The sequence below is a fragment of the Phalacrocorax aristotelis genome, chromosome 4 (assembly GCF_949628215.1).
Source record: "Phalacrocorax aristotelis chromosome 4, bGulAri2.1, whole genome shotgun sequence".
Lineage (NCBI taxonomy): Eukaryota > Metazoa > Chordata > Aves > Suliformes > Phalacrocoracidae > Phalacrocorax > Phalacrocorax aristotelis.
The window spans coordinates 33,826,066-33,930,697 of record NC_134279.1 but is presented as its reverse complement, the minus strand read 5'-3'; the positions used below and the strand labels follow the sequence as shown (position 1 = coordinate 33,930,697).

The 104,632-nt window shown below is 46.5% G+C and overlaps 6 protein-coding genes across 8 annotated transcripts; 3 read left to right on the top strand and 3 right to left on the bottom strand.

Annotated features, from left to right (window-relative positions):
* Positions 1-1,998: 1,998 nt before the first annotated feature.
* LEPROTL1 (leptin receptor overlapping transcript like 1) lies at positions 1,999-7,577 on the bottom strand. Its single transcript, XM_075090901.1, has 4 exons — positions 7,353-7,577; positions 7,004-7,079; positions 5,485-5,671; positions 1,999-4,437 (listed from the first exon to the last, which is right to left on the bottom strand). The coding sequence occupies exons 1-4, from the start codon at positions 7,366-7,368 to the stop codon at positions 4,321-4,323; spliced, it is 396 nt and encodes a 131-aa protein (XP_074947002.1). The 5' UTR covers positions 7,369-7,577; the 3' UTR covers positions 1,999-4,320.
* A 120-nt stretch (positions 7,578-7,697) lies between these two features.
* SARAF (store-operated calcium entry associated regulatory factor) lies at positions 7,698-18,026 on the top strand. 2 transcript variants are annotated; one of them, XM_075090884.1, is made up of 6 exons: positions 7,698-7,850; positions 8,230-8,405; positions 9,688-10,078; positions 13,118-13,223; positions 15,147-15,265; positions 15,789-18,026. In XM_075090884.1, exons 1-6 carry the CDS (start codon positions 7,769-7,771, stop codon positions 15,812-15,814), a joined length of 900 nt encoding a protein of 299 aa, XP_074946985.1. In that variant the 5' UTR covers positions 7,698-7,768; the 3' UTR covers positions 15,815-18,026. The 2 variants fall into 2 exon arrangements, with proteins under 2 accessions (XP_074946985.1, XP_074946984.1); XM_075090883.1 differs by having other exon boundaries at positions 13,115-13,223.
* A 12,407-nt stretch (positions 18,027-30,433) lies between these two features.
* On the top strand, positions 30,434-47,075 carry REST (RE1 silencing transcription factor). Of its 2 annotated transcripts, none has more exons than XM_075090880.1 (4): positions 30,434-30,534; positions 31,907-32,817; positions 38,321-38,404; positions 41,518-47,075. In XM_075090880.1, exons 2-4 carry the CDS (start codon positions 31,917-31,919, stop codon positions 43,218-43,220), a joined length of 2,688 nt encoding a protein of 895 aa, XP_074946981.1. In that variant the 5' UTR covers positions 30,434-30,534; positions 31,907-31,916; the 3' UTR covers positions 43,221-47,075. The 2 variants fall into 2 exon arrangements, with proteins under 2 accessions (XP_074946981.1, XP_074946982.1); XM_075090881.1 differs by lacking the exon at positions 30,434-30,534 and adding an exon at positions 30,846-30,956.
* Positions 47,076-53,532: 6,457 nt separating this feature from the next.
* Positions 53,533-63,929, bottom strand: NOA1 (nitric oxide associated 1). Its single transcript, XM_075090874.1, has 7 exons — positions 62,920-63,929; positions 62,050-62,214; positions 61,022-61,218; positions 58,233-58,364; positions 55,902-56,018; positions 55,056-55,173; positions 53,533-54,475 (listed from the first exon to the last, which is right to left on the bottom strand). The coding sequence occupies exons 1-7, from the start codon at positions 63,872-63,874 to the stop codon at positions 54,270-54,272; spliced, it is 1,890 nt and encodes a 629-aa protein (XP_074946975.1). The 5' UTR covers positions 63,875-63,929; the 3' UTR covers positions 53,533-54,269.
* Positions 63,930-63,982: 53 nt separating this feature from the next.
* POLR2B (RNA polymerase II subunit B) lies at positions 63,983-84,306 on the top strand. Its single transcript, XM_075090850.1, has 25 exons — positions 63,983-64,164; positions 64,438-64,510; positions 66,204-66,354; positions 68,905-69,017; positions 69,283-69,502; positions 70,417-70,575; positions 71,621-71,785; positions 72,325-72,521; positions 73,264-73,383; positions 73,746-73,932; positions 75,037-75,180; positions 75,389-75,528; positions 75,648-75,759; positions 76,318-76,472; positions 76,729-76,927; positions 77,037-77,205; positions 77,660-77,756; positions 79,096-79,190; positions 79,472-79,722; positions 79,810-79,899; positions 80,174-80,281; positions 81,295-81,408; positions 81,502-81,662; positions 82,997-83,192; positions 84,054-84,306. The coding sequence occupies exons 1-25, from the start codon at positions 64,146-64,148 to the stop codon at positions 84,141-84,143; spliced, it is 3,525 nt and encodes a 1,174-aa protein (XP_074946951.1). The 5' UTR covers positions 63,983-64,145; the 3' UTR covers positions 84,144-84,306.
* Positions 84,252-102,506, bottom strand: IGFBP7 (insulin like growth factor binding protein 7). The gene is made up of 5 exons (XM_075090875.1): positions 101,954-102,506; positions 88,953-89,062; positions 87,275-87,391; positions 86,032-86,158; positions 84,252-84,491 (listed from the first exon to the last, which is right to left on the bottom strand). Exons 1-5 carry the CDS (start codon positions 102,444-102,446, stop codon positions 84,472-84,474), a joined length of 867 nt encoding a protein of 288 aa, XP_074946976.1. The 5' UTR covers positions 102,447-102,506; the 3' UTR covers positions 84,252-84,471.
* Positions 102,507-104,632: the final 2,126 nt, after the last annotated feature.

The window sequence follows — 104,632 nt, the reverse complement described above, 5'->3', positions numbered from 1 at the left end:
TTTTCCTTCCCTCCTTAAAAACATAATTAATTGTAACAAGGTATTATAATTTAAAGTACCATACAGTGGCCAATTTTCTTTATCTTACAATTTATATAGCAGCCACCATTGATTACACACTTAAATCATCTCTTTTTGCTACCCTGCCAGGGGGTCCAGCAATTTGTTTCCAATGACTCAGAATACAGCCCAAAGGTGATTTCTTTAAAACTCCCCCACCCATAGATGATCCAGCGCCCATTTTAAATACAAGGAATAACACATACGGGTGAGTCCTGTGTAGAACAGCAATACAAACAACCAAATACTATAACAAACAAACACTTATAGCAATAATTACTACAGTTATGTTCAACGTTTATCTTAAGTGGGGACTCTAACCCCAGTATGGGTCCTAAACCCAACCCAGAGAAGCGTTCGCTGCATCTTACGGGCAGGTAACCAAATTTCCCAAAAGAATGCCTTAATACTTACAAAAGAGTGGTCTTTGTTCAGGGGCTTTTCAGTCTGGGGATCAAGGTCCTCCCTGAGAATCCCTCGATGCCAGCTGAGGTCCCACGATCCCAGGAACCATCAAGGCTCAAGAGCTGTTTCCCATCTGGGTCACCAAAACTGATACCGCAAGTTGGCAAAAATAAGAACCCGCTAAAACTCAGTGCGTAGTTTCAGAAAGCAGGCATTCTTTATTGTGCCACTGGGCGCACAGGGGATCGCTCCACCTGGTGTGCGCACCAAGTTGCTCTACTCAGGGGTTATATGCAATCAAAATACACATATTCTTTGGTTTTCTAGGAAATTATCATCGTGTGCAGACTATTCTGCGGAATTCATTAATATAAGCAATTGTCCTTTATGCATGCACATTCGTGTCCATTGGTGGTCTTCCAGGGTTCTCCGGTGGTCATTGACAGTCTTCCTCACCGTGTCTACTGGTTGAACCCAGTCTTTGGGGGTGCTCAGTTTGCTTTTGGCTTGGTTACACAATTCTTACTGATAGAAAACTAGCTTATTATAGCACATCTTGCTTAATTATTCTACTCCAGGATACAGGGCCTCCAGACTCCCTTCTCTCTAATCACATTTAGCAAATTCTAAGACTATCTGTTGGCAAAGTAATCCAAGTATTTCAGACTTAGCTCTGTTGCTCCAATTAGAAGGGGACTATATGTTCCTTTGAAGTTGGTATCACCCTCACACCGCCATCATCTACCCTTCTCTCTAAAAAAAGCCTGAGCAGACACCGGATGGGGGGCACCTGCTGAGCTGATGCAGTGAAATTTTCTTTGTTATGCTCAAACTTTTTATTTGGACACGGAACATTGTGAAATTAGTTGGATTTCATTAAAAAATTGTGTATGGCAGTAGCACCTGGGTTACTGCCAAATTACCCAGCTCCGTTTCTCTTACGATGTTTTAACTGAAGAACTTGTTTTTTGTTAATATTTTAACTAACTTGTTTCCCCCCTCAGAATAAACTAAAACAAACAAACAAAACCAAATCAATCAACAGGTACAACCAAAGCAAGTGCTTGTGGGGAGGGTAAAGGGGCCATCGCCCTCCCCCCGAAAAAAGGATTTTCCACCAATTCCCATTACTTTCTTCTGCTAAAAGGCTGCCATCAGTCACCAGTTTTCACACTTCAGAAATACCATGAACGATTGTGAATATTACAAAGATTGGGGGTTTTTTTAATAACAATTACGAAGTTACAGAGATGTCACAGGGTGTAGGTGGCTATCACTCTGTGTAATACTACCAGCCTATCAGCATCTGGACTTCAAACATGCACTGAAGATAAACTGCAGCTATGAGATATGACCAGCAAAGCCAGCTCAGTGCAACTAGTACAGTGCTGTTGTGTACACGACGATCGAGCCTCTTTTTATGGAGTAGTCCAAGGTAGATGACACAAATACTCACTCTGAAGGACTACTGAGTAATCTGGTGACATCTCAACAGGAATGACAACCGCATTAAAGAAAGAAAAAAACAATCAGTACTTCAAACAAAATACTCTTTTTATTAGAGTATTTTGGATTAAACATACAGAACTCAAGATTGCTATTTAGAATTTTTCTCATTCAAAGTTTTTCCCTCTAGAATGACGGTAACTCTATCTCAGTGCATGTTCTGCGGAAAGATCGTACCTCTCAGGTGTCTAGCTCATAAACCAGAGCAATACTGCGCATACCCGGTGTGCAAGCAAAAGATGGTAATGCTGTAATGCAACTGACATACAAAAAACGCACTGCCAACACATACACAGTCAGTTCTATGGCCCAGCGATCCAGAGAGTAGCATCAAGTTGAGAAGTAGGCTTAGCAGCACAAGAATGAAAAAGAAAACACAGTTCTTGACCACAAAAAAATTGAGTCAGTAACAGGTTCAGATTCGTAACGTTCCTGCTTCGCAAGGACCGCGAAGGTCTGCAAATTTAGCCACTGGTTTGAAGACCTTCCAAAGCATCTGTCGTGCTGCAGTCAGGGATGCAGAAGTCTCACTGAAAAAGGTGCTGAAATGAGTGATTCTAAGCCCTTGCACACCTGCAAACGTTACCATCGCAGGAGGTCTGGTGAAGGGCTCGCTTATGGCCGAAAGACCATCTGCTATAGACTAGCTTCTGCACTAGGGGATTGACACCTATCTCTACCAGCATGGTTAAAATTGAGCTCTTATTTTATACACAGGACAACATTAACAAAGCAGCGTGTGTAGGCAGCTACACCCCTGCTGCCCCTACCTGCTGGTGTAAGTTCCTGGACATATCGTGTAAGTAACTACCATCACTATCAGACTTCAAATATTCAAGCTTCATACTTTGTTTACATATGCACACAAATACTACAGCTAAGACCTGCAATTCTGTGCCTTTTCATGCTGCTCCACCATTAAGGAAAACCTAAGCAATTGGCAGGTTTTAATTAGGCACAGTAAGTTTCCTAGACTTTTTTTTTTTTTAATTGAATAAAAATATAATTTAGAAGTATGTTGAGTCAAGATTATCGCTATGTGTGGTACAATCAAACCTGGTTAACTGGCACTCATCAACTATCTCCTGATGGAATGTCTAACAGCAGATTTCTTTAAATGAAAAATCCAGATGATTGAGAGGTATGCAGAAAACTTGTCTTAAATATTTGAAGCTACATGTGCAATCTTACAGAACACAAGCTACAGTTACAGACATAACATTAAATCTTATTAACCGATAGTGCATAAGAACTTAAAAACAGTCAGTGAAATCAGTTCGGCCAGTGACTTCCAAAAAAGTCATGCCTCAACTATATTGTGTGAAGGGCGGAGAGGGCGGAAATCATTCTTAGGCAAGTTTAACACAAAGTTTTAATTGACATTTGAAAATCTGTTTTATTTTACATATACTATGTATAAAATAAATTAAAAAGGGGAAGGAGGAAATAGCTTTGTATATGCTACAAATTAACACACACCAGTAGTTCCGTAAATTAACATTTTACCATCTTTGTGGTAAAAAGTTGACATAAAGGTTCAAAACCGTACAACACTTATAAATAGAAAGAGTTCAAAAGATACTTTTTAAAAAAAATTGAATTTAAACATCATTTTCCCCTCCCCTACAATACACTTTAGTTCTGTATGTCATAGCATCGATACATTTACAGAGTATTTGAATGTTACATCCACACAAGAATTGATAACAAAGCAGGTAAAAGTGCTAGCGGTGTTAGAGTTTAGGACTTCTCCCAAATAACTCTACCTGCTCCTCAGCCTCCTGAAGTGAAGGCTATCAACACTCATCACCCAGTCTGAGGTATGGGCAGAAGAAAAATCTGCAGCTGGTACTCCCTGCCCTGCCTTGCCTCTGCTATAGCAGCTAATAGCAACAATCTATTCATCTGGTAATTGACAACGGTGGCGCAAAATCTCTCACCTCATTTAATCGCTATACAAAAAAAAGTTATTTTGAAACACAGAATTATTGAGAAAAAAAACACCCCACCTGAACCCCCAACTTTAAACCTTCTTTGAAACCATGTTTAAATGTTTTTGTTCCAGATTTAAAGCTTCACATAAGCACTGGACAGAAGGATGATAATTTTAAACCAATAAAGCACCTAAAAACATACCATAGGTAAAAATTAAATCAATCATCTCTCCACTTCATAAAAACGTAGAAACCCTGCCAGCAACAGCAGTACACTCAGAACGAACAAGGTGAAAAGGAGCATCTAGAATACTCAAGAGGCTTGCTATGCTACTTCTCTTTATTGCCCATTCTCTCATTTGTATGGATGGCCACTGCATGACAAGATGCCTGTGATAGTTCTCTGATCTTCCTTTCACCACTGCTGCCAGCTGAAGTCGTCATTGCTGCCAAAGACCAAGAAAAATCCTAGGATCGTGGCAAAGATGACTGTATTCCCCGTTAGCACAAGTGCACATGCGCCCCAGTAAATCTGTGAACAAGGGGAATTTAGTTAGACACATTTTGCACTGAATACTGGCAAGACAAAAGGTAACTCTTAACGTCACATTCTAGACAAAGTTGAGCAACAGGTCCATGATGCAAGAAGGTGGCGTCTCGTTATCTGTGGTTATGCCAAGAAGGCTGGGTTTACCCAGAATGACTCAACCAATTCACAGTGAGCCAAGCAGACCTGCAAGTTTCTTCTAGCTGTGTTCAAAGCGCTGGCTAGCAGGTGTCTTGCTGCAATACCTAAAAATAGTAAAGTAAGGCTAGGCGACAGCATCAAACACACCTGCAGCCCAGCTATACTTGCTAACCATGCTATAAGGCTTTTTTAAAGAGACATTTAAGGATGCAGGTCTTCAAAATGCCAGCAGATACCCTGGTAACAAAAAAGGAAGTGAATGTTTTCCAAGGAGTCAGTGGATTACTCAAAGGGTGTGAGGTGTTCCAACCAACCATCTGAGCTGTTCTGGCCTGAAGAGATTTTATGAAAATGCACTCCATGTCTTTTGACTTAGTAGCGCGCTCTGAAATTCACACAAAGGGGGTCATCTTTTAAAGGATTTTAGTGAAAAGCCATATGCTGGGAAAGATGTAATGACAACTCGGAAATTTAAAAAATACCTCCATGTATTGGTTACAATGAGTGCAAAAATGCATTGTTTATTCAAGCTTCTTTAGCCCAACTTATTCCACAAATTGCCTTCAAAGTATTCTACACACTTTTATATTTGGTTACTTGCCTGTTAAGTTTTCACACTATTTTCTACCTCATTTTCTGTGCACTGCATAGAGGCTGTCAGGGTTTATTCCATGACCACGTGAAGCAACTGGCAATCACAACAGCCTGCCATGCTTCCGTTTCTAGTATTAGGGTTTTTTGCCAAAGAACTGTTATTCCATTTACCCTGCAAGCATCTTAAGTACATATTTATAAGAGTTGCTTAGCACATGAGAGCTTTACCTTCAGTAAAAAAACCATAAAGAACAAAGTTTTATAGGAAAAAAAATCATAGATTGAGATATTACTAACCAATTCTGCTCTTGCAAACACTATCGGTAGCCCAAATGCTGAGACAACAATGCCTGTTGTAAGAAATATTGCTAGCTCCTTGCAGGCATTACTTGTAGCATCTGTGTCATCTACTAATCTTCTTGCTATGCAGTACGGGATAGGAGAAAGGATGTAAAAAAACAGAACAAACAGTGGCCAGTACTGGCTGAAAAAGAAAGGAGAAGTTAAAGTTAATTTGATTTACTTCCTGTTCTTCCTAAAATCAGTGCAAGGCATTTTCCCCATCCAGCATCCACATTTGGGACAGACAGACACAAGCCCAGAGGAAGCAAATCCTTCGCTTTGGAACAAGCTGACATTAATCCAACAGACCGTGTTTGTGAGCAGCTTCAGCTGACCTCAACAGCAGCAGCAGAGAGGATATTCATAAAGCAAGATTTCACTAAGCGAGCCTAAATCTAACGCCACCTCACAAGATGAGCTTAACTCTTAAGTTTAACCTGTCAGCTTTACTTAAGAATTGCAGAGAGACCTTTGTAGAGCCCTCACGTCATTTTGCCAGTAAGCTTTCAGTGCACGTACATGGAACAGAGTATTGTCCTCTGCTAATACTCAGCTGCCATGGGGCACCAAGACTTTTGCTTAGTTTTTTAAAATCTGAACGCAACCAACAAAATACTACAAAAATTACACTGTCATATTGGGCAACATTTTCTTTTATTGCTTGCGGGTCGGCAGACTAGATTTCTAATGTGCAACTGCACATTATTTCAACAAAACGTTACTGTAATTTGAAGGATGGCTGCAAAAATATCTTCTTCCTAAGGGCTTGTGTCACCAGCCCTGGTTTTATAGTAAAAGAAAGCTGGCATAAGAAAGCCAGTCATATATGTAGAGAACTGCAATTCACAACCACTAGCAGGACTATCAACAGGATATTTGATATTTATTTAACATTAAATAAGTTGGTTTAAAAGGTTTCCTATAAAGTCAGCATTCAATTGCAAAGGGTCAAAGCCATAAGCCTAACTTTCTGAACTTTTGGTCTACTACTTCGTACCTCCTGGAAACTAAGAGATAGGACTCGATAGACTGAAAGTACAGACAGCAGCTGCAATGATTCCGGGCGCTGCATTACCAGGTGTGTCACACAGCCGAGGGTCCGCCTGACCGGCACCGGCAGCCCGGCTACCGCTACGCAGCCAAGACAAAACGCAAATGCTTTCCTGACAATGCACACTTGCTGCCTGCTCGGGGAGATGCTCTGCTTCTCAGCCACGGGGGCACAACACTGGAGCCGCCTTAGCGCGGCGCATTCTTTAACTGTCTGCAGCCAGGGCCGGTGATTTAACTTTTGTTGCTTCCAGTTTTACGGTGAATTAACTCCTGGACGGTCTTTTTTCCCGCCCCGATCTTCTGAAGCCAAAACAAACCCCACCCAAACCCCCTCCCGCACACTTATCGGTCCGCGGTGACGAAAACCAGGCTGCCCTGGCGTTACCGACAGGCAAACGGGCAAGAGAAGAGCGCACGTTACTTGTACTGGGGGAGGGCACACCCGAGCATCAGGAACATCAGTCCGACCGCTCCCCCGAAGGACAGGCTGATCAGGGCTACAACGAGAACACAGATCGGCAACAGATGACGGGTTCGACGCGCCGCAAAAAACACCGACCCCAAACCTTCACATAAGCGCGACGGGGGCGCGGCAGACCCGCCCGCCCCAGCCCCGGGAAGCCCAGCTCCTCTCCCGCCGCCCTACCCGCTCCTCCCCTCCGCGCCCGCCGGAGGGCCTCCGCCATGCGGCGGGGCCCACCGGGCCAGAGCCCGCCGTTGGCCAGAGCAACCGCTCCGCTCCGCCCCACCCCACCCCCGCCCCCGCACACCTTTGATACCGGCCATGGCGCCGCCTGTCCCGCGAGCCGCACCGGCGTAGGGCCGCGCGCCGGGAAGCGGAACTAGGGCCTTCCGCAGCCGCTTCCGGGAAGGGAGGGCGCCCCGCCCGCTTTCTTCGCCCGCTCCGGCGGCATGACGCGCGTGACGTGATGAGCGCGTGACATGCCCGCGGCACTGGCTCCACCCCCAATCCCCCTACCCCATCCCCAGAGCCCGGGAAGCTGCCGCGCCGTCACTCAAAGCGAGGAGCCCGCCCGCTGCGCGCCGTTCCCCGCCGCCCATTGGCCCTGACGGCTTTAGGGCGGGGCTTCGTGTGGCGTCTTCAGACCGTGCCCCTTCCGGTGGGCTCGGCCAATGAGTGGCGCCGCGCCCGGAGAAGACGGTTAAAACTTACGGGAGGGCTGTCATGGCGGCAGCGATGGTGCCTGCGGCCCTGTTGCTCCTGCTCTGCGTTGCCGCCGGCCCCGGGCGATGCTGGGACCAGCCGGGTGAGACCTGCGGCGGGTCCCCTTCGCCGGTCACCTTCGCCGTCTCTCCTCTCGCTGGGGCGGCCCGCGGGGGCGGGGGGTGGGGACCTTGCGCCGGGCAGGCCTTTAGTCTGGGCTCCCTTGACATCGGGTGGTGTCGCAGTATCGGCCCCGTGGCGCGGCCGGCGGTGTGACGTCCCCTGAGAGGAACAACCCAGAGCCCCCCTCCGGGAAATGAGGGGCCATTTCCGTGCCCCACTTGGCGCGACTGGCGCTGCCCGGATCTTCGCCTCTCGAAGCCGCCCGCTCCTGCGTCCTGTCAGCCCCTTCGCGAAGGGAGGCCCCCGCGGCTAAGCGGGCGCGTCTGGGCAAAGGTTGACCCTTGTGCTGCCTGTTTCAGGGAGGATCCTGCTGCGGGAGGTGCAGGCGCTCACCCTCCGCACAGGTCAGTACACCACAGCCCGGCGGACAGCTGCAGTCCCTCAACTACAGTGCACGGGAGGCTCTGCCGGGTGTTCCCGCGTCCCCGAGGTTGTTCAGTGTTACAACAAAGGTTGGGATGGCTATGATGTGCAGGTAACCGTTTAAAAGTTGTCAAACGTGTAACGAAATCATCTTCCCGCGGACTTAGTAACTTCTGAAGGAGAAAAGAGTAACAGGCTAGGGTGTCAGTTCAGTTTGATTTTTTTTGTTGGAGAGCCTTCGAAAACTAAAGCTTAACCTAAATACTTTTTGGGTGTGGATATTCTAGAACTACTGTAGGTATGTCTTTGAAATATTTCTGAAGGCTGTAATGTAAAAACACTGCACAGCAAACGTTCGTTGGATTTAACTTTATTTTTTAAATTTAATTTTTTTAATTAAAATGTTGCTCAACTTCATAAAACCAAACTCTTGTGAACCCGTAAGGATACTCTTGCTTTGTTATTGCTGCATGGATTTCCAGTTTTTAGAGCAGAAAGGTTTATAAATATTTGCATCACTTCAGCTCTACCTTTTAAAAACTAGACTTCAGACTTACGTGACTTTCTCTTGCATCTTAGTATGTCAGTACTAGTCAGTAAGTAGTCATGTATTTCTGTTTTGTTATCTGTTATTTAAGCTTTTGCCAATAGGTTAACCAGGTTTTGAGGCTGAAGATAATTAAAACCGGAACAGTATTGTAAAAGTACAGGCAAATTTGAATTGGTGGTTGGTATTGCTGTCCTGAATTATTAACTTAGAAACTACTTCCGCACCCCTCCCAAAAAAAAAAAGTGTTACTTGCAGTTAGAGGCGATTCCTAAGTTCAGATACTTCAAGGAAATGTGAAGCTGAGGAATCTGCATATATTCAACAACAGAACTGCACTATGATTGTTAAGTGTTGCATATGGATATCTAATGATGTCTGTTCCAATCTCTTTTGATTTCTGTCTGGACATAAATGAAATCAGGTGCACTGGATTTCAGGCTTCCGTATTATATTTTTGTAGTTGCCATCCAGTTTACATGGGGCAGGCACTTAAGTAACTGTTGCACAGGGTACAGGTAATTTTTAGAAGTATTCCTATACCTGAAGAAGGGATAGTTGAAAAACCTCTTCGGTGAAGAAAACCAAAATCTTCCAGAGCTGTAACACTTCTGTGTTCTGAAAGAGATTTTTTTTTAACTTTTAGGATTTTAAAAAAATATTCTTAGTTAATTTCAAATTCTTAGTCCTTTTCAAAATAGCAGTGCTTAGAAATTTCTTACCCTGTCCCCTTTTAGATGCTTTGTTAGCAATTGCAGCTTTATTTCAGAGCATATTTAGGGAAGCAGGCAGGTATTTTCATCTCTGGAGCAGGAGGCTTTATTTTGTATTGTGCTTATTTTTTCAGTGGCAGTGCAAAGCAGACTTGGAAAATGCCTACCGTTTTGGACAGATCGAAGTGAGCTGTGAAGGCTACGATTATCCAGATGATCCTTACATCTTAAGAGGCTCTTGTAGTTTGCTGTTCAGGCTAGAGTTGACTGAGGAAGGCGAAAGGAAAGTCAAGAACTCTGGAAGCTTTGGCTCTGGCTATTATCAGTCAAGAAAGGATTCTCCTGATTCTGGCACTGGAGCGATTGTTGTAATTGTTCTTCTGGTTCTTGCTTTTGGAGTATACAAGCTCTTCCTTGGTAACCAGCAGCCTCAGCAGAGTTTTAGTGACAGTGGTGGATTCACTGGACCTTCCTGGCAGAGTCAGCAGGCACCTCCTCCTCCTGGTTTTAAGCCTGGCTTCACAGGTAGGGCTCAGATCCATTTATGGTACCCAAAAGAGCAAGTGGGATTGTACTGTTTTATCTGCAGTGAGCACAGGTGGGATAGGCTTAAAACAATACATCAGCAGTCGACTTCGAGTTGGCTGCAGGCTTTGCAGCCAGCTTTGCATTTTGTTCTTTGTTCAAAAGTGAAAATGAGAACTTGGCTTCCCGCAGGCTTTCAGGGCAGACTGTGCAGCAAGCTGCCCTTTGGACCCTTGAAAAATCTTATCTCCCCATGTTCTACAAAAGTTCTGTTCATACTCTGTGAAATATGAGGATTGTGACAGGGAAGAACAATTTTTCATAAGTAATCTGGAAAAGGGGATAGCCTCACGCAAACAGATCAAACTTGTGGCAAAGAAGCATTTGGAAACTTTACAGAAGGGTCTTTCAGCATTTGGGCTGCTGGCCCCTGACTTCATTCGCAGAACAGTTGAGTATCCTGTACCAGTCCTCAGTTTAACAGGTGCTTCAGTGTAGTCCCAGTGGTTGAAAGGTTTGGTTCCCAGGGCAGAGAACAGTGTCTGAACTACCATTGACGGTGCAGCACCTGAATCTCATGTTGTGCCTTTCATCTGAAGTTGGAAATAATATAAACAGTGACAAGGCTGCTGCTGGGAAAAGATACACTTTTTCTTTTCCCAGAAAACCGATGATTTTTGTTAGTTAATAAATGGGCTGCCTTAGATGGTTGCAGTGTCTAAGGGAAATAAACATTACTCATCTGGTGTCTGACTAACTCATTAAACCATGTGTACATTTGAAGTGCTCACAGCAGTGGAACTCCAATTAAATTCTGACAAGTTGCATAATCTCCATCTTTTTTTTTTTTTTTTGTGAGATAGTACTCCTTCTCTATCAAGTAAATAAATAGCAAGGATTAGGTTCGCTTAGTCAAAAGCTTATATTTTAGTAATGCTGGCTAATGCTTTCTTCCAGGTTTGCTCAAGCCACTCAGCCAATAGAGGGTGCCAGTATAACTCTTTTGAATACCCTTGTGCAGGGCATGGGCAGCAGAAATTTTCAGATGTACCTGCAGTAGAAAATTAAAGGGGTTCTGCTTCTGTATTACTAGTGGCTTTGCAAATTGGTTTCCATGTAGTTATTTCACACTTCAGTCTGTCTATGCTGCATGTGCATCAGCAACTTTGTGCGTGCATGCCACTTGCCACTGGCATTACCGTGGTAGATACTGAGAGCCCTGGTCATAAGGCCAGGGTTCTGTCACACTGGGCACAGCCAAAACAGAGTGAAGGGTAGCTTTTTTCCCCCTCTCCTGTTCCTTGTCAGTTAATTGCAGCAATACATTTTTTTCATTGCAGGAGTCTGAAATCTAGCAAGGGCAGGGCCTTGAAAATGTTCTCTTGATCAATACCGAAAATGGAGACACTTAAAATGAATATTGGGAGCCATATAAGGCTTAACTTAACAGTATTTTTAATAACGAGTGACAATGATTTCTGCTCAGATTTCAAACAGTGTAAGGAGGAAACCTCTTGATTATGGAGCCAGCAGAAAAATGTTTAGTGTTGTGCTACTTCGGGCATATAAATTTTTATAGCAGAGCAAAAGCACATCTCTGAGTGTGTGTGTCCATGCAATCTGGGAATGTATTAGTCTTTGAAAATCTGCATGGTAGTGAAAAGCAATGTCTTTCACTTATTGTTGTTAATATTTAATTTCCCTCACTTTAAATACCCTTAACATGCAGAATGTGTCCTGTGAAACTTGTTTGGCTAGCCTGTCTTAATTAAATTCTGCTTTTTCTCTGTTAGTGGTTTGACACGATCCTTAATGTTTACTCTAGATATTTCAGCAAAAAGTGACTCAGTTTTCTGAGTCACTGTTCAGCCATGGTGCTTTTGAACAAACAAGTTAGTTCATCTCCCTGATTAACATTGTTTTTACAGTAAACTATTTTCTTTTGTTCCAAATCGGCATAGTTTAACAGGTGTATCATCCCAATAGGAGTTTGTCTTTCTCCCAATGCATTCAAAATGAAATTCAATATCAAATCCAATGTAGACTTAAATTATTTAATTTTTTTAATCTTCCTGACTTCAGACAACCTACACCAGCTTGAAGACAAACCAGGCCCAGTATAACTTTCACACACAAAATCTGCCCCACTTCTTTAGGTGGGCGTATTTCAGGGAGACTGTAATCTTCAGTCCTTTCCTTTACACTTCCTTATGTGTTAAACCTGTGGTTGAGCTTATTTTTGCATCCTTGTTCGTTTTTTTTCTAGACCAGGAAATTATTCTACTTCAGTTTTGCATCTTCTCTTTTTATTTCTAAATGGACGACATTTGGTTCTGAGTCAGAACCTCATGTTATGCAGGTCATGTGAAAATTCTGTGACTCTCCTCCCCCCCCCAGCCCACTTGATATGCTTGCAGTTTCATCAAGGTATTTGTCAAGCTTGGTGACTTATGCATAATAAAAAAAAAAAACATTGCAATGTGATTGCAGTTAGTGTGTCTTTTGATAACAAATACCCAACTAGAATTACCAGAACAATATAAAGTAATGTCAGCCATTAGACTGAGCCACTGTTACTCAAAGCATGCAGCTGTTTTGAGTGATACTAGAAGTAGCGTGTCCTAGTGGTTAGTTCACTCTTTGGTTTTATGTATGTGACTTCTGTTCCTGCTTCTGGCCTGTTGAGTGACCTTGAGCAGATTACTTTTTCTTCATTATCCTTTTCTATTTTTAATCTAACTTGTCTGTTTATGAATCCGCAGACCGGGACTCTTTGCCATGTTTTGCGAACATCAGGGATGTGAGATGAAGTGGAAGCTAATTTTAACATAAAATACTTTTAGTGTTTGTTTCTATGTTTTTTCCTGCTTTCTGAACTGTGAGGCCTTTCAAGTTAGGTTTGATCAAGAGTCTCCTGAAATCGGGAGGCGTTTACGGTGTAATTTTCCATTATCTTTAACAGAGAGTCTTGTTGCAACAGCTGGCCTGAGGATTAGGTGCCACTAAGTAACATTTTCTGTTTTCATTTTCTTTAAGAAGACAACAGCTTTGGGACTCGTTCCAGTCATGGACCCAATTCAGGACCAGGATTTTGGACTGGATTAGGAGCAGGAGGCTTGCTAGGCTACTTGGCTGGCAGTCACAGGTAAAATATGCATGCTATCAGATTTTAACTATTTAAGCTTTCAGGGGGTATGCCATATACTACATTTACATTGTTTCTAAGCTTTCAGGCCTGTATCATCCAAGCTAAAATCCTACCTCTAGAACAATTTTGAGGAGCAATCTATAGCTCCAGCAGCAGAGACATTTTAAACTTGTTTCTGGGGAAGAAGAATTGGGAGGACTGAGGTACTTCATTCTGCTTTAGCTGATTACTCTGACCTGGCATGATGGCCTGGAAATTTAAAATGAACATTTAAAAGTCCATCTTGCCCACTGCTGTAAAACACAGGAGATAACATGAAGCATAAAACCATCTGTAGATCTTGTATCAGTGTCACCTTTCCTAAAGTCAGTCTGGGTGGCAGCTGCTGTTCTATGATATTCGGTGTGGTCAGACTAAACAGCCTTTAGTGGACAGTCTCCCATGGATGGAAATCCAAGAAGTGTGGTTTTCCAAAGGCTTGTAGGTTGTATGTAAGCTGCATTTTGGAAAAACATAACACAGACAGCATTCAAAAGGAATTTTGGTGCTGGAGTAAGCATCTGCTGGTCATATTTGCTAAACACTTTAAAGATTTAAAACGCAACATTTCTAGATAAACTGTTTAAAGGGAGCAATTGCTGCCATTTTAGGCTTCACTAGAGAAAAGATTTCCTGCAGGAAATCTTTAGAGCCCAAGCAGTTTCCTGTATCAAATAGCTGCATGTGTATCAAGTCTAATGCTGTAGGAATGCAGTAATATAACAGGTGAAGCATAGCCATGTATGTTTTTATATATTGAAAGTTTGGGAGTAAGAGATCATGTAGACAGGAGTGTGTTAAAGCATCTTCTTCTACTGTAAAGTTTTTTGGCAATTCCCAAAGCGTTATCAGGATTGCCTGTTTATTAAGGAAGTATAAACTTGGGCCATAAGAGAATTTCTAAAATGTCCAATATGCAGTCTTGATATCATAGGGTCAAGTAAGGTGAGACAGGGACAGTGATGCCATTGACAGTAGAAATTGTCTATAAATTCACTTTGAGTACAGCTTTAGAGGTTGAAAGGTCATATCTTGTTCTATTATATTAACCCCGCTAAGAATTCATAAAAGGTATAACATGCTAAACGTTTTATTGACTTAAATATCAAGTCTTAAATACATGACCCTTGTGTTTAAGCAGTGTATTTATGTACTATCTACATATAGGTTCATTCCTTGATTTCCACACCCTGCCCTGCTCTGCGCCCCCCTTTCAGTAGCCACTTCTTATTGTTCAAGATTAGGGGCTAACTGAATATTTAAGTCCAAATACATGAAGAAACTTCCTAACTTGGGCTTCTTTTCTTTTAAAACAGTCTTTGGTCCACTATTTTTTTTTCAGTCGTCTGAAATTATGTGCCTGAAAATGCTGGTGTGAGATAGCTGTTTGTAAATTTCAACAGCAGGAAATTCCTTTTCTGTAGAAGCAAGTAATTTAAATCAGTGAGTCAAAGGTCGTGATGTGTTAGTCTTATTGGTACAACCTTTTCAGGATAGTTAACAGTGGGATATTTTCTTTTGTCTCACATGGCTGGGATGTAGGTGTTGCCAAAATGCATTCAAGCTTCCAATGTCAAATCTACTTTCTTGTCTGACAATTCCAGAGGGAAAAATTTCCTTATTTGCAGTGTTAGAATTGCTTATCCTGATGAATGAGGTTTAACTTCCTTTTGGAAGTCTACAGGTTTTATTGTGACAACACTGGATATCCTTGCTATGAACATACATTATAAATATATTAAACAGGGAGATTCACAGCTTTGAAACAACTGCCAGCTTACAGATTTCCCTCAGAGGTGCAGTCCCTTGTTTGGAATGGTAATTCCTTAATTTTTCATAAGGGTACTAACGAAGCCTTCCTTCTACTCTGTTTCTCATCAGAGCGCAGCCACATTCCCCATATTACAGTACGTGGACAGATCCCACAGCTGTACCTCCAATGAATAGGCAGCCAAGCAATTCCACACAAGGCAGCAGTTCAGGAACAAGAACTGCTTCTGGTAAGACAAAAGACATTTTAACCTCCTGAAGCTTGAGGGGCTTTGACCTATCAAAAATACACAGAATTTAGTTGAGGTTCAGCAAGCATTCTTTGTTTTATTTTGCCAATTGGTACAGGTAGGCGTGTAACAATTGTCCCTTATTCCTGTTTCCTGTGGAAGTAGGACAGCCTTGTGGGGCATGAAACAACCCACAGGCCTACAGTGGGCATGGTACTGCCACCACAGGGTTTGTCTTCATCTGCAAGGTGCAGTAGTTTAAAGCTTTGCCCTTTGGCGTGCACTCACATACCCTTCTCTAGTAAACATGTACAAACATGAGTTCCTTGTCGAAAGGTTGTCTAATCTGCAGGAATAGGATGTCTTTCAGGCCAGTCAGCTCAACAGTTGCTTGCCGTTCTACTTTACGTGTATATGTTTAACTCATCTTACTTATCACCTTTAGCTCTTATAACTGGGGAGAGCCCAGTGGAAAGGCTGTGGTGGAGCTGACACTGTTTTGTGTTTTTTTTTTTCTTTACAGGCTTTGGGGGCACAAAACGAAGATGAAATCTGTGATGTTATTACATTTGAGTGATTGAACTAAATCTTCCTGTGTGATAGCACTTTTCTTAGTAGTAATAGGCTTCCGAAGTGGACGTGAGGTGTGAAGGACTAGGCAAAGAATTCCTTTCTTTCCCTGAAGAAATGTGGATTCTCCCTTTGTTTAGGGTGTTACAGGTGCTGGAACATCTACTATTTCACAACAGCAGCTTCTCATAATAATTTTCAAAATAAATTCATCCAAGTTAAGAAGAATGCTACAGTGTCTATATACCTGTCTACACCTGAGCGGTTATGGCAACGGAACAGTAGCCTTACCAGATTTTCAAAGCATGTTCTGGAGTTAAACTCAGAAATTCTGGATTAAATGAAATTTTCTTGGTGGTCCAGCATCTGAAAGGCCTAGTGTGTAATCCACCTGATACCTAAGGGGTGCTGCTCTTTGAAGCTACCTACTTCTGTTTGTCTTGTAAAATTCATGTGAACATTACTGTAATTGCAGTCATCTGCTCAGATGCTTGTTGGGAGTTTTTCCTTAGTGGAAAGTGCAAAACTAGAAAGACTGACTAACATTGTAATGTTTGTATCTGTGCTATGTGACCGTTGGAGCCAAAATTTGCAGTCGAGGACGCTCCGTGTTTTAGGGTTTATCCAAGTGGCTGTGCAAACCTGGGAGGTTTTGTGTATAAATTGTGTATAAATTGTGGGGGGAAACTAAATAAATAAATAACCTGAAATGAGACAAGATGGTCCTTCTCTAATTTGGAGCTTTTTCTGGAAGACTGAGGTCATGTAAATTCAGGTAGCTACAGACACTTAGCTCACATTGAGGCTCCAGACTTCTCTTTTTTATGGTGGATGTTAGCAATGCTAAGAAAACTTCTGATGTGAACTGGCTCATATCTCAGCCCCTGTCTGTCCCACTAGATGGCCTGTCCAGGACACAGTAAACCAAAGGTGCTCATTGCAAAGGGAAGGGAGCACTCTTAATCCAAGGCTGGTGGTACCTCTAGAACATAGCAGGCCTTGAGACTAGGCAGAGGCAGGAAATTCAATGTCTAGTGGGATGTAAACTTTCCCAGATGTACTTTTTAAGAACACAGTGCTGCCAAAGAGTGGGAAGCAGAGAGGCCTTGCTTTGTTCTGTAACAATATTTTGCGGCTCTGAGAAGTGTCATACAGTTCTTGTGCTCTAGGAGAGACATTGCCAAAAACCCAGAGAAATTTCTCAGGACTGGGAGGGACGGGGAAGACTGGAAAATGGACTGCTTGACTACCAGGTCTTCTCTAGAGGCCATCCTAATACAGCTTAGAAGTGTGTGTGCGCGTGCCCAGCTTTTCTATGCTGGCAGCAGTCCGAGAAGCATAGTTTTCATCCTTGTGAAAATACTGTGTCTGGGAATGGATGTAAACTATTACAGTAAAAGCAAAGCACTGTTTTACTGATACAGGCTGCATCTCCACAAGGACATTTAGTAGGTATGGTTGGTCTAGGAAAGTGACTTCAGTGGCACTCACCAGAAAGTAACTATGTGCATTTGTGAGTACAAAAAATAATTGGCTCAAATGATAATGCCCAAGTTCAATGTCTGGATTAAGCAACAAAATAAAACAAAAAAAAAAACCACCTAGAAATCTTCAAGAAGTGAACAGAAGCTACAAAAATGTGTAGATATTTGCTGAAAACATGGGAATTATTATAAAAATTATAATTTGAGGATAAAATAGTGGTCTGCTTCTCAGAGCTGCTTGAGGATTAGGGGAAGATATCTCCATTAACAGCCTGCTCTGTCAACCTAGAAAGCATGGAAATGGCAAAGACCTTGCTGTTGGCCTATTAGAAAGTTTTACCTTTTACAAGGAAAAGTGTATGATAAATCCTTATCTTTCTGACAAAATACAGCAAAATAATGTATTTTAAATGAGGATTTTTTACTTATTTAAGTGTATTGAGGCTGAAATTTGTCACTGTCAGTACTGTTTGCTAATTAATTACATAACAGTGAAATGACTTTTGATAACTGTTCAGGTAGTTTGAAGCTGAAGTTTGCTCTCAATTATGATGTGTTATGTTTTAGACAATGTTTTCATTTATATTAGCTTCTGCCTAAAATGTGTTTTGATGCACAAACCTGACAGATTACCATAGTTTCTGAATCTGTTTGTAGGATATTTTTGCCCTTCCCCTTGATAAAGTGATTAAATAAGTGTAAAAGGAGTACTTTTGTCTTTAGAACACTATCTTGAGGCCTGCAGGGGTGTGACACTGTCTATTTTTTCAGGGTTGGCTGTGTTTCATCAGCTTCCCAGCTGGTGTAATAACAGCCTTTACCCCCAGATGCAGAGCTGGTAAGCTCTGTATTTTGTTTCAACAAAGTAAAGCAATACTGAAAATAAAGTTACTTTATTGATTGGATTTTCAGTAATAAAATACTGAACCATGTAAAGAAATGAAGGATATCTTGTATACCAAGGTTCTGTGTCTGAGTCTGCAGAAAAGCTCCATTATGTCGGTGAGTTCCTGGTTTTACAAGGTGATTAGCTGAACCTTTCAAAAGAAGTTACGATCACTGCTGCTGTTCCTAGTTGTGGATGTAGCAGAACTCTACCCTGGGATAGCAGCTGGGACATCTGCTTCTTATACTGAGAATGTGTCACTGCTGAACAGGGGCACAGCCTACATATGGAGGCAGTTCAACTTGGCAGCAGTAATGTATGGTTCAATAGAGGCCTGCGAACTTTGATATCAAAGTTTCCTTGACCAAAGATCAAGGATGTTGGTGAGGCTCCTGAATGAAAAGAACTTGGGCAAGGCAGCTTAGAGCTAATGCTTTTGAGACCCCTTGAGCTTCCTTCATGAACGCCTGATCTAGAAGGTCATAGTCTTTCTGCTACTCTGGACAGGGTTTTGGCAGCATCCTCACAGCAACTTCATAGTTGCAAGGCATATGTAAATGCTTAATCTGTTAAATGCTGTTGTAGGATAATTGCAGTTCTACTTGGTGCCTGGGACTAGCTCTGCTCATACTCTGACATGGCTTACCTCCTCACACAAAGCTCAACCTCATTACAGGAATGAAACTCCTGGTTTTACAGCTGACTTCCCCTGAAGTATGTGATAAAAGAAAAAGAGATGCACAGAGATAAGCTTTCCCTGTGCCACTCTGTCTTGTGACTCAACTCCCAGGTCAGATCTGGGCTTGTTCTGCATACTGTCATGCTATGCACCTTGAGCTTTTCTTGTGTGCAAGATGTGTGTTAGACTTACCTGTGGCAAGACAGTATGTTGGGGTTTTTTTATAAAAAATAATATTCCATGGTCATTACTTTACATCACTAAGTTACAAAAGGGAAATTAAGCCGGGTAGCACAACTTCCAGCACTAGGAGTTGTTGCACAGAGAAATTGCTGGAATAAAGTAGCAAGTGATGCCTGCCTGCACAGCCATCTAAAAGCTGAAATTGCAGTATTTGTATGCAGACTGTTGTCCACTCAGCACCAATTACGAGTGTTGTATTTTTCCTTCTTTAGTAAATTAGTATTAATTCTTAATGTTTTCAGAGTATGTACCAACCAGTGGTTCTGGTAGAGAAATAGCCCAGCTGCCTGCAAACTAAAGTATATGAGCAAAACCACAAAAAATAATTTCTCACAGCGATGTGGTCTGTACTAACAGACAATGCTGTTGTCTCGTGTGCAGTGGAACATATTGTGAGGTCCCTTGTTCTCCTTCCATCCCTACTGGGGCAGTTCAGGGTTAAGTGCTGCTTGGGAGAGGCTCCGTATCCATCAGTGTGTTTTGCTGAAACCTTCCTCTGGTGCCCACTCTCTTGCTTTCCCAATATTGTGTCCGACTACAATAGTTGTCATTTTCTGACATCTTTTCTATTGCAGCTGTGTTTTGCCACTGCTAATGAAAATAATCAGCAGACTTCCTTTGTGGCGTGTACTTCTTATCTCTCGCTGTCTTCTATCTTATAGTCTCTGTTCCTGCTGACTGTCAATGTTTCTTCAGTAAGAAAGTGGCAAGCACTTGCGAAAAGTACATTTTGCTGGGAATGGCTGGAGTAGAGTGAGATGAAGTCAAGGGTGCAAGCTGTCAGGCTGTGAATTGACCTTTGTAGGCACTGTATCTGTGAAAATAACTTTTTTCAGCCATCTGAGAGAGAAGGAATTTCGTTGAGGGTACAGTCTTGGCAGCTGCTGACGGGAGCAGATGAAGGACTGGTGAACTAGCAGCGTGGGGAAGACCTAAAATCGTCCTTTCCACCCTACCGTAGGAATGACGGAGACTTGTACTAGTATAACCAGGAAGCTGGCCTAGGATATGCTAGCTCAGCCACTCCAGACATGCAATTGCAAATGCTGTAGATGTATGTTTAAAGATATCAGATGCTTCTGAAAATGCCGCTGTGCTAGTCCCGAGCACAAGTAAACGTGGATGCAGGGCCAAGTCCCCTTCTTTCCCGCTGTGGTGTGTCTCAGAATGAATGGAGGTGGCCAGAAATGGAAAGGGTAAAGAAGTCCTTAGGGCAATTATCAGTGGTATGTATTGACATCTTTTGCTCCGAGGACCGTCTCAGCAATAGCCCAATTCTGTCTTCAAACTATCCACTGAGAAGTTTGGTGGAGACAAATCACCACCTGCTTAAAGACCAGGTTCTCTGAGTTACTGCACAGGGAGTTTTTGCTTGTTTACTGGATTTGCCTTGACTTCCCTGGCACTGAGACTTTTGTGCAGTCTTTGCTCTACAGCTGTATTTGGATGTCATTGTACAGGTTCCTCAGAGGGTTTGCCTTTAGATCATGGCCCCTCCTAGTTATCTTCTGTAGGCCTCCTGTGCCCTTGTAATCAGCATGTGGGAATGTATTTATTGAGGCAGCACTGGAATTACCAGCAATCCAAAATACCTTTTGCTGCTGCTGAGTAGCAAGGCTTATTAATCTCTCAGTGGACTCCTGTAGTCATTTTCATGCTATTTAGCAGCTGTAAATGTATCACATCTGCTTTAATGGACAGAAAACAATTATGGTTGAGGGGGAAAAAAGATTAAAAAGTGTAATGAATGTAGATATAATGTTGAGGTGGAACAACTTTGCAGAGCTGACCTTCATGCTGGGAATACTCTACCAGCATTCTTCTTCCAGCAGGAGGAGGAGGAGGACTTTATTATTGCTGTGAATTTGAATAATACCACTAGTGCTTCCCGCACCACTCCAGCAAGAGTTGGAGACTTAGGACTGTAACAGGTTTGGTGTTCAATAAAGTCAGACCTGTTAAGGGCTCTTTGTAGTTTGATACACAGCTTGCAAAGAGCTGGTAGCAGTAACAAGTGAAGTTAAATCAGTGCAGAAGTTCATATGGTTGCAGCATAGGCAGAAACAAGCTGATCTGTGCTGTTGCTGAAATTGAGGTCAAAATCAAGCTCAAAGTAGGCTGAAACAGCTCAGAAGGTTCTTCCTGTCAAGGAGAGCCTGTTCAGCACCACTTGTCATGTGCTGCTGACACCTACTGTCTGCAGTGAAGTGCTATTTTGTTGGAGTAGGCAAATCCCATGTCCTCATCATGACTATGAGAAAACCAGCCAGCCCCCCTGGGTCACAGCACAGTTTGATTCTCTCTTGGCAAGCTTGGCTGGTTAATGCTGCATGCTCTCCTTCATACCAGGTGGAAAGACCTACTTGCCTTTAATAAGGAGCTGGGGATTAGGCTGTAACTTGGTGGACATGTATAGAGCTGGAACAGTGTAAACATGATGAGAGGAAGACCACACTTCAGTTGAGTAATCCAGTTTTACCCAAGATACTAACACATTCCCTTTAGCTCAGCTGATGTGGCTGCTAAAGAGAAATTAGCGTTTGGATGTTTGGGGAGATTTTACATTGCAAAGCTGCTTTGGGCATAACTGAGAAACAGAACTTTCTGCAGTAGCTGAGAGAGAAACACAGCGTGAACCATCTCCAAACAGCGTTTGACCTGAGAAGAGCAGGGGAGAGCAAGGAGTCCCAGACAGGAACCAGTGAGTGTTTGTAGTGTGAATGTGCTGCAGAGGCATCTGTTCCTCTCCAGTCTTTGTTTGCTCAAGCACCTGAGAGGCCTCGTGGAGCAACGAGTGCTACCACTTATCCTCAGCTTGGCGGACCTCCAAGCCAAGAGGCTGTGGGTAAGTGAAGATTGTATTTGATGACCTTTGAACAGCATGTCAGGAGAGGCCCAGGAAGACAGCTGAGCTATAGGAATGTTTCATGCCTTGAAATGACAAATGAAGCAAAGGCAAGGGCTGGTCAGCACCCAGGGAGCTTTGAAAAATGATGTAGGATTCTCTGGTGAAGCCAGTCGACATACCAGAGGGTGTCCTTGTGCTCTGTGCATGCTAAAGGAGCTGCCTCCCCCCTGTCTGCACGTAGCTTATGAGGACATCGTATACACTCAGCTGCTGAGTCAGGCCGTCCTGCTGTTCTCTTCCTCTCCTCCCAAACGTGGCCTAACCATACGTTTTCACAATCTTGCCAGCAGAGAGATATGTGCACCTGAAAATACAGGCCCTCTGTTTGGTTTATGAAACTCCTTACTGCAGGACATTGTAAGGGCCAAAACCCATCACAAGATGGAAAGGATTAGGCGATTTCTCAGAAACTAAACACATCAGTGACTGAGCCATTATGTGACTCCTGGTTCAGAAGTCCCTAGATCTTGAATTCCAGAAGCAGAAGTTGTTAATGGCCTCTGTCAGAGTCCGGGTACTGGGGTGGACAGAGCGTTCCTCTGAGGCAGTATGACAGGTTTTACATCCTTGTCTACTAGGACGAGTCTCCTGGCACAGCCTCCTTGTACAGAAAGGTAATGCTAGCTGAAAAATGCTTTTCCCAGTCAGTTTACTGGCATTCTGCAAATGGCATACCTGGGATTGCACTAGAGCTTTGCTGGCATAGGTGGAAGGAGAGAAGAGCACGGGTATTTTGTATTCCTGTCCCAATATATGTCCTTGCCAGAAATTTTAGATGTAAACCAAACTTAATAATAAAGTTACAATAGTTGGCATCCCTTTATTCAGCATTTCTGTTAGTCTGATTATTTGAATAACACGTTACCTTTATTGTATTCAGACACCTTCACACTTTGCAGACAAGACTGCTAAACAAGTGTTAATTTTCAAAGTGCCAGATGAGGGCAGGTAACATTATTATCTGTCTTCCAGGAAAGTTTGTGCATGTAACATTCATGTTAAGTTTTTTACGATGAAATAAAATCCACATTCTTTCAGCTTAGTAAGTGGCCTGATTTCCCACTGAAATCAGGACAAAAGGCATAGTCAGCATTTTGGACAACTATGCCATTTTTAATGAACATCTTAAATAAACAAAAAGCCAATTTTTAAATACTTCGTTTGCATTTCAACAGCTGGAACTGTAGTTGTGTGTGCTATATTACAGTGGTCATGTAACACAAGATCTGCAGAAGATAAATCTTAATATCTCATAGATCTTAGCAAATACAGTCTCAAGGCACTAGTTCGCATTTCTGCCCAAGCAGGGGTGTTGCAGGAGCTTCTTCTAGCCATAGCAGTCTACTTTTATAAGATAGCTGAGAACTGTAGCGAGAAGAAATATCTTTTATTAGCAGGCAACAGAGCTCCCATTTTGCTTTTTCTTCACTGTTTTTCTTCAATAAGCTTTTCCAGCTTATTTTTCCCCAACAGCTTGCCTTGCTACTGAAGCCCACTGTGTTCAGGTGACACCTGCATCTGTCCCAGAGGAGGCCTCCGAGCGGGCTGGCTGGCTGGCAAGGGGAGAGTTAACAGGACTGGCACGATTCTCCTACCCTGCAGTAGTGCCTCAGGGCCCCAGCCCAGACTGGGAGAGGAAACCGATCGTACTGGGCGCTGCACCCTCCCTCCCCATTAAGACACAATCCCCGTCCTGCTGAGCCCCCAGACAAAAGGCTGGGGCAGGGATCACCCCCCTGCAGGGATGGGTGAGATGCGGTTTTTCCGGTTCCTTTCTTACCTTGGTGGGCAGGGTTTTGTTAGTCCGAGATGAACTGCAGAGATACTCGAAAGAAAAGAGTGAAAAGGGAGACATTCGTAACTGGGGTTTGAGACTGAACTGCCCATCTCGGTCAATCGGTGAAGAAGCAGCTGTTACTGAGAGCTATCAGTTTGGGGGTTTTTTTTGTCTGGCTTCCTATTAAAAAAAAAAAAAAGACAATCGAAAATACATTTTCTCTGCACAGAGCACTGAATTCTCCATATTTTAAAAGAAATGTTAGGCCTCGCTTATTATCTGGGCATTAGCCACTATTGTACTGGTGTCTGCATCAGTGAAACCTCTCTTGAAACTGTGCTGCAACCCCACAGCTTACCCCGGGGCCAGAAGGGCAAAAACCACCCTCGGGGGCTTTGTCCAGCCGGTAGATGGGTGTCCTGCTCCGGGCGCCTCTCCCAGCGCTGGCAGCCTCGGCATCACCCCGAGTTTAGCCTTTGGAAAAGCCTGTGAAACTCCAGGGAAGCGTGCAGAGAGTGTGCTCATACACCTCGCTGATTTTTAGGGATTATTTCAGGCTGGTGAAACGATGTTTCTGTTGACTGAACAATTACTGGAGGCGAAGTGGAAAGAACACGTAGTTTATGTTTTAGGCTATGTTTTCATTCCCGTCCCGTCCGTCCCGCCCCCCCCCCCGCCCCAGTATAGTTGCGCTTTGCAAACAGCAAAGGTTGGTAAGCTGGACTGAACAGTGACTTGATAGAATGAGGTTGCATCCTCATGCCTTCTGGGAAAAAAAAAAAACCCAAACCTGTGCACTGAAACAAGTGGCAAAGGTGCTTTTACTGCATCTCTACATCTAACGGTGGATGTATTTCAGCCTTACCGCATGATTTAGGGCACTGACTACTGTCTAATCTCTGACTTTTTTTGTCCCTGGTACTGGAAAGATACAGCTCTTCCAGAGCTCCTGGTTAAATATTGCCTGGTTGGCAGAGGACGATTTTTTGCTGCAGCTGGTGCGAGAACAGGCAGCGGCTCCTGTGCTGGGGAAGGTACAGCAAAGACTTGGTGAAGGCGGCAACGGAGGAAGAAAGCACTCAATTAAAGATGGGATAAACATCCCAAAATGGGTTTGGCTGAGTGACACTTCCAAGCCAGCCAGCACCAGGCACCTGGTGAGAAGCAGGAGCAAGAGGATTGTGGGTTAAGCCCAGAGGTGTTTAGCAAAGTTAGATGGAATTTCTGGACCTGAGGTGAATAAGCCAGACTCTTCCCAGCAAGAGAGTTATTGAGAGCAGGCATGCAGCGTGGAGTCGGACTTGCTGGGAATGAAGGGGAAACCGAGGTAGAGGACCTGTGGTCAGCTGAGCTCCACAGTACAACCACACATTCTTTCTAAAGAGGGCCTTCCTCCTCCCTTATTCTTCCTCTTACCCAGTAATTGCCCATTACATCCTCTCTCCTCCCCACATAATCCCTGTCGCTGTCAATTAGCCAGTGGCAAAGAGCAGGGAGCTGTTGCTTAAGAAACAACTCTCACCCAGAGAGCTGTTGTCAACACCAGCCACACCGTTCCCTACCCCGCCATCGCCCAAGACAAAAGATGTACTGCTCCAAATCCGATTACACCAGTGCAAACTCCTCTGCTCCCAAAAACAGTTTTATGTGTGGCAGTTGCACCTCTCTTGAAGCTGTGGCACTGTAACTCCGAGGACGGCATTGCCCTCCCCTCGAGTTACTTGGGCAACTTTGTCTGGTTTAGAAGCCAGGAATTGCTGCAGAGGATGAGGTGCTATGTGCCCAGCCCTGACTCCTGACTGCACAACTTCCAGCTGCAAACTTGAGAGCAGGTTTCCCACAGCACTCGCTACCTACCGCCTCTCCCTTCCGTGGCCTGAAATCATTTGGAAACCCAACCACATAAATGGGAGCTGCATAAAGTCCGACGGCACAAAATTGACTGTTCTGAGCATTCTGAGACAAGTGGGTCTCAACAGGATGTGTTTGTGCCATATTGGTGCTTTGAGTCAGGTGGCTGTGGTGGGTAAGGTCTGGCCGTGGCAGCCTGAACACTGGATTTACCACTTGGTAAAATCATGGCCGCAGCGGTTGGTCACGGGCGTACATTAGGAGCCAAAAGATAGTTTGAAAAGGCTGTGTAAATATAGGTAGAAATCTTAAACCTGATTGCCTGTAGAGAAATGTCCAGTGAGTGAAAAAAAGTACTTTCTGTAAGTACTTATCTGAAGAGTCTTTGCCTTATTTGAGCACGGTATTTTGTACTGTATGACATTACGGCTTTGCTGAAGTTCGCCCCTTCGCAGGACTCATTGCTACCCAAGCAAGTAGCAAAACCATAACTAATGCATCTATTCCCTGTGCTTTTCTGAAAGAGCTAAGAATGAGCAACTAAGTCCAGATAGCCATCTGTAAACTGGCATTCCCACAAACCGCCCCTGCATTACATTCATTTTTAGGGAGAAGAGCTAAGGTGGCATTTCCACTGACCCCACAAGGTGGGATAAGCCGGCACTGCTGACCAAAGAGGAGCTTTTTGGAGAGGTCGTTTTAATATGTGTTGTTTTACCGATCCTGTTCACCACGTGGATGCAGAAACCACCACGCTGGAAGGTGGGAGGCGGTGCCACTATGGTGGGATGGCTACAAGTTGGAAAATTGTAGTGATTGTTTGAAAACAAATAATCGATTAGATTCCTGCTATCATGAGGGCTGCATATTCTGAAAGCTGTAGAAAGAGCTTTTTAATTAAAGCCAGAATTTCTGACACACAAGTGATGAAATTCTGTCCTATTCTGGCCTTCAAAAACGGGATGTGTTATAAGTAGCAAATGACGCAAAACAAAACAAACGGAGACCTTTTTTAACCCAGGCAGCAATGCTTTTTCTCCACCAGCACCAAAAGAGAGTCCTCTGAGAGCACAATACTGCGAAGTGTGTATATCCTGGGATGCTCTGAATAGCTATTTAGAAATTCAGTAGAGCCTGCATTGTATTTTTAAAGCAAGTGCTTGTAGGGTCTATTTTCCTGGCAGTGAAGCAATGAATATTTAAGTTATTTAGAACACTGCAACTGTAAAGACATTTTTACAACATTAACATAGACAGTTACAGCAAATTGGCGTACTTGCAGAGTACAAAAGTTGAGAAATCTGGTCAGACTGGTTTCTGGAAGGGGAAAAGAGATCTCTGTTGAAGTGATAAACATTAAAATACTATTAAGATAACATTAATAGCGGTGCTTTCAGAGAAGCCTAAGCAATCTGGTCAGCTCAGAAAAAAAAAAAAGAATTGAGGAAAACCAGACGGTGCAAAAAAATCCCACTTCCAGGGAATGAACCTAAAAGGGCACTTATGTCAAATCCAATTGTGAAATTATACACAAAGGAAAGAACCTAAGTTCCCTTAGGAACCTCGAGTCATCTAAAATGCTTTAACAGCTATAAATGCAGCGCCTTTATTTTTATAACAGATGGATGTTAATATCGAAGTATGCTTTCTATTACAAACCCAGTTTCAACTCCCTGCTCCCCAGCTGATCCAGAATGGAAACAATCCATCTTCGCGTTAACGTCAAGTTTCTTGTTTGGCAGAAGTTTTTATTTACTATTGCATTTTTTTGCAGACATTACAGACTTTGATGTGGATCGTTTCTTTCAGGAGACATATTCACTGCAGAATTATCTACATTCAAGCTGCTCGAAAGCATCCCAACCACAAAATAATTGCTGTAGCCACTTCCGTGTGCCACTAAGATTTCTTGGGGTGCACGTGTGGGATTTTTTGGAAAGCACTGGAGAACCAACAGCACTTGACTGCTGGTGCAGCTAAGGAGTAGCGTAACTTGAGGTTTAACTTCTAAACCTGATGGGGCAGCCACTAGAGTTAAGGGAGTTGGTGAATGGCTCAGACCTGACTTAGGAGCAATGTTCAACTTAAATCTCAAAGGAGCTTTTCACTGGGGAACACATCTTTTGGGATAGGCTGGGGTAAGGAGAGCACTGAGCAAAGAGCTGCTTGCAAATAAGGCAAGTTCTTCAGGAAGAGGGGCAGGCAATGGCAACGGCAATGTCGAAACCACTTATGGAAGCTGGACTAAAAGCTGGGTTAGGTTTTTCGGAGCCAAATAGTCTGAGCTAGTCACATCCGTATCTTTTGGAAAGGCAAAGCTTTGATGTGAGTCTGGCCTCCCATGCACTCAAGTTTCTCTGCCTGAAGAACAGCTCAGAGCTCTAGCCTGCGCCAATACCAGAGTGCGGCTGCAGTCCAGCACCCCACTCCAAACTGGGGAAAATTGCCCTCGGAGCAGGAGAAAGGACACGTGGAGGTTGCAAGAGCATGATACTTTGGCAAGGGACCTAAGGCTAAGATCTGAGGGCAACCTCTTTCAAATAAATCCATAATATGTATAAATCCATACATATACATATATAAAATATGGAAATCCTAATATATAAATCCATAACATAACATACCTGTATTACAGAGTTCCTCTTCTGGATGAAGGAAATGACAGGCAAGCAGACATGGGGGTTGGAGAGAGGAGCTTGCCCTTGGGAACCAGAAACACGTAAGTAGCAGTAGGGGCAGCTGGAAAGATCTACAGGTGTGGTTGGTATTTCTGTAACTGCTAATGAACAAGTCTTTAAAAAAAATTATACCATGAAGAAACTCTTCTAGAAATGTAAATTGCAAAAGGTGTTTAAGAATTCTTCAAAAGAGGTGGGAAACATCAAAACTCCTTCAAAATGACTTAGAAAATGAGGCCTAATAGAAAGACAGTTAGGTTCTTAGGTTATTTATGTGCTTTGCTAAGTTTTACTCAGAAGCTTTCTGAAAGCTAGAAGTGCAACGTCACAGTTAAAAAAAGCACTGAAGTGGTGGAAGGGTCCACTTTTATATTTTCCTGAAAAAAAACCCTCCAGCATAAACCCCAAAGCGCCACGGGTCTTCATCAGACACTGAAAAAAAGATTCCAAGAGCTGACTCGTGACCGAACTGCGGCAGTGTTTTAAACCGAAGGGTCACGGCACGTGCCTGTCACAGGCCCGTTAGCGAGGAGGGTGGCAAGTCCCAAAATCTCGGTGTTTGGCTAAATAACAATTTAAATAATTATGTGGGTGTGGATTCTGAAAAACACAGACGCAAGCACCTCTGGAGGAGCTGTCGGGCTGTGGTCTGCATCTCACCGTCTGGTGGGGGCAGCCTGACCCCAGCACCTGTACCATTCCATTAAATTAAATACCGTGGAGCTGCTTGGAAGCTGAGCTCCTCTACCCTGCTTTCAAGCCCTGGGGGGAACGGCCCGGTCAGAGCCTCTGCTGACCACGGCTAGAAAGAAAACACAAATTTCAAAACCCAGGGAAGACAACACCATATGAAACACCTCAGCCACCTGGGGGAGAAGCTTCAGAACTTCCCACAACTTGAAATGCAGCCTGGGAGTATTGGCACCAGCCGGGCTCGGCTGAGCTGAAATTCCTGCTGGGATACAGGCTAAAAAGGAACGGATCAGGGATGCCCGTTAGATACCCCATTGACAAAATAGCTGACAAAATATCTTGATGCTCCTTCAACCATCTCTGACGTAGTTTTAGTTATGTGATTATTTTTGTACCTAGGAAAAACCCCATTTGCTTTCCCCGGTTTCGGGGAAGCTCCCGCTTTGCAAGCCGGGGAGGCTGCCCCCAGCTCCGCGCCCAGGGGTGCCCCAAAGCGGCGTTGAGGTTGGCCAGACGAAGCAAGGAGAGGGTTTTTTGCAGCCTCCCGGTGATGTCAGCCCATTGATGTCACCCCATTAGGTGCTTGGCTCCCGCTCAAAGGTTTGCCATTTACAAATCCGCTCAACCTGAAGGATTTCAGGCCCACGGTGACTTTTCAGAGATTCACGTCGAAGAGCCACACGAGTGCCCAAGAAAAGGAAGTACCACGAGGAAGTGTGGGCTTTTCATTTGGGAGTGGAATTTATGGTCAACCCAGCCGGGACTGGCCGCTGTTCTTGCGCTCCCGGTTGCAGGGACCTGCCACAGCAAGCGGGCGCACGGCGGGCTCTGCCGCAGCAACCGGTTGGGTGGTTTTTCCTAGTTTTGGAACAAAGAGGCATCACTATGGAGGTCTGTGGTGCTTCGATTCCGATTCCTTGAGGCGCTTCACAGTTTAAGGGCAACCTGGTTAAGGCGGAGTCGACCTGCCCGTGCCGCGGCGGAGCGCGGGTGAAGGCGACGCCGTGGGCGACGCCGTGGCGCGGGGGTCACTTATGCTCGATCTTCCTCGACCGGGACAAAGGCGAGGGCGGCGGCGAAGCCGGGACGGGCCAACCCTCCGGCTGCCGCGGGTTCTGCTGCGGAGGACGAGCCTCCTCCTCGGGCGGAGGCCGCGGAAGGCACGGCCGGGGGGGGGCTCCGCCCCGCCGGGGCCCCTTCCCCGCGCGGGGCACGCTCTACCGCCGTCGCGGCCCCGCTTCCCCCGCCACCCCCCGCGTTGCTCCCGGGTCGCCCCGCCGCCCCCGGCCCCTCCCCGGGTCCCCCCATCCCCTCCCCCGGCGCCGGCCGGGGCGGGGCGGGGCGGGGCCGCCGCTGCGCGCTGTGTGCTGGAATGCGCGGCGCCTCCCGCCGCGCCGCCGCCGCCGCCAGCAGCGCCTCCCCGCCTCGCGCGCGCCTGGCCCCGCGCGCACCGCCCCGCGCCCCGCAGCAGCCGGGCGGCCGGGCGGCCTCGCGCCGCCGGTGAGTGCGGCGGGACCGTGCGGGGCCCGGGGAGGGGGGACGGCCGACGGCGGGAGGGGAGCCGGGCCGGGAGCCGGGCCGGGCCGGGCCGGGCCGGGCGAGAGGCGCTGTCCAGGGCTGATCTGCGGCCGGCGGGCGGGCGGGGGCGGCCGGGCCCGGCGGGGCGGGCCGGGCCGCGCCGCGCCGCGGGGCGATCAGCACCACGGCTAAGGAGCCGCGGCCGTCGTCTGCGCCGCCCCGGCCGCGGGGGCGCTAGCCGGGCCTCGCCGCCGCCGGAAGGCGATGCCGCCGCCGCTGCCGCCGGCCGGGCCGGGCCGGGCACAGCCCCAGGCCGCGGGCTCGGGAGGAGGCCCGGGGTGCCGCTCGTCCTCCCTCCCGCCGCCGCCGGGCACCGGGTGGGCGCGGCCGCCGTGACCTTGCCGGTACCGAGCTGCTTCCCCCCCCACCCCGCGCCCCCGCACCGGGGCTGCTGCCCTGCCCTGCCTTGCCCTGCCCGCGCGGGGCGGAGGGGGAAGAGGAAACCGAGACCTCGCCTCCCGTCCCGTCCCCGCGGGCCGGCGGCAGGGGGAGCGGCGGGGCGGCCGGGCCAGGCCGGGCCCCCCGGCGGCGGCGGCGGCGGCGGGCGGGCCGGGGGCGGCGGCGGGCGGCGCGGGGAGGGCCGCTTTGTGTGGGCAGGCAGAAAATGGCCGCATGCCTGGCAGGGAGGGAGGGCGGCGGCGGGGGCACGGCCCGGCCCGGCCCGGCCCGGCCCGGCTCCCCCGGCCGCCCTCCCCGCCTCCCGCGGCGGATGTGCGCGGGCCGCGGCGGCAGGGCGGCCGGGCCGCCCCCTTTTGTTGTCGGCCTGGGTCCCGGCGGGGTCCCCCGGCGGGGTCCCCCCGGCTGGGGGCCCTCGGCGGGGCTCGGCGGCCTCAGCACTCACCCGCGGGCCCCTGTGCCTCCCCCGGTGTCCGAGATGGCGGGCCTCGGCGGAGCTGGTGGATCCCGGCCGCCCCCGTGGGAGCGGGCAGCGCTGCGGGCCGGAGCCCTGCCTGCCCCCGCGGGGCCGGGGATGCAGGTCCCCGCTGTCAGTGTGTCTGACCTCCCCTTCCCCGGCCGGCCTCTAGCCGGTGGCACCCTGCACCACACGTAGGGCGGAACCGAACAGCCCTTTCGGGAGAGGAACGGGACCCCCCGCCCGCCCCCCGAGGCCGAGCGTGGTCTCTGGCAGCGGGGGTGCCCCTGCCCCTCACCCCGGGTTCTGCCTCCTGCTCTCCCTGTGAAGAGGCTTAATTTTCTGGTGTTACCTGGAGGGCTGCTTGGACCGTGCAAAAGCCAAAGAGGAGGCTTTTCCGTAACTCGGGTGCTTACAGGTGTTCCTTGTCTCTTCCAACAGAACTACTGCCATGGCAACCCAAGTGCTGGGACAGTCTGGTGGGAACAGCCTCTTTCCTGGCAGTGCTAATATCGGTATGGCATTGTCCAATGACATGTATGACTTACACGACCTTTCTAAAGCTGAGCTGGCAGCTCCTCAGCTCATTATGTTGGCAAATGTTGCCTTGACGGGAGAAGTCAATGGCAACTGCTGCGATTACCTGGTTGGAGAAGAGAGACAGATGGCAGAACTGACAACGGTAGGGGACAGCAACTTCTCAGACAGCGATGGAGAAGGTATGGAAGATACCCAGGCTGCGGAGAGTGACCGTGAGGCGCCTGAAAATGTGGAATTAAGCTCTCTTGAAGTTCCAAGTGTGGAAACCCAAGGTCCCGCTGCTTGCCCCCCTCCAAAGACTCCCAGCGTGGACAAAGATGGCTCATTGGAAGCACCAGGTACTCCAGAAAGCACGGAGGACAAATGTAAGAACTTGAAGAGCAAGCCGTTTCGTTGCAAGCCATGCCAGTACGAGGCAGAGTCTGAAGAGGAGTTTGTGCATCATATCAGGGTTCACAGTGCTAAGAAATTCTTTGTGGAAGAAAACGCAGAAAAGCAAGCCCAGGTGAAGGAGTCTGATTCTTGCACTGCAGAAGAGGTGGATTTCTCTAAGGGCCCAATCCGTTGTGATCGTTGTGGCTACAACACTAACAGATACGATCACTATCTGGCTCACTTGAAGCACCACAACAAAGCAGGGGAAAACGAGAGAGTCTACAAGTGCACCATATGCACTTATACTACCGTCAGTGAATATCACTGGAAGAAACACCTAAGAAATCATTTTCCCAGGAAAGTGTATACCTGCTCACAATGCTCCTATTTTTCAGACAGGAAGAACAATTATATTCAACATATTCGAACTCACACAGGTAAGCCTTTCATCTTTTCTGATTTAAGTGAGGTAAGAGTACTGAGAAACTGTGATGGATGAAGCAAGCCAAGAGCCTTCTATTTGCAAAGTTTGTTCCACCCTGATAAAGCTCTGCTCTCTCTCCTCTTGGTGCTACCAGGTTATAGCCTTGTGGAAGCATGGATTTAGTTTCAGCTCCAGTCTGCAGTCTTAGAGGACTGAGAAAAATTTCTTGAAGTCAGGGACCCAAGAGGAGAGGAAGAGCATCTTGTTTAGTAATTTTAAGCCAGATTTTTTGAAGAGGGCATGACAAAGTATGCCTGTGATGATTGTCAGGGTCTACAACACGAATATGGTAAAAGTAAAACAAGCAGGTTGACAAAAGGTGCCTAAATCACATAGGTAGTTGTGAAAATGGTACATTCAGACAGAGCTTGAAACTTGACTAAGCTGTAATTAACAAGAAGAAAGAGCTGATATACACATGCAAAGGAGCCCTCCAGCACCTCCAGAGTCAGAAAAAGAGTTGAGTAGTCTTCCCAGTGAATGAATTCCTCTTAATGTACAGGGGCCTTATTTTTTCTAAGGTCTGCATCACTACAGTAGCCAGAAGTAGACACATCCTTCTGCTGGCCTATAGGAAGCCCTCGAGGGAGTCTTCGGCCTGATTTCCTGTCTTCTCTAACATGGGTTTGTAATCTCAAGGCAAAGCTGAGGCCCCTTTCTACTCAGGTTTATACCAAGTGGTATCGGAGGACCTTTAGCGTTGCTGCTGTCCCGTGAGCTGGGGCTGTCGGTGATTTAGGTAATACTTTGCTTTGTATCAGAGAGCCTGGCCAGCCTCTCAGATGGGGAGTTCTGAAGCATCCCCAAACTTGAGACTCCTTTCTAGGAGGGGGCGTCGTAGCCATCTCACTTCTTTGGGCAGTGAGGTAGAGTTGCTTTGCCTTCTGATCCCTTTTGTGGAAGTGGGAGAGCACTTCAGACCTTACTCGCAGCTTCTCAGAAGCTTTTATTTCCACCTTGTCGAGGCTTTCCGAGGAGAGGGCAGACTTGCTAACCATCTTCTAGTGTGTTGACCTGACTCGGTTCCCCTTTATTGTGGGCTGTGCCAGCTGAGCACAACACTGGGGAATTGCTCCTTTGAAGTCATGTTTTGTCACAGCAGTGACATGAGTGGTTTGGAGGCTTCAGTTCGGTTGTCTGCAGCTGTCTGGAAGGGGAGGGCTGGACTCGGGCGGCCTCGGGGCTGGGTTTGAGCTCAAGTGTGCAGAAGTTTGTTTGTCAGCATGCTTTAGTATCTGCTTAGACGGGGTTGGGGGTTCTGCTGGGATTTTTAGTACGTTAAGACATGTTCTCTTAACAATAGCCACGTGCTGTTGTTTAGAGGAAAAATCAGTCCTGTCTAAATATTTTTTCCTAAACAAGTAAACAAAGATTATTGTGAGAGGTGTTAGGAAAATTGTGTGGTTTATCCTCCAGATTGTTTTCTTTGTGTGTAGTGTGGGAGATTACAGGAAAGAGACCAGGTAAATATGACAAAATAATAGGAGAAAATGAAATAAATCATCCGGGGAACTCATGGCCAGATGTGAGCCCATGCTGTGGTGCCTGTCTGTTTTACGTTTATCTGCACTTTAAATTCATCCCTGCTTCTGTTTGTGCACGACATTAGGTCCTCCCTCTGATCTCTGAGAGCTCTTGGTGAGTTTTACAGGAACTAACCATGAAAGCATGTTTGCTGAGGAAGCCCTCTGTTATCACTGCATTTGACCAATTTACCAGTGAACTGTATTAAAATTTAAAAGAAACCCAGGCATGTTAAACTATGTAGGATATTATCCAGTTCCTCTTTTATCCTTTAACGTAGTGGTGCGATCAAAGTTTCTGGTTCTGTGGTTTGCCGTGTCTTTTCATTATTTTAATTAAGCTGAAATGAGTGATTATGATTTGAGCAGTTCTTAGTCCGCCCTGGTAGTTGTTTCTTTGTTAGTTCTTACCTAAAGGTTAAAATCTTTCAGCCAGTTCTTACGTGATAAAAATCTTTCAAATATGTTAGACTGATTTAGCAACGTGCCTTGTTTCCAGTAACATTGATTTTTGTGGGGGTGAATATTAAAGCTAAAGGAAGAGCATTAGAAGAATGAATAAGGTGCTGGCAGATATATTTATACACCAGGCCAAAAGTTTCTGCTGGTATTAATGTGTAATCAATTCCTGTAAAAAAACGCCAAACACAAAACCAAAACCACAACACAGAAAAAAACCCAAACAAACAGCCCCCCCAAAACAGAAAAAAGCCACCCACAGACATTTTATAGTCAAAAGTATTTGCAGACTGTTAACAGTACTGATTTTAATAAAAACTGTCTCAATAATACTAAAATATCTCTGGATTATAGTTTTCATTTAAAATTTAAGAAGAATATTTGTTGGAAAAAAGATGAGAGGGGTACATACATACTGCATTTTCTTCCTATTTTATGGGTTCAGATATTAAGAAGAAAGTCGGCATTGTTTGTTTCTTTACTTTCCTGATTGCTAATAGGTTAAATAATTGTTGATAGATACTTTTTTCTCTCTACTATTTTTTGTACTTCACCTGCTTTTTTCTGTGTGGGAAAATGCCTCCTTGCAGATAATTGGATTCTGCTGTGTTTGAGCCATCCAGTTTTCTGAAACACTGGCTCTGGGCAGCATGCAGTTTCACAGGATCAAATTCTCTGCTGCTGGAGAAAGGCATTCTCAGTTTTCTCCCCCTATCCTGGGACTGGTTGATTCAGCTCACTAAAATGGCAGTAGACTATTCCTTTCCTCTTCCCCAGGTTGGTTTTCTGCTGGTTAGAGAACTGAATCGACTTACTAAGGACACATACAAATGCCAGAGCACATGGCCAGGAGCAGGGTGGGAGAAGTACCTGTCCTTGGCATGTTTAGGTACCACGGGAAGGCTGGCAGAAGTTGTCTGCTTGCCTGTTGCTTGCATCCATGTTGGAAAGCAGGTGTCCATGAACCCGCCCTATACTGGAAGATACCTTGCAGCTAGTAACAGTGCTTGTGTGGCAGGCTGCTGACAAATATGGGGAACCTTGGGCAGAGGGGGTGGTTTAAGGACCCTGCAGATGGTCCTAAGCTTGTCAGCTGGGAGAGCTACATCTGGAAGAGCCTGTCTGCTGCCCAGGAGGGGGTGGCTGGAGATGTTCAGGGCTGTCCCTTCTCTGATGGGGCAGAAAGGACCCTTTGTGTCAGGTACCTGGACTCATTTGTGCTCATTAGACATGTTAGACCAAGTTTTGACTTGATTTATCCCGTCAACTATCCACACTGCTGATCCTGGGACTGTACTACCTGCAAGACAGTGCAGCATTGTTCTCATTTATTTCCATTTTACTTGACAGAAGCAACTTCTAGAAAACTTAACTGAAAATCATCTGCAGGGATATATAAATAAGACACCCATCTCAGGAAGTCCCAGAGTTCAGTGCCTAGCTTTGGGCTGTCACCTTTTTTTTTTTATTATTTATTATTTTGGTCATCATTGGGGATCTTTCTTGCTTGCCACTGTGTTGGAAGTTAGATGGAAGCAGTTTTGTTTCAAGCAGACGAACTTAAAACAGCATTACGAGAAAAGCTTTATAAAGAGATGATTTCAAACCTCGTGTTGATCTGCCTGTTCATTTGCATAGAGTTAAGTGCCTGCTTAAGCTTTTGCTAGGTCGGTGCTTATGCTTTAAGTGTCTTTTGGAGAGGTTTTTTTGGTGGCTTGTTTGCATATAATGAATGAGCCTGTAAAATTACAATAAAAATCCTTTGGGGAATAGCATTTTACAAAACAGCCCTTACAATGTAGCCAGGCATTTAATTCTCAAGTGGCCATAACACATTTTAAATTAGTTGCGTTCATCGTAGTTTAGATCTAGTATGTTTTGTTGCTGTGCCCTATATAAAATACCTGAAAGAAGCCTTTTACACATTCCTGACTTGTAGGTAACTCTAAAGATACAAAATTTCAGGTAGCAAGGAAGAAGACTGTGAGTGAATATTCCAGGACCTTTGGCCACATATTTTCAGATTGTAGGGAGTCATTTAAAAACAAAACCATTTCTTTATAACAAAAGGCCTACCCCTCCCTTGTACATGACTTAGTCTTATTGTGTGTATTGCACCAATGTCCTACCTCCTTTTAACTGGAAAGGGGGTGTGTGTATGGTTGTTAGGGTGAATTTGCATTTAAACTGCTGATCTAATCAAGAACGATAGTCTAAATATTCGATGGGAGGAAGAAATATGGGATTAGTCTGCATTACAAAGACAGCTTCTACTGCTATTTTGGCAAAGGCCTGCAGTGGAGCCTCACAGCACATACTGGCAGATGAAGGTATTTGCTGCTACAGATAGAGCTATGCCTTGGAAAGTGAACAAATAGCCTGTATGGGAGGCTTTTACTGATGTCCAGGTCTCAGTGATTTGGAGAGCATGATGGTTGTATGCTTCAACTGATGTAGCAAAATGTTGTAATGTAATTCTGACCATGACTTGAATATATATTAAAGCTAAGTAATAAATATTGCTTCTGTTGGGGGTATCCACCCTAGACTAAAAAGTGTTTTTACAACTTGTAGTGGGGGCAAGGCAGCCTAGATCTATTGGTCTGTGCTAGCAGCTTGGGCCAAATGCCCCATGTATTTATCTGGATCTGCCTAACAGATGTTAATTCTAAAACTGTCTGCCTTTATTTGGGGCTTGTCTTCACTTGAAAAGGATTTTCAAGAATCATTGTGCCGATAGTTACACAAGCTAACCGTCCCTTGTGGAGACCTAATTTATGACAGGTTAGTTTCCATTAGTTCTCCTGAAACAATAACTCTGCAGGTAAAGGGATTTGAGTCTTCAAAATAAATGTTGCTGCTACACTTGAGCTTTTGCTAGCAGCACAGTTTCATTGAGCAGGGCATTATGCTTTTCCACGCTCCAAGCTAATTTCACTCTGCCAATAAAACTTTGGAAGTAGAGACCCAGTCTCTATCTGCACTAGTGTTCTGGGAAGTGCAGGTCTGGACTGAGTGGGTGGTTGCTCCCTGTCTTAATAAAAATTAAACACGGAGGTTTGAGGTAAGGTGTTAGGTGAAGCAAGAACATACCTCCTTTCTTCCAGGGTCTGTACCTTCTGTGCAACTTCTGAGTGCTGGGAGAAAATACTGTAGGGAAGTCAGCTTTGGTGGCTTAGGGCTTCCTAAAGGTGGCTGTCCTTATCACCTTTTGCCTGAGGTTACTGTCTGACCCCAGAAAGACATAAGGGATCTGCCTCTCATATTCTGCTCCTTCACTACCCTCATTCATAAGGCATGACATGTTGCACTGGTCCAGCTTGGGCATATGCTTCTCACTGTGGCCCTTTGCTGAGAGATGATGTGCCCTCAAATGCAACTTGGGGATCTGTGACAGCCTCACGTGTATGGCTTGGTAACTAAGTTTGGAAATTAGTTGTGTTTCAGTAACTAATTTGCTGTTTGTTTTTGCAGGAGAGCGACCCTATCAATGTGCTATGTGTCCTTATTCCAGCTCTCAGAAGACCCATTTAACCAGGCACATGCGCACCCATTCAGGTTGGTAAGGGGCGGCAGCAGCATGACTCAGGAAAAGCGGGTGGTTTGCAGAATCACAGCATGGTTGAAGTTGGAAGGGACCTCTGGACGCCATCCGTTTCAGCCCCCCTGGTCAAGCAGGACTACCTAGAGCAGGCTGCCCAGTTCTGTATGAGATGTCATTCAGTATGGCCTGAGCTGTAGCTCCTGTATTAACAGGGAAGGTTGTCTTTACCTGCTAAGGAAATGCTAAGTGTCATTAATCAAAGTGATAATGGGGCAGTATATCTTCTTCATTCCATTTTACTTTCCAAGGTATTTTCTGAGGTTCATAGGGCTGCTTTACTCCGGTAGTCCTAGTAATCTAGTAGCAAATAGAACACTGTGATGATACAGGAGCAGATTCTTATCATCTGTCTGCTGCTGTAACTTAGTTCAAATCAATGAAGCTGGGAAAATTTTGAGCAGCTGGGAGTCTCTTCTGTGATGTCTCTGATTTAATCTCATCCAGGGGTTCTGAGGGAACCCTCAGCTTTTGCTTAGTATTACAGAAAGGTGTGAAATAGCATCTGTGTATGGCAAGGCAGCATACAGAAGAAAAAAGCAAACTCAGAGCGTGTTCACAAGTGAGTCGGTCTTGTGTCACTAAAAGCCAAAATAGCAATTTTCACTATCCTTTATTTCCCATTACTGGTCATAAGCTGTGGTGTTAGAAACATCTGTTCATGCTCTCTTGCGATCTCTTTTTTGAAGGAATTAATAGCATTTTTGTGAGTTAGAACTGCATGGGCACGCTAGACACAAGCACAGTTGTCCTTTGTGTGACCCTCCTAGGGGAGTTCAGGTAGACCTCAGCCTGTGCTTTTGGTTTGCCAGTATCTGAATTGACCAGACCTAGGTGAATTCCTAATCCTAGCAAACAGTAGTGACAGTCTCCTGAACAGTAATTGTTTCAATTTCAATAGATGAGGCTTTTAAATGAAACCAAAAAGCAGGCAATTTTAACTGTTGTGGACAGGGGGTTTGGACGCATTAAAAAAAAAAACAACTTTAAAATGACATGCCAGTATTTTCGTTTGAGAATTTTGTGAATGAAGTATTATGCTTCCAGAAACAAAAGTAATTTTTGTCTGAACCTCTGGGCTAAATGTGAATTTGCAAATGGTTTGGTCAATACTCAACCTGGAAATGATTTCATTAACATATTCTGCCTTTGTCTGTGCAAAGAAGTCTCAAATCGGAAGGAGGTGAGGAGTGGGATCTGCCCTTGGCCCTTGACTCAAAGGTCTGGGAGGGAGGGCGTGAGCTGTGCTGACAGAAGTGGGAGCGCACATGGGACTCCTGCTATCAGGCATGTTTTATTAATAGCTCTCATAACTTCTAGTGCACGTCTTGCCGCATTGCCTAAGCAGCTGAACCTTTTCTGTGGCAATTTCTGGACAGCAGTTCATAGGCTGGCCTTTTAAGGTGATGTGGTGCTGGGGCTTTCTTCAGCTGTCAGTGAAAGACAGTGGTTTAAAGCCTACTTCACAGCTGTGTTCTTAGCCTTCTTGGTACAGGTCCTTTCTACTTGTGCAGCAAACCCCCTGGATTTAGTAGACGTGATGGACACAAACTCTTCACATACAGCCTTTGAGTTACCCTGTGGCAGCTACCTCTAAGCACTCTGTGCAGCTGGAACAGCTTGTTCGTGTGTATATAACAGAGAGGCTGTTCTTGTCCTCACTCTGTGTAACATGGAACTGTTCCTTGTAGTGTAGGCAACAGAGGTCCATGCTTCTGAGAAGGACGAGCAGTGAAGCACATCAAGCTTAAACTTGTGGAAAATGTCACCAGGAAGTAGGGGGAAAAGGAAGGAAGGAAAGAAGATAGGCTGACGATGATAGGGAATCAAAGTAACCCTTCTTTAAATAATGAAGAGGTGCTGCAGGCAGACATGAAATGATCTAGATCCTTTAACAAGTGTCCCCATCCTTCCTGCCAGGGAGGCAGCACAACCTTTTATAGAGTTTGTGCAGGCGTTGCAGATCAGCCATGTGGCTAACACACAGACACCACAGTCACAGTGACTTAATCTTTGCTGCAGGCTGCTCTGGCCTCCTGAGTCGTGCTGCAGAGGGAGCAGCATGAGCATGGGCAGTGTCAGGGCAGTGGGTTGCAGGGGTGGGAGGAGTACTATTGTACCATGAGCAGAAGGGGCTGGAGTGGATTTTCAATGTACTTAGGAAGTGGCATGCGTTAGTTCTGTGGATCAGTTTTGAGATGCTGGTTCAGAGCTCAGGAGCATCCCAAATTCCTCAGCTGAATTTGCACGTGCACAGGTGTTCTCAAAGTATTTCTGGACTTGAGTTGTTGTGCTAGAAGTGTTTTTCCTATTTACTTTGATGTGTGAATGGAAAGCCACTTCCGCTGCAGAGGCATGCCCTAAGCAGACCATTTGAGGAACGCTCCTGCAAGAGTCATTGCAACACTGTAAATCCAGATTTCAGTAGTAACATGATGGCTTTGGACTGCATGTGGTTGGCTTGCCAAGAGCAGCCTGCAGCCAGTACATGTTTTGAGACACCGTAACAGTGAACTGAATTATCAAAGGTAAAGATCATCTGAGCAGGTGTCCCTTTCACATCCTTTGGGTTTTGCTAGCTTCTTTTCCATTGTTTCCTTTTCAATGCAAACATGAAGTATGCTAAATCTGTGTAAAGTTGGACTTTTTTGAAACGTTTGTGTGAAACTACTATTCATCAAATGTTACATTTCCATTTTTCTACAATGCATTCAATGGACCAGTTGGGTATGGATTCCATTTGCTAATATTACTGTAGAGAGATCTCTGCCGGTATGTATGCGTAGCCAGAACCTGTGACGTTGTTACTGCTTGTTTGGTTTTGGATCCCCTTCCTCCCAACCCTTGCCCCTTCTCTCTTTTTTGTATTTTGTTTTTGGTGTCTTGTGAATGTGTTTGTGACTTGTGGATTTCTTATGTTGACTTTACTTAATTTTAAAGGCGCATGGATAATTTTCTTTTTCTTTTTGAGTTTCATATTTCTGTATCTGTATTAGTGGGAATTGATTCCCCACCACCACCTCCTATGCTTAATAATCACCATCATTCCCTTCCGCCCTTCTTTCCTTAGGTGAGAAGCCATTCAAATGTGATCAGTGCAGCTATGTGGCCTCAAACCAGCATGAAGTAACTCGTCACGCAAGGCAGGTTCACAATGGGCCGAAGCCTCTGACTTGCCCACACTGTGACTACAAAACAGCTGACCGCAGCAATTTCAAAAAGCACGTTGAGCTCCACGTCAATCCGCGCCAGTTTCTCTGTCCTGTTTGTGATTACGCAGCATCTAAAAAATGTAACCTGCAGTATCACATCAAATCCAGGCATCCCGATTGTTCTGACATCACCATGGATGTTTCAAAGGTGAAGCTACGGACTAAAAAAAGTGAAGCTGACTTTTCTGAGAGCATTAATGACAAAGCGGATAAGGAGCAAACAAAAGGGGATTCAGCTGGAAAGAAAACTGAGAAAATTGTGAAAGTGGAGAAAAAAGATAATTTGGCAAAGGAAAAGAAGCCAACGAGCAATGTTTCTTCAGGCCAAGTGACAACCCGAAGTCGGAAATCTGCTTCAGAAAACAAGGAGGTGGATATTAAAACTGAGAAAAATACTGAGAAAACATGTAAAACAAAGAAGATCAAAAGAAAGGCAGAGGTTGAAGTAACTTCCTCAAAGCAAGAGCCTGCAAATGATACCTCAGCAGTAACAAAAAAGAAAAAGAAAGTGGAAACGAAACCCAGAGACTGCCAGGAAGCTCAAAAAAGTGACATTGTACCAGAGGAGGAGCCTAAAAAGCAAAATTCTTGCCTCAAGAAAAACAGGAAAAAGAAAGCTTTGAAAAATAAGCACAGTAAGAAAAGCAGTAAATTCGATCAGGAGAAGATCGAGGATGAGGAGATGCCAGATGAGTGTCCTGTCACAGAAGAGGATGTATGTGTGAAGCCTGACGCTGAGGGCAGCGACCAGAAGGAACAAGATCCCACCGTCGCAGCGGCATTAGACGACAATGGTGGCCATGCTCTCAAGGGGGAGAGCGCCGATCCCAAAGGAAGCTGCATACCAGACCCAGGGCAGCTTTGTCTGCCAGCTCAGGATGCAAACACAGAAGATGAGGTAGATGACCAAGAAATGCCTGCTGCAGCAGGAGAGAGTGAAGACACTGTTGGTGAAAAAGAGGAAGAGAGAAAGGCAGACAGAGGGCAAGACACTTGCCCTGAGGAATCTTCCCATGCAGTGTCTTCTGAAAAAAGCTTCGATGTACCCATGGGTGCAGTACAAGATCTGGCGCCTGAGAAGGAGCCAGAGGAAACCCCCATGGCAGAAACTCTGAGTGACTCAGACCCACTGGACCTGACTAAGACGTGCCTGCCAGCGACAGAGACAACAGGAGATGCCGTGCCGGCACCTGTACCCCCAGAAGGGTGTACGCAAAGCCCTAAAGTTGCTCTGGCCTTATCGTCTCCAGATAACACAGCAGTGAATGAATCTCAGGAAATGGATGAGGACGAGGGCATCCACAGTCACGAAGGCAGCGACATAAGTGACAACATATCAGAAGGAAGCGATGACTCGGGGTTAAATGGTGCTCGCTCTGTACAAGAGGAAACAAGTCCAAAGACATCACAAGGAGCTGCAGACACCACGGTGGCCAGGGAGAACTATGTGTGCATTTTTTGTGACCGCTCATTTGAAAAGGAAGGTGAATACAGCAAGCACCTCAATCGCCACTTAGTCAACGTGTATTATCTTGAGAAGGCCACAAAAGGGCAGGAGTAGAAATAGCTGTGGTTGGGGGAATCTTCTTTTGTAAGATCTTATACAGCTTATGTACAGATATTGTAGATTTATTTTTTTTTTCTTTAAGCACAGTTTGCTTTAGTATTTGCATTGGTTTATTTTTTGGTTTTGTTTTGTTTTTAAGTTGAAAATATTTTTGACAACTTTTTGTGTAATGGTGAACTCATTAACTATTGGATTTCTTCATTAGAGAAGGCAGGTAGGGTGTATGAGGCTGTGTCATCTAAAGTCAGTGTAAGCTTCTAGTCTATTAGCTTATGCAGTTCTCTTATAAATTGAGTTTTAGGAACAAGACTGTAGCTAATAATACCCAAGCTGGATGTTTATAGAGCCACTGGCATTAGTTGCTTTTTGTTCTAGCAGCCAACTCCTCCTCTCTCCCCCCTCTTCCCTTCCCCCCCCCCTTTTTTTTTCAGTTCTTCTCAATGTATCGAGATGTTCAATGTGTTAAACTACTTGATGGTTTTTCTACCAGGACAATAGCTTCTATTACATAAAAGAGCACTTTGTAAAAGAAATCAAAGTTGGCTAGTGATGAACATAACTGTTTAAGATAATTGTAATTGTGAACATACATTTCAGATCCCCAAACATAAATGGTGAGCCAGGATTTGGGAGGAGTCCTCCCAACTTTTGATTGGAGAACCTCTGTCTTGATTAATATCTTAATGACTATGATATGTAATTGGCTTTGTTGTGGGGAGCAAGTTTGTTATTTTTAATTTCTGCTTTTTTTATTGTGCTTTAAGGGCTTAAAATATTGCACATTGTTTTTGATTTTTACCTATGCAGTTTAATCCGTTAGGAATAGCGCTTGTGCAGTACATGTACACTTTATATATGCATGTTTGGTTTTGTTTGTGTATGGTTTTTTTAGTATTATTATTATTATTATTATTATTACTATTTGGAAAGGTTCAGATTCGTTGCTTACCATGGAACAGTTTTCTGTGATGCTCTTTACTGCAGATTTTTTTTTCTTGTTTTCCTGGGGTATTAATAGTTGTGCATGAAGTTGCTGAAATTATTAAGTGCTTGGCTATGTATTTCTGACTGGCTTTAAAATTGTGTAGTTCTTGAGCAAAAGGATATCAATGCAATTTCAAAACACTATTTTATAGGATTTGTTTTATTATGAAAATGCCACTTCTGGTATTTTGAATACACATACAGAGTAAAAAAAATCTTATTTATAATTTGGGATCACCAGACAGGAAAATACTCACTCTCAAAGGAAATGGTCTGCAGATTCTGCAAGTCCAGATGATTTATTTTTTTTTTTTCCCGTCCCCATATCATATCTGTGGTGGACAGCAGTCAAACTTCATGAGCTTAAAAAAAAGTAAAATAGTAACAGTGATATAAGTATGCTTCATCAAAATCTAACATGTCACACACCAAAAATACAGATAAAGATAAATCAACTGGTAAGCAACAAACCTGGCATTAAAAACTGTAGGAATTCCTGCTCCTTATTCATTCAAGCTGCGTTTAATAACATTATCCTGCTTCCATGCAGAGAGAAACGTGTAAGTGATCAGACCGTCCTCTCAGGTCTACATGCAAGAAATGTCATACCAGGAGTTTTTAGTTCTAAACAGATTTAATTTCTGGTACACACAGGCACAGGAGAGATTGCATCCTTGCTGCTTGTAGCCAACCAGTGGCAAAACATAAAATCCAAACCAGCAGGGAAAAGGCAAAACCCTCCAATCCCATCTGTGCACTCTTCTGACTGTCGTTAGCCACCTTTCCAGTGGGAGCAGCTGGGGGAAGCTTCTCTGGTTGTCAGCTCCAAAGAAGCAAATTTGGAGAGTGGAGTTGAGGAGTTCAGAAAGTATTTGTCAGAGCACTTGATGGCAAATACTCTCAATGTCATCTCTGGAATAAACCCGATTCTTCTCTGCATGTCCCCACAGCATCTTCCCTCCAAACAAACCCACGGCCTTGAATGAATAGAGAGCAACAATGCTACATTGCTCCTACTTTTGGGAGAGATTGGTAATAGGAGGCCAAAGATTTGAGAGGGAAGGCATCCCTCGTGGTAGAAATAAATTGTATAATGTACAGTGAGTTTTTGTTTGCTTAGATAGTGTTCAATCCTTACCTTGGCTGGGACAATCATTGTCAACTGAAGAACAAGTTGCAACTATATTTATGTTAAACATTAAGAAAATAAACCTAGTTTAATTGTTTTCCTAAACAACCAGTTGTAATAGTTTTAGATGTATTTTTTTCTTCATAATAGTGTTTCCTTTATATATAAATGTTGCCACCATTTGTGAGCAATGTGAGCAGATGCTGGGAATTCCAGTACTGTGTAGAGGTTTTATAGCTCCCTTCATATCCTTGCAAAGAATCTTTGCCATCTTGTGAGAGACTTCAAGGCCTTTAGCTATGTTCAAATAAACTTGTGGACTGGCCAGATAATTTTTCTGGTTTGTTTGTAAATGAAAATAATGGTGTTGACAGACTTTAAATCTCTCTCTATGAGATAGAAACAAAGATGTGGTTCTCTGAGATACTTGGCTGCACATTTCTGTGAAGCAGTCAAGGTTTCAATGCTTGATCTGACAAGAAGTCTTTGAAGATGACAGTCGGCTCCTGTTCGGCAGTGTTTCTTACCACAAGATTAGAAGCTGAAATTAAATTATTACCATATTAAGAGGAAGAAAAGTTGTTTCTTTCTATCTGAGACACATCAACAATGTCCTGAAATACCTAATGTTGGTGCCAGAACTGTGTTGAAATTCTCTGCTTCGTTTAGCCCAAGGTTTGGGAGTATGTTATGGTAAAGCAGCAAGGATGTAATGCATTATGTGTAACTAAAATGTTAGACGTTGCTAATATTGTGTATTTGAGGGGGGGAGCAGGTCAGGTAACCCACTGTGTACGGTGGTCTTACATTGTTGTATCTCCCTTTAAACAATGCCCCTTTTTTCTTTGGTCTTTTTCAATATTCTTAAATTATTTTCTCTTGGTTTTGCCAATGCTAGCATTTTTGTGTCTCCTTGCAACAATACCTATGTGAGTGTTCAACCTCCAATATGTGGTTGGAAGGATTAGCACACTGATACCCTATGCTGCCAGACCTCGGTTGAGCAATGCGGTATTGGGATTTTGCTGTATGAATCTATACACTCAAAGTAACTGCCCTGAGAAACGATCTAGAAGAGGGTAGCTAGGCATTAATAATAATACATGGTGTTGTAATTGCTGTTTCTGGATTTCGATGATCTAGGCTGGAACTTTAGTTGTTTAAAGAAGAATAATGTTTAACAACTGACAGGCCAGTTAAGATATGGTAATGTCATTGATTTCTACAGATTTAATTGGTTTCAATGGATTTAATGTAGCTGAAAAGTATTAAATCAAATTCAAGAGTTTTCTTGAATGTCAGTTGTGTAGATATGTGGCATGCATACAATATTAACAGAATCCAGATAGCTGATGGAATTGTTTTATGTGTACATATATTTTCCCCTTCTAAAATTACACTAGCTAACAGACTTTTGTAAGCTGGCATGAAAACGTGTTTATGATGTTTAGTTGCACCATGTTTGATGCTTTTACAGTGCAATACTTGTATTCTCTGAATTAAACCAAAGGTAATTTTTTTTCATGCTCTTTCTACTGTAGTGCATGACAGTCTTTTCTACGTTTGTAATAGATGTAAAACAAGCCAGATCATACATCCTGTTTTTACCTAAAACATGTATAAGAAAATTCTTTTGTCCAAAATGTAGTATAAAGTTAAACTAAATTGCATTATATTAACCCTTGCAAGTGTATTTTCCTAAGCATAGTTATGATTAAATAAACTTTATTAAGGAACTTGCAGCTTCTATTTCCCACTTATTAATGCCTACAAAAGCCGTTTGTGACTAAAGGCAGGAGCAGGGCAAGCATTGTTGACAGAGGTCTTCAAGACCTCAAGCCAGCACAGTCTCTGGGGGAGCCAGTACATAGATGCCATGTGCGTGCGCATGCAGACTTGACTGCAGACAGGGACAACAGCTCCAGAAATAGGTTCTTTTTCCATTTCAACATATTGTATTCAACTTCTCCTGCCCGATTCAGTGAGGGCAGGGCACAAGGTGGGAGGTGCCTGCATATGGATGAGTTCAAACTTAATGCTGGACCTGTTTGTGACTTGGCAGGACAGGTCCAATGGGCATGACATGCATATTCCCTGCCTGGCAAGTGAGAAGAAATACAACTTGAGGGATGCTGCAGCTTTTAAATTTTGTGTTTCAGAGGTCATGCAGGTGGCAATTCCTTCTGCATTCCAAAAGGGTGTCTGGTGCTGTCTCATTTGGGGAATTAACAGTAGATTTATAAAAATGAGGTCACCCATCATCGCTATGGCCACAATATTGTCTATATAGATATTGAAAATGGCTTGATAGCTGTGAGGCCCCGTATAGCCTGTGAGGGTGACTTCATCTCTCTGCCACCCTGGCCTGTTTTGAAAACGTGACATGGATAAGCCCATGATGCTAACCTGCCTTCTAGGGCTTGGTCATTCTTACCTCCTACTAACACAGAACAATTCTTATTTGCCGGGGGATCAAGGCAAACAACATCTGATGAACTCATGGGATAGTTTTATAGGCAGCTGCTACAGCTTTGAACAATTTGGGATGCTCTGGAAGCGTAAGAAGTGAGCTTTTGTCTGTTCTGATTAAATCTTTTCTCATAAGCAACGCCCCCACCACAGAATGGCCTTTGTCAACGAGAATTTGTGTTTCTGAGGCGTGCAGTTAGCAATCAAGCAGTAAAGAGCAGGGCGCACCACTACCACGGGGCATAGCCTTAGAGGGCTGCAGGGTGGCAGGGGCTGTCATCACCTGGGTAAGGGGGCAGGTTTTGGCTTGCTCCCCTCAAAGTCTTGTAGACAGCCTGTGAGCAGTTCATGCTAAAGCCAGTGCAAGGACGTGGGACAGGAGTGGTACCCGAGCCTGCGCATGGGCTACAAGGAAGATGCTCTGAAAGCATGGCATAGAGACGGCAGGGTCTGGGTACTTGTGTGCCTCTTTGCCTGTGCTGCGTGAGTTAATTTCAAACTGGATCGAAAGAGGAGGCCCTGACCTTTGTACCACCATCTAGTGCCACCCCCCACCCCCAGCAAGGTGTCCTGGGGACAAGCTAGCTGAAATGAGAAAACACAAGTGGGTTGGCAACCCCAGAAACCATTTTCCCTTAAAACTGCAGCTGGGTCACCTTATCTTTGACTAGCTCCTTGCACCTTGGTAGAAAAACCTCCTAGGTTTTTTTCCCAGTAGAAAACTGGGGTAAAACCTGCTAGGATGAAAGCATGCTTAGAAGCTGCTTTATGCTAAGTGGCTGTTTTACAGAACTGCATAGCTGAGCACAAGTGCATGGCTGTGTGGTACCTTGCAGGCCAGCGTGAGCCCCTGCCTACACTCTGAGATACCCAAAAGGTGAATTAGCTCAAGTGCGGGATAGCTTAGCTTCCTGCTGGCTTGTATGGGGACAGAGCAAGCTCATGCCTTAATTAATCTGCCTTAGGCTTTGCTGATGCTCTGAAGGAGCCAAAACGCTGGGTTCCTGATTTTGGTTTGGTGGTTGGCTTTTGTTTGTTTGTTTGTTTTTCAAGCTTAGGGGTGCTGGCACAAGTGGCTTTACCTTGTTTGTATACAGTATAACCAATACATAGGAAAAGCTAATTCTAGAAGGTTAACACCCTTTCCCTGGCCAGGCTGTATTTTTAAGCTTGATAAATTAAATTCCCTGAATCTCCCTCTTTTGCTGGAAGCACCAGACCTGCAGCAAGGCAACGCTGTTGTAGTGCTCTGACAGCCTTGGGCTCAAGTCAGGCAGCTGAACTTGTCCCTTACCCACGGGCTGGTTGAGGGAGCCATTCTTGGTCTCCTTTAGCCCTGTATAGGTCAGAGCACTCACACTACTGTCTGGTTTGTGGCTGGGTTTGTTTCCATCACAACGGATAAAGGAGAGTTGCAGCAAAAAGTTGAGTGAGGAGGTGGTGGGCATGTAGGGGACAGGGATATCAGCAACGCCCTGGGTGATTACAAAGAGGCAGGACCACCTCCCAAGTGCTGGCTTAGGTGCGTGCTCCCCTAAGGAGGGGCTCAGGAGGTGAAACTGCCAAGGGGCAGTAATTCTTATGTGGAGATTTCAGGAGCACACGCTTACAGCATAGCACACATGGGCGCAATGCACCCAACACACAGCTGCAGCATCACAGGCATGCACCTCACGCTTGCAGCACAGCACACGCTCTCCAGCTAACACACGGACAGCATAGCACATGTTCACCTGCCCTCTGATCTGGTCTGGCTGTTTGCACTGTTTTTTCAGCACCCCTGCGCCCTGCAGTCATGGAGGAAAAGCAAAAGGAAGGCTGAGGCCCTTTCCCATCACGTGCTGAGGGTCTTGGTTTTACACTGCTCTAGTCCTTCCAAAAGGCACTAAGCTCTGGGCCTGCTCAGAGCTTGCCAGAATAACCCTGATGGTTTGAGGGCTTTTTTTTTTCATTTTTCTCCTCTTTCTTGATTCAGTGCTACCCAGTGAGGCTGGACTGGGGACCTGCAGCACTGAATAATTCAAAGACATGGCCACAGCCACACTGTGGCACCCAGTATGTGGCATGGGACGTTACCACCAACTCATCCTCAACAGCAGCTGGTCAAGAATTCCCCCTGATGTTTCAGGATGTTGCTAGCTGACCTGCAGGGACACAACTCTCCTCTGCCACTGGAGGAACCACCAGGATGGGTCAATGCACCATCAGGGCATGGAACCACTGTCAAGTTTCTGCTCCAGCACCAGTCGTGTTGGGAAACCCCTAGCAGTTTAGCTACAAGATCAGTGAAGGCACTTGCTGGTGAGGGGCAAATTTATAGGCAATGACAGGCTGTGAATCACAGGAAAACCAGCAGGAAGCAGATGCTCAAAACTTTTTGTCCATTAGGCTCCCAGCCCAATGCACCTCTCCCCACATTACAGTCTATTTTGGGAGCATTAACACTGGGCAGAATTCCAAACTTCGCATGGGACTTGTTCTGCTCTTGCCATGAAAATCAGTGGCCGTTTTCCTACGCTGGGAGCCCCCTGCCATGAGCAGCTCTGAAAACTGAATAGCTGCTGGGCAGGGAAAGTAAGCCCCCTTTTTTTTCTTTTTTGGTGGGGGGGTGAGCTGGTGCCACATCAGATGAGTGCCAAAGAAAACCAACCCACCAGCTCCCAGCCACGGCAGCATGTCCGTGCTTTCAGGGTGGCTGGGAGGTGCAGCCCTCCCTTGCTTGGCCCAGTTCTGCACCCTGCATTTCCCGGCTCCAGCCCAGCTCTGCACTTTGCCAGGAAGTTGGGGAGCACCCCTGTCCAGGTACACAAACACCCCTGGGTGCTGCAACTCCCCCGCCAGCTCAAAGGCACTGCCAGCCAGCACTAGATGTTATACATTCAAATCTGTCCTTCTGTAGGATTTTACCTGTATTTTAACCACCCCTGCCTAAGCTGTGAGCTGGTTTTTTGTGCCACTCTCCAGCAAACTGAGCGGTTCTGCTGAATACACTCTCTGGAGCAGCTATAAATGATTGCACCCCACTAGTCCACATTGGGATACTGATGAAAAGCAGACCTTCACAGGGGGTTGGACTTCCCAGCCCTCTCCCTCTGCCTCGTTTTTGTGCACAGACTCAAACCACCTTTGCTTTTGGCTCCTGTGCTAAGATGAAATTAGCTATTGTCCACAGGCATGGTAAAAATTGTCTTACCTTTCAGGCTGTCTGGCATAAACCAGACATGAATCTTCCCTTTCAGAAGTGTTTCAGAGCAGGTTTTCAGCTCCGGTGTAATTCAGCCCTGGGAGCTCATAAAAGGCATGTCTATGCTTTCATTGAAGCACTAATTGCTTCCACATTACAACCTCCTGCATGCTGAGGTTTAGCATCTGTCAGGAGCACACATTTTTGTTCCCAGCTGGGGCTGTTGCTGGCTGGCTGCTGCTGTCATGGCACAGAAGCTTTTGCAAAAGCCCTTCAACATCTGCACAACTCAAGCCCCCACGCTGCCCCAGCACTCTGCTTGCCCATCTGGGTTGGACACAAAAGGATGCTGGGCTCACAGGAATCATGCCCACCCCCTCCCCACACATCTCCATGTTGGCAGCAAGCCTTTTCTCCGGGGTGCACCTCTGGCACCCCCTGAACCCACCCTCAGCCCACCCATCCTTGTGAAAATGCTTTTTTAAAATTATTATTTAAATACCAGGTGTTTGGCTACACCAATCGCTTGCCGTGGCTGCAATTTTTCACGTCCAGCCCCTGGACTGAGTGAGGACCACCGCTGTAACAGAGGCAGGTCTTTCTGCATGCAGAGCTCTTTGCCTTTCATGTTGTGTCTTTCCCAGACTTACCATGGCAGAGGAATGCTAGTTTGAACAGACTGCAGCCAGACCTTTTTCCTGCCTCCCACTTTAGCTGAGAGCACTGTGCCTTTTTCCATGCCTGCTTTCCCAGGGCTGCTCTGCATAACCCCCCCAAATGAGGTGGTGCAAGCCGAAGAGGTGCTTTCCACTGTCTTCTCCCACACACCCTGTTAAGTATGTTACTGACACAGGACAGGTTCTCCTGAAGGCACAAAACATTGTGTATCTCTGTGACAGCATGAGCAAAAACTGATGCCTGTGGTAAGCTCTGGCTGGAAATGTCACTGTAGGCAGCAAGATGCAGCTGGGTTTCTGCAAGTTGGCCCTGCTGGAATGTCTAAATGTAGCTGCAATGCTGGCCAGTGAAGAGGCAGCTTTAAGCATCATCTAAAGTAGCTTCTCCAGCCCAGGCTGTAGACCCACAGAGGAGCACACAGAGGCAGTGGTGGGAGGGGGAGCCCAAATAATGCCCTGCCAGGCTACTCCCATGCCCATCATTGGGGCCATCAGCCCATCAAAGGCCCATCTGCACAAGCCTAGAGCTGCACAGGGACACAATGGCAGACAAGAACCCAGCCGAAGGACTCCTGAGGAATGAACACCCTGGCTGGGTCCCTTTCAGAGCTGCAGCACCGGCAGCCCCTCTGTCCAGGAGCAAAACCCATCATTTCAAGTCCTTGTTTTGGGGGGGTTCTCATTAATGTTTACAAACACCTGAAAGGAGGGTGCAGAGAGGATGGAGCCAGGCCCTTTTCAGTGGTGTCCAGTGACAGGACCAGAGGTGATGGGCACAAACTGAAACACAGGAGGTTCCCTCAGCATCAGGAAACACTTTTTTACTGTAAAGGTGACCAAGCACTGGCACAGTTGTTGCACAGGGCAGTTGTGGAGTCACCAGCCTTACAGATCTTAAAAAAAACCACCTAGACGCAGTCCTGGGCAGCCTACTCTGGATTGCCCTGCTTGAGCAGGGGGGTTGGACCAGAGGACTTCCAGAGGTCCCTTCATCCTCAACCATGCTGAGTCTGTGTGTCACAGAGCTCTCCAGGTCACCATTTGGGCTAAGGAGGGATTGCTGTCTAGTGGTGCAGGGGAATAACATTTCAGGATTGCACAGGATTTACTATGGATGTCAGAGGAGGAATCAAAGGTGGGAAAAGGGAGGGACTTAGGTGATTTGGGGAACAAGAGTGGGAAAAAAGGGGTAAGGGGATAAAGAGGGCTACTTGGGTCTAAATAGTTGGCTAGTGGGTACACTTGTCTGGCCATGCCCTGCACCTGCACAGCACAATCTGTCTTGTGTCCTTACTAAATTCCTTTCAACTTTCTTAGGTGAGGGCTTTGTATTCTGTGCCCATGCGTGCACCCTGGGATGCAAGGGCAGCAACCGGAGTCTGACTATGGGTTAAAGCTGTGTGTCCGTGGTGCCGCAACTGATGTGGGGAGGGGGGTGCCATTGCTAGTGAAGATCAAGCTGGACTAGCTGCAGAACAGGTGAAGTGCCCTGGGAGAAAAAGGGGTGTGGGGCTCTCTCAGGGCCAGCTCAGGGTGTCAGAGTAACTGGATGGCTCTAGGAGTACCAACAGCTGTAATGTTCATATTAAGTGTTGTGTGTCCGCCTGTGATCTGCACAGCCAGACATGTACGTATGCAGTGTGTATGTGTGCTCTGTGCCAACTGGGAATGCACCTTCAGCCTCACTTGTGGCTGGACCTGGCAGGGTGGAGCCGGAGCAGCGTCACCTCTTTGGCTGTCAGATCTGGCATGATACACTTTCCTCTAACACTGGCCTTCTTGCTGGAGCTTTTCTGTAGTTAGCAGGATGCTTATGCCCACACAAGAGCGCTTCATCAGTGATTTGAAAAGGATACAAAGAAATAAGTGTCTTTGAAAAGTTTTATTCTACACCCTCAGTTTCAGAAACTTTTACACAGACAGAAACCAAACCAAGGTTGCAAAACCAAACCAGCGAGTTGCAAAAGCTTCTTCTTCAGGCATATGAGCAGCTGACTTATTAATTTACCTTTCCTGTGTCCAAAAGCAGGGCGTTGCACTCCCTCATCTCCCCCAGATGTTGAAGGACCGAAAGGACCTGATTTTTGGTCAATATTGCTAAATTACTATCAGCCACTAGGAGGGGGTCATACTCATGCTGGACCATTCCTCGCTCCTCCCCACCCCCTCCACCTCTAGAAACACCATAAAGCCTCCCAGAACAGGGTGACGGTTTTTGACCTGTGGAAGCGTGTCTGCAAGAGAAGACCTACCCTATGAGCAGCAAAGCCAGCCCAGGGCAGGCAGGTTAGTTTCCACCCTGTATTCCAAGAAGGGACAGGTAAAGGGATTTGCTCATAGATACTGGCAGGTCCCAGGGAGAAGATGTTTCACCTTGCATAGGGAGGTACCAGCCTTTCAAAATGGCTGCAGTTCAGTAGCTGGATCAGGCATGGACTTGTGGAATCCTGAATCAGGCTCTTTACTCCCCACTAGGTCTGCTTTCAAAAAACGTGCAGGTCTACCTTTAAAAAGAAGTCCAAGCTCTCCTGAATATCAATAAGCAATGAGGTTCCCCAGAGGCTGTTCTGTCTTCTACCTTGCTCAGATGATGAGAAGTGCTATTTCCTCCCTGTGGTTTTCAGGTTTTCCACCAGGGAAGGAGGCTTTTTGGTCCTGTAAGCAGCACTGCCTGCAATCCGGGCCCCTCTGACGGTACTGATGTACGGCAGAAGGGGAGGCTCCCGTACCACCAATGCGGTGCCCCTGGGTGTATAGGCTCGGAGCAGCAGTTTCTCTTCCGCATGAGCTGTCACTGCCACCCAGCCTGCAGAGCCAAAAAAATACAGTCAGTCAGCGAGATGAGTGACTAATATCAGAACAAGGATTTTAAAGCAAACTCAGTGCCTCCTGTGTTGGCTAAGAACCTGAGCCACGCAGGTGTGATTTCGTTGAGAAATCAAGCTCAAGGGGAATATCCAGTGCTTCCAAAACAGAAGGCAGCATTTAAAGCCACATCTTACTCTCCCCAGACACAGCTCTTTCCTGGTGAATTTAAAGGGGATAGTGGGAAATACCAAAAACACAATAATAAAGTTTTCCAGTCCATGGCCCTTTCCCTCTCACCTGGGCAGTGCCATAGCCATTCTTGATGCTGTGGAACTTGTACAGCAGCCAGCACATAAAGTATTCCAGTGTGGCCAGCTTGTACAAGCATGGTGGTCAATCTCCTTTCTTGGAGGTTGCCAAGCCTCAGCTGGACAAAGTCATGGCTGCCCTGATTTTGTCTTGGTGACAGTCCTGCTCTGAGCAGGAAACAGGGTGTCATCCCTTCAGAGGCCTCTTCCCATCAATGTTTCTAGAATGCAGACTCTGAAAAGCAAACTAATGAAGAAATATTAAATTACCTGCAGAGGAAAGCTTGATATCTGCGACTGCCTCAGTAGTACCAATTCCCTTCAGTGTAATGTCCTGAGGGACAAGGGGAGGGAATTCTTTCATTCGCTCTTCCCCACCCATGGGAACCTAACATCAAAACATAAAGAAAATATTTAACAGCCAAGAGATGCTTCAGCACTCCTACCTTAAACTGGCAAGCAAGGCACAAGGGGGAATAAAGATATTAGGCCATTGTTATCCAAGTAAACGCTCACTTGAATACCCTACAGGAGGTTTGCCAAGAACAGAACCAGGATCACATCCAGAGCAACCCAGTGGGAGCTCAGAGGTGAGCAAAGACGAAGTGTCCATGGCAGGACCCAGCTGGTGGCTCAAGCCAGCTGCCTTGATGCAAGTGACAGCACTTGTTCTCAATGTGTGCAGGAAGGGAGCTGCCAGGACAGGGACAGCTCACCCTGTCCCCACCAATCCACATGGGCTACACAGTATGTGGCAATACCAAGGAGAAAGTCAGACCACCAAAATATGCAGGGATGTGCAGAGGATCCAGCAGGGGAAGAATAAGAGAGGTACATTATTCAACTACAATTTGTTCTGAAACCCCAGTCTGAAGTTCGCCATGGAAAAATATCCCCATTGCTGCCTGCACTTTAAGGCTGTTCAAGAAAAGCCGAGCATCAGAGAGCACAGCACTGCAAATCTTATCAGCCTAAATGCTAGAAACAGAAGCTCTGCTGAAATGCATCATCTCAGGTGCCTCTCCCGGTATATGCTGGTTTTCCCTGTCAATCGTGCCCCAGCCAGGACAGCCTGCCTATCTGCAACCAAGAGGTCATGACAGCACCTCCTCTTACCTTTAGTAACTCTTTACCAGCATGCTTCTTGTAGATGTCGTCTGCATTACTCAGGGTAGAAATGTGGACTGGCAACAGGTTAGAAGCCACAACAGAAAACCAGGCAGGCTTTTGTCCCTGAAATAAATAACAAGAGAAGGATGTAACTTGTGATAACAGAAAAGCAGCCCTGAATTGTTCTCCTGCTCCGTTTCTTTCCTGCAGGTTGAAAACCTGTTTGACTGATGTCCCCTCTTTGTCCAAGGAGGGGTCCTTGCCTCTGTCACTGCAGAGCAGCCAGGGTTTATATAAAACAGGGGAGCTGAGCTTCCAGGAGAGAAGCACCCATGGCTTCACCATCCTGCCTCAAAGCACCCCCAATACCATATCCCCTGCCATCACATCTGCCCAGCTCAAGCAAATCATCCAAGAGAGATCTCTGCTCAAGTTTAATTCCCAAGATCAAACTCAGCGTGGTTATTTAGCACGAGATGTGATGGACATCTGTCTGGTGGTGCTTCTCCTATCACTTTCCATTTCTAACATGTATCTCTCATTGAACCATACTTGGTTCCAAGCTGCTCCCAAGCTATGCAAAGACTGAACGTGGAGCAATTTCAGCAGGCACTCTCATAACTTTTGCCCTTAAAGCAAACAAGGTTACAGAGCGGAAAGACCTCTGCAAACACTGCTAGCAGCCTGAAATAAGGAAACCCAAATGCAGCAATTCGTCCAAGTTCCTCACAGATCTAATCTGAGGCAGGGGCTTCTCTATCATGGTCTGAGCACAACTGTGTTCCTTCAAGGTCTCTGGAGGACATACATGCACAAGACTGATGCAGCCATGGGCTGAGACAGATACCAAGAGTCTCTGCAGCCCTGAATGTGCACAGCTGAGCTTGCTAGGAGCACCATTAGATGGAGAAAAGGCTTACAGCACAAAGCCTAACTACCAGCCCTACTGCCCAGCATGTGCCTCTGAGCCTGATCCTCTCTCATCAGGTGGTGGTGTGACACTTCTTTACCCTGACCTCAGGTTCCCCAGGCTGCCAACACCAGCCGCATTCTCCACAACTCCCAAGAGCAAAACTCATCCCTGAAGACAAAACCACCCCTCGGCAGCCCTGAGGCTGGACTGCCTGCCCTATCCTCTTCATCATGTGAGAGGCCTCATCCATGCTCACAGGCTGCCCTGATCTCGCAGTGTTTCTGCAGAGCGTGTTTACTGCCAGCAAGATGTCACCACCTGTATCGCTGTCCTACTTTGCCAGGGATACAAATCCAGGTGCTTTCTCAAGTCCCTGATAGAGCCCAACCAACACCCCTAGTTCTTTTCTGACAGCTTTGCCCAAGACAGTATGAATAAAGACAGGTGTTTTGTTGGTGGTTTTTTTTTTTTTTTCCTGCTGGGCTGCTCTCCTCACAGCCAGCCTTTTTTTCTGTACTGCCAAGCTGTTTTTTGGGCTGGGGCTCTGCATTCTCACTTAACTATTCTTAACTATGATGGAGCTCCCCTGCGACATTGGTACACTATCACTTACAGAATCCTGTTCCCTTCACCTTTCTGGTTTTCTTCCAGCAGGTCAGCAGTGTCCTCAAAGTACCAATTCAATGTTTCTATAGTGACCCTGGAAAGCTGACTGAAGCAAAGTAATAGCCATACACACGTACCCTTCCCAAAATGGGGGAAACTACTGAGAAAGGCATTATCATGAGTGCAAGACCCATATCTGGAAGAAACCACCCATTCCAGAGGAAGCATAATGGGAAGTCAGCTCCAAACAACTCCATAAAGGTGTATGGCATGAGATTTCTAATACATAGAAGAAACTGAAAGGGTGGGGGCACACAGCGCTTTTGAAAAATATTTTTACAAAAACTAAAATACATGCACATTTAATTGCTTCCTTGGGCAAATTCTTCAGAGAGGTCTATCTCAGGAAAGAAATATACCCATGCTTTTCTCTCTTGGCAGACAGCTTTCATGAAACACAAATGAGGAAACCCACCTACTTTCCCAGTTAATTCTGGCACTCTCTTCCTTCCCTCTCTCCCTGCCGTGTGCCGTAGTATGTTATGGGAATCGCATCAACCTGAAGGTGTCTGTCATCATTCAAAAGCAGTTACCATTATAAAATATAAAATATTACACACTGGTAACAAGTGTCAAACCCTTCAGCTGCAATTCCCCATCCCAAGGCATTTTGACTTTATGCAGTGCTTTATTAACAGATTCATCATCTCAAAAGCAGCAAAGAAAAGGGTCCAAGAAAGCTAACCAGAAGGCCTTTTATCGTCTGGTACTATAATAAGAGGTGAAGCAGCTGCTCACAAAATCCTTTTTTCCCTTACCTGTAAGTAGTCCACACGTCCCAAGGCTGCTAAAAACAAGACCATGCCTGGCTTGAGAATGAAGGTCCGTGGAATGATGGCATGTGTTGGCAAAACCAGCTTTACTTCTTTCTCTGTCAGGACATTTAAAACCTGCAAAATAAATGGCACTGCCATAATCCATTCCAGATGTTTCAATGGGGACAATGAAATTAATATTCGTATTATGTTGCTAACGGAAAAAGATCAAGTAGAGCAGTGTGATAGAGCAGATAGTTCAATTCTTGTCCACCCAGTAACTGAGAAACAGAAGGAGGTAGGAATGTCACCTATCTCATGGCAGTGCAGGGTCCATAGCAAAGTAGAACAGCTACCAGCAGCCTGTTGGACCATGGATTTGGAAGTCCTGGGTCTGGCTGGAACAAGATCACACGAGATTTACTGTGCTTTAGCATGCGTGCAGCCACGGGCAGAACCGGAGACCACCTTTGGCTGTGATGTTGGAGTTACTCCACTTAGGCAGTGGTGCAAAGTGCCGGATCAATACTAGCAGCAAAGTTAGCCTCAAATATCTCGCTCAGAGGCAAGTACAGGATCAGGCTGTGAAACAACTAAATCTGCAGGATGACCAGCCTGCCACACAGAGTGGATCCCTACCCTGGGCACCATGAAAGAAGCTCTCCCATCTGTGAGGGCTCCCAAATGCTCCTGCTGCTTGTATTTTTCTCTTCCCTTACATCTCCTGGCTTGACTGGCTCATCTGTTTAGGCGCTAACTTGTTTCAGCTAAATGATCCACTCCAAAGTCTACTGAAAAGCCAGCAACTTAACCAGCAGTGCTGCAGCCACAGCGGTTTGACAGCTTCCTAAAGAAGCACAGTTTAAACCCAGCTATGAAACAGTGCCCAGGCACAGAAATTCAGGAAGCAGTGCCTTGAAGGAAATAACTAGTCTCCAGGTTGATGGTGTCTCTTTCTTAAACACAGGGAACTGACAGCAGAAATGCTTTCAGCTGTGCACCCCTTGAGTGCCACAGTCCTGCAAATACAAGCTTGTAGCAGTCTGGCCATGAGAATTAATCATTCATTAATCCCTAGGACCCAAGAGAATGGCAGGAAGATGTGCCAGGGGAGGTTTAGGTTGGATATTAGGAAAAGGTTCTTCACCCAGAGGGTGGTGGAGCACTGGAACAGGCTCCCCAGGGAGACAGTCATGGTGCTAAGCCTGACGATATTTAAGAAGCACTTGGACGATGCCCTCAGACACATGATGTGAATTTTGGGGTGGTCCTGTGCAGGGACAGGAGTTGAACTCAAGGATCCTTGTGGGTCCCTTCCAACTCAGGACATTCTATGATTAACTTCAGTAGGCATTAAGAGACCACACTAACAAGGATTGTGGTGCAGCCAGAACCCCAAATACTCTTCCTATGTTCACAAGCAGACAGTCTATAGCTTGAGAGTCAGGTCAGCCTTCAACACTGATTCTAAAAGACCAGGAGGCTTTGGCCTGCCAGCTACAGGTTTTCTGATGTGTTTGGCAATGCTTAAACCAAGATTTGAGAGTCATCAGTTATCCCTTTTCCATGCTTTCCAGAAGTTTGGCTTTGGAAGGAGTAATGAGGAAACAGCTAAAAACAAACCTCTAAGGAGTAAGGACAGAAATGTAATTCCATCATATGCTAGCAGTCACCTTCCCTCCCTCTTCTTCCAAAATATAAAACAAAACCCAAATCTGCTCGTAACTAGAAATCTCCCCTGACAAAATCTGCCACATAGACCACCTACTTGTCCTCCAGCCAGGACAAACACTGACTACAGAAACAAAATGTGAGCTGAAACTTGGCACGTAGCTCTCCAAAGGCACAGCAAGGATAATCAAAATCAGAAATGGCAGCAAGCATTTCCGGATGCAGGAAAGCCCGCTTGTTTTCCACACTTATCTGGCTCCAAAAGAGTGGAAGAACATATCTGACCTCCAGTTACCAAACCAGGTCTCTAAGCCAATAACTGTCTTTACACTGGACACTAACCAGCTACTAGAGAGCAAAGTGCCACAGTACAATGGGTTACAATCCGGCAAACATATCTACTAGAAAACCAGTAGTGTTCTAGTGTTCATGAAAGCAGCATCTGCACTTGAGCTGTGCAGTCTCAGTACAGTTCTTGCACTTCCTTCAGAACTTTCCTATCTCCTTGTACTTTTTCACCTTGCCAAAGAGATGACCTCTCTGCACGGATATCGAAGCGATGAAAAATCAAAACATGACTTTTTTGGATGCGTGCACTACACCAGCACTGGCTTCAGAGCCATTGCTCTACTGAAACATTGAAGCAGGCCTGACGTATTGGAGCTATTAACAGGAACACTGCAAACCCTGTTAGCTTCAGGAGAATGCTTTCTCAAAGATTTGGTTCAGTCACACAACACTGATTATCTTCCTAAGCTCTACCTTTTTCAGTAGGCTGGCACAGCTAAAAAAGTGCAGACTTCTTTGGGTGATGCTGGTATGAACTTGCTTATAGCACTACTGCTTACTTCCCTTCATTAAGATGTCAAGAAAGTTTGCTGACAGAGTCTCACAGTTTCTTCCTTTGCAAAGTTTGCAGTATGCACTATTCAGAAATGCAACAGCGTTAACACAATGAACCCTTCCCACGTAAATACAAACCATATTTTAACACAATTGCCCAAACCAAAAGAATCCTAACCCCAGGACTGCAGCAGAAGTACTCTCCCACAGGCACAGCTAAGGCAGAACAGTCCTCCCAAGCCCTGACCTCCCAAAACACAGCACCACAGAATACCTACACAATCTTCCTTTACGACCCCTGGAGTGTCATAACACCAGCGAGCATCCTTCACTTCGTTGTAGGTGAACTCTTCCCTTTCCTCATGCTTCCTAGGGGAATGCTTGGGATCTTCATCTATGCTGTACGAGAGCATGTCGGGGTCAAACTCAACCATAGGGTTAGACTTCTGCCGTTGAAATGTTCTTCCCACTCTTCCTGGATTAAAATGAAAGGTTTCCTGGTAATTTTATTAACTTGCCTTTTCTTCAGTTGGACATCTGTCCCTTCGCTTGCTTAAAAGAGATGCATGTTGGTAATATTAAAGTGATAAAGATGCTGTGTGGCTAGAAATTTGTATGTTCAAAAGCCAAGATACCAAGAAATTCCTTCTACAATTCTTGCTCTCCTCAAGCCCAAAAACCTTAGCAGGGACCAGATCACAGATACCCCATTATTCTCATTTTAGAGAAAAGCAGGCTGCCTTCTTTTTTCAGTGCCTTAGGCTGTCAAACACAGAACTATTTGAAAATCAGAGCTGTCTTCTGGCACCCCCCTCTTGTGGATATGTACTAAAGTGACACACAACCACTGTGGCCTGCAGCCAAAATGGGATTATTTAAAAACAAAACTTGTTTCTTCCTTTGGGAATAAGAGATGGCCTACATTGCAACATCAGTGGAAACTACTAAGTTACCTGAACACGGTGCACTGCACAGAGGAAACGTCTACGATCCTACTACAAGAGCTGAAAAATAAGTACTCGAGAGAAATACAAATGATGCTACTTACAGAGGAGCTAGAGTTCTTGCACCCATTGCTCAGGGAACAAAACCAGGCCAAAATAACTCAAATATGAGTTTGGCAATTTTTTATTACTACTACAGATAGCAAGTTTGCCCCATAATTAAATGTAAATTAGTTCTTTTAGAGTAGGAAGAAATTACATGCCAAAACCAGCGGGATTCTACAGCAAATTAAGGGGTTAACAGTCCTTTGTGTAACGCAGTATTTTCAGAGGGGCAATACCTTTACTCAGGCAATACTCACCCACTAAGTAACCCTGCTTTTTAAGGCGATTAAGGTGCTTTTTTTCTTCACTGCTTAGCTGATCTTCTGTTTTTGCTGCCTCCTCTTTCAGCCTCTCCTGCCTTCGGAATATCCTGTCACACGTAGGGTTAATAACTGGAAATTTCAACAGGTTCAGTGTTGTTCCTGGAAAAAACAGAAGGCATATTTGGGCTTCTGACAACACGGCACATTTAAGCTCTGAGGAACAAGAAAAAAAAGTCTCTCCAACTTTTGGGTGAAACCCAGTAACACAAAGTTGGAGATGGAACTATAGCTGCTCCCATGAAGTACTAGCCTCCTCAGCCAGGGTGGTGGAAATGAGGCATGCATCCACTTCAGATTTACTCTCCCCCATGGTTTGATGAAATGGGTCTCAAAGCCAAGCAGTGCCAAGACTGACTTAATACACCCCAGGCAAGTCCCATCTCCAGGCAGCTTAGTTTGTCCTACAATTGTTTGACAGGTGCAAACCAGTCCACCTCCCGGTCCATCTCTAGACTGGAGGACACCCCTCATTGAGAGGGAGACTGCAAGGCACGCAGGTCAGGTGTTGTTCCCACTGGCAGGGGAGGACATGGGCTGGCTCTGGTTTACCGTCCCCCCCCTTAGCGCTCCAAGACGCATAGCACCCTCAGTGCACACCTCCCACCCTTGCCGCCCTCAGTAAGGTGATGATTCAAAGCAGGGTGCAGCACTGGAGCTCACTGCACACAATGGCACTGCTTTGGGCACCTGTTCGGTGATGGGTCCCCCCACCCCAGGGGTGGCCGAGGGTGGCCTCACAGGAGGCCTGTAGCTAGTTGGCCTCCAAGTGCCCAACACCACTGCGGGAAGAACAGCACCCCTGACCTGGCCAGGGGGAGACGGTGGCCCTATCGACGGCGTCAGGGGCACGGGACTTGCAGTAGTCGGAGTACAGCAGGGCATTGAAGAGCGTCGACTTGCCGGAGTTGGTGGCACCCAGCAGGTAGACGTCGCCAGCACACTTCCAGGAGTGCTGCAGCCTGTTGACCAGCCCCTCCAGGCCAAAGCCCGTCTTGGCACTCACCAGACGGACATCCACCAGCGGGGCTCCGTGCAGGCCGGCCTGGGTGCAGGCTGCCGCCACCCGCTGCCGCAGCCGCCCCAGGTGCCCGGAGGAGTCGGCGGGCAGCAGGTCCACCTTGTTGCCCACCACCAGTAGGCCGGCGATGGGGACGTCGGGGGCCAGCAGTGCTGGCAGCTGGGGCAGCACCGGGTCGGGTAGCTCCAGCACGTCGAGGATGTAGAGGAGGAGCGGGCCGCGGCCGTGGCGGGGCGGGCGGCGCAGGGCGGCGCTCAACACCTGGCGGTGCTGCTCGGGCGGCAGCCGCAGCCGCAGGGCCCGGCCGTGGTGGGCCAACAGCCAGCAGCGCTGGCACACGACACCCCCCAGCCCCGCCGCGCCGTCCACGCCCTCTGACAGGCTCTGGTACTTCTCCGCCGGAATAAAGCCCGGCGCCGCGCTGTCGCGACAGTGTAGCTCGGCCCCACAGCCCGAGCAGCTCACGCCGCTTGGCGGCACAGAGGGGTCGGACTGACCCGGCGGGACCCACTCCCGGCGCGGCTCCCGCTGCCGCCGAGGCGCTGCTACCGCCACCGCTGCCGCCGTTACTGCTGCCTCTGCTCCTGCTGCCGCCGCCGCCTCGCTCAGCTCCGGCTCATACTCGGGAAAAACAAAGGGCTCATCCTCATCGTCGGCTGCCGCCGCCCCGCGCCGCCGCAGCGGGACCCAGGGCCGGGCGCGGACCAGGCGGGCCACGAGCGGCATGGCCAGGCGCTGCATAGCAGGGCCGGTACCACCGCCACCGGCGCGGGCGGGAAGTAGGGGGGCGGGGCTTAACAGCAGCGCATGCGCGCTACCCCAGGGAGCCGGCGCGCGCAGCCGCCCCGCTCCGCCCGGCGCGTGACGCCCTCAGCGTGCGCAGGCGCCGTTTTGCTGCCGTCGCCTCTCCTTTCCTGGGCCCTGAGGCGCCGAGCCCGAAGGCCCGCCGCTCCCCTTGCTCCCCTCTCCGTCTCTGCTGCCGCCGCTGCCTGCGGCTCCTCCCGCCGCCACCATGTACGACGCGGACGAAGGTGAGGGCGCCGCGGCCGCCGCAGGATGCTTCCCCGCCGGGCCTTGTCTCCGGTTGCTCCAGGCGCGGTGGGCAGGGGAGCCGTTGGGCGCGCGCGGGGCCGGCCGAGGGGGGCGGTGGGGTCTCCTACAGCCTCCTGGGGTGCTGGAGGGTCCCTCAGCCCGCCGTGTGCCCGCCTTCCCCCTCCCCCCCATGCTCCCTCCTTCCCCCTCCGAGGCGAGGAGAGACAGTGAGGTGAGCGGAGCCTGACATAAACGTTGTGCTTCCTCGACAGATATGCAGTATGATGAAGACGATGATGAAATCACCCCCGACTTGTGGCAGGAAGCCTGCTGGATTGTTATTAGGTGAGGTTTTAAAGCGCTGCTGTTCTTAACGCTTCAGCATATGAGCACTTGGTCCCACGGGTAACATCCAGCTCGCTAGCAGAAAGTCATGGAAGCTGCAGGCTTGCTTACACTGAATTGTGTGGTTCAGCACTTTCAGAGCAGAACAGCTTTAAGCAGAAACAGCGGGTTTGTCGTTAGGGATTAAGAAGCCCTACTGACCCCCAGTGGGGTGCCCTGTTTTGTATGAAATAAGAAGTTATTTCAATTCCATATCAAGCACGTGATTTTGCCCACTACTCTCGCAGCTGATGCTGGCATTAGGAAATCAGTACTTAGCTTAGTGTTTTCCTAGCAAGACATGAACATCCAGGGCCTGCAGCTTCTTGTCCTTCTTGTGGTGGTTACGGAGCAGAATGCTGCATGGAACTGAGTAAGAAGTGTTTCTCTTGCTAACTGCATCATTTGTAATATGTATATGACTGGTGTCTTAGGGCAAACAGAACAGTAGATCTGTGGGGTGGTCCTGTAGGCAGACTGGATGGACAGCAGAGATTAGGAACTTTGGAGGCTGGAGGAGGTCCTTACTCTTCCAGCCTAGTGAAGAGTGCTACCTTTGCTTTCAGTCAGGTGGGAGGTAACTGAGGCAAGTCCTTCAGCTGAGGCTGCACCTCAGTCCGTATGAGGAAACACTACTGCAAGGATGACTGAGCACTGGCACGGGTTGCCCAGAGAGGTGATGGAGTCTCCATCCTTGGTGGTATTCAAAAGCTGTCTGGACATGGTCTTGGAGAGTCAGCTCTGGGTGACCATACTTGAGTCGGGTGATAGAACAAGGTGACCACCAGAGGTCCTTTCCAACCTCAACCATTCTGTGACACAGGTTGCCCTTTCCCTTCCTCCTTCCCCTTGTGCAATAACAGACTGTGCTGGCAAGATTCACTGTGGCAACAGCACAATAGCCAAGGGTATGTTCCACTTCTTTGGGAAGCCTGAGGCTGTTGGTAGGGGGGTAGTTCTTACCAGTTTTCTCTAGAGATCTTTCTAGCAATGGGGCAGAAGCTGAGGTAGTGAACCCTGGCTGGCTTCAGGAATGTGAGTTAGAGGAGCTTGCAGGCAGGAGCTCATACAGCAGATGTGTTTAGGTTACCCCGTTAAAAATTAGCATGTGGGGCTTCGATTCTTACAGTTAGGTTGTGCTGGGTTGAAGCTGGGTGATGCAAAGGCTGGGGGAAATCTGGAGAAGTGAAGCTGGGAGCCTCTGTGTGGCTGGAACAGAGGAGATCCAAGCTAAGAAAAGTTCTGAGAACTGTTACCTTGACTTAAGTGCATGTGCTCAGTTTACTGCAGCTTGGAAAATTAGTTAAAGCAAAGTAATTTACGTACATAGTTGAAAACTTCAGCTGAAGCCACTTTTACTGATGTTTCAGTCATTCTGTTTCCCTTGTAAGATAGGCTGTGCGCACCGTCACAGCTCAGCCAACAGGTGGCAGCAAGTCTGTCAGTTTGTAGCATCTGTGCCTTCAAGCACAGAGAGAGTAGTTTAGCATTTTTGAACATCTGTGTTTGAAACTCATAACTTGGGAAAAGTGAATGTGTTTAATTTGTACTATATTTCATGGCTTTTGAAGGTTTTGTAATAAATACATCTTAAGCTTGTTGATGTATGAAGTACATGAATGACATTAAGATCTCTTATTTTACTGTTTTTTAGCTCCTACTTTGATGAAAAGGGTTTAGTCAGGCAACAGTTGGATTCTTTTGATGAGTTTATTCAGATGTCTGTGCAGAGAATTGTTGAAGATGCTCCACCAATTGATTTACAAGCTGAAGCCCAGCATGCCACAGGAGAAGTGGAAGAGCCGGTGAGTGGAGATCCCCAGCAGAGGTGCTGTGTTTTTACAGTGCAAAATGATTTTACGTGGGTTTTATTCAGCCTCCATCTCAAGAGACAGAAATACGTCTGAGTTATGGCACTGCTTATACAGTCAATAGGACGGAAGTATGAAATCTTTGGAATCTATGAGGTATGTGACCAAGTCTCCAGATAGTTGGGTATGTGGCAGAGAAACACATTCAACAGCTTTGTTCTCCACGGAATCAAACTTCCCTTTTCTATGGAGTTTCTCTCTCCTGCTGGTTAAATTGTTGGTTGAATTGAGAAATGATCAAGAACAATTGGCTGCTGCAGCTCATGGTGTCAGTTACTGTACGAAACTGCACTGGCAGGGGTGTAGTAGAGCAAGTCAGGTAGCGAGAAGCAAACCATGTTTTGCTGGGATTTTGATTTTCAGTAGCTTTACCATGGCAAGAAGCATTTATGGCTGAAAAGTTCTCAGTTAGCTTTCTTCAGATGTAGTTAGGTCTGGGTTTTCAAAGGCTGCCATTGCCCATCATCTCCCATTGGCACCATGTTCCAAAGGAGAACAAATTGTCTAAGGTCTGCGCTGTGTGATGGCTCTTCTGCAATGAGTGTGCACCTTTTGCAGTGGCTGTCATACTTTCATCCTTGTCCTTCATGTGGTGTGATCCCTGTTCCGTAAGTGATCTGTTCCCCTGCTATCAGTCACTACCTTGCTGCTTCCCTGTAGAGATTTAAAGGAACTTCAGGACACCTGAGCACTGAATTGTTGCATGGTTTGACTGTTCCTTTGCATTTTTTTTGCAAGCAAACAACTATCCTGTAGAAAGAAAAACTGAGGTTTCTTTTAGCTTCTTTGTTAGACAAACAGTTCATAAGAATTTATTTCACTGTAATTCTCCTTAATGTTTCTTCTGTTATTCTATGTATATTATTGCAGAATTCTCTAGCTGTGCAGTTCTGCAGTTGCTATATGCACTGTTTGTGGTTAAGGTTTGGATCACAAGCATGATACATGTCTGGCTTTTTTTTTCCCAAAAGCCAGTATTTTACTTTCTCAAATCAGAGAGGTTAGTTTCTTATCCTTATTTACCAAATCAAAGTTTTTAGCAATTGGTCTAGATATGTGTAAAAGGAAAGTTGCTTTTTCCTTCAGAGCCACTTGCAGGCAAACTCTTGCCTCATTTGAAGATACTGGTTTAATTTAAGGAGACTGAGTGTATTAGGCTAATCTGACTTTTTGTTTCTTCCTCCCTCCACTTCTCAGTCTCAAATTTTGAAGGCAATTTGGGCAATTTGTAGTACATAAGAAGGTTTAACAATCATGCTCACAGATAGGAGTTACGGTAGATGTTTTTTCTTGCATGAGGACTTGAGAAACTTGGTACTATACAGGGCTGCTGCTTCAAATCCAGGGAAAAGGTGTTTCTTTGGGTAAGAATTGAGGCAACTTTTTTGGCTTACAAAATGTTTGCCAACAAGTCTCATTTGCAGGTAGCCTTTGTGCCTTTTTAAAACAAGATTGTTTGCAGGTCTTTTCCAATAATTCAAGTCTTTGTTTACTGATTCTACAGAATCATCCTAGGAACTGGTGTTACTCAACTTGCTGTGCTTTCAGTTACTGATAATGGTTATCCTTCTCCAGTAGCAGTTTTGGTTATTAATAAGAAAGAGAATATCTGGAATACAGAAGGCTAATTGTTAGTGTATCTTGTGGATAGAGCAGCAGTGACACTTCGGTGTGTCTGAAAGCTGTGTTTTTTTGATAAACTGATACAATAATCTGTTTAATCTCTAGAGGAAGCACAACCACCTAGTGCAGATGTTAAAAAGGTGGTTTCTGTGGCTGTAAGACAAAACGTATGGGATAGGTAATATGCACCTTTGCCTTTAATGGTGAGTCCAGAGAAGGGGCTGAATATGAGGACTTTGAAAATATATGTTAGAAAGGCTAAAACAACTTGTGACACAAACCATAAGCTGGCTTTTTTTTTCTTTGCATTGGAGCTTGCTCTGCTAGAGCAAGTGTTGGTTTGGTGGCATGCTACAGCAGAGTTCTTATGGCCCAGATGTGATAAAATGCCTGCATGGAATTCTTGTTTGCTACATCAGTTACCTCATTGTATGTGTTGAAGCAGATTCACCTTTTTGCGTCATAAAACTAGCAGTTTTATCTAAAGTTAAATAAATGATAAATCTCTAAGTAGGCATGTGTAAGGCATATTCTGTTTGTTACTATATTCACTGACTTGGCCCACTTTGAGTTTGTTAACTATTTTATAGGAAGAAGACCTATTTGGGTACTTTATTCTTCTCTTATCAATGGTTTTCACCCTTCAGTTTCCTCTGATTTTTTTTTTTTAAATTAATGAGGTGTTTAGAAAGCATTGAAAGTTTTTGGGTGCTTTTTTGATGTAGCCATCTGAAGCAGGACTGTTTCCATACCTTGAGCTGAGGACATGCAGCAGCATTGGGTATTAAGCTCTAGGGCCTCTTTTGAACAAGCAAAATGGATGTTTCTTCCATTACAGGTAAATGTGATCTTGTTTTCCAGCCCCGGTATCTGTTGAAGTTTGAGCAAATCTATCTCTCCAAACCTACACACTGGGAAAGAGATGGAGCACCTTCACCTATGATGCCCAATGAAGCCAGACTGAGAAACCTTACGTAAGAATGAGCTCTGTAGTGGATAAACACAAAGAAGGCCTGGCTCTGCGTTATTAATTGATAGTCTTTTTCAATTTAGTAGAGCCTTGAAAATGTAATAATTACTGCTCTATTTAAATTTCAATGTCTATTTTTTAAATCCAGAGGGTGATTTGCTAGTAATGCTTACTATTACCAGTGAGGCTTGAATAACTGCATTTGTTATCCTTCTGTAGGACGTGGAGTAATAACTGACAGATAACGCAGCGGTGTTTTTATTCTGTAGGTATTCAGCCCCCTTGTATGTGGACATAACTAAAACAGTTATTAAAGAAGGGGAGGATCAGTTACAGACACAGCATCAGAAAACTTTTATAGGAAAAATTCCTATTATGTTGCGTTCAACATACTGTTTGTTAAATGGCTTAACTGACCGTGATCTTTGTGAACTGAATGAATGCCCGCTTGATCCTGGTGGCTACTTTATCATTAATGGATCAGAAAAGGTAAGGGATTGTACCCACAGTCATCTTTACAGACAGTGGAAGTTCTGTTACTTGTTCCATATGTTTTGCCAGCACTGTTATTCCAGTGTATCACAGTTACTCAGGCACTTGTAATCTTGTGGGAAGAGGGGCTTTTAGTCCTCTGTTAGGACTTTCTCAAGTCACCTTGTCTTCCTCTCTGAGGCACGTTTCCCTTCAGTTTCATAAACTGTTCTGCACTGAATGCCATTAAGTACTCTAGATATTTTCCTTTTCATTTTCAATATTGCAGAGCAACATGCCCTCTAAAATGAGGTACTTCACTTGGAGTCTCCTCCAGTTTGTTCACAGTTGTATAGATGCATTTTATTATAAAAATAGGTTCTTCCCTCAATTGCTGTGGATTCAGCTTTAGCAAATCATATCCTCTACATGCTTGTGCCTCACTAATGAAACTGCCAGTTTTTAAGTAATGGACACCTGGATGTTGTTAGGCAGCAAAAGAAATAGAATTCTAGTTTTTCTTCTTGGGGGAAAAAATTCTGGCTTTGACCGTTGGAATTAGCATTTAAATTTAAATGCCTGTGTAGTGCGTTGGCCCTGGAACAGATAGCGAAATGCTTTCTTATCAATGTTATGCCTAAAGCTAATGCAGATGTCTCAGCATGACTAGCAGATGCAGTAAGTACATCAGAGAGCACAGCGTTCTCAGTGTCTCTTGTTTTGGTTATTCTGTCTTAAGTAGGTGTATGTTTTGCCAAATACTTTATTTTTAGAATGCAGAGTGTATTCCAGCTGAGTTGGCAAATTGACTTTGTGCTGTGCAGTGCTCTTAAAGTTAAGGCACCTGAAGGAATAGTAGAAATACCTGGTGCTTGTTACTTTCAGCATGCCCTTCTGTCAGTTATTTACTAGTGTTCTTGTTTCTAACACAGGTTCTGATTGCTCAAGAGAAAATGGCTACAAACACAGTATATGTGTTTGCAAAGAAGGATTCAAAATATGCCTACACAGGAGAGTGTAGATCTTGTCTGGAAAATTCCTCTCGACCAACAAGTACTATATGGGTTAGCATGCTGGCCAGAGGTGGGCAGGTACGCCTAAACAGTGATAATCCCGCCCCTGGGGCTTACATTAAAGACTAGATTTTAGGACATTTATTACTGTCCTGTCTCTTCGTGTCATTTATTTCAGTGATTTTGAGAAGAAATTTCTTCTGATGCTAAGTTATAAAGGAGGTAAAATTAAATGAAAGTGTATTCTGTTTGTCATAAATCATGCCTGTCTCTGACAAACAATTTGAGGAAGACTCAATCTGCAGCAGGTTGTAGGGCGAGGCTAAAAATAGTTTTAGAATTACTATAGATGAGTTTTTAGAAAATCCAAACAAGCTGCTTCCTCTTTTTTGTCAAAGGACAAGAATAGGAACAGGGACCCTGTCTCTGCTGACGGCCAAGGTTTAGATGTGTTTTGCAGACCACATATTAATTCATATTTAACATTTAGTTGTGCTACGTGTGTGGGGAAATAAGGGCTATTCATAACTTCAAAAGCAGAAAGTGTCAGTACTCATTTACCATTGCATTGATATTTGGAAATTCCCAAACATGTTCAAAGAGCAACTTTAATAGAAGCCTTACATCACTCTCGCTCTTGATGGCTGGGGTGCCCTTGAGTGGTTGTCCCTCTGAATCCCACAGTGTTTGTTTCTTTCTGGGAGGGGGGAGCAGCTACTTGAATAATCACAAGGATGGAGAGTCTTACACTGTGGATTAGAAAAGCTGGGCTTAAGCTGACAGAAAGAAAGCTGAAGGTGAATAGGATTGTTCTTTGCAAATACACAAGGGGAGAGAAAGGATGCATATGGGTGAATGAATAGTATTATTTAAATTCCTTTGCATCAGCAAAAACCTTCCAAATTTTTGCAGACTAGTTCTAAAGTTAGAAATGTTTTTAGAATAGAAGTCACTGCTGGAGTAAGGTTTCAGAATAGCTCCTTAGCTGACCTGCTGAGTAGTCGTATTTTCCTATAGTGCTTGAATAGATACACTTATGCTTTATCATCGAAGTCCAGAGAGATATTTTTATTTAAAGGCAAAATCATTTAAGACTAATGTATGTTTTTCCGCATCTTTTCAGGGTGCGAAGAAGAGTGCTATTGGTCAGCGCATTGTAGCAACTTTGCCGTATATCAAACAAGAAGTCCCCATCATAATTGTCTTTCGTGCACTAGGCTTTGTGTCTGACAGGGACATTTTAGAGCACATCATATATGATTTTGAAGATCCGGAAATGATGGAAATGGTGATATATGTTAAATAAATTATTTGCTGGCTTGACATTTGGTAGTGCTTAGGTGTGGCTAATAATCATTCAAAGCATTGTTTGTTTTCCAGTTGTAATTTATTACTTTAATAGACAACCCACAAAAATAATAGAAATGTCAGAAGTTCTCTGCCTAAATGTATCCTAATGAGTATTTGAAGTGAACAAAATGCAATGGAAATTTTAAAGAGTTAATAAGTATTTGGGTTGGTAATATCTTATCCTGCTGCCATTGACTTTAATTGTAAAATCCTGATTTATACCTGAAGCAACAACAGGTCTAGAAGGTACTTGAATGAGAACTATTTTCTGAAGTCTAAACTATTTTTTTGTGTGCTCCCTGCATGCTACATGACTGTTTTCTGCTGCTTTAGAAAGAGCTACTACAGTAAAGCCAGAGAGAACTGGATCAGTTATTAGCAGTTTCTGAAAAGAATCATCAGCAAACTACTGCGTAGTTTCCTCCAATCCCAACAGGCACTGGATGGTACAGGATTTTTCTGTGTCTTGTGCATTAGGTCAAACCTTCTCTGGATGAAGCGTTTGTCATTCAGGAGCAAAATGTTGCTCTAAATTTCATTGGATCAAGAGGTGCAAAGCCAGGTGTCACCAAAGAAAAGAGAATCAAGTATGCTAAAGAAGTCTTGCAGAAAGAAATGCTCCCGCATGTTGGTGTCAGTGACTTCTGTGAAACCAAAAAGGCCTATTTTCTAGGGTATGTCAATATTTTCTGTCACACATTGCAAATGGACACTAAATATGAATTTTATTCACGTATATGTATTAAGATTGGAAGAACTCCCTGAATGGGAGTTTGTTTTTAACCTCAGTCTTCTGGATATTCAGGGGTAAACTTTAGGGCACTGGTATATTTTCCTACCTGAGAAGATGCAAGTGCTGATAAAATAGGAAAAAATTTGAAACAAAACAAGCTTCCAGTGCATTCTGGATATTAAGTTAGACGTGGTGATAATGGTAAATTACTCTTTTGGCATCATGTTGCATGGACAACATTTAGAGGTTGATAACTAATGTGTAGATAACTACTGAGAAGCTGTTTGTAATGTAAACCCACTCTTTAAAAGAACTACTAGCACATCCTCTTGATCACTGCTTATTGGTATGCAGATGAATCATAGCATCAGAAGACTTCGAGATTTTTGCCTGATTCCATGTGCTTAAATGTCACCCATGTTACAGTACACAATGGTGTAGCAGAAGACGCGGTGCTGTCATGATGTAAATATTAACTTTTCTCTAGTTATCTGAACTTTCAGTGGATCGTGCACCTCTACGGTGTACGTGCTGAAGAGGTATGTTTTACAACAGCAATATCCTAAAGATCTAGAATGGACAGTCTTTAGGAAATGGTTCACTGATTTTATCTGTGAAAGCATGTGATCTTTGTCGTGAATGTCTGCTGTCAGTTTAAAACATAAACTATCTTGTTTGCTTAGGTATATGGTTCATAGATTGCTGCTGGCGGCACTGGGAAGAAGGGAGCTTGATGACAGAGATCATTATGGCAACAAAAGACTGGATCTTGCTGGGCCGCTGTTAGCTTTCCTGTTCAGAGGGTAACTATAATATATACATTTTCTTTGGAGAGCATTAGTGGTAGACATGTTGCCAGCTCTGTGCTTCTAAATCAATCAGACTATTCTGTTGTGCCTGGTATCTGTCTTGGGCAATACAGCCAGTATCTGATTGTGACTTTTTAATGGAGTGGGTAAGTGGCTATCATTAGCTTGTTTTGAAGCATATTTTGTGTATGTTCACAAATAGGTTAATTTGTTTTGTTTTTTCCCCCCCTTCCTCCTCTAGTTACAAATGACTTGCTTCTGTTCAGAAGGCCAGTGATCTTTTTTCCAAATAGTGCAGGGTAGGCTGAATTGCTACAGTACTGTTTAATCATGTTTCTTGGCATTTTCTTCTTCAGAATGTTTAAGAATTTGCTGAAGGAAGTGAGAATTTATGCACAAAAGTTTATTGACAGAGGGAAAGACTTCAACTTGGAACTGGCAATTAAAACAAGAATTATTTCAGATGGTTTGAAGTATTCATTGGCAACTGGAAACTGGGGTGACCAGAAGAAAGCCCATCAGGCCAGAGCAGGAGTATCTCAGGTACAATAGCTGAGTAAGGCATAGTAGCGTTTGTCAGGTTTACATAAAACTATATCACGGAAGAGTTTAACATTGCTTGGCAGCCATGCATGTTGTATGTTAAATAGAACCATGTCTGAAAGGAAACATACATCGCTGAAACAGATGAAGATCCAAACAGTTGATTCTGGTGTGGGGTTTGGGTGGTGTTTTGTTGTTTGGGTTTGGATTTAGCTATTGTGTTCACTGCTAAACAGTTGGTGTAAACTCTTGTAAAAAGTTGGTGTGTTAGGGCATATGCTTGTGTCTCATCAAGTCCTAGTCCCAGGGAATCTTTAGGGAGGATGGATTTCTTTCCTTTAATTATTTCCAGTGCTTCACAGGTGGTTAAAGAAACTGGAGTGACACCTTGTAATACAACAGTTATGTATTCCACAGCTAATGATAAGGAGCACTGGCCTTATTAGCCCAGAGCAGTGCTTAGTTGAGCCTGTTTCTCATAAAGGTGGAAACAGGAAAAAGGTGAGAGTTTTTAAATGCCAGCATATTTTGTTGCCTGGAGCCCTGGTGAGGTAATAATTTGGGGAAAGCAAAGTTAGGAAAGGGGCGAAGGTGGTAGCTGTCCTTGGATGGTATGTTGTTGGTGTATGTGTATGAGGGGCTTGTTTGCTTTTTAAATAAACTCTCCCATTTCATGCTGTAAAAATAAATTTTCTTAAACTTTTGAGAGACCTTGAGCAGACTCTGAAAAAAATGTAAATGCTGATTTGCTTGTAATAACTAAGTCATCTTAGTTTTTCAAACTAAGTTTGAAAAGATCTCTGTGTCATTGTACTGCCAAACCCTCCTGGTGGAAATGCAGCTTAAAAAGTATTTTTACGAGTATCACTCATTCTAGTTACCTGATGAGACTAAGCTATACCACAAGGAACAGATTTTCAGGGTAAACTTAGACTAAGATTAATGTAAGTGAACTAAAAAGTGTAGCTAACAAAAATCAGAGCTATTTTAGTTCTTCTGAAGTACAGAATTTCTAGAGGGCATTGATCCTTTGCTCTAATGTATCATGATGCCTGTCAACACACTTAAGCAGCTTTGACTAACTGAATTCTTTACTATGTGCAGGTGTTAAACCGCCTGACTTTTGCATCTACGCTCTCCCATCTGAGACGCCTGAATTCTCCAATTGGTAGAGATGGTAAACTGGCAAAGCCCAGACAGCTGCACAATACGCTGTGGGGCATGGTTTGCCCTGCTGAGACTCCTGAGGTAACGGAAGTAATATTTATGTCAGTACTTACTCATGCCCAACTGCTTTTATCTGCTAGTCATTTTATAGTCATGGCATTTGTGATGATTACTTGCACTTTTTTTTAAAATGCTGATGTGTCCAGTTTGTCGAGGAGTCAAAGTTCTTGGATCTTCTCAGGGGAATCTCTTGATCTGGAAATGCAGGTTAACTGTGTGTTTCTACTAGGGTCATGCAGTAGGACTTGTGAAGAACTTAGCCCTGATGGCTTACATTTCTGTGGGGTCTCAGCCATCCCCAATTTTGGAATTCTTGGAAGAGTGGAGTATGGAAAACCTGGAAGAAATATCTCCAGCAGCAATCGCTGAGTATGTGCAAATGAAACTGTTTAAACAAATTTAAGGTTTTTATGCTGCACGACACTTCAAGGGTTTGGGTTTTTTTGGCTTTTTTTTATTATTATTTGTTTGGTTTTCCCTCTTTTTAGTGCTACCAAGATCTTTGTCAACGGCTGCTGGGTAGGAATACACAAAGATCCAGAGCAGCTCATGAATACCCTGAGGAAGCTCCGTCGTCAGATGGACATCATTGTGTCAGAGGTATAAATTTTACCTCTAGAGTTATGGCTTCTTTTTAGATGAGAGAAGATAATGTCATGATACTACTTTGAAAGCCCCAGATACCATTATTTGCAGGTCTCTTTCTGAACGTACTTCACATTGCTTGGGATTTTTCTGTTTTGGGAGTTTTGGGGGGTTTGGTGTTTTTTTTGGGTTTTGTTTGATGTTGTGTGTGGTTTGTTGTTTGGTTGTAGGGCTGGTTTTTGTTGTTTTGGTTTTTGTGTTGGTGTGGTTTTGTTTTGGTTCGGCTTTTTGTGGTTTTGTTTCTGTTTTGATTCTCTTTTGTTTTTTGTTTATTTATGTTGTTTCTTTTTTTGTTTGGGGATGTTTGGTGTTTGTTTTGTGTTTTGAGGATCCAGTTGAAAAAAATTCTCATGAAATGCTTCTGTTTGTAGGGGTGTTAATGTTTGTTTTGTGGTGCTGATAGCACCTGTAAGGCCTTTGCTTTAGGGAACTTGGTTATCCTATTTTGTGTTCCATAGTTTTGATTCCAGTCTGAGACTTTTTGCACTCATGTGGTGCTGTTTTCTTGTACAGGTCTCAATGATTAGGGATATTCGTGAACGAGAAATCCGCATCTATACTGATGCAGGCAGAATTTGCCGACCCCTTTTAATTGTGGAAAAACAGAAGTTGCTGTTGAAGAAAAGGCATATTGACCAACTGAAGGAACGAGAGTATAACAATTACAGGTGAGATACGTTCCTGAAATTCAACTGAATGTCTAATTTTCCATCTTGGAGGAACTTGCAGCTTCCAGCTTGGAGAGAAAAATGTTCAAAGCTTTGTGCAGCACAAAGATGCTTTCTCTGCCTGGTAGCTTAATTCATTTTTTTATCACGCTGAGGCAGTGGTAGTAATAATAGGTCAGGGAAGTCCTTGTTCTTGTTACTGCTGAAGAGACCCATTTGTTATGTTAGTTGAGTATTTCAGACCTCGGTTATTCAGTTGGCAGGATCTCGTGGCCAGTGGTGTAGTGGAGTACATTGATACACTGGAAGAAGAGACTGTGATGCTGGCAATGACTCCGGACGACTTGCAAGAGAAAGGTGTGGCATATTGTTCAACATATACACACTGTGAGATTCACCCATCTATGATCCTGGGAGTATGTGCATCTATTATCCCTTTCCCTGATCACAACCAGGTCAGTGCATCACTTCTGACATCCTGCTTTTAAAGTTGATAGAAAAGCCACAGGTGTATGTGTAAAGAGCTTTATGTACATATGTTCTGGTCTTCCCTTGTCTGCCTAGTCTCCCAGGAACACATACCAGTCTGCTATGGGTAAACAGGCTATGGGAGTTTACATTACTAACTTCCATGTTCGTATGGATACGCTGGCACATGTGTTGTATTATCCTCAGAAGCCCCTTGTAACAACACGTTCCATGGAATACTTGCGATTTAGAGAGTTACCAGCAGGTATGTTGTCAGTTCGTGTTTGATACTACTGTTTTTAAACTATGTCAAAATGTTGTGGGTAGAGTACATGAATATTTACGAAATGTGTGCAATTTCAAAATTAATTATAGGTTCAATGTTAACTTGTAGCTGGACACCTAGACTGCAAAATACATTGCTAGTGTTGCAGCTGAAACTACTTCATCCATACCGTCTGCCAAAATCTAACTGGAAAAATGCGGGTTTTTTGTGTTGGTATTTGCTACGTTCTTCACAAGGGGTCACCCCTGACTCTCTTTTCTAACCAAAGCTGTGTTTGCTGACACTACGTGGTTTTTGTGTTTGGGACATGGAGATTTTATCTTGGAAAGGGTAGAACAGCTTCACTGAAGACAATACAGCTTATTTTGAGTTACAAGTAACGCCTGTTTGGTATGTGTGCGTGCTTTCAAAGTATTTGCTCTGCCTATTATAGGTATCAACTCGATTGTAGCCATTGCGTCGTACACAGGCTATAATCAGGAAGACTCTGTCATCATGAATCGTTCTGCTGTTGACAGAGGCTTTTTCCGGTAAGACTTCGTAAATTTAACTGCTTGGAAGAAAAAAAGGAAAAAAGAGTATACTAAGTTGTCCAGAATCTCAAGAAAAGTTGTTCTTACGCTAGAAGCCACCATACTCCAAATCCTTCCAACCTGAGAAGCTTTTTAATTTTTTTTCTTAAATGGTGGGTGGGGGAGAGGGAGCAGCACAATGAAAATGGTGAATGTGTACCTCAGCAAAACACAGCGAGGAATGGTTCATCCTTTGTGTAACCTGACTTCCCACTTTGTCTTCCCAGTTTTTCTGTCTTGGTCTTTACTGTGTTTACTGTTTTCTGTACAATGCTTAAATGAAAAAATATTTGGCCTCCTTGCTGTTATGCTGTTATATTTTCATGCAACTCTAGTTATATGAACTCCTTAATGGCAATATTGCAGCTTTGTAGTATAGTCCTGTCTGTAGTAGCATGACAGTTGCTGCCAGTGAGGACTGGCATGTTCCTGTCCTTAGTAGGAACTGCTCTTGGGACAACTGGCAACAGATGTGACTGTGCATTATAATTTTTAGATGGCTGTGGTTAGCTACGTAGCTGGTCAATGGATTTCTAGTTATGTTTGTTTTCTCTTGTCCAAGTTGAGCCCAAGAAGTGTGTGCTTGGTATCTTGGATCTGCTGCCTTCGAATGTAGAACAAGTATGAGACTATTAGACTTCTGTGGCTCACGTGAAGCTTTTATAGAGCCTCCTGTGTGCATGGGAGCAATTAAAGCAAATAATATGTATCTATAAGGCTGTGGCTTTGGTGTGATGGCAACTGAGGCAGCAACCAAAAGGCCCTAAAGCCCTGGGAAGCAGCCTATATAAATTGAAAGTTTTCCATGGCAGCTCAGTTGTACTGAGTTGTACTGCAAGGTAGCAGTAGAAGCCTAAAAACGCTTGCAAAATGGCAGGTTTAAGGAGAAAAGTAATATGAGAATGATAAAGATGCAAATAATCTTTAGGAATAGTAACTACATTTGAGATGTCAAGCAGATCGAAGGTCTCTGCGGTTCATCAAAAATTAACATGTTATCTACAGGTACTTTGGCAATATCTGAAAAGTGACCATCAAAATGCCATCTGAAACTGGGTTTTGTTTGTTTCGTGGGGTATTGTTGGTTTTACTTTTGTTTTCCCCTCCTCAGTGATGGTCAGATTAGCAAGACTTTAGAGGAAAGGTTGTGTGGCATATGAACTGTGTTTGGTTTGATTGTCATTAGTAACAGTAGCCATAATATGTGATAAAAGGGTGATTATAGTGGAACTGAGATGTACAGATGAGGAAAAATGATGCTGGTTTCACTGGAGAAGGCTTTGTTACTTTGTTTCAGATCTGTGTTCTATCGCTCCTACAAAGAGCAAGAGTCTAAAAAAGGGTACGACCAAGAGGAAGTTTTTGAAAAGCCTACACGTGAAACTTGTCAAGGTAAGATATAGGAGTGTATGAAGGCTGAGTTGTTAAATTAAATTTTTGTGGGTGAGTGAGTTAATGTTGTTGAACTGATTCAGGCTTTATTTTGGGACATAAAATAGCAGAAATGTCTGGATTAATAGCATCAACATCAGTTGAGATACTTGCGTAAAATTATCTTTAGACATTTTAGCAGTAGTCTGAAGTTGCAAGCAGACTTGTTAAATTTCTACAGAACATCAAAGTCAATATGTTGAAAAATTTGGAAGTCTACTTTTTTTTCTTTCTTTCCCAAGGTATGAGACATGCAATCTATGACAAACTTGATGACGATGGTTTGATAGCACCTGGGGTACGTGTGTCTGGGGATGACGTCATTATTGGCAAAACAGTAACACTGCCAGAAAATGAAGACGAGCTGGAAAGCACTAACAGACGTTTCACAAAGAGAGACTGTAGCACTTTTCTGCGAACTAGTGAGACTGGTATTGTAGATCAGGTCATGGTAACCCTCAACCAGGAAGGATACAAGTTCTGCAAGATCAGGGTGAGCACCGACACCTGCGCTTTCTGCTTTTAATAATTTTTGTTCTGTATTTAAGTTACCAACTGAACGTTTTCCTATGGCTTTCAGGTGCGCTCTGTAAGAATCCCACAAATTGGAGATAAATTTGCCAGCAGACATGGTCAGAAAGGAACCTGTGGTATCCAGTACAGGCAAGAGGTAGTGATTTCCACCCCCTCTCCTTCTTAACATTTTATCTCTGATCTTCTTAGCATTGGAATGGCCTTAACGAGTTGTCTGTGGAATATCTACTCAGGTGCAATATAGTGGCTTAAATTTAGCTGAAGTATGTTTAGAAAGGGGCACAGCTGCTTCTTACATGCTACTTCAGTGCCTTTGAAATGCTTTAAAAGATTTAATTTTAATTCACACCTCTGCTTTTTCTTAAACTTGATGTTCTGGGAAGTACTGACTGCCTGTTTCCCTGCTCTAGGATATGCCCTTCACCTGTGAAGGCATCACACCTGATATAATTATCAACCCCCATGCCATCCCTTCCCGCATGACCATTGGTCACTTGATTGAGTGTCTTCAGGGGAAGGTAAGAAGAGTCTTCTATGCTGCATGTCTGAGCAATAGGAATTAAAATCACAGAATCCCAGGTTGGAAGGGACCTCAGGGATCATATAGTCCAACCTTTCTGGGAAGAGCGCAGTCTAGACAAGATGGCCCAGCACCCTGTCCAGGCAACTCAGAGCTGTCCAATGTGGCCAAGTCAACCCCTTCCCTGGGGAGATTATTCCAATGGTTGACTGTCCTCACTGTGAAAAATTTTCCTCTGGTGTCCAATTGGAATCTCCCCAAGAGCAACTTGTGTCCGTTCCCCCTTGTCCTCTCCATGTGACTCCGTGTAAAAAGGGAGTCTCCATCCTCTTTGTAGCTACCCCTTAAGTACTGGTACACGGTGATGAGATCCCCTCTGAGCCTCCTTTTCTGAAGGCTGAACAAACCCAGTTCTCCCAGCCTATCCTCATACTGCAGGCTTCCCAGTCCTTTGGGTGGCCCCTTCCAGCCTGTCCACATCCTTTTTGTATAGAGGGGATCAGAACTGTACACAGCAGTCCAGGTGTGGCCTGACAAGTGCTGAGTAGAGTGGGATGATGACTTCTTTATCTCTGCTGGTGATGCCCTTTTTGATGCAAATAGTTTGGGGATTTTTTAATAGGTATTAACACCTGGTAGGTTGTTAATCCTCTAAAAAATATGGATTGTTCTCCAGTTACTTGATAGCAAAAGCAGGTTTCTTGGGGAAGACCTACAGTCCTGTAAATTTTGTTTGGCAAGTCGGACTACAGCATAGTCTCCCATTTGTTGCTTTTATTCCAAGTGTTTTCTGTGACCTAGATAAAGGAGTAGCAATATTGTTGATGCTGTGTATTTTTTAAAAATCTCACTATAAATTGTGTAGCTGGTAAACAAAGCAAGATAGGGTACTGTCATGGCCATGGAATCTCACGTTCTGGCATTAAGAGTTAAAACTGTTTGAAACAGCTTAATGTTGTCTGACCAGTCCTTCAGAAATCTGACAAGCTTTTGCAAATCTCTTCTCTGCAGGTGTCTGCAAACAAGGGAGAAATTGGTGATGCTACACCTTTTAATGATGCTGTCAATGTGCAGAAGATTTCCAACCTGTTATCAGATTATGGCTATCATCTAAGAGGAAATGAGGTATAATCAAAATACCAATTCACTGTAATTTTTTTAACATACATTTGATGGATAGTAAGGCTTATGATTCAGCAATTGCATTGACTGCTTCAGGTCCTCTACAATGGCTTCACGGGTCGAAAAATCACATCACAGATCTTCATTGGTCCTACATATTATCAGCGATTGAAGCACATGGTAGATGACAAAATCCATTCTCGTGCAAGAGGGCCAATCCAGATACTTAACAGGCAGCCCATGGAAGGTAGATCTCGGTAAGGATGTTTATTAGTTCTATACAGTGTTCTCTTTTTCTCTGAAGTTTTTAGCCCTAAACTTAGCTTCCTCGACTTTGCTGCTAGAACCTAATTAGCTTACCTCAGCCATCTATTTTCACGTGTTTGGCTTAAGATGATGTGTTGGGTGCAGGTGTCAAGGTTTTCGTAGCAGGAGGTGCTGCTGCAGTGACCTCTCTGAGAAAGGACCAGGGTTGCCCTGTGCCTGGACACAGCCACTCAGAGCTGGCTCCAGCAGACCCGCTGCTGGCCAAAGCTGAGCCCGTCAGCGATGCTGGTGGCACCTATGTGGTAACGTATTTAAGAAAGGGTAAAAAGAGGAGTGGGAAAACATGAGAGGAACAGCCCCGGAGACATCTAGGTCAGAGAAGGAGGAGGGGGAGGAGGAGCTCCAGGCACTGGAGCAGAGATCCCCCTGCAGCCCATGGAGAGACTGGTGAAGCAGGTTGTCCCACTGCAGCCTGGGGAGGACCATGGCAGAGCAGTTATGCAGGCTGGAGCAGGCTCCTGGCAGGAGCTGTGGTTCATGGGGGACCCATGCTGCAGCAATCCATTCCTGAAGGATTGTACCCAGTGGGAGGGTCCATGCTGGAGCAGTCTGTGAAGGAGTGTCCCGTGGGAGGGACCCCATGCTGGAGCTGGGAAAAGTGTAAGGAGAGGCAGAGGGAACTGTTATGCACTGACTGCAACCCCCATTCCCCCTGTGACCATGGGGAGGGGAAGAAGGAGTTGAGAATGAAGGAGTGAATTTGAGCCTGGGAAGAAGGTAGGGGTGGTGTTTTTAGTTTTGTCTTTGTTTCTCACCATGCTACTCCATTTTTAATGGGCAGTAAATTAAACTGGTTTTCCCCATGCTGAGTCTGTTTTGCCTGCCATGGTAATTGGTAAGTGATCTCCCCAGTTTTATCTTGACCCACGAGCTTCTCCATCTTTCTTTTTTTCTCCTGTCCTGTCGACATGGGGGAGTGAGAGAGCTGCTTGGTGGGCAGCCAGCCAAGGTTAAACCCATCACAGACAATTAGATAATGATTTACCTTATTCATTTTGCTATACAGTTGTGCTGTGGCTGTTGGCTGTCTGACATCTGCTTTAGAAATGCTCGGCAGCAGTTACAAACTACTGCGTTCGCATTCTTCCCAGCAGTTTTATTCTGAGGTGTTAGGGGAAAATGAATGCACAGCTTTACTCCTGCCTAGTAATACTGCTCTTGCGTTTCTGATAAGTTACTTGTTCCACCACCAAGAACTGATGTATTTTGCCAATGAACTCAAGTTGAGGGTTTGGGTTTTTTTTTTTCCTTTTCCTCTTTTCAGTGATGGTGGCCTTCGTTTTGGAGAAATGGAACGAGATTGCCAGATTGCTCACGGAGCAGCCCAGTTCTTGAGAGAGAGGTTGTTTGAAGCTTCAGACCCATACCAAGTCCATGTCTGCAACCTCTGTGGAATCATGGCGATCGCAAACACAAGGACTCACACCTATGAATGTCGGGGATGCCGTAATAAAACTCAGGTACATGTGGTTTTCATCAGCCGGTGTGTCTCTTTGTGGGTCAGAGGAAATGCCACTCGGGTGAACAGGAGGATAGGGAAGTAAATATTTAAAGAAGCACCAGAACAATTGCTATTTTAGTTTCACCAGTGTTTATAGTGTCCTAGTTAATTTGGATGTTCCCTTATTAATGTTACAGTGTTGGCTTGTCCCTTGGCAGGAAATGCTGTTTGAGTATTTTGCGGTGCAAAAGTAAATGCTTGAGAGCTTATTTTTAGAAGTAAAACTCAGAATCACAGGAATTCAGAGCCATCGCCCTTGTGACTGTCCCCATGAAGATGTTTATGCTTGCAGAGCCAGGTCCCCATGGGAGGTCTTTTGTGTTGTGCCTTTTTTTTTTAACAAAAAAAGCTCTGTAGTGTGTGCTCAGTTACAGAACTATGTCAAAGGAGAGCAGCAGCAGAGATAAAAATAAGTGCCTTAAACAGGCTTGTTCTCATGCTAGGGACTGACTGCTGCAATGCTTAACAATGACATTGGGCTTGCTGAAGAGATGTGTGCTGAAATCTTAACTGCTTTTACTGCACATCAGGCACGCTTTGCTGTGCATGTGTTTCCTTGTTAAACGGCTCTTACTTAAGATCAGATCCCTTGGTTGCGTTTATCATTAAAAATGTGTTCTGGATAGCTGCTGAGGGGACTCGACAGTCTCAGCTTCCCTCTTGCTTTGTTACTGTCTGTGAGCAATCCTTGTTAAATGCTTTCATGCATAACTTCAGGTTCACTTTTGAGCCAAAAACTTAACAAATTATTTGTGTAGAGGGCGGTGGAAGTTGATGCTTTAGCAGTGCTTATCATGAGCCTTTTGAAATCTCTTTCCAGATCTCTCTGGTTCGGATGCCCTATGCCTGCAAACTCCTCTTCCAAGAACTGATGTCTATGAGTATTGCACCTCGTATGATGAGTGTTTAGTCTTTAAAAGGGTGGGTTGGGTTTTTTTCAAATGATGAGACTGCAGCGCTCAGGTTTTGTTTCACTTTGTGTAGGTTGCATTTAAAATAGTTTTACTCATCAGCTATGTGCTGTTCAGAAGTATGTTTATTTCCTGTAAATAGAATTAAAATTTATAACTAAACTTGTGAATCTCTTTATTTGTGTATCTGTGAAAGAAGCGTGCAAGCAAATTGGTAATCCAAGCATAAGTGATTTAAGAGGGAATGATTAGTGAGCTAGAAAAAGACACAGGTTGTAGCTTTCCAAAATACTAATTTAAAACTGTGCGTAAGTGAAAGTCCTCACATCAGAGCTCTGCACCATCATCTGTGGAAAAACAGAAACATGTTACTTGCTATACTGTTCCAGGGCATAATATCACAACTCAGGCAGTAGCACAGTGAGTGAGTTGGCTGATGGCTTAGCGGAGGGTGAGACCTGACAGCTCAGTCCTGACCCCCTCCTTCCTTCCTTCTTTCTTTCCTTCCTTCCTTCCCTACTGCCAGGGGATGGTAACGGAGGTGTTTGTCTGTGCAGAGGTCACCCACATGTGGGACACAGACTCCCTAAACATGGAGCATGCAGCTATGACACCTGCCAGTTTATTCCATTATCAGTTTCCTTTAAGTAAACGTGGACTGCCAGCGTACTGCTTAGCTGCAGTATGCTTACTTGAGAGCTTTCCTACAGCTGAAAAGAAACAGCTGTGACATGTGGTGTGCACATAAGAAATAAACCATGAGGCAATATATGCAGCACCACAACCTCGCAGCAGAGTTACTGTGAGGGGGGAGTAAACGTCATCTGTTCTGGGGTATAAGCTTGCTGCTGCTGGCACAACTCAGTAAAACTCAGTTTCATTCACATCCATAAATAACCTGTTTGAAAGGGGATTAGAGACTAGCTAAAACCTGTAGCAAAGTTCCTATGCCTGATACCGGGATTCATTTTATGCTCTTATTTCAATGCCAGGTGCTGTTAATACTCCTCTAAAGGAAGTCTTTCAGCTAATCAGGAATATAAGGATACAGAAAGCCAAGACTATATAATTTAGATAAAGCTACTGGGATTAAAACTAAAGATTATGTCCACAAGTGGATTTGGGCAGCACAGTATTCTCTAGCTGGATGCTTTTTTCCCAGTACCTCTGCCTTTAGCACTGTTACAGTTACTGTTCCAGCTTTCCAGGTTTCTTCCAAAGCATGTGTGGCCTTGGTACTAAGCCATCCTCTGCATCTGGAATGAGGACGGCTGGTTTGCCATCAGCTTTGCACACAGCCTGGCATAGAGGAGCTGGGTTTGAAGACTGGCTGAGGGCTGGAGGGTGAAGGCTTCAGATCTTGCCTAAAAGCCTGCTGTGGCGTTATCTGTCCCCTCACAGGTTTGACACTCCAGCATGCAGAGAGAGTGGCAGGGACTGGGATGATTCCAGGGACTTGGCAGGAATTTAAGTGCCTGAAGTTCCCCCTCTGTTCTGGGGCTGGTTGTGCCAATACTGCCCCCAGGAGAGATGGGCAGGTTTGGAAGTGTCCCGAGAACAGTGAAAGGAGGATACAAATTTAGGGCTGGAAAATGACTGAAAGTTGCTTTGTAAAAAAACCCCCAAAGGTGCTTTTGATTTGGTATCTTAATCTCCAGTACTTCACTGCACTTGGGGGCTATTTAACCGTCCCCTGAGGACTCTAGCGCCTGAGATTTGCTGGGAATGTTTTGCCAAATCCAGTAAAAGCTGTGTGTTAAACTGATATTTCTAGGGTGCTTCCCCCCCCGCCCCCGGAAGTGTTAAACAGAGGTGGTCCTTTGGTATCAAACAACTGAGTGAAATGTTAGGGGAAAGAGCTGCTGAGTGTTCAACCACACTACCTACCTTTGGTCAGGGCTATTTCATGCAGAGTTTCCACAACATGGATTTTTGCAGAAGCTGTTGCCTCTCCTTTGGCATTTGATGCATGACACTCATATTCTCCAGCATCCTCTTTGCTCAGAGGCGATATCTAAGGGAAGAAACGCACCCCCATCCCCCAGTAAGTATCACGTGCGTAGATGGAGGTGATCCTGTTCTAAGGTACCTTTATAGAACTTGTTAATTGCTTGAGATGTAACGAGGTGAACAGAGTGCGTGAAGTAGCAGTTAACCCTTAGGGCCCACGCTGACCGCAGGATTTCGTCTGCCTGCTCTAAACAGTCTGATTCAGGTCACTATGGCTCCCTCCATTAAGGTTTGGGACAAGCAGCCACTCCTCTGGATCAGCCTAGCTTATTTCTCCTCTGCTAGCCCACATTACGTGTGCTGTAATGCTCCCTCCTTTTCTTTTATTGTTTACTTAGTTTGGAGATGTGTCGGACTACTGCATGCTTGGTAAGGGGAGGGAGCCCCAAAGAAAAAGCCTTCCTACAACATGCTGCATCCAGTCAGTCAGTTCAGCAAAACCATCGGCTCAAACCTTTCCCTCTCCTTGTTTCTACCTCCAGTTTTGCAAGTGGTGCAGGAACTGACACCCTGAGCTGTGCTCCCCTGCTGCCAGCGCCCCTGCAGCTGGGAGCCGTCCTCCTTGTGATTCCTTTGCTGGGACGCGCCGCAGCTCCCTCTGGCCACCTGCTGCTTCCCTCCGATGTGTGGCTGGCCTGCCGGTACTCCTGTGGCTGAGGAGGCCTGGTGAGTGAGTGCTGATAACTGCTGTGCTGTTCTCAGGCAGGTGATGGGCTTTGCTGAGGAAAGGACGGTTCTGCCAGATCTGTAAGAGCTCCTCAGCTGTGGGTCTGTCTTAGGGATGCCCTGCCTCTGTACTGATTCCTTCCTAGACAGGGAGAGGGTCTCCTTCCCGCGAATGGCAGCAGAAAAGTAATGACGTGCAGAAAGGGGATCTTGTATGTCAGTCTTGCCTTCTCTGATCATAGAATGCATGCCTCTACTGTATGCTAGACAGAGGTGAAAAACTAACAGGTGAGACTGGAGCTGGCAGCCACCCTTTACCGTTCAAGTCTAATTCACTTTTCCGCTAAAAGCCCTGTCTGTTGCTGTGCGTCTTCTGGACTACTCTTTGTTGATGAGTCGTTTGCAAACTGCACTGTACTGATTGTGCAGCTCTGTATGTACACAAAGTACTTACAAGCACCCAGCCAGTCACTTCGTGTTTCTCAGGGCCCCCTCGGGTCTGGATAGCCAAGTTTTCCCGGTCCCCAGGCAGAAGCTCCATCCTCTGGACACCATACTGTCCCTGAATTATCTAAACAGAAGGACAGAAAGGTGTGAGAATTTTGAGGCTTATTTCTGCTAGAACTGTTAGGACCAGAGCTGTATGCAGACAAGATCAACACTAGTTCTACATGAATGTGTCTTGTGCAGGAGCAGTGTTTTTTCTAGTGCCAGCATTTCACCTTATCCTCCATGTCCTGCAGCCCCGCTACCCCAGTGCCTCAGCGCCGGCACCAGGGCTGCATTCTCCCTGCCTCAGCAGAAACGGATAGAGCAGTGCAGCTTTCTGGTGTGGATTCTGCTGGGCGGTGGGGTGTGCAAACATGCCCTGCACCGACAGTCTCAGAACTCGTGTGCATGTTCCCAAGGCTGTTTTTAGCCCATCAAACAATGCCTGTGCTGAACAAGGAGGATTTGGCTGCCTGCAGCTGCTGGTAGCCATACCTCGATCCAGTTCAGCAGGCTGGAGCAGCTGCCTTCTGTCTTGGGACTGGGGGGACAGCAGGAGCTGACTGTTGCTCTTGTTTGGAGAGGCTCCTCTGCAACTTTGCTGATGATCAGGCTTTTTGGCGTGGCAGTAGCAGAGAACTGAGTGCCTGAATGTTGCTCCTGGAATGGGCTCTCCCTGCATGAACCACCCTCTTCCCAAGAGGCCAGGGTCAGCCCTGAAGGTTTCTGCTGCAGCAAACCAGGCAGTTCCTCCTGGTGGGCACAGCATCGATGAGAGAGCAGCAGTACAGTCATGCCTCAGTGCTGCGTATCCAGACCCAGAGCACAGCATGGGGTAAGTGGTGCTCAGCCCTTGTTATCACCAGGTCAAGCAGCCTCCCAGCCATGAGGAAGAGGCACAAAAAGCAAAGCAGCACTAACAGTCAGTGCAAACACGGCATCTGCTTGTAAACAAGCAGAAAACGCTGCCTGGTCAACATGGCTAATTCTATGCTCACCTGACAGTCTGCTCTAGGACCCCTGTGAACAGAGAGTTTGCTGTCTCAGAACAGCGCAATCTCTGGGCCAGTCTAGTTTTTTCCTCTGTAGTACTCTTAATCTAGTGTTGTTTCAGCTCAGTTTTAAGACCCCTCCTAAGCATCCGCAAACCTGCAGCATTTGAAGAGGCTACAGGGGCCATGCAGTGGCTCTCAGGCCTATGGCTGGGATTCTCCCTGCTCAAGACTGGCCCCTGCCCTAAGCCAGGTGTTACCACTGCACTGCCAAAATCAGCACGCTGCCGGCGAACGGATATAACCGCCCCATGTGGTTCCTGTGCCTGACATGGGCCAGCCGCATCCACCCACCTCAGAGTCGCTGCAGCCAGCAGGGTGACATCAGGTCAAGGGACATTCCCTGCATGCTCTGAACACCAGGTGCTACCAAGAGCATCACAAGTCCTGTTCTGCCTTGGGATCAACAACAGTTCAGAAAAAGATTAAGCAAAGCCAGATGTTTTGGGGGTGGACAGAACTGCACAGATAGGAGACCTCATCAAAGGTGTGCGTTTCTGAAGAGGGAGCTGCTACGGTCTTTAGGCTTACCAGGCAGTTTCAGCTGCCTCAGGTTTGCTGTGCCCTCAGGGCTCCTAGCAGGCCCTTTACCTTGTTCCAGGTGAGGACAGGGGTTGGGATGCCCATGACTTCACAGCTCAGGTAGATCTGTGCTCCTGTCACATTCCAGATGTCCTTAGGAGGGGTCACAATGGAGGGGCCTGCAAAAAGGGAGAAATGCTTTTAAGCAGCGGGTAACTGCAAGCCTGTCTCCTTGGTAGCCTTTTAAATTGGGCCAGTCACTTCTGATGGGTTTTGAGGCCAAGGTGAAGGGGAGCCCTGCTTGGAGCAAAGCTTGCTGGACTGATCCCGCATCACAGCACCTCCCTCTCCAAAGCTACGCATCCATCCGACCTTAAGCTGTTCAGGCTGATGGGCACTTGCCCCACATGGAAAGTCAAGTGTTTAGCAGTTCAGGTGATCAGCCCATCTACTTGCAAGACTGAGCTTAGAGGTAAGACAGTGTTTGTATTCTGTTCTCTCAGGGGCTGAGCAGACCTTTACAAACTGCTGCCTTTGCTCACCACGCAGCCACCGAGTGCATTGCTGACACTCAGCTGGCACGGAGGAGAGGACACCAAGCAGGCAGGGTGGGTCCTGCTCACATTCCCATGCCACAGAGAGCTTGTCCAGCTTTACAGCATCCTTCTTCCCAGCATGATTTTAATCTGCAGCAAAGCCTGTGGCACCTGGCTAGCAGAATTCAGTGTTATGCTGCTCCTGTTTTACCTGCGTGCAACATTCAGCCAAAGGAGACTGGCTGGAGCGTGGCAGAGCTCTCTCCTGGGGGACCTGGGAAGGGACCAGGTGAATGCAGAGCTCCATTTCCCCCAAAGACTGCCAATCCCTGGTTAAACAGGGAGTTGTTTCCAAAGCCAGACAGGAACAGAGCTGTTTTGCAGATTTGGCTGGAGATGTTTACCCCTCGGGCTGGGAAATATTGGAGACATTACCCATATCCCAGGAAGGGAAGAATGGCCTTTTCTGTTCAATCCCTCTTTAGTGGTGCTGTTTTACAAAATGCAGCTATTAATTCCCCACAGTAGAAAGTGCAGACCAAAGGAGCACATAGTGTTTATTCCACTTATAGCTCTAAGCGCACAGCAGATTTTCCCCTTCTGCTCTGAAGATGCAGGCAGTAACAGGAAACTGAAGCTCCCATTAGGCTCCATGAGAAGAAGGCATCTCCTACGTGAACAAGTACTCCAGAGCCAGCCTGACTGAAGCCCCTGTGTATGCTGGCTCACAGGCCATGGCTCATTCCCAGCCCCATAAAAGAGGGGCAGATTTGGGTCCTGATGCTCCTTCTGGGGTCCTGAACATGCACTGACGTCAGCCCTGCACATGCACTCTGCCTGGCCAGCCCTCTTGCAGGCAGTGGGGAGCAGGTTTCAGGTGCATCCTGCTGCACCAACATATTCCAGCAGAAAGCTGGAGTCTTTTTTCCTCCACAGGATCTGGGGGCAGATCCATACTGGTATCACGAGCCAGAGGACATCAGCCATTCCTCTGTCTTAGCACAGGGGGTACCGAGGTGGCTCCCCACTTCAAAGCCGATGGTGTGATCCCAGAGAAGAGTTTGCTCTTCTCTTCCAAGACTTCCCTGCCCAGGAATGACTGTACATGGCCTGCTGGTGGGAAGCTGCTAAGAGATGAGGGATGGCTGCAATCCAAATTTTCCAAATAGAGGTTTCCCAGTCCTGGTTTTAACAAGAGGGAGCTGTGTAGAACCAGGGAATTTTATGCATAGTCCTGACGGATGGTTAAAACCACACCTAATGCTCAGTACATGCTGGTTTCCTGGCAGACACCACAATCTAGGTGCTCCTCATCTCCGCAGAACTGAGTGTCTCAGCTGAGAAAAAGTTTTAAGGAGCATTTCATTACATCACTTTACCCTGTTGTTGGTTGTGCTGCTGCACGAATTGATTCCCGTGCACTGGCTAGGAGAGGGGTGTGTTGGAGTCACAGCGCCCTTTCCCATATGGAAGGGTGCTGGAGTCATCCTTGCTCCAGGTGGCCCAGAGCAGATCCGTACCTCCAGACTGTGCCCAGTTGTGCACTCTCAGCAACATCTTGCTGGAGGTTGTTCCCCAGAGTACAACTGAAGTGTAGTACAGTGGGGTGATGCGTGGAGCTAGCACCCCCAGCCCACCCCTGCCTGAAGCACTGCCTGGCCCCTGCGCAGCAGCAGGGCTGTGGCCAGCCCAGGGTATTGCCACCCCCATGATGGGGCCACCTCAGGTCACGCACTCTGCTCCCCTTCCCCAGCGTGGCTGTTTCCTGTGCAGCCCTGCTGTTCTTTTTCTGGTGTCCCTTGAACAATAGGGACAATAGAGCGCTTGGCAGCTCCAGTGGGACCCGGATGTCCCCAGGCAGCTTAGCTCACCCCATGCTCTGCAAGGGCCTCCAGCAGATGTGTACCCAGCGTAGCCAGCTGCCACTGCCGCCTTCTGCTCTGGCTACGCAAAACCTTCCACATGCAAGGTGCCCTTCCTAGGTACAGAGCTTGGGGCCTGTCCCTGAGAGGCAGGGCCACCTTTGCCCCTGTATGACAAGGTCATTTTTATCACTGGTCACTGGGGTTCTCCATGAGACAGGAGAAACACAGCTGCCCCCAAATGACCACCATCTCCCACTGCAGAAAATGAGAGATCCTGACTCTTATGTTAAAAGCCAGGTGGATTTTAGGGCATCATTATGCTTCCCGGAGCTGGCTCAATTCCTCCCTGGTTGGAAATTGGCAGCATTCAACACACCGCTAAATCCACTGCCTGAGGTGTCTCACTCTCGACTGCCACTGAGTTTCCCCTTGTGTCAAGGGCTCAGACACCCTCTGCAAATGGACATCTGCTCGCCCTGCCAGGAGCAGGTCACACCAGGGTTCTTCTGCAGCAACTGCTGGGAGGCAAAAAGAGAAAGGCAGTTTCTACCCACTGCTCGGGTGAGGAGAAATTATTTATCTTCTGTGGAAAGGGGAATTGCCCGCACAGCTTCACAGCGAAGCTCCAGCTGGCTCGGCACAGCAGCCACAGCACAGCGAGAGCCTGGCTGTTATGAGGCAGCCCCCAGCTCAAGCTCAGGATGTACATCCTGATCTAACCAGGAGGAACATGAGATTCTGCCTTTGGCTGCAAAATGAACTTGGAGCATTCACAGGCCTCTGCCTCTAACCAGCAGCCCTGAGGCCGGGAGGGACTACACATCCTGAAAGATGCAACAGTGTCATGGGAAGAGTCAGCATGGTCTCTCGGGATATTTGACTTAAATCCAGACAGCCGAAACTCCAGAGCTGGGCTTCTTCCTCCACTGAAAATATATGAGAAAGGCCAAGAAGTCATCAGATTTAAGTCCACAGCAGTAGCTATACTCCCACCACAGCTAGCTAACACCCAGGTGTATGGAAGCCACCCTGCTTACTGCCTGTTTTGGTGCCACTCATGCTCTCTCCCACAGTCCCCCGAAGCAGCCAGAGATGGACAGGGGACACCGCAACCTGCCACAACAGGAGAGGCAGGGGATATCTGAGCCTTACAGGGACTTCAGAGGATGTGAGGACATTCCCTTCTGCAAGTCACCCCTCTTGCTTCAGGGGTCCTTGTGAAGGAAGCAAGGCCACCATTTGCTCAGCAGGACTGGAAACAAGCCTACCTTGTACAGAGCAGATAACTTCATTCCTGACAGCAAGAAGCCCCCTGGCCCTCATCCTACAGCCTGCATCTTAGAGGCCTTGCTGTTCTACTTGCAGCGCTGCCCACAAAGGGGAATGTTTCTCCATCCTCTTCCTTCGGGCTGGGGACTTGTGGGTTGCACCTGCTGATGAAAATGGTCACCATCAGTGTGGCTGAACGGTCTCTGCTGCCCACCAGGGACCGAGCCAGGGCACTGGGGATGTACGGGATGCTTCCTGACGGTGCTTGCCCTGACTGCGCCGGAGCTCCTTGGCCAAGAGGACAACACAGACTGTTGATGGAGATCAGCTGCTCTTCGCAGGCACTTCAGGAATTTCCTCCACGCTCTGCCCATTGTTCATAAGACAAATAGCTCTCCCTGGCCTGGGAAGGGGCTTATTTACAGAGCCAGTGAGCTCATTCACCCCATGAGCAGAGGCTGAAAGCGTGGGGGTTGTTTTTTCTGCAGATCACAGGGAGCTGACAGCCTGCGTTATGTCAAAAGCAGCAGCTGGAGAGGAGTTTCCACTGCTGTTATGCAGTTGCTTTTCTGCCACAACAGCATGCAGCAGAGCCTGTAATTTCCTCGATGAGGCTATCATTTGGCACCTGTTCCTGACACCCCTCCTGCACCAGGCACCTCTTCTCTGCTCAGCCACAGCACGCAGAGATCTGGCATCTCCCAGCCCACCCACCTGCCCCTCGCTGGTACCAGGATGGTCTGTCACAGCTCAGGGTTAGCTGGTCCTCCCTGATCCTCCTTTGGTATCCACGCATGCATACGAATAAATCACACCCCAGCAAGCAGAGCAATAACTTTTTTGCTAAAATCAAGGGGGCTACAGGTGTGTCACTAAAGGCAAAAATAAGCTCGACATTAAGCACTGTGGGGTATGCCCTGCCACTTGGATGTGTGTGTAAAGTCCTGACCATGAACACAAGAACACGTGTACCGCACGCTGAAGCCCACGTGGGTGCCAGCCTGGTTCCCAGCCAGCCCTCCCAAGTGCTGCATCGCCCTGCCACAGCCCCGGGTGAAACAGACTGGGAACACTCCCCATGTGACAGCAAATCAAAGCAAAAGCTAGACATGGTTCACTCACACAAGCTCTTCCAAGTCTGAAAATAGACCCACTCCCGTCTCCTAAGTTGCTGGGAAAGTACTTTCCCTTCAAAACTACTTTATATGGAGAAGGGGAAACCTTCTGTGAGCAGCATCTACTCATTCTAGCTGGCATGGTGTCAGCTGCTCCTCCCTCCGAGGTCAGTGTTCTGCGAGAGACAGAGGCAGAGGGGAAGTGCAAGCAGCTTCTGTCCTTCTCTGCTCCCAAAGCTGCCTGCTGCTTTCTGACAGATTTACAAGCATCCTTCTTTACCTCTTTCCGAAGGCATTTCTCCCCCTCCTTTAAGCTGGCCTTGAAGAGACTAAGGAGTTACAGAAGGAAACTCCAAGACCAAAGGAGATGCTGGATGCTAAGCCCGACGGCCCCACTCAGACTTCAGCAGCCCAGTGACCCCAGAAAGGCTGCAAATATGAACGCGGCTTCACCCCAAGCCCTGGAGACTTGAGGGTGAGTCAGCGTGAGGCAGGGCCCTGGTCCACCATCTGTCTGTCATGGATTTCCTCCTGCTTCCCAGCCCACCAGGCTCAGCACAGAGCAGACCTGTACAGCTGGAAACCCCACCCCTGCTGTTTTACCATGTTTCAGGAACACTGCCTTCAGTGACCTTGTGCATGCCCTTTATATGGCTGGTTACTGGTCCTCCTTTACATATAGGTGGGAGGGAGAAGAGGGTGGCACTGCAAAGAACAGAACCCCAAGCCCTTTCTCCCTTAACTGGCATGCAGGATGGGTCTGCGCTGGCCCCGGCGTTGTGCCCAGAGAAACGGCTGCGCCCCTGCACGCCTCGTGCCTAGCTCAGTGCTCTGCTGCATCCAGCAGCGTCCTCAATGCAATCGGAATATCGAAGCTGGGGTAATAGAGAGGCCATTGTGGCTGAGGCTGCTCTGAAGATCAGCTGCAAGCTTACAACCACGCTTGCCCCTGGAAACAGCCAAATGGGGAAAAGGCAAGCCTTCTGAGTGGAGATGACGCTGCCCTTGCTAGCAGCTTGCCACCAGCCAACCTCTCTCCTGCCTCTTCCCCCATCCTGCCCTTTTTTCCCACCTCCCCCTCCTTTTGCCAGTCTCTGAATCATGCTGTCTCTGGGATCAAACAGGCAGTAGCTTTCTGCAAACACTCTTGCTGCTTCTCAGCCATATCTGGACGTGTATTCAGTTTTTTTTGTTCCGGACCTCCTGGACAAGCTCTATCAAGAAACTTCTCTCCTCCCAGCCATCACCTCCGCTCTTCTCTTCATGTGACCTTGACTCAGTTGTGCCAAGAAAACTGTCATGGCACAAGGAGGACCACGAGCTAAAGCCTGGAAAGAATGTGAAAAGCTTGCAGTGGGAGACACAGAAACAAGGCATGGCAGCATTTATGCATGGAAAAGCAAGTACGGCTTTCAAAAGTCCACCCTGATTAGACTCGTTACGTGGTAATCTCCTATTTAGTATGAACCTCAGTCAACCTCAGCCCAACAAAGGATTAAATGCATTTTTTAAACACAGCATGCCTTTCCAGCAACAGAAAAAACAAACATGGGGGAGGAATTTGCTGATCTGTCATCATTCCTTCCTAGTGATTCTGGATATGCTATGGTGATCGAGAATGAAGACACAGGTGCAATATGGGATTCTCTTGGACAGTGGAGGTGTTTGCATAGTCCCTGGCATACTGGTGCTCTCCAAGACCCTGAGCTACCAAGTAATATATTAAACAGCTTCCCTAACAAGATTTTAGCACAGTAGCCATAAAAACTCAAGCTCCAATGAACCAAAACATTTTCAAATAACTAAATGCCTTTTAAGGAGGAATTTATGGCCTATCCTACAACAATGGAAAAGTCCAAACTTACACATTAATTTTAAAAACACAGGCATAAAGCTTCAGCCCTAGAAACTCTGTCTCAAAATCCCAATGCACCACATGCTGGAAGAGCAAGCACCACACTGAACCACATCACATCCCCACAGCACGCTCCAGCTGAAAGGACCGGTGGTACAAAACAAAAGGTGTAACCCCACCACGCACACCTGCACAGCTCCGCTCTGCCACAGACTCTCTGGACACACCACTAAAATGCTGGCAAGATCGACCTGCAAATGCAATGCTTTCCCTTGCAGTGGGAGAAAGCAGGTAGCCAGCCACTGCTGCAAGACCCCCACTCCCAGCTGATGCAGAAACCCAGCCCAGCTTCCCAGGAGAATTAGGGAATTCAGTTCATTTCCAACCACAGGTGACTCAGCAAAAACTTGTCTAAATCTCTCCTTCCCCAGCAAAGAAGAAAGCAAGCACAAAATGTGGATATTCTTTTAAGTCCCTTAAAATCCAGGAAAGGAAGAACAGGAGGAAAGAACTAAAGCAATCTAAGCCACTTGCTAACTAAAAAGCACAAATCCAGAAAAGTGTCTTGCAAAATGTGACCAGATAGGAACTATGCTCTCTGGTGTCTAAAAGAGTTGGGAGCCTTTGAATTTCAGGCAGCTGTATCAGGTAAAGATGAGGCAATGTCAGTGATAACAGCAATCTGCCATCTGCCAGAAGGTTCTCCCCCCAGCCCCCATTTCGGCTCTATCTTGGCAGTGGATTAAAAGAAAAAACAAACCACCCTCAAAACTAAAATATTTCTGGCAAAACCTCAACAGCTGAATTTGGATGGAATGAGCCAAGAGATGTGATTTATGTTTCTTGTTTTAAAATTGACCTGTGGGAACTCAGCACTTCTTCGAAGCACAGATGTAGCTTTATGGGACAAGGAGGCTCCGGCAAAGCAAAACCACTGCTGGTGTAAAATGGCAGGAATTTGGCAAGGTGTACTTGCCCCTGGGGCTGTCAGTCTTCCTGGCAGCCATGATCCTATGTCCATCAGCCCATTTTTTAAGCCCTGTGGACTGCCAAGAAGCCTTGCACCCACCTCTTCCTGAGCCCTGGAGCTGGTGGGTGACACCTTAGCAAAAAAACCTTTCTAGGAGGGATGCTGTCTGGGCTTCTGGCAAGCCAAAATTATACCCCTCTGGGGAACAGCTCAGCTCTGGTGACTGGGATCTTGTTGCTGGTGAAAAAGAGATTTAGGTAAGTTTAGTGCTGGTTACAGTCAGCTTTAAAAGAACCTCTCTCCTGGTCGTGCTGTTCCAAAGCTCTGTAACCTGTGGGGTGGATCCTGCAACGTGGGGGCTTTCGTCCCCGCAGGGCAAGCCCCTGCATGTTCCTAAAGCCTGGAAATGCGTTTCAAGGAGCCACGGCAATCCAAGCCATGTTCAGATCAACAGAAATAAAGCAGGCTGCTTGGTGAGCCAGCAAATCTACCCTTCACCCACAGAGGCCCTGAGTTTCTACCTCCAGGAGATCTTTGTAGGTAGGTACAAAGCAGCACCAGTTCCCTGGCGAGTAACGCTGCCCTCTGATGACCACCAAGAGCTGCTTTGTGATACACTGCATTTGGGCAAGAACAGACACTTGGCTTCCACCAAGAGAGGATTGAGGGTAAAATACAGACAAAGCCTTGACTGGCAATGGCAAAACAACCTGGAGACCCCAACCTGCTGGAACAAGTATCAGGGACTTCAAACCATAAGGCCTTTGGGCTGTAATGAGGCCACTCTGGCAGTATTTCCAGCAGTTACAACATGTCCCTCGAAGCAGGTATTTGCTGGCAGCTAACGATAAGAGAGAATCAGGGGTATTTGTCCCTTCTTGCGCTGGTTAGGCAACAAGTCCATGCCTGGTATTCTTCAGCTCAGACAGATCATCATGCCAAAAATCCTGTTAGCTTTTTGTTGGGGGTTGGTGCTTTGAGGTTGTTTTTCTGCCTGGCTTGAGCTGAGCCACACAACCCTAATTCTTTATGCCAGCTGGCTTTGCGTGGCAGTGGGTACCATGGTCCTCCTGCCCCAGGTCCTAGCTGGCTGTGAACAGCCTCAGTGCGTGCACTGCAAAACGAATTTCAGCCTAAATTACTGAAGCCACCAACTCCAGAAGAGGCTCTTCTGAAAATCGGTGCACAGCCAGGTGACGGCAGTGGCAGAGGGCAGCTCCCCAGCTGTTACGGCGGCCTCCCCTCCTGCCGAGGGGACCACCAGAGGGGACACCCCTGAATCCCTGTACCTGCCCGCCAGCAGGCTTCTGCTTTGTGTCCAGACCTGCCCTGCCTGCAAGCGCTGGCAGTGGACCTGAGCAGAGCTATGCATATTCATAGGCAGAGACCAAAGGGCCAATCCATTTAAAGGCAATGCTGGAAAGCAGCTGGAAAACTTTACAGCATCCATCTCCTGCGTGGCCTCGGCATTGGGATTAGCTACAAAGAGGCTGCTGGGGCGTAAGGGTAAAGATGGGGTGCGGGTAGCGGCTCCCTGGCAGGGAGCGGGACAAACCCTGAGCCAGCTGTGGGTGCAACCGTGAGGGCACAGCACAAGCCCAGCCGGGAGGGTGCACCAGGGCATCGCTGCCTGCTCCCCCAGAGCAAACACACAGCTTCACCAGGCCCTGCTGACACAGCACCAACAGCAGCCAGGCAGCCTCAAGGAGTTGGGAATCAAGTAGGGCATCTTTTTCCAGCTGTTCCCAATGGTCCTTCCCTTGTGCAACTCACTCCAGGATCTGGCTGGATCCCTGCACCTGCCAGGTGTGGGTTATTAGCAAGGGTTATTTCCATTCTCTCAAACTCTTCTCAACTATGTCTTCCTTTGTCCTCCAGCAGGAAGTTTTGGCTGCAACGGAAATACTTTTTTCTGCATGGCTTCACTATTTTTGTACAAAGAACACAGGCATCAGACCCAGAGGTCTGGGAAACAAGCAACAGAAAGAGAATCCCAAGGACAAGGTCAAGGCAAATTATGTAGGGCCAAGAACTGGCTCCTTCCTATTGCTATTTAATAACAAAGAAACATCCCAGTTGTTCCCTGGTGGGCAGTACCTCTTAGCAAGCAAAAACTGCCAAGCATCGCACAGAAAACCCTGCAATAGGCACCGTGATGAATATGGAAAGCTCAACTGAACATGCATTTGGTCAGCTTCAAATACAAATTTAATGAACTTTCATCCCCTTGGAAATACATCTACGGTGGAAAAAGATGTGTCTCAAGGAGTATTCTGCATATTTAGCTTTATGTAGCTGAGTGCTTTGTTTCCAGGCTTCTTTACTCATGCCCACATGGTGTTGCCTATAACAAATCAGTAGGACTGCCCCTCCCAGCAGGTATACCTCCTTCAGACCCTTTGAACACCTGGTACATATGGGACAGAGAGGGAGACAAGGTGAGAGAGAGGGTATGAAAGGCAGCCCCGGTTAACCAAGGAATAGGAGCCCAAGTCTTTTAATTGCTTGTGGCCGATCCCTGTGTCTCAAGCACGTATTTTAAGACAGAAGACGAGGAGATAGCTGCAGCAAGAGTCATTCCCACCTTGCCTAGGAGGTGAGGTTTGAGCAAACAGTGTCAGGAATCAAGAAATGGATAACCCAGCAGCGTTTGCCCCGTTTGCACCTGTCTGGGTCCTGTCTCCTGCCCTGGCACCCCCAGTAGGTCGTAACGCTAGGCTGGGTGAGGAGGATCATCTACCAGTAAGTCGCTCCCAGACACGTTCCCTTCTTCCACTGGATGCCCCATCTCCAGCTGCTGCCCCTCCTGCCGACAACAGCAAAGGCCAACAGCAGTGGCAGCTCTGCATTTCCTCCTCCATTCAAATAGGATGTGCAAAACAAGCCCTCCCTCTCCAGCTCCACTTAGAAAGAAAAAAGAGCACTCAGACATAGTCAGGATCGGCTGCTGGAAACATGATTTTCTAGACTTCTTCTCAGACTTTCTTGATCTTCTCAGACACGATCCTGATACTCCAACGAGCGCATGCAGACACCTCAGAGCCCATCTGCCATGAGCAGGAAGCCCAAGTCCCCTGTCCCCCAAGGACTTCTTTCTGTGCAAAAGCTGTCACACAAATGACTGATGCAGGCAGGATCCTGCCTGTCTGTGGTCTCCCTGTGCAGGATCCCGCCCTAGATAGCGCCTTAAGGAGATCACGTCCATTTGTGGTGGGAAACAGCAAAAGCCAGAGCTTCCACTCTTTGACTAATTGACCTACAGCAATTAGGGTCTTTGAGAAACCCAGAAAAGTGCTCTCTCCTACCTGGGAAGATACTGAAAGAGGCTCTAACCTGCAGGGCTGATGGGATGGATGTCCTCTCCTGTCATTGTTTCAAAATCAGTGTGGAGATTACAACTCCCCTCCCCACCCTACAGTCCTAACTGCCAGGAGGGCCCTGAGGGCTACAGAAATACTTCCAGATGTCTACCACGTGTGTGGGCTGAGTCCCTGCCTCAGCTGCAAGCTACAGAGAGATGCTTATCACCAGAAGAAGGTCCACAGCATGATGAAGGTTCATACAGCCGAGGGAAGTCTCAGAAGAGTCAGTTGCAATGCCACTGCTGAGCAGCCCAGGTCCCTCCTGCTCCCTTCCCCAAGATGCTGGGTCAGAGCTCTCTCAGCAGCAGGAACCAAAAGAACAGTGGCTCCCCAGAGTGACAGATGAGAGGACATTTTGCCAGTGGCTTGGCACCACATGCTCCAGCAAAGTTCTTAAACAACAGGTAACAGCCTGCAAAGGTGCCTTGCTGCACATCTGCACACCCGTAGGGACCTTTTCCAAGGAAGGGGTGCAGTTTGTGCATGGAGTGGCTGTCCCACACAGCAGCCCTCTTCAGAGACGCTGCCACTGTGATGACCAGAAGACAGAGAAAGTCTCACAGGAGCTGTTTTGAGGCTGGCGGGTGAGTGACCTCACACCATTTTGTCTAGTGGCTCGTGTTTGCATTGACCTCCTCAAACTCTGTCTCCGTAGCCTGGGTCAAAGCCCCAGCAGGCCAAGCCAGCGGCCAGTCTGGCGTGGACACAAGAAAGTGCAGCCAAGTGTTGGGGCGGTAGCTTACCAGTATAAATACACCTGTTTTGCCACAAACTCCTGGTTGACTTTGGACAAGATGGGTGAGAACACAGCCTTCTTCTCAAGAACACACCAGAAGTGTGACCTCAGACCCCTTTCAAACACATCTGCTGACTTGGTCTGGGCTGGCAGGGCCAAGAAGCAGCATGCATTTTTAGGACTTCTATGACTGTCTCCCCAGTCTGCTGAACAAGAAAGGCTCCTTCCAAATGCTAGACGAAGGTCTGGACAGAGGCTGTTCTCGGCTCACCGCACATTACCCTGAGAGCTGAAGCTCCTTCCCTCCAGGAGTTAACACTCTGTACCACAGCAGTTCTGGCTAATATATAAGCCTGGTGTTTTACACAAGGTTTGTGAAAAGCCATGCAGGGCATTTAATGGGAAACATCAAAGTGCATAACCCAGTCCTTACCCAGCCTTTCACGCTTTTCTTGGGAGTTTCAGAAACACTGTTTTGCAAGACATACTTGGCCTCAGCTATGGGAAGAAAGAGGAGGAGGAGGTGGAGGTTGTGACCTTACACATACTGTGTTTATGAAAAGACTCCTCCACCAAAATGTATTGGCGCTGCAATATTGTCCTTGAGACGTTCAGCAAACGGCTTGTGTGTGCTATGTCCCACCCTTCCCTGCCTCCCTCCCTCGCAGCGAAACCGGCTCTCCTGACTGCTTGCCTCCAGCGAGCTCAGAAGCCAGGATTTCTAGCAGAGGCTCCGCAGCAGAACAGTTTGTTCCCTGAGCACCATCCCTCAGCAAAAGCTGGGGAAGAATCGAGCTCGTGGTTGGAAATGCTGCAAGTGCAAACCACTATGTTCAGCTCACAGGAAAGTCACTGCTTGTTTTCATTTTGAACCAAAGCAAGCCAGTGAACGTTGGCTCTGAATTTCTGTGGTTTTCATATCCATTTAGTAATTTCCTTTTCTCACTGTTTGCAGCCTTCCTCTGCCGGACCCTCCCCTGGATGGCTCAGCCCTTTTTTTCCCCATGTCACTGCATCCCAAATTGCAAGCTGCAGGCAAAGTATGGAAAGCGGGGCAGCGTAGCTCCAGCACAGCTGGAAGCCAAGAGAGAGTGGCTAAGTTCCTCCGGGGCTGGTCTAAAGTCTTACTCCAAGTTTAGGCAGCACCATCGGACTGGGACTCTCAAGCCCATTTAAGGTGGTTTTGAAATCACCTTGACTTTACAAACAAGCATGCCGATGGGATAAAGCAGCGGGAGGAGCACTGGGGACCAGGTTTCTCACCGTGCAGTCAGCCAGCGCGGCTGGACACCCACCTCCCCGCACCGCCCCGGCCCCGGCCCCGGCCCCGGCTCCGCAGCCCCCCCCGCCGCCGCCCCGCACCTTGCTCGCAGGCTCCCTTGCTGCGCTGGCTGATGGCGGGCTCGCCGCGGCTCTGGGCCCGCAGGCTGGCGGCGCGGAGCTGGCAGCCGCTGCCGTAGGTCAGCCCGTCGCTGCCGCACACCGGGTACCGGCTCTTGCAGAGGCACACGCCGGGCGGGCCACCGGCGGCGGGGGGGTGTCCCGGGGCCGGGCCGCCCTTGGCCTTGCGGCGCTGGCGGCTCTTCACGCACTCGAGGCCGGGGGCGCAGCGGCCCCCCGCCGCCCCGCCGCCACCGCACGCCTCGCCCTCGCCGCGGCCGCACTGCCAGCAGCAGCCGCAGGCGTCCCGCACCCGGCCCAGCGGGCAGCCCCGCGGCGGCAGGGCCGGGCACCGCGCCGACTCGCAGGGCCCGCAGCCCCCCGCCGCCCCCGCGGCGGGCACGGCCAGCGCCGCCAGCCCCGGCGGCGGCGGCAGCAGCAGGAGCAGCGGCAGCAGCATCGCAGAGGGCGGCATGGCGGCACGGCACGGCACGGCGCCGCCCGCCCCCGGCAGGCGCTTAAGCCGCGGCGGGGGAAACCCCTCCCCGGCGGCGCCGGCCCCCGGCGGGCTCGGCCCCCGGCGGCTGCGGCCCCTCGGTGTGCTGTCCCGGCTGCCCCGCGGGTGTGGCACCACGGCGGGCCCCCCTCCCCTTGCCAGCCCCCCGCGCTCGGCTCACCGCCATGAGCCGCGAGGGGCTGCGGAGGCCCCGGTGAGCCCGAGGGACGGGCCGGTTCCTGCGGGAGCGGCCACGGGAGAGCAAAGGAGAGCCGTCAGGTTCTTGTGCACGTACTTGGGACAAAGTCGTTGCCCGCTGCCTTCTTTCACCTTGGCTTGTGGCACCTGCCCCGGGATGGCTCCTGAGGGGTTCCCGAGGGGCTGAGGGGGAGCTCAGGCGGGGGGCCGTTGCCACCGGCAGAAACTGGGAATGTTCCTCCGGCAGCGCTGGGCGATGCCGCTTGAGTCTGTCGGGCCCTGAAAGTGCGGCGCCCCAAAGCTTTGCGGTGCTGCCAAGGCCCTCGGGCGGAGGGCGGCGGGGTGGCACAGAGTGCTCTTCTCTGCCCTTGCCCTCGTTCCCTCCCCTCGGGCCTGGCTGTGCTTGCAGGGGCTTCATCTGCCGCGGGGGGTTCATCTCCTGCAGGGCAGCCCGGGCCGATGCTCAGCCCTGGCACTGCCGGGCCCTGCGCGGCAGGCGCTGCCTTGGTACTCTGGAGTGGAGAAGGACGGAGGCAGTCGGTGTCCCTCGCTGTGAAACGGGGGGATGCGGCACTGCCGCTGGGGGATGCTGGAAGGACCGCAGCATCCTTCCACCGAGCGGCTGAGCCCTGCTGGGTGGCCCCTGGGTCACCGTCTTCCTTCCCATGTAGAGCAGCTGGCGGCCAGGAGTCAGACAGGCCGGCTGAGAGGGGCTGCAAGTTCCCCATGCTCCCAAACCTGCTCCGGAGGGATTGACCCACTCATACCCGTTCAGCTGCTGACACTGTGGGAATGGGCTTCTGGCACATGCTTCCTGGGCTCCCTGGAGCCCACCATGAGACATTCCTCGTGGGACATCACAGCATCTGCATACATTTCCTTTCATTTCTCCATTCCCCTCACCCTGGAAGTACTCTGTGCTCTTCTCCGGGGAGAAGGGGTGCCCTCGTAAGCACTATGCCCAACTCGAGGTGTTTGATGGGTTTGGGGCTTTTTTTTTTGTTTTGGTTTTGGGTTTTTTTTGTATGGGTAAGTCACTATAAAAGTGATGAAAAAGGGTGAAATGGCCAAAATACAGACGGACATGTGTCAAACCCAATTCTAGCTATGAAAACCGTTTTGCAGAGTTCACCTCTTTCCACTGTCTCCCGCCAGTCGCCAGACGACTCCCTCAGGTGCCCCCCGGTTCCTTTTGGTCAGACTGTCACAAGCCCTGACCCCTCCGGGGCAGAGAACCGCAGGGCATTCATGGAACGTGCAGTAGCTTACCAGAGCAAGCCTTGCTGACATGAAATCACTCTCAGCAGTCCACTTGGTGGGAGGACAAATGGAGCTCCGAAGGGAAGAAGGACATTAAGGCGTTTCCTTTCCTCACCTCGAATCTCTTCATTTCAGTGCCAAACGGGAGGCGAGTGCCCTTGCCTCTGCTTGGAGCATGGTTTTTCCTCCCAAGGAGGGGGCGTTGGTTCATACTTTGGTGCAGAAGGACCCCTAGCGTCCTTTTGTAGCTCACGCTTTGGCCTCCTAGCTCTAGCTCGGTATTTCTTGATCTCACGACCTTCCTATGGACTGTGGAAGGAGGTAAGGTCCCACAGGGTGTGTAGAGAAGTGGCTGTGAAAGACAGGCTGGGCGGCTCCTCCCTGGGGAGAAGTCAATTACTGTGTGCCCCAGGTTCTCCTTGCTTTGCTTCTGCGGCTCCTCCACATCCTTTTTTCTTCACCCCCGGGGCCTCTGTGTGCCTTTCTCTATGCCACAGGATGCTGCATTCAAATATATTCCAATAAATGCTTCTGGTGTCTCAGCAATGAATTTTATACTGCAATTCAGTGAACGCCAGTATAAATCTACATGAATATGTACATATATATGTAGATAGATATGTAGAATCTATATGAAGCTGTAGATTCATGTTGTGCTTCTTGGGACCTTTGTGGAGTGCCCCACCAAAATCTGTGCTTAGTATTCA

Excerpts from the sequence above, each read along its gene's own strand:
- SARAF (XM_075090883.1), top strand. The coding sequence starts at position 7,769 with ATGGCGGCAGCGATGGTGCCTGCGGCCCTGTTGCTCCTGCTCTGCGTT. Across the intron at positions 7,851-8,229 it reads GCGATGCTGGGACCAGCCGG|GGAGGATCCTGCTGCGGGAG; the intron begins GTGAGACCTGCG and ends TGCCTGTTTCAG. Across the intron at positions 13,224-15,146 it reads TACTTGGCTGGCAGTCACAG|AGCGCAGCCACATTCCCCAT; the intron begins GTAAAATATGCA and ends GTTTCTCATCAG.
- LEPROTL1 (XM_075090901.1), bottom strand. Across the intron at positions 5,672-7,003 it reads TGTGCCCTCCCCCAGTACAA|CCAGTACTGGCCACTGTTTG; the intron begins GTAACGTGCGCT and ends TTTCTTTTTCAG. Across the intron at positions 4,438-5,484 it reads TGTTTGCAAGAGCAGAATTG|ATTTACTGGGGCGCATGTGC; the intron begins GTTAGTAATATC and ends CCTTGTTCACAG.
- REST (XM_075090880.1), top strand. The coding sequence starts at position 31,917 with ATGGCAACCCAAGTGCTGGGACAGTCTGGTGGGAACAGCCTCTTTCCT. Across the intron at positions 32,818-38,320 it reads ACATATTCGAACTCACACAG|GAGAGCGACCCTATCAATGT; the intron begins GTAAGCCTTTCA and ends TTGTTTTTGCAG. Across the intron at positions 38,405-41,517 it reads GCACATGCGCACCCATTCAG|GTGAGAAGCCATTCAAATGT; the intron begins GTTGGTAAGGGG and ends TTCTTTCCTTAG.
- IGFBP7 (XM_075090875.1), bottom strand. The coding sequence starts at position 102,446 with ATGCCGCCCTCTGCGATGCTGCTGCCGCTGCTCCTGCTGCTGCCGCCG. Across the intron at positions 89,063-101,953 it reads CAAGGGAGCCTGCGAGCAAG|GCCCCTCCATTGTGACCCCT; the intron begins GTGCGGGGCGGC and ends CCCTTTTTGCAG. Across the intron at positions 84,492-86,031 it reads TGAAATAGCCCTGACCAAAG|ATGATGGTGCAGAGCTCTGA; the intron begins GTAGGTAGTGTG and ends GTTTTTCCACAG.
- POLR2B (XM_075090850.1), top strand. Across the intron at positions 80,282-81,294 it reads TTGAGTGTCTTCAGGGGAAG|GTGTCTGCAAACAAGGGAGA; the intron begins GTAAGAAGAGTC and ends TCTTCTCTGCAG. Across the intron at positions 81,663-82,996 it reads CCCATGGAAGGTAGATCTCG|TGATGGTGGCCTTCGTTTTG; the intron begins GTAAGGATGTTT and ends TCCTCTTTTCAG.
- NOA1 (XM_075090874.1), bottom strand. The coding sequence starts at position 63,874 with ATGCAGCGCCTGGCCATGCCGCTCGTGGCCCGCCTGGTCCGCGCCCGG. Across the intron at positions 55,174-55,901 it reads CTGGTAAAGAGTTACTAAAG|GTTCCCATGGGTGGGGAAGA; the intron begins GTAAGAGGAGGT and ends TTTTGATGTTAG. Across the intron at positions 54,476-55,055 it reads TATCAAGCTTTCCTCTGCAG|GCTGGGTGGCAGTGACAGCT; the intron begins GTAATTTAATAT and ends TTGGCTCTGCAG.